We start from the raw sequence: 144,179 nt of genomic DNA on the forward strand, positions 1-144,179 counted from the left end.
TCCACGTAAGTCCAATACGACCGTGGCTTTCAGGTGATTTAACACTTACCCACAGAGTCCAGAGTCAGACTTCATCAAGGTCCAAATAAGGTCCTCTAGATCCAGGATCTGCTGAGGGTCATGCATGGCCTTTCATTGTCCCATGAGGTCCCCCTTTAAACCCAAATCCTTTTCCTTCAGAGGACTTCCCTCGTGGGCCATTCTCCAGGCAGTCTCATGTCTTTCTCTTTAGGATCCCTCAGCTTAAGTGCCTCCTCTTCCAGGAAGTTCTCCTGCTTCTCTTTTAATACTTATTTACTTGACTGCTTGGGGTCTTAGTTGTGGTATGTGGGATCTGGGATCTTGGTTGTAGCATGCACGATCTTGTCGCTGGAGGATGTGAATTCTTAGTCGCGGCATGAAGACTCTGGTTCACTGACCAGGGACTGAACCCAGGCCCTCTCACATTGAGAGCTTGGAGTCTCAGCCCCTGGACCACCAGGGAAGTCCCCAGGAGGAAGCTATCACGCCACACGGCATCTCCCTGCTTATTTTCACGCAGACCACATTGCATCACTCTCTGAAAGTCTCACGTGTGCACTTTTTACTTGTTAACTCCTGTGTCTCCTCTCAGGTCAGCTCCTAGAGGGCAGGGACAGTGACCAGCCTTGTCCTCCACACGAGCGCCTGGCACAGTGTCTGACATCTAGTAGATTTCTTGATGAATGAATGCATGGATATTTCACTGTAAAATTTCACCCATGGATGAAAATAGAGTTTTGGGTTGCTGAGGCTATGTGTCTTTACCAAACGTCTACCATGTCGTAAACCTCTTAACAGGGCTTCCCTGGTGGCTTAGCAGTAAAGAATTCACCTGCAGGAGATGCAGGTTCGATCCCTGGTTCAGGAAGATCCTCTGGAGAAGGAAATGGCAACCCACTCCAGTATTCTTGCCTGGAACATGCCATGGACAGAGCAGACTTGGGGGGGCTACAGTCCACGGGGTTGAAAAAGAGTCGGATACGACTGAGTGGGTGAACAAGAGCAACAAGGGCAGCAGCAGGGGTGGGGTGATCAGCTTGCGGACGTTCTTGCTGTGGTTGGTGAGGTAACAGGAGATGTTTAGGGAAACTTAGCCATCAATCATCTGACCCCAACCAGTCTGCCGTCTACGTGCTAGTGGTCAGCAGTTTCTATCCAGTGAGGCCCTGGTTTCTGTGAACAGCCTGACATACGTGTCAGATTGTTGTCTGTATCCCTGGAGGATGAACCGGGGTGCTGTGACTGTTTCACGGCTGACCTGTGGTTCAAACTATCACTAGCTTTCTGGCTTGACTGCCTTTGCCTTGTTCGTGCGTTCCCTCACTTCCCTAATTAGTGACTGCTTGAGTCTGCTCTTTGGATTCTGGAGAAAGACCTGTGAGGCTAGAACCTTTCTCCTACAAACAACAACAACAAAAAAAACATGGGACATAGAAGGATCTGCCACTAGGAAGTACCCACGGGGTGCTGTTCAGTTTCAATCTCACAAATCTTTGGTCCTAATTTCAAAATTCTTGTTGCTGGCCAAAATTAAAGGCCTTCTCTGCCCACTGAAGCCAAATGAAAAATATGGAGACAGAGTTCGGAGGAAATAGAAAGTTGGTTTTAATTCTCAGCCGGCGGACAGGGGAAGACAGTAGGCTCATGCCTCAAGAACTGTGCCCCCTCCAACACCCTTGAGGAGTCTAGGGGCTTATATAAGGCAGGGGCTCGCAGTCAGGAGTCGGTGATGAGGAATAAAGGTGGTGGGATCCTGATTTCTTCTTCTTGCATTGTTTCAAAGACAGTCATAAAATGGCGCCAGTAACCCAGGGATTGAGTCTGGCAGTTTGGTGGCCCTGCAGCCTTCCGATGTGTAACTACGAAGGGAAAAGTGTTGTAGGGGTAAACAGATAGGGGATGTATTTAGCATAGAGGCAAAGGAGGAAATGCGGATTGTAGCTCCTGTGGAGTTAGGGGGCAGAGAAGCAAACTTAGTTACACGCAGAGTTAGGAGTGTTACAGAAGTCGGGCTTGAGAAAGCAAGCCCCACCCTGGGAGAGCTGGAGAATTCAGGTTTATGACGCCGGCGGCCCCGAGGAGTTAGCACGCCAAGCTCTGGGTCCCCGAACAAAGGGGTTACAGAGCTTTTATAGGCAGTGTGTGACATCAGGCTACAGTAGGCAATGCTAACTGTCAATAGGCTAGTTTGAACCAGGGGTTTCGCGCACAGGAACACCGGTTAGGACCGGGGCGGGGGTGCGGAATGCCTGACCTTTTACCCAGACAAGCATGGTTAAGGAGGATTACAGGGGCTGGGCAATTGCAAAAGCGGGGCAAAGGTGAGTGAGAGAGAAGTTTCAGCTCCTAGCATTGTTAGAAGTCCCCGTTTTCCCGAGACTACGTGACCTACGTGATCCAGACTTTGCAAGGAGCAAACTAAATTACAGAGGCAGAACGAGCCGGAAGTTATTGTAAATTTTAACTTTTCCTCTTCAGGAGCAGTTAAAGTAAAAAAAAAAAAAAACAACAACAACTAGGAGTGTTCAGCCCCGCTCACTGTTCTCTTTATCTTCTTTGTTCTCAGGAAAGGGAAAGAGAACTCATTTCTCTTTTTGTCTTTTCACTGCAACATTCCTTTCAACGAAATTTGAGAAAAACATCCTGGTGTCTGGAGTATTATTTCATTGTGTGTAAGAGCTGTTGCTTGTTGACTAGTGATGGTTTGAGTTTTAACTAATTTTTGTTCTTTTCTACCATCTACAGAGCCAGTCTGTCAAGATCTTCCACCACTCATAATTCCTGTGGTCTCTGTCGCCAGGTGGCACTAGTGGTAAAGAATCCACCGGCCAATGCAAGAGACACAGGTTCAATCCCTGGGTCAAGAAGATCCCCTGGAGGAGGAAATGGCAACCCACTCCAGTATTCTTGCCCGGAGAATCCCATGGACAGAGCCTGGCGGGCTACAGTCCATGGGGCCCAAAGAGTCAGACATGACTTAGCACACACACACTGTGGTCTTAGAACTTACCTGCGCCCTTGGAGGCTTAGATTCTGGTGTGTGAGCTATCGCAAACGTGTAGACCTGATGCACAGTAAGGTCAAACTGAAACATTGGAATTCGGAGCAGAGCAAGATTTATTGCAGGGCCAGGCAAGGAGATGGGGTTTGGCTCATGACCTAAAAAGCCCCAAGCTCCTCGAAGGGTTTCAGCAAAGCACTTTTAAAAGCCAGGTTGTGGTGGAGATGGGGGTGGGATGTCCCAGGGTCTGTGGTTAGCTTGCACACAAATCTCTGGCTGGCTAATGGTGAGATAGCAAGGTGATGTCAGAGTGAGGTAGAAACTGCTAGGCACTCAACATAAAACACTGAGACCTCGGTCTTTTTTTTCATAAACATCTTGCTCCATTAACCTAAATCTATATACCCTTTATTCCAATTTCCTGGCATTCTGAAGAATGCCTCCCTGGTCTGGCGGCTCATAAAACATCCAGAACCAGGACAGGACATCTATTAACTGCTGTCCAACTTATCAGGAAGAAAAATATCAGGTGGACCATTAACTCTTAGCCCCTACATCTGGTCCCTAAATAATGGCCTGGGATCATGAGAAAGGGTCACAGGATGGCGACTCAGTGTCTGAGGAAACTTAGAAACTGGGGCTCAAAATAAGCCATAAAGATGTCAAACTGGATGTGGTGGCCTTTAAACTGATTGGTTAGAAATTACATATGTTAAGGGCTTCCTAGGTGGCATTAGTGGTAAAGAACCTGCCTGCCAATGCAAGAGACATAATAGATGCAAGTTCAATCCTCGGGTCGGGAAGATCCCTTGGTGAAGGGAATGACAACCCACTCCAGTACTCTTGCCTGGAGAATCCCAAGGACAGAAGAGCCTGACGGGCTACAGCCCACGGGGTCACAAAAGAGTTGGACACGACTGAGTGACTAACACACACAGACTAGGAAATACATAGTAAATAAGGCAGTCCATGGGGTCACAAACACTCATATGCGACTCAGGGGCTGAACAAAAAAACAACAAAGGGTTTGCTTAGTAGGGTCTGTTGTGCAGATTGATCTTAGGTCTTCTAGGCACTGGAGAGGGAAATTTCCATCTTTACAAATGGAAATTTATGCCCTGATTTTAGGCAGACAGGGGAGGGCAGTGAGTTCTTCCTGTGTCTTCGGCTTTCTCTAATGCCTTCTGTGCAACATAATCCATTTTATGGTGAAGTGACATATTTGTGGTAGCAAATGTTGATCCCTTTCAACATGGGAATAGCATAAAAAAAAAATCAAGTAGCTACAATCCTCCCCCTGAGAAAATCTCAGGAGGCTAAAAGATAGGAAGTGATTGAATTAGATTCGTCTGTGTTACAGGACTTTTTTTAAATTCAGTGATTTAACTCCATCCTCTGGATTTGTGGTAACAGCGAACATAAGTGTATGTCTATGCTTTATCCACTTCAGCTCTGTCAAAGGGACATCAAGATGGAGGAAGGAGCTTCCCGGGCGGCTCATCTGCCTGCCAATGCAGGAGACACGGGTTCGATCCCTGACCTGGGAAGAACCTACATGATGCAGAGCAACTAAGGCAGTGAGCACAGCTATTGAGCCTGTGCGTGGGAGCCTGGGAGCCGCTACCATTGAAGCCTGGGTGCCCTAGAGCCCCCTGCTCCACAACAGGAGAGCAGCCCGCTCGCTGCAACCACAGAAAAGCCTGCCCCGCAGTGAAGACCCTGCACGGCCAAAACAAAAATAAATCAGTTCAGTCGCTCAGTCGTGTCCGACTCTTTGTGACCCCATGAATCACAGCACGCCAGGCCTCCCTGTCTATCACCAACTCCCGGAGTCTACCCAAACCCATGTCCATTGAGTCGGTGATGCCATCCAGCCATCTCATCCTATGTCGTCCCCTTCTCCTCCTGCCCTCAATCCTTCCCAGCATCAGGGTCTTTTCCAATGAGCCAACTCTTCCCATGAGGTGGCCAATCAGTGAAATAAATAAAATTATATTTAAAAAAAGATGGACTGAGCATTGCTAAGAGAGCTCTCTGAAATGAAGCCAAGAGGCCATCAGGGGAGTGGGACTAGTGCACGTCTCATTTTGGTTGGAATCTGACCTTTTGAGCACTTACTATCTTAAAGCAGGCATCCAGGACACCTGCACAATGTTCCAGAAACTCTAGATAACTGCCAGACCTGGAGCCTGAATAACCTTGGGGCTTTTGTCTTTCGAAGGCCTCAATGCCCTCTTCCCCAGAACACTCTTTTGATTTTACCTGAATCTGTGTCTCCCGAATTGCAGTTCTTAGGACCCTAAATAAGGCTCTTTGTTCTTTGAAGCCTTGATAGGAGTTATTGTTCAACAGCTGCTGCCGACTAAAAAATGCACAATGTGAGAGCTGTGAGTTAAGTTTTATTTGAGGCAAAACGAGGACTGCAGCCCGGGAGGCAGCACCTCAGAGAGCTCTGAGAGACGGCTCCGAGACACGGCTCCAAAAAGGCAGTGGGGGAAGGTCAATATATAAGGTTTTGGTGAAGGGGAAATTCAATACCATTAAGTACTCATTTTACAAAAGATTTTCTGCTAGTCACAAGGATCTGATGTCACCATGAAGGGATTTAGTGCTTTTCTAGATATGAGGAGATGCAAGAATTGGGAGCATAAATTCAATTTCTGAAAATATCTATCTAAAGACCTGTCCCACCAGATGCCCTGGAGCATAGAGTGTCTCAATCCACCTTAACTCCCTCAGGGGGTGTTGAAGGTCAACAGTACAGTGTTCAGTCTCCACAGAGGCAAATGGCAAATGCCCTTGCTTTTCAGTTGCTAGCAATGCTCTTCAGATCAGTTGCTCAGTCGTGTCTGACTCCTTGTGACCCCATGAATCACAGCATGCCAGGCCTCCCTGTCCATCACCAACTCCCGGAGTTTACTCAAACTCATGTCCATCGAGTCGGTGATGCCATCCAGCCATCTCATCCACTGTCATCCCCTTCTCCTCCTGCCCCCAATCCCTCCCAGCACTTTTGAGCAAGTGCTCAAAAGGTCAGATTCCAACCAAAATGAGACGTGCACGAGTCCCACTCCCCTGATGGCCTCCCGGCTTCATTTCAGAGAGCTCTCTTAGTCAACTCTTGGCATGAGGTGGCCCAAGTATTGGGGTTTCAGCTTCAGCATCAGTCCTTCCAATGAACACCCAGGACTGATTTCCTTTAAGATGAACTGGTTGGATCTCCTTGCAGTCTAAGGGACTCTCAAGAGTCTTCTCCAACACCATAGTTCAAAAGCATCAATTCTTCGGTGCTCAGCTATCTTCACAGTCCAACTCTCACATCCAAACATGAACACTGGAAAAACCATAGCCTTGACCAGACGGACCTTTGTTGGCAAAGTAATGTCTCTGCTTTTTAATATGCTATCTAGGTTGGTCATAACTTTCCTTCCAAGGAGTAAGTGTCTTTTAAATTCATGGCTGCAATCACCATCTGCAGTGATTTTGGAGCCCAAAAACATAAAGTCTGACACTGTTTCCACTGTTTCCCCATCTATTTCTCATGAAGTGATGGGACCAGATGCCATGATCTTAGTTTTCTGAATGTTGACCTTTAAGCCAACTTTTTCAGTCTCCTCTTTCACTTTCATCAAGAGGTTTTTTAGTTCCTCTTCACTTTCTGCGTCATCTGCATATCTGAGGTTATTGATATTTCTCCCGGCAATCTTGATTCCAGCTTGTGCTTCTTCCAGCCCAGCATTTCTCATGATGTACTCTGCACATAAGTTAAACAAGCAGGGTGACAATATACAGCCTTGACATACTCTTTTCCTATTCGGAACCAGTCTGTTGTTCCATGTCCAGTTCTAACTGTTGCTTCCTGACCTGCATATAGGTTTCTCAAGAGGCAGGTCAGGTGGTCTGTATTCCCATCTCTTTCAGAATTTTCCACAGTTTATTGTGATCCACACAGTCAAAGGCTTTGGCATAAACAATAACGCAGAAATAGATGTTTTTCTGGAACTCTCTTGCTTTTTTGATGATCCAGTGGATGTTGACAATTTGATCTCTGGTTCCTCTGCGTTTTCTAAAACCAGCTTGAACATCTGGAAGTTCACCGTTCACGTATTGCTGAAGCCTGGCTTGGAGAATTTTGAGCATTACTTTACTAGCATGTGAGATGAGTGCAATCATGTGGTAGTTTGAGCATTCTTTGGCATTGCCTTTCTTTGGGATTGGAATGAAAATTGACCTTTTCCAGTCCCGTGGCCACTGCTGAGTTTTCCAAATTTTCTGGCATATTGAGTGCACCACCTTCACAGCATCATCTTTCAGGATTTGAAATAGCTCAACTGGAATTGAATGTCGACAGTCTAGGAATCAGCGAACTAAAATGGATTGGAATGGGTGAATTTAACTCAGATGACCATTATATCTACTACTGTGAGCAGGAATCCCTTAGAAGAAATGGAGTAGCCATCATGGTCAACAAAAGAGTCCAAAATGCAGTACTTGGATGCAATCTCAAAAATGACATAGTGATCTCTGTTCGTTTCCAAGGCAAACCATTCAATATCATGGTAATCCAGGTCTATGCCCCAACCAGTAATGCTGAAGAAGCTGAAGTTGAACGGGTTCTATGAAGACCTACAAGACCTTTTAGAACTAACACCTAATAAAGATGTCCTTTTCATTATAGGGGACTGGAATGCAAAAGTAGGAAGTCAAGAAACACCTGGAGTAACAGGAAAATTTGGCCTTGGAGTACGGAATGAAGCAGGGCAAAGGCTAATAGAGTTTTGCAAAGAGAATGCACTGGTCATAACAAACACCCTCTTCCACACAGAAGAGACTGTGGAGTAGTCTCCACAGAAGAGACTGTGGAGTCTTCCACAGAGAAGACTCTACACATGGACATCACCAGATGGTCAACACCAAAATCAGATTGATTATCTTCTTTGCAGCCAAAGATGGAGAAGCTCTATACAGTCAGCAAAAACAAGACTGGGAGCTGACTGTGGCTCAGATCATGAACTCCTTATTGCCAAATTCAGACTTAAATTGAAGAAAGTAGGGAAAACCACTAGACCATTCAGGTATGATGACCTAAATCAAATCCCTTATGATTATACAGTGGAAGTGAGAAATAGATTTAAGGGACTAGATCTGATAGACAGCCTGATGAACTATGGACGGAGGTTCATGACATTGTACAGGAGACAGGGATCGAGACCATCCCCATGGAAAAGAAATGCAAAAAGGCAAAATGGTTGTCTGAGGAGGCCTTATAAATAGATGTGAAAAGAAGAGAAGTGAAAAGCAAAGGAGAAAAGGAAAGATATTCCCATTTGAATGCAGAGTTCCAAAGAATAGCAAGGAGAGATAAGAAAGCCTTCCTCAACCAGATCTGAAAGAGACACGTGCACCCCAATGTTCATCGCAGCACTGCTTATAATAGCCAGGACATGGAAGCAACCTAGATGCCCATTAGCAAATGAATGGATAAGGAAGCTGTGGTACATATACACCATGGAATATTACTCATCCATTAAAAAGAATTCATTTGAATCAGTTCTAATGAGATGGATGAAACTGGAACCCATTTTACAGAGTGAAGTAAGCCAGAAAGATAAAGAACATTACAGCATACTAACACATATATATGGAATTTAGAAAGATGGTAATGATAACCCTATATGCAAAACAGAAAAAGAGACACAGAAATACAGAACAGACTTTTGAACTCTGTGGGAGAAGGTGAGGGTGGGATGTTTCAAAAGAACAGCATGTATACTATCTATAGTGAAACAGATCACCAGCCCAGGTGGGATGCATGAGACAAGTGCTCGGGCCTGGTGCACTGGGAAGATCCAGAGGAATCGGGTGGAGAGGGAGGTGGGAGGGGGGATCGGGATGGGGAATACATGTAAATCCATGCCTGATTCATGTCAATGTATGACAAAACCCACTGCAATGTTGTGAAGTAATTAGCCTCCAACTAATAAAAATAAATGGAAAAAAAAAAAAGAAAGCCTTCCTCAGCGATCAATGCAAAGTAATAGAGGAAAACAACAGAATGGGAAAGACTAGAGATCTCTTCAAGAAAATTAGAGATACCAAAGGAACATTCCATGCAAAGATGGGTTCAATAAAGGATAGAAATGGTATGGACCTAACAGAAGTAGAAGATATTAAGAAGAGGTGGCAAGAATACACAGAAGAACTGTACAAAAAAGATCTTCATGACCCAGATAATCACGGTGGTATGATCACTCACCTAGTGCCAGACATCCTGGAATGTGAAGTCAAGTGGGCCTTAGAAGGCAATGCTCTTGGCAAGTGCCAATTTGCAGTTGACAACTGCCATCTACCAGTTGAAGATAAAACCACCATCTGATTTCATGGTGTTGGACATACCTCAGTGATGGGAAGACATTGTGAAATGATTGAAAGGGGCTTTGCATCTTCCAAGTTTAGGGCATAACACCACCTCATTGACTATGCTAAAGCCTTTGACTGTGTGGATCACAACAAACTGAGGGATATTCTTAAAGAAGTGAGAACACCAGACCACCTTACCTGCTTCCTGAAAAATCTACATGCAGGACAAGAAGCAACACTTAGAACTGGACATGGAACAACAGACTGGTTCCAAAGAGGGAAAGGAGTAAATCAAGGCTGTATATTGTCACCCTGTTTATTTAACTTATAGGCAGAGTACATCATGAGAAATGCTGGGCTGCATGACTCACAAGCTGGAATCAAGATTGCCAGGAGAAATATCAACAAGCTCAGATATGCAGATGATACAGCTCTAATGGCAGAAATTGAAAAGGAACTGAAGAGCCTCTTGAGTGAGGAAGAGAGTGAGAAAGCTGTCTTAAAATTCAACAGTCATCATGGCATCCAGTCCCATCACTTCATGGCAAACAGCTGGGGAAAAAGTGGAAACAGTGTCAGATTTCATTTTCTTGGGCTCCAAAATCACTGTGGATGGTGACTGTAAACACTTGCTCCTTGGAAGAAGAGCTATGACAAATGTAGACAGTGTATTAAAAAGCAGAGATGTATCGTCAAAGCTATGGCTTTTCCAGTAGTCACGTATGAATGTAAGAGTTGGACCATAAAGAAGGCTGAGCACCAAAGAACTGATGCTTTCAAACTGTGGTGCTGGAGAAGACTCTTGAGAGACCCTTGGAGAGCAGGGAGATCAAACCAGATCAAACCAGACCCTGATGCTGGGAAAGATTGAGGGCAAGAGGAGAACAGGGTGACAGAGGATGAGATGGTTGGATGGCATCACTGACTTAGTGGACATGAATTTGAGGAAATTCTGGAAGATAGTGAAGGACAGAAGCCTGGCGTGCTGCAGTTCATGGGGTCACAAAGAGTCAGACATGACTTAGCGACTGAACAACAGCTAATGAGAGTGTCTTATGGGCACCTGTTGTGGGAAACACTGACTGAGACCACTCACCTTGGCCAGGGACCATAGTGACCATTTGGGTGAGTTATTTCACAACAGAAGGTCCTGATAAGGAACATGGAACTAACAAGCCAGCATCAATGGAAGAATTCAGGAAAGGTCAAAAGGAGATGCCACATGTCCTGCTACCTCCCAGATCTTTCTAGCTGGCGTCCATCTCAGCTGAGCGATGCGTGTGTCACCAGAAGGACCCTGAATCAGAATGATTGGCCTAAGGCAACCTGGAAACTAATCCCATCACCACGAAACCCTAGACTGCGAGCCACGTGGCAGGGCAGTCCTCCTGTGTTCCCTCCCCCTCCTGCTCTCCACCAGGGCACCACTTCCCTATAAAGTCTCTTGCTTTGTGAGCACACATGTCTACTTAGACAATTCATTTCTGAGTGTTAGACAAATGCTCCCTTTGGGGCCCTGGAAGGGGTCCTCCTTCCTGCAATGCACCTTGGAATTCCCAGCTCCACAAATTGTTGGGTAAGGGCCAGGCGTCATTGTTTTAAACAAATTGTGGTCCCCAGGGATGAGTGACTGGATTAATTTCCCTAAGGCTGCTTAACAAATTCCCACAAACTCGGTGGCTTGGAACAACAGAAATGGATTTTCTCACAGCTCGAGAGGCTGGAAGTCTGAAACCAAGATGCTGGCAGGGCTATGCTCCCTCTGAAGGCTCTGGAGGACCATCCCTCCTCCCCTCTTCCAGCTGCTGGTGGCTCCGCTGCTCCTTGGCTTGTGACTGCCTCACTGCAGGCTCTGCCTCTGTCTCTGCCTCTGTCTCCACACTGGAAACGTGTTCACATTGTTGCCGTTGTTCAGTCACTCAGTTGTGTCTGACTCTGCAACCCCATGGACTCCAGCACGCCAGGCTTCCCTGTCCTCCACAGTCTCCCGGAGTTTGCTCAAACTCATGTCCATTGACTCGGGGATGCCATCCAACCATCTTGTCCTGTCGTCCCCTTCTCCTCCTGCCTTCAGTCTTTCCCAGCATCAGGGTCTTTTCCAATGAGTTGACTCTTTGCATCAGATGGCAAAGTATTGGATCTTCAGCTTCAGCATCGGTCCTCCCAATGAACATTCAGGGTTGATTTCTGTTAAGATTGACTGGTTTGATCCCCTCGCAGTGCAAGGGACTCTCAAGTCTTCTTGAGAAGGTTCACATTATAATTTTTAAAAGGATTTTCTTCTATGTCCACAGCCACCTCTGAGTGACATCCCATCTCCTGCTGATCCTTGCACCCCAGTAAATTAGTGGTTACCTCGGAAACAAGGTATTTCTAATTTCCCCACCCCCAGCATAGACTTAAATGTTTTTGATTTCAACTATTTGCTAATAAAGGACTTGCTTGTTACATTGTTAACTCCTTACAATGACCCTGAATGTCTCACAGTTCTTGAGCTCAGGCAGCAGAGCCCCAGTTAAATAATCAAAGAGGGAGAAAGAGGGAGACGAAGGAGTCAACACATTGAGAAACAGGAGGCTCAGATGCTAACCTCACAGTGAAGAAGGCTGGAACTGGCTTTCAGACTCAAGGGTCTTTCTGTGAATTCCTAATTCCACGAGAACAATATACAAGACGCTCCGTTTCTAGGACAGTCGGACAAGCTACTTCCCTACTCAGCTCCCGGGGTGAGAATGCGCCTCCACTGTGTGGGGGCCTCCTGGTCTCTGAGGGAGCCGTCGAAGCTGTAGAACTGGGAACTGATCATAGGGGCTAGACCTGGCCCGCTGTGGGAGAGCTCGTGGAGAAGTCTATGCAAGCTGTTCCCTCCAAGTCTATTCGAGTCTGGAGTTGCCAGAGGCCAGCCAGGTGGTCGACAGGAAGGAAGGAAGGAAGGAAGGAAGGAAGGAAGGAAGGACGTGGAAAAGAGCAAGGACAAACTGGAAGCACGTCTGTGTCACCACCTCCAGCCTTGAAGCCACAGGAAACACGCCCAGTAAGAAGGGCCCAGGGCAGCACACGGACGTGCCCTGCCTTGGACAGGCTCTGGCGGAAGCGGTGGGAGCCGAGAGTCTGTAGCTGGCAGAGCTTGGGAGCCGCCACGCTCTGAGGCCCTGCATCCACCTTCAGAACACACAGCAGGGAACTGATGTTGTGCTTCTGCTCTGAATCTCATGCAGCGTCTCGTGACACTAAACTTGAACCAGCCAGGGAAGGACATCCCGGGAAGGCAGTTCCAGCCTAGCGATGCAGACAGGACCCAAAGCCAGCACATCTACCCTATTAAGAGAAGTAGAGTGCACCTCTCATGGACCGCAAATGCCAGATGAAATGTGTGTCTGGGGTTTTGATTCTGGAGCCACAAGGCAACAAGGACAGTGGGGACGGTTTCCAGTTTCCCCCGTTGTCCCCACGGGGCAGCACAGCCTGTGTGTATAGGCGGAACCCAGGACAAGCGCTGTGTGTAAACGGGCTGCGTCTTTATGACTTGGACAAGCCAACTCAACTCCCAGGTCCTGTTTCCACATCTTTAAAATGGGCAGAAAATATCTTCACTGTCAACTACAAATTGGCACTTGTCATCTACAAGGATTAAATCATGTGCTGCTACAGCTGCTGACCTTCAACACCCCCTGAAAGGAGTTCAGGGTGGAGATGAGAAATGAGTCCCTCTGTGCTTTGAGGGGTTCGGGTGCTGGCGGAACAGTTCTTCACATAGGTATTTTCAGGAGTTGATTTTATGAGCCCAATTCTTGTATCTTCTCGTATCTAGAAAACCACTAAAATCTTTCATGGTGACTGCTCTTCGTGACTAGCAAAATCTTCACTAGACTATAGAAACCTTTTGGAAATTTAAGTGCTTGATCGCATGTATTTCCCCTTCACCCAGATCACATACATACTGACCTTCCCCCCTGCCTCTTTGGAGCAGTTTCTCAGAGCTGAGGTGCTGTCTCCTGGGCTGCAGTCCTCATTTTACCCCAAATAAAACTTAACTCACAACTCTCAAACTGCATTTTTTTGAAGTCGACATATCACACTAAAATGTTGTGCATTTTAAAAAGTCAACATATTATTATGTAGTAGAATATAAATTGCATAAACCATCTCAAGTCTGAAACCTCATGGGAATTTGTTGCAAAGTTATCTTTTCCCCTTTCCTGTTTTCCAAGCTAGAGTCTCTGAGCTCCCTGGTAATTCCATAAACTACCCACAGCCTTTTCTCAATATAGTCAATTTTAGCCGGTCAATTTAAGATTTTGGTTCTGTTGCTTAGGAGGCATAAAGATTTCCCACCAAAAGAACATGAGACTTTTCCTGGGTGGGGGTGGGGTGTTTACCTTGTACTATGTAACTGCACATCCTGGTCTTGTCCCCAGGCCGGTTCTGTTCTGGTGTCCTTGCTGGATAACAGTGGAGGATCTTGCTCTTGACCCTAAAACATGCAACAAACACTGATGCTTTCTGAGCCAGCAGTTTGAGGATGCTTGCCATCTGCCTGCCTCCTCTTCCTGTCACTGTGAAAAGTTTTCTTCCTGAAGACTTGTTTACCTATCAACAGGCCAGAAGATCTGCTGGTTGGGGAGCTGATGCACACCGAAGTCCTGCTTTGGGGTCAAGGCACTGGGCCTCGCTTGGTGAGTGCCAACCCAAAGGTGCCGTCATCCCCGAACTGAAGCCCTTGTCCTCTGCTGCAGTATGCCCTCCACCGCTCTGGGCCAGAAACAGGGCCTCACAGGGGGTGCTCATCTCTTCAAATTCAGAATCTGGCTTTTCCAGTCATATTGGTTGAAAAGGTAAAGACACAAGAGACTGAAAAACAACATCTTTATTTATGACTGAAGATGTGACAGCATTCACAAAATGCCAAGGAAAGCCATTCCCTGGTTCAGTTTTTTAAATCTCAGAGCCTCTGACATCTGAACTTTCACTATGTACCAACCAAGGATGCCTCTTTGTGGGAAGTTTCCCACTAACAGCTATTTTTCTGTTTTCTTAACGTCCTAGTGTTACTCATCCACAGTTTTTCCCCTTGGGTCCTGACTGACACTTGTCTACTATGCTCATCTGTTGCGTTTCTTGGGCTATTTGTAGGAGCTGCAGCATCACATCAGTGATCCCTAAGACAGAGGTAAGCAGGATACATCTATGGGAACCCTCCGTGTTATATTCTTTCTCTGAGTAACGATGGCAGCCTGGAAATGAACCAAGGGGTTCGCCAAATTAAAGCCTTAAATTTACGGTTCACAACTTCATTTTCCTCAACTCAAACAGCAGGTTGGATAATTTTTTATTTTATAAGAGCTACTGTATTTTTTGTGTACACAGCACACAATGTTTAACTAGCTTTATTACACATGTTAAGTATACAAACTGATTTAGGGAAAACCTCTAGACTGTTTCCCCAAATGATTGACATGGCCCAAAACAAAAGGGCGGAGTTGGGGGGGGGGTACAAATTCATAGCCCTTAGAATATGAACAGAATGGGAAGACATCTAGTCTCAAAAAACCTTGGTGGAGATGCACCCTGGGGAATGATCAGGCCTCAGTAAACAGCTGAATTTCCCTGTACCTGTATGGGACCACAAACAAGTCACCAAAAGTGGACTGTCAACAGAGAAAATGGGGGCTGCTTGCCTCCTAGGGCTTCTCATAGAAGCAACAGCTCCATAGTACCAAAGTTATTGCACCTACGGCTGAGTGGCATGGGTCCATGATATCCATTGAAGTACTTCTTGAATGCAAATCAGAATTCATTAAACAAGAGGCCACTTACAACATGGGAAAAAGGACTGTCCCTGTATGAAGGGTTCACAACCTGAACTGGCCCTTTAAGACAGTGAATAGTGTTACAGAAACATTGTAAACAAATAATTCAAATATGAAAACGCAAAATGTGCAATTAGAAAATACATTTTTTACTTTTAGGTGAGATTTTCAGAAAACCCAGGAATGGATTTTATGTCACAAAACGGTCCATATCGTCCAAAAATGTCTTTTGATTGGACAGTAAAATAATACTTTCTGGAAGCTAAAAACTGAGATAAAGTACAGGCCATCGGGAGCGGCAAAGCCTTAATCTCTCCGATCTTCTTCCAGATCAGCTGATTACTCGGGCTCTCGTGGCAGAGAAAAAGGTGGTAGCTCTCCACGGGGGCGCACTTGGGGTTGATCTTGGTGATGTTCCATGTCAGTGCGATTCCCCTGGGTCTCAGCACCCGTTTGACTTTGAGCTCAGGCTTCTGTGGAGGAAGTGTATCTCGGATTTTGTCTACCAGTTCCGGGAGTAGTGGCGGCGGTTCTGGGAGAGGTGGCAGGTGCTCAAAGGACTCACGAACCTAAAACACGTTCATAGAAAGTTTAGCAAGCTGAATTGGTGGGTTCTGATTTTTTTTAAAGTAGTCAACTGCAGTTCTACAATATGTTTCCCATTCCTCAATCCATTTATCAAAATCATAAGAGCAAAAGGATGCTTCAAGGATATGTGAGGCTGGTTCCAGTTTTTTCAAACATTAGCTTCTTTTGGAGTTAAGATCTGTACACTTTGGAATATCACTAATTTAGAATGGGTTAGGTCCCAGACCTTCTGGAGAAATATTCCATCTCACTGCCAAACTGTGTTCCCAAACACTGTGCCAATTTACATGAAAAGTACAAGTGTAGGAGAACACCCATTTCCCTCCACCCTCATTAACAACGGCTACTACTCTTAAAAATCTTTTCCAATTTGCTGGATTAAAAAATGGACTTGTTTTAATTCTGTAGCTTCTGGAAAATTCAATTACATTATTTTAATTGAGTAAATAAGTAGATTCATAATAGCACATTTAAAAAGCATACTAAAGTGCTTTCGAAGCTGAAACATGACCCACTGTTTCTTCATTAGTGAAATGGGTGCTTTCACTCAACTTGGAACAAATATCCCTTACAGAACATTTTGTATCAGTACCTGGGCTGCATTCTGTGACACTGGGGTTGTCTCTTTTGAGACTGAAACAGCTTTCATAGGTGACTCAAGGGTGGATACTGGGCTTTCTGTGAACAACACAAAGTTTAAAAGTAAAATTTATCTGCAATAATCAATCCCATAACCTTTAAAGCCAACAGCAGTTTACATCTTGTGTAATAAGTAAATGTGAGTTAAAATTATAGAACTATGAAATAAGATAAACTTTTGCTAAAAGTTCAAGACCCAAAGGTATCAAATATAGATAATTTTTCTTTTATATGACAAAAAGTCCCCTTTCAAGGTAAACATGTACATTGTGGTGCAACTGGGAACTAGGAAACATTACCCATAGAAGAGGGATTCCTGCTTAGCAGTCTTAGGGGCCTAACGGTCAACACGGTTGTCTGTAAACACGGAACGGTTCACAATCCTGTATGAACGTGCAACACAAACAAGATCTGCGAATTCAGACTAGAACTCACGCAGACCTGGGTTGCAAGAATGTCTACTGCTGAGGTCCATGTTAGCCCGGGGGGAATAAGACATACACTGTGGGCTGCTGGAAGGGAAGGGGAGGAAGGAGAGACAGAACAGAGAATGGGAGAGAGAGAGATGCGTAGAAGAAGAAAGAAAAGGAGAAAAATAGAGAAAACGTGGGTGTGAGGGAGAGAAAGAAAGTTTAGTAGGTACAAGATTAGTTTGAGGACAACCAGGGAAAGTATTAAGAGGATAGTAAGAAAAAGGGCTCCATGTTGGAAAGCAAGGCCTGATAACTAGAAATTTCAGAAATTTGAACATATTTAATAAGCAGCAAAAACCATTTTAGATTGTGTGTGCTGTGATATATTAATAACTGTTTAATATATTTTATGAATCTCCTCAAAATTTCTTTCATTTGTGTTTTCCTTTTAACTGACAAGGATAATTAAGATTCTTCATAGTGTTTCAAAGATATCTTATTAGTCACATTATTTACTGGTATTAAAAAATCTTTTTAGAAGAGGTAATGATTTCATGCTTTTAATTGTAAGATAATCTGCACAGCCTTTTTAATGGGTTTGTTAATTAAAACTAGATTTGTGAAATCATAATCTGCAGGTTAATCAATGCATAAGAGCAGATACAAATAACCTCCTTTATATTTTCAAGTGAACAGTTTCATAAAAAAAAAAATTTCAACAGATAAAAGCTTTGCTAACTAATATTCCTTCTTTCAAGGCAGTAGGTCAACAAGCCTTAGCACATTTAAACAGGTTAGAAACAAAACAGGACTTTTGTCCCAAATCAGTAACTGTTTGGATCCTCTCCCTCATCAGTGTCAATGTCTGGCAAACACTCTGCAGCTTTTATCCTTACCTACATAAAAATGGGTGACGGTTACTTCAGAACTTTATATTCTCAAAACAACAGGAGCAAGCACCCCATTATTTTAACATTCTTTCTCATTAAATTGCTAGGGGAGAATTGTGGCTTCTAGTTTCAACTTAATCCTTTGGTGTTTGACCTTCCAGATCCTTTGCTGCAGGTATATGTACATGCATTCACTTATAAATATTTTTTTTTCATTTATTTTTATTAGTTGGAGGCCACTACAATATTGTAGTGGTCTCTGTCATACATTGACATGAATTAGCCATGGAGTTACATGTATTCCCCATCCCGATCCCCCCTCCCACCTCCCTCTCTACCCACTCCCTCTGGGTCTTCCCAGTGCACCAGGCCCGAGCACTTGTCTCATGCGTCCAGCCTGGGCTGGTGATATGTTTCACCCTAGATAATATACATGTTTCGATGCTGTTCTCTCGAAACATCCCACCCTCGCCTTCTCCCACAGAGTCCAAAAGTCTGTTCTGTACTTCTGTGTCTCTTTTTCTGTTTTGCATATAGGGTTATCGTTACCATCTTTCTAAATTCCATATATATGTGTTAGTGTACTGTAATGGTCTTTATCTTTCTGGCTTCCTTCACTCTGTATAATGGGCTCCAGTTTCATCCATCTCATTAGAACTGATTCAAATGAATTCTTTTTAACGGCTGAGTAATATTCCATGGTGTATATGTACCACAGCTTCCTTATCCATTCGTCTGCTGATGGGCATCTAGGTTGCTTCCATGTCCTGGCTATTATAAGCAGTGCTGCGATGAACATTGCGGTGCATGTGTCTCTTTCAGATCTGGTTTCCTTGGTGTGTATGCCCAGGAGTGGGACTGCTGGGTCATATGGCAGTTCTATTTCCAGTTTTTTAAGAAATCTCCACACTGTTTTCCATAGTAAATATTTATATTATAGACATGATTTTTAAAGTTTGCATTTAAAAGTGAAAGTGGAAGTCACTGAGTCGTGTCTGACTCTTTGTGACCCCATGACAATAAGCCCACTAGGCTCCTCTGTCCATGGAATTCTCCAGAAAAGGATACTTAAGTGGGTAGCCATTTCCTTCTCCAGGGGATCTTCCTGACCCAAGGATCAAACCTGGGTCTTCTGCACTGAAGGCATTCTTTACCATCTGAGCTACCAGGGAAGCCCATAAAAGTGAACTATTCAGACACAATTTACATATAGTATAATGTACCCATTTAAAATGTGCAACTCTTTGAGTTTTGACAAATGTACTATTGTGAAACCCTCACCAACTTCAAGATACAATGTTTATATTACACCAAATAGTGTCCCTTTTGATAATACAAATGAATCTGACTCCATATTGGATCTATTTCTTTTATTTGAACCTTTGTATTCTACTGCTTTTGCTGTAAGTTAAAAACATTGCTGATGGCATGAAATATATAGGATAGCTCATTCTTAAGGTGCTGACCTTTAAAGTTATATAACACCTTCCCATTTACATAGAGATTAAAAAGTTGCAGAATAGAGAATAACATTTGTCTTGCTGGAGGTTTAAAGGAACACTGTAAAAGGACCTATGTGAACAAATAGCTGTCAAGAACAAAGGATTCTGACACCAAGAAGTCTGTAGCAACCAACCACATTCCCTCCCCTTTTAGTATAAAAGAAGCCTGAATTCTGACTCAGAGAAGATGGTTCTTTGGGACACTAGTTGACCATCTTCTTAAGTTTCCTGGCTTTCTGAAGGAAGTTGCCACTCCTTGCCCTAACAACTCATCTCTCGATTTACTGGCCTGTCACGCAGTGAGCAGGACAAGCTGAAATTCAGTAATATTCACAGTCCCTCTCTCATCACTGGCCCCATGAAACCATAGGTCTGTTGTCACTAACAATTAGATGGCTTTTTCTAGTATTTGACATAAACCAAATTAACATGGTTTTTGTTCAACATTTTGTTTCTGACATTCATCAATGTTGTTGTATATGATAATATATTTTGTTCATTTTTATGTTGAGTAGTACTTAGCTCTATAGACAGTTATGCCACAACCTACTTATCTATTGATGAACATTTGGGTTGTTTCTAGTTTGGAACTATTATGAATAAAGTTGCTACGAACATTTGTGTAAAAGTCTTTGTGTAGATGGGCTTCCCCAGTGCCTCAGTGGTAAAGAATCCACCTGCAATAGAGGAGACATGTGAGATGCAGGTTTGATCCCTATGTTAGAAGATCCCCTGCACAAGGAAATGGCAACCTACTCCAGTAATCCTGCCTGAAAAATGGGCTACAGTCCATAGGGTTGCAGAATCTGAGCGACAGAGCATGCACATTTTGTGTAGATGTAGGTTTTCATCTCTCTTGATAAATACCTAAAGATGGAATACTAGTGTCAATTGCTAATGTGTTTAGAAACTGCAAAACCACTTCCAAAGTGGTCTTACCATTTTATATTCCTACCAGGAAAACAAGAGAATTGCAGGTTGTTCCACATCCTTATCAACACTGTATATTTTCAGTTGTTTACATTTCAGCCATTTTAGTGGCTGTGCTATAGCATCTCATTATGGTCTTAACTTCCTATGATGAACAACGTTGAGAACGTCTTCTGTTTATTTGCCATCCCCGTATCTTTTCTAGTGATGGGTCACCTACTTGCTTTGGGTTTAATTTGTTCTTTTTGTACGTAAGGCAGTTGCTGTTGCTCAGCTGCTCGGTTGTGTTCAACTCTGCAACACAAGACCGCAGCACGCCAGGCCTCCCTGTCCATCACCATCTCCAGGAACCTGCTCAAACTCATGTCCACTGAATCAGTGATACCATCTACCCATCTCATCCTCTGTCATCCCCTCCTCCTTCTGCCTTCAATCTTTTCCAGCATCAGGGTCTTTTCCAATGAGTCAGCTCTTTGCATTAGGTGGCCAAAGTATTAGAGCTTCAGTTTCAGCATTAGTCCTTCCAATGAATATTCAGGGTTGATTTCCTTCAGGTTTGACTGGCTTGATCTTCTTGCAGTCCAGGGGACTCTCAAGAGTCTTCTCCAACACCACAGCTCAAAAACATCAATTCTTTGGCACTTAGCCTTCTTTATGGTCCAACTCTCATATCCATACATGACTACTGGAAAAACCATAGCTTTGACTAGATGGACCTTTGTCAGCAAAGCAATGTCTTAAGGCAGAATCTTAGGTTATTCATGTTAGACTTTCATTTTACTTTCTATCTTTCCTAATATAAATAATGCTAGTAATTTTCTCTAAGCACTGCTTTAGTTGCATTCCTTTAGATTTTGATATGCTGTGTTTTCATTCAGTTCAAAATATTTTTAAACTTCCCTTTGGATTTCTTTGACTCATGGGTTATTGAGAAATACAATCTTTAGTTTCCAAATATCTAGGTATTACCCAAATAGCTTTCTGTTACTGATTACTTTTTGTATTGTATCTGTAATCATAGAATATATTCTCTATCCTTTTAAATATACTGAGACTAGTTTTACAGTAGAACCAGTTTTGTGGTATGTTTCATATGCACTTAAAAAGAATGCATATTCTGTGACTGCGTTTGCGTGTTCTATAAATGTCAAGTAGATTATTTAGTTGGTTGATAGTGTGGCTCACGGTTCTATAACTTTACTGACTATATATTGCATCAACTACTGAGAAGGGAGTGTTGGCACCTCAAATTATAATTACCTTTCTATTTATAATTTCGTCCAATTAGTTTTTATATTAGGAATCTTGAAGTTCTACCATAACGTGCGTTAAGTGTAGATTTGTTTTTTGGGTACACTGGGTCAGCCAAAACAACTGGTTTGTTTTTTTGGTTGCAGCGTGTGGGCTTACTCTAGCTGCAGTGTGCATGGACTTTTCCTGTTGTAGTGCAAGGGCTCTAGAGCATGCAGGCTCAGTAGCTGTGGCACATGGGCTCAGCTGCCCCATGCATCATGGCATGTGGGATTTTAGTTCCCCTACCCAGGACTGAACCCACATCCCTGCATTGGAAGGCAGATTCTTAACCACTGGACCACCAGGGAAGTCCCATAAACATAGGTTTAGTGTGCCTTTCTGATGAAATGACTGTTGCACTGTTATGAAACAGCCTTTTTTTCCCCCTAGTAATATTCCTTGTTCTTAAGTCAGTCTTATAATAATATAGCCACTGTAACTTTATGATTAGTGTCTGCATGGCTTACCTTCTTACACCCTTTTAATTTTAACCTATCCATATATTTATATTTAATGCACATCATGTAGCTATCATAGTTGGGTCTTGTTTTGTTATCCAGTCCAACAGTGTGGTTGCTTAATACGCTGTTTATTCCATCTACTGAACTTTCAGTAGTTTCTTTTTACTTCATTTGATTTTCTATCTTTTATTTCTCTTATTTGTTCATGTTTTCCTTTAAAACTCTGAGTATATTTCTATCAGTTCTTTTAAGGTCTTAGTCTGTTAATTCTGTCATCTGTCAAAAGTCTTTCTTTTGACTAATTTTTCTCCTGGTTTTGGATTCCATTTTTCTTCCTCTATCTCAAGTGACTTTTAAAAATTTGATGATGAATATTATGAATTTTACATGGTTGTGTGTTGAATTCTATTGTCTTCTCTGAAAAAAAGCAGGCTTTGTGTGATTAGCCGCTTACTTCGGTCTTATTAGGGCAAAGCTAGAGCTGCCTTTGCTCTAAGATGAATTCACACCCATGTATTCAGTGAGAATCTGCCACTATGGCGTGTCAGGTATGGAACACTTCCCACTGCTGTCTGAGCTCTGGAGAATGTTTGGCGTGAAGACCGTTGGTCACTCTGCCCAGTTTCATGCAATCTCACTCTATGCGTGTGTGACTCGATATTTCAGCAGACTCAAGAGGACTCCTATGCTAACCTCTTGGAACTCTTTCTCTGAGTGGCTTCCTCATCTCAGTATTCTTCACCTCATTCCAGCTACCTCGGCCTCTCTGCGCGTCAGTCGCTGCCTCCGCCTGAGCAAGACAGCCTCTCTCTGCTTAGGATTTCCGTCAGAGGACATCAATCTAGAACGAAATCTGGGGCAACTCACAGGGCTCATCTCATTCATTCCCTTCTCTCAGAGACTGCAGTCCTGTACTGTAATATGTGAAAAAAATTTTCCTAGATCTTGTTTAGTTTTCTACTAGTTTAAGTCTGATCCCATTAACTCCACCCTGAGTCTACATATGTACTTTCATAACTTTTTTCTCTTGACATATTATTAACATGTTTATATAAATATATATACTTGTTTGATATTATTTTTAGTGGCTGAATATGGTTGTACCATATAAATCTAATTTTTGCAATTAATCTCTTATTTCTAGAAATTTAAGGGTTTCCAAAGTTTTATTTTTCATGAATAGCACTGCAATGAACATTTTCATATTTCCTCTATACTTTAGGCTTTTCAGATAATTATTCAAAAGAATTGAGTCACAAGGCTTGCATATTTGTAAAGTTTCGATGTAACAAAATGTCTTCCAGAAAAATTAATTTACAATCCTGTTCATAGTATATAAACTTACATTTCTTTTAAAACTATTTAATGGGCCTCTCCTTTGGGGTTGGCCCACCCTCATGCCTCGAGGGTGTACTATCCTTTGTTTTTCCTAATAAAACTGAGTTGTAACAGAGCTGTAAAACAAACAAACAAACAAACACAAAAAACGATTTAATGCAAAATCTGCATTAATTCAACATTCTTTGGGGAAAAGTATACTGTGTGCCAAGCACTGTGCTAAAAAGATGAAAATACACGGATTAATAAAAACATTAAAGTTGCTGCAAAGAACGTTAAGTCTTTTTAGGAAGACAGATATGTGCAGAAACAATTATAGAACAGAAAAATAAAGGTATAATATAGGCATGCACAAAATACCAAGGGTAAGGAGAGCCAAGATAGCCAATTTCTGCCTGGAAGGAATAGTTCAGCACAAGTGTCTAAACTGAATATATTAAAATACGAGAAGTGGGGTCATCAAACAAGCCTAAGAAGGTACAGAGGGGAGAGCATTCCTGGCAGAGAGAATAGCATATGTAGTGATGGCAAGGAGAGAAGCAGCACTACCTACTGAGATGCTATTAAGGCAGAGGGAAGGAATTTGTAGAAGATAAAGCTAAAAAAGTTTTCAAGGTCTAAGTCATTAAAAATTCTGTACAGGGCGAGAGGAACTTTCAAGAGGGAGGGGACATATGTATACTTACGGCTGATTTATGCTGCTGTATGGCAGAAACCAACACAGCACTGTAAAGCAATTATCTACCATTTAAAAATTTAAAAAAAATTAAAGATAGTTAATAAAAGAATTCTGTATATCTTGTTAATGAATTTGGATTTTACTCTAAAGACAAAAATATACACCAGATTCATTATGGACTCCAATTCATTTTAATCTTTTTGAAATTGGAAACTGAAGGGTTTTTTGATTCTATCATGAAGTTCCTGAAGATTTCAATAGTTCAACCTTTGTTTGGATCCACAGTTGTGATGGGAGAATGAACTGGACTGTGTAGTTCATATAGTAATCTCTGCTTTTAAGTATTACATAATTTACCAATCCTAATAAGTGGAATTCAAATATTTCATCAAAATAGTACCATAAACACACAAGTGCAATTAGGAGATGAAACCTTGTAATTTATTAGCAGCCCTAGAACACTGCATTTCACTTCTCTTTGTTTAAATCTGAGAAACAGGGCCCTGCTGTCACATTTTCAGGTTATGCCCTGGCATCCTCTCATAGCCACTATTGTTTAAGGAAAACAGGGGTGTCTCACAGGTAAAACAGAGATTTCCAATAGCCCCAGGCAACCCAGATGAGTGAATGGATAAATCACTACACATTCACATCATGGAATACTACTCGGCAATAAAAAGGAATACTTGCTCAACAACTTGGATGACCCTTGGGGGAAATGACGATGAGTGAAAGAAGGATACATATTATATCACATTTATATAACATTCACACAACAATATAATAGTGAGGAACAGATTAGTGGTTGCCAGGGTTTAGGGACTGGGGGAAAATCCTAAAAAAATCCTTACGGGTAGTATGAGGGAAACTTGGAGTTGTGTAATTTGATTGTAGTGGCAGCTCCACAAATCTACACATGATAAAATTAATGTACACTAACACACACAAAAAAGTTCATAAATGGGTCAAACGTATTTTGAGTTGTTACCCTTTCCTACCTTCTTGAAAAAGAAAAATCCTTTACCTGTGTTGCAGTTTGACAGGTCTTCTTTTGTCAGGTCAATCACAGAATCATGTTTCTTCTCTATAGCCTGGAAAGTTGTTAAAAATGATTGTGCCTCAACAGAAAATGTTTTTTAAAAAATAAAACACACAAAAAATAAAATAAAACACGTTATTTCAAATTACCATTTATAAGCTAGAGATTGAACATTCTTTAAGTTTTATGGTTTAGTTCAACTCTACTATGAAAGAGAAGCTTGTAAAATACTATCCAGTTTCTGTGAGGATGACTAAGGAGAGTCTAAATGATTTAATCTGGTAATAAATACAGTTGTGAAACATGTTTATCATTAGCTGTTTGCTTTTTAATGTTTAAACTGGACTGGAACCTGGTCATGCTAGCTAATCAGATATTAATTTCTCAGAGAATGACTCTCCCAAAGAATGAATGACATAGATGAGTCATCCAACATGTAGCAACACTAAAGTTCCTAGAACTAACATATTCAAATAAATAATATTCAGAGACAATGTTTGCTACCTACCATAGCTCTCTTTTCAGCATCAGCTGAATTGTTAGAATTTCCTGATGTAATTTTTCCAGTAGCTGAAAGAAAATTATTAAAATATGAACATTTGACAAGTTTACTAACTATTAAATATTTATGGACCTTATAAGATACAAATGCTGAAACAATAATAATGGGGATGCTAACTAACCATTATATAATCATAAAAAATTGTAACTCAACTGACTCATTCCAAAGACCAACAAACCAGTCCAAAAAAAGCAAAACCTAATTTTGGTTCAAAAGGTTTTGTCCTTTGGTACCTTTACAACTGTATTAGTAACGCTTTTTTGAGTATCTGTCTGTAAACTACTGTAGCATTTGAGGAAATAAACTTGGAAATGTACACATTTTTAAAATTTATAGTATCTTTAGATTAGACCACCTGCAATGGCTGAAGAGGATTCTTCATAGAACCAGTAAAGGCATCAGATAAATGTGTAATATCCCTTAACTATCTGATTTATAATCTTAACAGCCCAAATCATGAGGGCAATTAAGTAGTTATGTAAGTGGAGATAAAGTTTTCTGAAAATAAGATGTAAATTAAATTCTCTAATATATACTAAAAATGAAAACAAAATGGGGAATTTTGAAGAAGAAATTATGAGCCAACAAGATAGCTATTTTAAGGGAAAGGAAATTGATTGGGAATCTAAGGTTAAAGATTTTTACCTAAGTATAATGAGAAACTCTAAAGAGTAACATAGGTGTTATTTTTTAAAATTAAAAAAATCAAAGATACCAGAGATTAGCCAAACTTTATTTTTTGCTTTTTTTGACTGTGCTGTGCAGCGTGTGGGATCTTAGTTCCCCAGTCAGAGATCAAACCTGTTCCCTCTGCATTGGGAGACCAGTCTTGACCACTGAACCACCAGGAAGTCCCAGATTAGCCAAACTTTAAATCCTAAGTACATCACTACCACCACCAAGACCAGAGCAAACAAGTACAAATAACAGATATGAAAGGTAAGTAGTTTTATAATTTATAAAGCCATTCAACACACGTAAAGAAAGAAACAAGTAAAGAAAGAAAAGGCCATAAATTGATTAACACAAGGTTAAAAAGAACCTCAACTTTATTAAACAATCAACTGATTTATTCAGGTTAATCACAGACATAAATTAAACATTTTTTGAGAGTAGAATTTTCAAGTCTGTTTTAAAGAAATACTGATTTGAGGCTTTCCGATTTGACAGATCATATTTTAATCAACTTAACATACCTGTTAGATTTGATGTAACGGGAGTTTTCAGATTAAGATTTTCCACAGAAATCAATAGGACATCATCGTTACTTAAATGAAACAAACATGTATTATTATGTTGAGACATGTAATCAATGGTTATAATTATTCTATTTTACCATTTCATAACTGATATGGGGGGTCAGAATGAAGATGATTAACCAAGTACCCAAGAAACCCTGGGCATAACCAATTATTTATATAATCAAAAGTTCACAATACACAATGAATTTAGTAGAAATCCTTAAAATTTAGTAGAGATTCATTTACAATAAAGCCAAATGTATAATCTATAAGTATATGATATCTGTACATGTACAAAATATACAAATGTCACTCTAGCACACATATCTGCCTTCATGAAAATGAAACAATGTAAAAATAAATTAAACTCTTTGTTACAGATGAAGAAGTATTAAAAATATATTAAAAAATTAATTGTTACATTATATTACTATAGTAGCAACATTTACCACACAAAAGAAACTGAGGAAAGGATGATAAATGATGCTGATTCTAGTTACAGAATATTCTGAGTCAGAAGACTGTCTTCTGCTCCATTTTACTCTGACTGCACTTTTTTGAATCTGACACTGACATTTAAAATTGGAATTTTTGTTAAGAAAATCTTAACACAAATTTTAGTAAGCCAATTTAATTTGCTACATGAATTTCACATGACTAGTACACAAGGTTGTGCCATTTTCTTATAGATGCTTTTAATTCTTAGCTTTGCTATTTGATCTATGATTCATTTCAAGTTATTTTTGTATACGTTGTAAGAGGTTCACTTTTCCCCTCTGGTTACTCCAGCAACATTTGTTGAAAAGACTACCTCTTCCCTATTAAATTATTTCGGCAACGTCATTGAAAACCAATGGACTCTCTGTAGACTCTAATTTGTCCATTGATTTATATTTCTTTCCTCATGCCAACACCATTCTCTTAATTCTTATAGCTTCACAGTAAGTCGAACTCAGGTAGTGTATGTCTTCCAATGTTATTCTTTTATAACACTGTTTTCATCTTCTAGGTCTTTTGCTTTTCACGCAGGCTTTTTGTTGTTGTTAGTTTATTTTTGGTTGTGCTGGTCTTCAGTGCTGTACAGGCTTTTCCCTAGTTGTGGTGCATGGGCATCTCACTGGTGTGGAGCACAGGCTCCACAGTATGAGGGCTTCACAAGCTGTAGCACATGGGCATAGTAGTTGCGGCTCCTTGGCTCCAGAGCACAGGTTCAGTATTTGTGGTGTGTGTGTGGGCTTCGTTGCTCTGCGGCATGTGCCATCTTTCTGGACAAGGGATTGAATCCATTGTCTCCTGCACTGACAGGCAGATTCTTTACCACTGAGGCACCAAGGAAACACTTCACACAAGTTTTGGATCCGTTTGTTACTTTCTACAGAAAAGGATGCCAAGATTTTGATTAAGAGTGCACTAAATATATACAACAATCTGGGTGAAGTGACATCAACATGAATTTTATGATTTGTAAACATGGCATCTCACTATATATTTATACCTCCTTTGTCTCAGTAATATTTTGTACATTTAAAAATTACTAAATAACTTTTCCAACAGCAGTTTTCCATTTATAATAAAGTTGTAGAAACTAGTGTTTTCCCATATACCCCCTAACCCCTCCCACACACAACCTCCCACGGCGGTACTCTTGTTACAACTGCTGAAACTATGCTAACATTACCACTATCGCCAAAGTTCATAGTTTTGCATTCACTCTCTTTTAAAACTATTTGGCTGCATGGGGTCTTAGTTGTGGCATATATATATATATATATATGTATATATACACACACACACACACACACACATATATATATATATGTGTTGTGGCAGGCAGGATTTCCAGCTGTGGCATAGGCACTGCACTCTTCGTTGTGGCATGTGGGATCTGGTTCCTTGACCAGGGATCAACCCGGGGTCCCTACATTGGGAGCACAGCCAGCCACTGGACCACCAGGGAAGTCCCACAGTAGCATTTACTCTTAGTGTTAGGATGTTCTATGGATATTGACAAATGTACAATGACAAGTATCCACCATTACAGTATAATATAAAATAGTTTCACTGCCCCCTAATCCCCATTGCTTTGCCTATTCATCCCTCCCTACTAACTTCTGGCAACATTTGATTTCTTACTATCCCCATAGTTTTACCTTTTCTAGAATGTCATGTAGTTGAAATCATCAGTATACGGCTTTCTCAGATTGACTTCTTTCATTAAAAAATACACATTTAAGTTTCCTCCATGTCTTTTCATAGCTTGATAGCTCATTTCTTTCTTTCTTTTTTTTTTTTAAGCACTAAATAGTATTCTATTGTCTGAATGTACCACATTTGTTTATCCATTCACTTACGGAAGGACATCCTGGGGCAAGTTTTGGCAATTATGATTAAAACTACATTTTATATGATTCTATTTTCTCTCCTTTTTTAGCATACTATACTATTGTAATTAGTGGCTGCCCTAGAGTTTGCAAAATACATTGACAACTAATCCAAGTCAGTTGTCAAATAAATACTAGATTGCTTCACAAGGAGTACCTTCGTACTCAGTTACAGCTGACTCTTTGCGACCCCTTAACTGTAGCCCATCAAGCTCCTCTGTCCATGGAATTTCCCAACAAGAATACTGGAGTGGGTTGCCATTTCCTCTTCTAGGGGATCTTTCCCACCTAGGAATTGAACCTGCGTCTCCTGCATGGCAGGCAGATTCGTTTCTGTTGAGTCACTGATAAAGCCCCTACAAGTACCTTATAATAATAAAATATTCCTAATTCCTCTTTCTGTTCCTTGAATCACTGCTGCCATTCATTTCACTTATAGTAAGTGTGTTAATGAGCACACACATGCATACACAATCAAATACACTGTTGCTATTAATTTGAACTCATCAGTTAAATCAACTAAGCAGAAGAAAAATAAAAGGTTCTACTTTATGTTCACTTATTCCTCTTCTTTATGTAGATCTGATTTTCTGACATACCATTTTCTTTCTCTATGAAGAATTTTAAAGCAGATCTACTGGCAACTAATACCCTAAATTTTTGTCTGAGAAGGTCTATTTCTCCAACTTTGAAGGAGATGTTTACAATGCAAAGCATTTTAGGTTCGTAAATTTTGTTCTCATAACACTTGAAATACTTTACTTTCTTATTGTTTGTATAGCTTAAAGGAGAAGTTGATATAACTCTTACCTTAGCTCTCTATAGACAAGGTGTTTTTTCCTTAGCTTTCAAGATAGCTTCAATTTTCTGAAGTTTCAATTATGTTTAGATGTATGTGTTTGGTATTTACCCTGCTTGATGTTCTGTGAGTTCCCTGGATCTGTGGTTTGGTCTCTAATGTTTATTTGGGAGAAATTTTTAGTCACTGCTACTTCAAACACTGCTTTTGTTCCTTTCTTTCTTCCTTCTGGAATTCCCATTATGCATCTGTAACTCCCTTTGTGGTAGGCGTCCTGAGTTCTTGGATATTCTGGGTTGTTATTGTTTTGTCACTTTTTTTCCCTCTTAGTCATATTATTAAAGTCAGTCATTGCTTTTCTCAGCAATGTCTAACTAATAAGCCCATAAAAGGCTTTCTTCAATTCTGTCAGTAGTTTTCATCTCAAGCATTTTTCTTAGAATATCTATCTCTCTGTTTACGAGTTCTTGGATTTTGTCTCTTTCCATTAAAGTACATTAATCATAGTTTCTAAAAAATTCCTGGTCTGATAATTTGAACATTCCTGCCATATCTGACTCTGGTTCTGATGCTCGTTTGCTATCTTCAAATTGTGTTTTTGTTTTTTAGTCTGGTCATTTTTTTGTTGAAAGGTAGACATGATGATGTACTGGTTAAAAGGAACTATGTATGGTAAACAGGCCTTCAGTAATTCAATGGTAAAATGTGTGGGAAGAAGAGGCACTCTACTTTTCCTATGATTAGGCCTGTCTTTTAGTGAGCCTGTGCCCCTGGAATGTGAAATTCACTAGTGCATCTCTGTCCCCACCACCCTCTTAGGTGGGACAGGATGGCCAGAGGGGGCTGGAGTTGGCTATTTCTCTTCCTCCATGTGTAATGCTAAAGGGAGCACATGTTGGATGTTTTCTTTCCCCCACGTAGGTTAGTCTCTGGTAATTGTTTCTCCTGAGGGTAGGCCTATTCAAAAGCTTCTTTTTACCTTGCCCATTGCTGGAAGCATGAAAGATTTTTTTTCCAGTGAAGATCAGTAGAGCTCGTATAGGTAAAACTCACAAAACCGTGTCTTCTCCAATACCAGGACACTGCCCCCCTTCCCCCTTCCTTGGAGTTTTTAACTCTGGGATTTCCCTGAGCCTTTAGCAATTACAATTTGGGATTCCCTACCCCAGCAGTGGTTGCTGTGGAGGTTTCTTTCTGATCCCGTTCCAGGATGTTTTGATTCTCCATTTCTGCCTGTTTCTCTCTCCAATTTGAGGGGCAGTAGTTTGCTCAATGACTTTACTTCTATGGTGAATCAAAGACGAGTGGTTGATTTTTTTCAGTTTGTTCAACTTTTTACTTGTTAGCATGGAGTGATGACACCTCACAAGCCAGACCAGAAATCTGAAGTCTGCTTTACAGTTCTGAAGTTAGGTGTATATGTATTCTGGTAACTTAAGCCTATATCACATTCTTTGATGACGTTATATTCATAAGTGGCACTAATTTAAAATTTTAAATTGTTTATTGCCTGTATATAGAAATACTATAAGAAAACAGTATTATATGTAACATATATACACACACCACATAGTACAGAGGAACGGTGTGATATATACACAGATATAGACCCTATACGGGGTTTCCCAGGTGGAGCAGTGGTAAAGAATCTGTCCGCCAATGCAGGAGATGCAAGAGATGTGGGTCCGATCCCGGGGTCAGGAAGATCCCCTAGAGCAGGAAACGGCAATCCACTACAGTATTCTTGTCTGGAAAATGTCATGGACAGAGAAGTCTGGCAGGCTATAGTCCATGACTGAGCACACATAGATACCCTATATAGAAACACAATAAAATATATTTATCCACATATTTATAACTTCTAGCACTCTTCATTACTTTACCTTTGCAGAGATCCAATTTCCCATCTGGTATTATTTTCCTTTTACCTGATGAAGCTCCTTTACACTCCTGTAATTCAGGTCTGCTGCTGATGTATTTTCACTTTTTTTTTTAGTGTGAAAAGTCCGTTTTTCCTGTACATGTCTGAAAGATATTTTCACTGAGTACAGAACTGCAGAAACTGAGACAGTTTCTCTTTTAATCAATTAGAGATGTCGCTCCACTTCAGTACTTTAGAGATGTCTTGTTTTCAACATCTTTAAAGTTTTGAAAAGTTTACAGTGAGAATCCACATCCTACTTTTGTTCCTTTCGTGTAACGTGTCTTTTCTCTCTGGCTGCTTTAAGATTTCCTTGTCAACACCGATTTTTAGCAATCTGGTTATGATGTGCTTTCCTTTTGCTTCTTCTTCTTGGGTTTGTTAACCTTTGTTCCTTTCTATTTATGGGTTTAGAATTTTCATCAAATTTGGAAAAATTTTAGATATATTTTCCTGCCTCCTGCCTAGTGATGACTACAATGATATATATATATATATATATTAGACTGATTGATACTATTCTTCAAGTTTCTCATGCTCTGTGCTTTTTCTCCTCATGCTTTTGTCTGAACAGTTTCTAATGATATTTCACTGATTCTTAAAAAGTCAGTAGTTATCTATTTTGTTATTAATCCTATCCAATGTACTTTTCAATTTAGTCTTTCTCATCTCTAGAAGTACATTTGCATTTTTAAAATATCTTCTATTTCTCCCGTCATGTTGACATTTTGTTCTATATTGCTGGCTATGAAGAATACATAATTGCTGTTTTATATTGTTTTCTGGTAAGCCCATCAACCATGTTAATTCTAGGTTTCTTTCTATCATTTTGGTTTTCTCCTTGTTACAGGTTATATTTTTCATATTTTGCATGCCTAGTAATTTTCTAGCAGATGTCAGACACTGTAAAATTTACACTGTTGTACAATGTTTCATTCCATCAGTGTGTTGGACTTTATTCTCACATAAAGTTAAATTACTGAGGATTAGTTTGACTCCTTTGAGTCCTTTTAGCTTCTTGGGATAGGTCTATTGCAGTCTTTTAGTCTAGAACTAATTGAGCTCACTACAGCTATACACGTCCAAGAACTCTCGACCTGTTGTTCCACTTAAGTCTCTTCATTATAGCCAGTGAGAAAGAAAAAATGTTCCCAGCTCTGTGCAACACCAGAAAGTGTCTGGCTCTCTTCCTTACATTAGTCCTTACCCAACCCTCTCATTTTTCTATTCTTGGCTTGTATAGATCTGTGATCACCCAAAGATTTGATAGGTTCCCTTTGCAGACTGAGTTCTGCCTTTATGCAATGACCTCTTCTTCATTGTTCTGCCTCAAAACTTCTAGGTAATTCAGATCCTCCAATATCTGATAAATGTACTAAGACCAGGCAGGCTGTTTGGACTCCTCCCACCCCTGTTTTTCAACTTGGGAAGTGCCTCCAGGCAGAGTTGGCATAATTGTTTGGTGCATTTCATTGGTTTCCTTTCTCACAGGGATCATAGTCTTGTGTTCCTTGTTGAACAATGTCTGAACACAATTTTTTTCTTTGGTCTAGTCTTCTGGATGTTTACAACAAAAGAACAATTCCTTTAGCAGTTAATACTTCATGAACAGGAGATGTTTCCCCATACAGTGATTTCCACTTCTGTGAAATCAACTGTTTTTTAAGTACACTTTTAAACCCAGATTTAATTGAATAATTTTTTTTGAATAATTTCTATACCAAAATTTTCAATAAGAGATTCTGACAAAGGCTATTATTTCTAAGTTCAATAAATAAAAAATGTTCAGATCCAAATTTTTTTATCAATGATATTTTACTCTTCTACTCATTTTTGGCCTCGAACAAAACTTACAAAGTTCATTTTGTATATATTTCTTTCTACTAGTCATATAGTGTATGGAAGACTAATAGCTGTATTAATTCTGTTGCTTAACTACAAAAAACTATAAGCAACTCTTTTCAGATATTCATTACATTACAAAATTCTCTTCTCAAGCTCAAAATGCTTCATTTGATATCTCTACTATTTTTAATATCTTTATTTGCTGCTATAGTAGATCAAACATAATGTTATTTAAGAGTCTAAGACATTAAGCAGAAAGACTTTAAAAAGCAGAGTAAAATTTTTGTCAATCACATTGAAATTTTGGTTTGGGGAGGTAAGGTGAAGAAAGCTGAGCGCCGAAGAATTGATGTTTTTGAACTGTGGTGTTGGAGAAGACTCTTGAGAGTCCCTTGGACTGCAAGGAGATCCAACCAGTCCATCCTAAAGGAGATCAGTCCCTGGGTGTTCATCGGAAGGACTGATGCTGAAACTCCAATACTTTGGCCACCTCATGCGAAGAGTTGACTCATTGGAAAAGACCCTGATGCTGGGAGGGATTGGGGGCGGGAGGAGAAGGGGACGACAGAGGATGAAATGGCTGGATGGCATCACCGACTCGATGGACATAAGTTTGAGTAAGCTCCGGTAGTTGGTGATGGACAGGGAGGCCTGGTGTGCTGTGATTCATGGGGTCGCAGAGAGTAGGACACGACTGAGTGACTGAACTGAACTGAAAGAGGAGGAGAGGCCCTGGTGAGCACTACACGCTTTCAGCTGGAATCCACTAAGAGCTGGCTACATCTTCAAAGTCAGAGTGAGTGCTTGCTTCGGCAGCACATATACTAAAATTGGAATGATACAGAGAAGATTAGCAAAGTCAGAGTGAACTAGATGTAGAAGGAGACTAACCAAAGCAACAGGCCTGAATTTACACCATTCTTTGAGCAGATTAGGTTGACCAGGCCCTACTCTATCTGCCAGAGGACAGAATAAATCTTGTCTATAGGAAGATATTATCCAGAGCCTCACCAATTCTTCAGAAATTATCAAGTACATTTGACAGAATCAAATGACTGGAAACTGAGAGAAAAACATATACACAGATGATTGTGATACTGGAGAAAACAGTTAAAACCAGATGGAACATTTATCAGAAAAATAATAATCTGCCTGCAATGCAGGAGACCCAGGTTTGATCTCTGGGTCAGGAAAATCTGAAAAGCTGAAAATCCAGGAAAATCTCTAAGCCTGGAGAAGGGAATTGGCTACTGACTCCAGTATTCTTGCCTGGAGAAGTGGAAAGACTTAGAAAGGGAAAAGATATTCTTGTTAAATAAATCTGACCAAAAATTTACGACACGCAACCCAAAAGGAAAACATACAAAAGTCTTAGAGAAACTTAATGAAAGAAGTTACCCAAATTACTACCAAACATAAAAAAGTATTTAATTTCATTATTAGAAGGAAACCTGGAGAAGGTAATGGCACCTCACTCCAGTACTCCTGCCTGGAAAATCCCATGGACGGAGGAGCCTTGTAGGCTGCAGTCCACGGGGTCGCTAAGCATCGGACACGACTGATGGACTTCACTTTCACTTTTCACGCATTGGCGAAGGAAATGGCAACCCATTCCAGTGTTCTTGCCTGGAGAACCCCAGGGACAGGGGAGCCTGTTGGGCTGCCATCTATGGGGTCGCACAGAGTCGGACATGACCCAAGCGACTTAGCAGCAGCAGCAGCAGAAGGAAACAATTAAATCGAACACAGGCATACCACAGAGACATCACATGTCTGATTCCAGACCATAGTAGTATTAAGCAAATACCTCAATAAAGTAGATCACATGAATTTTTTTGATTTCTCAGTGCATATAAAAGTTATGTTTACTATACTATACTGTGCTGTACATGCCACAGTAGTCTATTAAGTGTGAAAAAGCATTATGTCCCCCCCAAAAAAGTACATACCTTTATTTAAAAATATTTAATTTCTAAAAGATGCTAACCCATCATGTGAGCCTTCAGTAAGTTGTAATCTTTTTGCTAACAGACGATCTTGTGTTGATGCTGATGGCTGCTGACCGATCAGGTGGTTGCTGAAGGCTGGGGTGTCTATGGCAACCTCTTAAGATCAGTTAAATCTGCTGCATGAATTAACTCATCCCATCACAAAGCGACTGGTGTTTCTGTTGCATTAGCATTTTATCCATGGAAAAACATCTTTAAAAATTGGAGTCAATCTTCTCAGACTTAGTCACTGCTTTACCAACTAAGTTTATGTAATATTCTAAATCCTTTGTTGTCCCTTCAACAGTCTTCACAGGATCTCCAACAAGAACAGATCCATCTCAAAAAACCAATTTGTTTGTTTGTCCATCAAAGGTTATCATGAGATTGTAGCAATGCATTCATCTTCAGGCTCCGCTTCTAGTTCTCTTGCTATTCCACATTTACCGTTACTTCCTCCACTGAAGTCCTGAACCCCTCAAAGCCATCCATGAAATTTAAAATCAACCTCCTCCAAACTTCTGTTAATGTTGACCTTTTGACTTCTTGTCATGAATCATGAATGTTCTTAATGTATCTAGAATGGTAATTCCTTTCCAGAAAGTTTTCAAATTACTTGGCTTAGATCCATTGCAGGAATCACTATCTATAGCAGCAATAGCTAAACAAAGTATTTAAAATAATGAAAGTTGAAATTACTCCTTGATCGATCCATGGGCTGCAGAAAAGATGTTCTGTTAGCAGGCATGAAAACAATATTAATCCCACCGTACATCTCCATCAGAGCTCTTGGGTGGCCAGGTGCATTGTCAATGAGCAGTAAATTTTAAGAGGAAACTTTTTTCTGAGCAACAGATCTCAAACATGCAGTTGAGTAAAATATTCAGTAATTTAAGCCTCGGTATGCTGTCAGCCAGGCATTGTTGCTCTGCTTACACAGCACAAGCAAAGTAGATTCAGCATCATTCTTAGGAGCCCTGAGATTTTTGGAAGGGTAAATGAACACTGGCTTCAATTTAAAAGTCACCAGCTACATTAGCCTTAAAAAAGAGAGTCAGCTTGTCCTTTGAATTTTTATTTTTCTTTTAAAAGGGCCCAAGGAAGTCAGACTTTTATAAATTAATTAATTAGGCTGCGCTGGGTTTTAGTAGCAGAACTCTGGATCTTCGGTCTTCATTGCAGCATGCAGGATCTTTAGTTGCAACATGCAAACTTTAGTTGCAGCAGGTGGGATCTAGTTCCCTGACCAGGGATCAAACCTGGGCCCCCTGCATTGGGAGGTTGGAATCTCAGCCCCTGGACCACCAAGGATGTCACAATGTCCTTTGAAATTTTGAAGCCAGACATTGACTTCTCTGTTATGAAAGTCCTAGATGTTTCATCTTCTTGCAAAATAAGATTGCTTCATCTACACTTTTGTTTAATGTTACCACCTTTGTTAATTATCTTTGGCAGATCTTCTGAATAGTTTACTGCAACTTCTCCATCAGCACCTGCTGTTTCACCTCACACTTTATGTTGCGGTTTTTCCCTTAAACCTCATGAACCAACCTCTCAAACATTTTTTCTGCAGCTTCCTCATCATCACTCCAACCCTGCATAGAACTGAAGTTAGAGCCTTGCGGGTTAGGCTTTGGCTTAAGTGAAGGTTCTTAAATATTCTAAAAAAAATTAAATAAATCACTATGTATAGAAAATTTACATACATAAATTGCTATGCAGAATAGCTATGATGGAGAGAGGCCCTTTGCATTCATCATTCACAGCTTGGCCAACTGTTTGGTTCCAGAGGCCTAGTTTTCTGGCCATCTCAAAGTTTCTAACATGCTCTACTCACTAAGCTTAATCATTTCTAGCCTTTGACTTACAAGTGAGAGACATGTGGGTCTTCTTTTCACTTCAACACTTAAGAGGCCATTGTAGGGTTATTCATTAGCCTCATTTCAATATTGTTAAATCTCAGGCAATAGGAAGGACCAAGGAGAGGGAGATAGATGGGGTCAGTGGAGCAGTCAGAATGCACATATTTATTAAGTTTGATATCTTATATGAGTATGGTTTGTGGCAACCCAAAACAAATAGAATAGAATGGGTCTAAATCCTGGCTCTGTCATTTATTTACTAGTTGAGTGTTTTAGGGGCAGGAAACTTGGTTAAAGAGAGATATGTAATAAATGTAAGATTAAATAAGTATTAATAATGAATAGGAAGGAGCACACACAAAACAGTGGAAAGTTTTATACTATAGCTGGTAACTACTATTTTCTCCTTTGTATCTCTGCAAACATTTCTTCACATAAAGTTCAATGTAAGGCTTATTTTTTAGACAATAGTAATGTTTCGTTGCATCAACACTGGTGAAATGGTCTGCTCTTGGGTGCCTTAGACCGTGATGTTTTTCATCTTTGGAAATGATTGCATATAAAGGCATTTTCTTCCTATTTAAGCAAGTTCCTTTTTCATCAGATACATATTCTGGTTCACAAGCCTTCTCTTCTATGAGCTTTTTGGCTCAGCTGTTAACTGCCTTCTTTTCTTCACACTCTAAAAAGAAAATACTTAAACTTCTAAATTGAACCATTACTATAGACACAGAAAGTTAGAAGTGGCACTAATTCCTTCAACACCTGATGTATCAGAAGATACAATTATAAAGTCTTAAATAGAAAGAACAATATTTTCCCTTTACTTTTTAAAAAGATCCTTATTTCTTAAATATTCTAAAATTTTTTTAAATAAATTACTATGTATAGAAAATTTACATACACAAATTGCTATGTAGAACAGCTATGATGGAGGGAGGCCCCACGTTTGAACAATTTAAGAAGCTATATTAAAAAAATTTTTAAGAAATAAAAATTAAAATATCTGTTTGAAGACATCAGAAAGCTCTGACGAAAGCCAGGATACAAAGAACTATTAAGATCCCGAAAAGAAGTGGGCTAGACACTTGCCACTGATGTCCTCTCAAGGCATCTGCCAACTAAACCACACAGGAATACAAAGATGCCAAGAACAAAGTGACTGATACCAAAGTGAATTGTATTGGGGAGACAAAAATTGGAATACCAAGATCAGCTTAAAGAAAAAAAAACAACAGCTGGACCACAGCAATGGAGGAAAATGAGAATAAGTCGAGTCCAAAAACTGCAAATCAGCCTCAGTTCTGCTCAATTCCCAACTGGACTGAAATGTTGTACTATTTACCTATTGCTATATAACAACTAATCCCCAAACATAATGGCTATAAAAAATAACATTTACTACCTCACAGTTTCTGCAGGAAAAGTACAGAACTGTCTAGTTGGGGGGCGGGGTTAGGCTCAGGATATCTCACAAGCTCACAGTCAGGATGCTGGCAGGGGCTACAGTCACTGGAATACATGACTGGGGTGGCACGTTCAAAGGGTTTCCTCACATGGTTGCTGGCAAGGTGCTTCACCATGTGGGACACGATAGGCCCGCTTGATGTCCTCAAGAAACCTATTCTGTCCCCATGTTATTATGGTATGTAACCTGCCCCAGAGCAAGCAATCCAAGAAAAAGAAAGCTACAATGTCTTTAGTAATTTAGTTACATATGTCACTTTGCTACTTTTGTATCCTATTTGCTGTCACTAAGTATAGCCCAAGCCAGGAATTAGGCTCTACCTTTTACTGGGAAAGTTCAAGTATTAGCCGCTCAGTCACATCCAACATTTTTGGACCCCATGGACTGTAGCCTGCCAGGCTCTTCTGTCCATGGGATCCTCCAGGCATGAATATTGTGGTGGGTTACCATTCCCTTCTCCAGGGGATCTTCCTGACCCAGGGATTGAACTTGGGTCTCTGGCATTGCTGGTGGATTCTTTGTTGTTGGAGCCACCAGGACTATCAAAGAATTAATGGGTACATTTTAAAACCTTCAGTAAAAGAGGCTGTGTCCCTCTCTCTGCCTCCTGCCAGAATATAGGGTGAATTCACTCTGATAAAAGATAATATCATTTAGAGCCTCCATAATTTTTAATACATAATTTCCAAGATTCAAACAAAAAAAAATCAGTAAGTGCAATAAGAAACAGGGTGAACTTCCCTAGTGGCACAGTGGATAAGAATCCACTTCTCAGTGCAGGGGACATGAGTTCGACCCCCACCTGGTCCAGGAAGATTCTACATGCCGCAGAACAACTAAACCTGGGTACCACAACTACTGAGCCTTTGCTCTAGAGCTCACAAGCCACAACTACTGAGCCTCCATGCTGTAATTACTGGAGGCCATGGGCCTAGAGCCAGAAGAGAAGCCACTGCAATGAGAAGCCAGGGGACCACAGTGAAGAACAGCTACCACTTGCCACAACTAGAGAACGTGCACGCAAAGCAATGAAGACCCAGTGCAGCCATAAGTATATAAATAAAAGAAACAAGGCAAAGACGACCTGTTCAGTAAACAGAAAGAGCTCAAAGTGACCCAGATATGAGTGATAAGAAGTAAATCAGAAAATAATAGCAATTAAAATGTTCAACATGTGATGACAAGACGAAGAATTTCACCAGAGGACTTACTTGAATCTATTAAAATTGAATCCAATGGGAAGAAGAGATTGCAACATTAAACTGAAACTAAGAACTAAATACATGAGTATTTAACAGCCACTTGGATACAGTTGAAGAGAGGATAAATAAAATAGGAAACAGTGAAAATAGCACAGAGAACAAAAAAGATGGAGTGTACAGAGAAGAATGTAACTGGAATACCAGAAGGCGAGAAGAGACAGGATGGTGCAAAACCAGCATCTAAAAGGAGAACAGCCAAGAAGACTCTTTCAAAGATAATGAAAAGACACGCAGTCACAGATTCAAGAACTCTGAGCTCCAATCAGGATAAACTATTTTCCCTCCACATGACAGAATATGACTGACAAAAATCAACGATATATACAGACTATCTTGAAAACAGCTACAGAAATACACACACTATCCTCAAAGAAGGAACAATAAGATGGATATCTAACTATTCAATAGCAATTCTAAAAGTCTGAAAACAAGGTAATGACATCTTGAAAGTGCTAAAAATAATTGCCAACTTATAATTCAATACCGGGTTAAAACATTTAAAAATAAAGACATACGAAGTTTTTTTCCAGACAAATACAATGTCCTGGGTGGAATTTTAAAAACAAATATTAAATGGAATTCTTGAGGCAGAAGAAAAAGTATCCCTAATGGAAACACAGGAAGAAATGAAGAGCAACAGAAAGGGTAAATACAGTTCACTCTTGCACAATGAGGGCGCTAGGGGTGTCAAGCCCCCATTGCAGTTGCAATCCAAGTATAAACTTCTGACTCCCCCAAAAACTAGTAATGGGCCTCATAGGTGGCTCAGTAGTAAAGAATCTGCCTGCCAAGTAGGAGACCTGCATTCGAGCCCCAGGTTGGGAAGATCCCCTGAGGAAGGATATGGCAACCTACTCCAGTATTCTTGCCTGGGAAATTCCATAAACAGAGGAGCTTGGGGGGCTACCGTCCATGGGGTTGAAAGACGTGACCTTCAGCTTTATGACTAAACATGGACATGACTTTATGACTAAACAACAACAAAAACAAAAACTAGTAATAGACTACTATTGACCAGAAGCCTTACTGGTAACATAAATAGTTAACATATATTTTGTATGTTATATACTGTATTCTTTCAGTAAAGCAAGTTATAGAAAATATTAAGAAAACCGTAAGGAAAATACAGTTATAATACTCTTCTATATTTACTGATACTGTAAATTTACATAGTTTACAAGATAAATTGTCTGTCAGTACCTACATCAATATTTGTCCTATAAGATACAAAATATCATAGATAGTATATGTATTATTAACATTAGACATCAAAAATGAAACTGAGAAATTCATATTTGCTTACAGGTACTATTTTTACTGAAAAAAATCCATTATGTCCATGTATATAAGTAGACTGAGCAGTTCAAACCCTTACTGTTCAAGAGTCAATCAATCATATTTGAGGAACTCTTAAGTGAATGATGAAAGTGAAAGAGGAGAGTAAAAAAGTTGGCTTAAAGGTCAACATTCAGAAAACTAAGATCATGGCATCTGGTCCCATCACTTCATGAGAAATAGATGGGGAGACAGTGGAAACAGTGGCTGACTTTATTTTTTTGGGCTCCAAAATCACTGCAGATGGTGACTGCAGCCATGAAATTAAAAGACACTTACTCCTTGGAAGGAAAGTTATGACCAACCTAGATAGCGTATTAAAAAGCAGAGACATTACTTTGCCAACAAAGGTATGTCTAGTCAAGGCTATGGTTTTTCCAGTAGTCATGTATGGATGTGAGAATTGGACTGTGAAGCAAGCTGAGCACTGAAAATTGATGCTTTTGAACTGTGGCATTAGAGAAGACTCTTGAGAGTCCGTTGGACTGCAAGAAGATCCAACCAGTCCATTCTAAAGGAGATCAGTTCTGGGTGTTCATTGGAAGGACTGATGCTGAAGCTGAAACTCCAATACTTTGGCCACCTCATGCGAAGAGTTGACTCATTGGAAAAGACCCTGATGCTGGGAGGGATTGGGGGGCAGGAGAAAGGGGATGGGATGACAGAGGATGAGATGGCTGGATGGCATCACCGACTCGATGGGCATGAGTTTGAGTAAGCTCCGGGAGTTGGTGATGGACAGGGAGGCCTGGTGTGCTGAGATTCATGGGGTTGCAAAGAGTCAGACAACGACTGAGTGACTGAACTGAACTGAACTGAAATGAATGATTGTACAAAGTAATGATATTGTCTTATGAGATTTAAAATAATGTAAAACTCAAGTGCATGAAACAAACACGAGGAAGCAGTGAATGGAGTTAAAAAGTGTTCTAAGGTCATACACTGCCTATAAAATGGTAAAAGTAGCAATTCATATCAGACTCTAATAGAGTCAAGAATACATATCATGATCTTCAGGAAAACTTCTGAAGGTTATCCTTTAGGTTGAAAAATGTGTTTTCCTAAAGGTTGAAAGATGTGTAATTAATGAGGAAATGCGGAATGGAAAAAAAAAAATTCACCAAAACAAAATTCACGTTAAGTTGAGAAAAAGACACGGATAAGGGAAAAGTATCAAAAATAATGGGCAAATAGAAAACAAGTATTAAGACTACAGTTATGAGTCAACAAAAAGCAGTTAAGATTACATTAAACATAATCTAAGATTTCTAATTAATAATTATCTTCAGGTTAGATTAAAAATACATGCTCAGCTTAATAAATAATTATAAAGCTAGTATTCACATAGCCCCTACTCAGATAAATATATTGTAAATTATTAGCACTGCAGAAATCCACATGCCTCTATCCTGAATCATAAATCTCCTCCATAAATAGCATTTGTGGTACTAATCCCCTTTTTTACTCTTTAGATTCACTATCTGCCTCTGAATCCATAAATAACATAGTTTTTGCTGGATGAACTTCATTTGAATTGGAATCATGCTATTCCTTGTATACTCCTTTCAATCATGTTTTTGTGGAAATAATTCATGTGGTTACATGTGACTGTAGTTCATTTTTGTTAATGTACAGAATTCCACCATATGGATTTACAGCAATTATTCTTCTGTTAAACTGTAGATGGACTTTTTTCCTTCTGGTTTTTAGCTACTATGGAAAATTCTGCTAATAAACATTCCTAAATATATATATATATGTCCTATTGTACACGTGTACATGTTTCTAGCTAGGTATTTATCAAGGGATAAAACTCTTAGGACAAAGGACATTCAGATCTTCAATATTTCTAGATAATGCCAAATTTTTTTCTGAAGAACTATACTAATTTACTCACCCAAAAACAAAATATTAAATAAAACCAATTCTCTTATCGCAAACTCTCACCAATACCTGGTACTGTCAGAATTTAAAATGTTTTACTTTTCCTTGAAAGTGAAAGTCACTCAGTTGTGTTTGACTCTTTGCGATCCCATGGACTTTACACACAGACCGTGAAATTCTGCAGGACAGAACACTGGAAAGGGTAGCCTTTCTCTTCTCCAGGGGATCTTCCCAACCCAGGTCTCCCGCATTGCAGGTGGATTCTTTACCAGCTGAACCACAAGGGAAGCCCATGAATACTGGAGTGGGTAGCCTATCCCTTCTCCAGCAGATCTTCCTGACCCAGGAATCGAACCAGGGTCTCCTGCATGGCAGGTGGATTCTTTAACTGAGCTATGAGGGAAGCTTTTCCTTAACCAATATGAAATGGTATCTCATGTGGTTTTAATTTGCATTTCCCTGATTACTTAGTGAAGATGAGCACCATGTCATGTGTTTATTGGCCATTTATAGCAAACCCCCTCTTCCAACAACACGAGAGACGGCTCTACACATGGACATCATCAGATGGTCAATACCAAAATCACACTGATTATATTCTTTGCAGCCGAAACTGGAGCAGCTCTATACAGTAAGCAAAAAAAAGACCGGGAGTTGACTATGGCTCAGATCACAAACTCCTTATTGCAAAATTCAGACCTTAAGTGAAGAAAGTAGGGAAAACTACGAGGTCATTCAGGTATGACCTAAATCAAATCCCTTACAAATATACAGTGAAAGTGACAAATAGATTCAAGGGATCAGATCTGATAGACAGAGGGCCTGAAGAACTATGGATGGTGGTTCTTAACATTTTATAGGAGGTGGTGATCAAAACCATCTCCAAGAAAAAAATGCAATAAGGCAAAATGGTTGTCTGAGGAGACCTTACAAACAGCTGAAAAAAAAAAAAGAGAAGCAAAAGGCAAAGGAGAAAAGGAAAAATATACCCATCTGAATGCAGAGCTCCAAAGAATAACAGGGAGAGATAAGAAAGCCTTACTAACTGAACAGTGCAAAGAAACAGGAAAACTATAGAATGGGAAAGACTACAGATGTCAAGAAAATTAGAGATACCAAGGGAACATTTCATGCAAAGATGGGCCCAAAAAAGGACAGAAATGGTACGGACCTAACAGAAGCAGAAGACAGTAAGAAGAGGTGGCAAGAATACACAGAACTATACAAAAAGATCTTAATGACCCAGATAACCATGATGGTGGGATCACTCACCTAGAGCCAGACATCTTTGAGTGTGAAGTCAAGTGGGAATTAGGAAGCATCACTATGAACAAAGCTAGTGGAATTCCAGCTGAGCTATTTCAAATCCTAAAAGATGATGCTGTGAAAGTGCTGCACTCAATATGCCAGCAGTTTGGAAAATTCAGCAGTGGCCACGGGACTGGAAAAGGTCAGTTTTCATTCCAATCCCAAAGAAAGGCAATCCCAAAGAATGCTCAAACTACCACACAATTGCACTTATCTCACATGCTAGCAAAGTAATGCTCAAAATTCTCCATGCCAGGCTTCAACAGTACATGAATCGTGAACTTCCAGATGTTCACACTGGATTTAGAAAAGGCACAGGAAGCAGAGATCAAATTGCCAACATCCGTTGGATCATCAAAAAAGCAAGAGAGTTCCAGAAAAACATCTATTTCTGCTTTACTGACTATGCCAAAGCCTTTGACTGTGTGGATCACAATAAACTATGGAAAATTCTTAAAGAGATGGGAATACCAGACCACCTTACCTGCTTCCTGAGAAATCTGTATGCAGGTCAAGAAGCAACAGTTAGAACTGACACTGAACAATGGACTGGTTCCAAATTGGGAAAGGAGTATGTCAAGGCTGTATACTGTCACCTGTTTATTTAACTTATATGTAGAGCACATCATGCGAAATGCTGGGCTGGATGAAGCACATGCTGGAATCAAGATGGCGTGAGAAATATCAAGAACTTCAGATATGCAGATGACACCACCCTTATGGCACAAAGCGTAGAGGAACTGAAGAGCCTCTTGATGAAAGTGAAAGAGGAGAGTGAAAAAGCTGGCTTAAACCTCACCATTCAAAAAATAAAGATCATGGCATCTGGTCAAATCACTTCATGGCAAATAAGTGGGAAAAAACAATGGAAACAGTGACAGGCTTTATTTTCTTGGGCCCCCAAATCACTGCAGATGGTGACTGCAGCCATGAAATTAAAAGATGCTTGCTCCTTAGAAGAAAAGCTACAATCAACCTAGACAGCATATTAAAAAGCAGAAACATTACATTGCCAACAATGGCCGGTCTCATCAAAGCTATGGTTTCTCCAGGAGTCATATATGGATGTGAGAATTGGACCATAAAGAAAGCTGAGTGCCAAAGAATTGATGCTTTTGAACCATGATGTTGGAGAAGACTCGAGAGTCCTGTGGACTGCAAGGAGATAAAATCAATCAATCCTAGAGGAAATCAGTCCTGAATATTCACTGGAAGGACTGATGGTAAAGTTCCAATACTTTGGCCACCTGATGCAAAGAACTGACTCATTGGAAAAGACCCTGATGCTGGGAAAGATTGAAGGTGCGAGAAGTGGATGACAGAGGATGAGATGGTTGGATGGCATCACCGACTTGATGGACATGAGTTTGAGCAAGCTCTGGGCACTGGTGATGGACAGGGAAGTCTGGCATGCTCAGAAAGAGTCGGACACGACTAAGACTGAACTGAACTGAAAAGTTAACCATTTCCCCAATGATCTGCCATACAATCTCCAACACAAATCACGAATATATCAATGTAGAGGTTTCCAGATACTGTTACATAGCTCTATTCCAGCACTTGCCAATATCATATTATCCTAATTTCTGCAGTTTTATAATGTCCTGATGTCTGATACCAAACTCCTTTTAGTTTGTTTCTCTGTTTAAAAGGTATCCTGACCTCTTAATCTGTTGCATTTATCTTACCATTTCAGAATTAAATCAACTTGTCAAGTTCCATAAAATTGCTCACTATGAAACTGAAAGTTTACTCTATAAATTAATTCAAATGAATGTAACAGCAATTTCTTGGAGAAGGACATGGCAACCCACTCCAGTATTCTTGCCTGGAAAATCCCATGGACTGAGAATCCTGGTAGGCTACAGTCCATGGGGTCGCAAAGAGTCGGACACGACTGAGCGACTTCACTTCATTTCACCTAACAGCAATTTCTAATACTACATCGTCCAAAGCATAAACATGGTACATTTCTTCAGTGAATTCTTCTTTAATATCTCAAAGTTTTGTAATTTCCTTCAGAGTTATTACATGCCTGATAATTGTATTTCCAGGTACCTGATATGTTTAATACTACTATGTTAAAAGTTTTTTCATTTCCTAATTTTTTATATCTCGTATTGTGCTAGTCGTTCAGTCATGTGTCCAACTCTTTACGACCCCATGGACTGTAGCTTGCCAGCCTCCTCTGTCTATGGAATTCTCAAGGCAAGAATACTGGAATGGGTAGCCATTTGTTTCTCCAGGGGATCTTCCCTACACAGGGATAGAACCTGGCTCTCCTGCATTGTAGGCAGATTCTTTACTGTCTCAGCCATCAGGGAAGCCCATATTTGGTATATAAGAATACAACTTCTTTCTTATATTAGCAATTGTGCTAAACTCTAATTAATCCTAATAATTTACCTGTAAGTTCCGTTGGATTTTCTACATATATATAATACCCCAATCATCTCTGCAATAATATTTACTGTTTCTTTCATATTTTTCTTTTTTTGCATTAGCCAAGATATCAGTATAACATTAAAGTGGTAACAGCAGGCACCCTTCTATTTTTATCTCAAAGGGAATATTTCCCATATTTCACTATCAGATTAGTTTTAGGGTTTTTACAGATACTCTTTTGGAGAAGGCAATGGCAACCCACTCCAGTACTCTTGCCTGGAAAATCCCATGGATGGAGGAGCCTAGCAGGCTGCAGTCCATGGGGTCGCTAAGAGTTGGACACGACTGAGCGATTCCACTTTCACGCATCGGAGAAAGAAATGGTAACCTACTTCAGTATTCTTGCCTGGAGAATCCTAGGGACAGGGTGGTGGGCTGCCGTCTATGGGATCGCATAGAGTTGGACATGACTGAAGTGACTTAGCAGCAGCAGCAGCAGCACAGATACTCTTTATTAGATTAAGGAAGTTACCTCTTATTCCAAGTTTGCTAAGAATTTGCTTTTAATCATAAACCAGATATTTTTATCAAATCCTACATCTATTGTGAACTGATGATGACTCTCCTAGTACATTACTTAAGTTAACTCGTTATTGTTAAACCAACATCGCAGCATTCCTAGAACAAACTCAACTTTTATATATTGTTGAATTTGGTTTACCAGTCTCTTGTTTAGGATTATTTGAATCATTTTGTGGGTACACGTAAATTGTAATTTCTATCTCTGTAAAATTCTACAATTGATTTTATTATCAATGTGTCAGAGTTAATACACTTTAGTATCTAGTCTCTTGAAATGAACTAGAGAATAGTCCCTCTTATTTTTATAGTTGGTATGGTTTGTTTAAAACTGGTATTGTTTCTTCCTTAAATGTTTTATAAAACTCACCGCTGAACCTCACCTACTTACTTACCAGGATCAAGTTGCACATTTCTTGTATACACCTGTTCTCACACTCACCTCGGGCTGAGAGTGCTGCCTGAAACGGTTTCATAAATCGTACATTCTGCCTTCATTACAGCGCATGGAAAGGTGAATTGTTCGCATCACAGATATAAGCCAGTGATAAATTTTGCATATCAGCCTATAAAATGTTATTTATATAATGGTGTCTTCACTTTTTCACTTCTATCAACAGCATTTTATTTTTCTTTTTTGTCACTTTATGAGTTTTAGCACAGGCATCAGTAAGTGGCAGCAATAAAGACTCATTGAAATGTGACTCTTTTCTTTGCCAACTAAGTAAATGCCTTCTTCACAGCAGCTTCCTGACTCAAACTAGAATGCAGACCTCAATATCATGGAACATTAGGATTTCTTCTGAAGAGTCAGAACTGCATGTAAATGGCATAGATTTGAAATACTTCTCTTCAATTTTACAGCATCCTTGAGTATGCACAGTCACTTGGGGAAGAAGAGTGATATTCTCCATTCAACGGCCATTATTTAACTCAGTTGTTTTTGGTTATATAGTTTCCTCTTTTTAAAAGCTGACGTATAATTTACCATATAAAATCAAAACCATAGGATATACTAAGGAATGAATGTTAAGTAAATAAATAATATTATAAAGCTCAAAAACTGTTGAGAGGCACCAGTGAAAATAATTCATTAAAATGTCCCCAGCCCTCTACCCTTGAACATCAATTCAGGCCAAGATCACCAATCAAGCTTCTCTGTTAAACTAAATTACTTCCTTCCTGCCAGCCCCAAATCTTTTATTAGACTAGACGAGATCTAGTGTCTAAGCCGCTTTGTGATCAATTAGATGAGTAAGTTAGTCTATTCACTCTACTTTGACATTATCATGATACTATACACTTCCAACATGCAGGGAACTAATTTTAGTCACTTTTTTCCTTGTATTATTTTCCTAATCTTACTTTTCTGTGTAATTTTTTTGAAACCATTGTTTCATAGGGCCTTGATTCTTCTATGAGTAGAAGTGGAAACTACTAGAATGATCCAGTTTATCACTCTGGTTGCCATATCAAAGATAGAAAGCATCACAGTGAAAAACCTGATCATCTAACCAATTCAAAGTTTTATTGAGTACAGTTAAAACAACAATTAAACTTCTAGAGAACCAATTTCTTCATAATGGACAAAAATAGTTTTCATATAAATATGAAGCTTTAAGCTATTTTACGTTGAGAAAAAACAGTACATGGTGTTTACAAACACATTTAGATGAGCAAGTTCATGCATTTTTATAGAAATGCCTACCTTTCAGAAACAGCTTCATTATGGTCCAGTGACCAATTAATCTTTCCACTTGATTTTTCTGAAGGGTTACAAGTTTCAGATTTCACAGTTTTCCTCTCCTGTGGACTATTAACTGACTCTGGATTCTTATCCAAAATCATTGTCTCTGAATTTGCAACCTGTTAATTGGGTGAGGAAAAAGCAGTTGAGGGGAGGGTTACCAACTGTGGTCTTCCACACAAAATTGATAGGTTAAAATTTCACTTGGATATTGTTCTCAAACTATTTCTCTATACATATGGTAAAGCAAATTATATGTGTATCAATGGCTGATGACCATGATCGCAGTTACTCTGCCAAAATGAATTTTTAAAAAATACTTCAAAAGAAATAAAACTAATGACAACATGAAGCAATTTCTTAGCTTTAAGAGAAGGAAAAACAAATACCTAAGTACTTAGATACAGAAGAATGAAGAAGATATTTTATTCCTATTATACTGAATTTTCGGAATTAATAAACATTCAGCTTTAACAAAGAAAATTTTATTTTTTACACTTATAGTAATAAGTGACGACCAGAAATGAATCAATTTTCCAACTTGTTCTTTTCTAGTTGATGAGTTTTGGATAGTCTAATACTTTGCCAAATCAAATACTGGTTCCTTTTTGCTAAACAGTTTCTCCTTCAATTTATCTCTTTTCTCTCACATTTTACTGTAAGAAGCAAGAAACCAAGCCAAACTTTCAACACTTTGCTCAAAAATCTCAACAGCCTAATAAAAATACAAGCTCATCACTTGTAAATTCTGCTTTCCATGTTATATCACTGGAGGTCACATTTCAGCTAAGCTTTCTGCCACAATGTAACAAGAACTCCCTCCTCCCCAATTTCAATATGTTCCTTATTTGAGTCTTTAGGGACAGTGCTTTTAAATGTCCATATTTCTACCAACAGTCTGTTTATGAAGATTTAGGTATTTTCTTAAAATATATAAGGTTTCTCTAAGATGTTCTCATTTCCTCCTGAGCCCTTATTTGCAGACTTTAACATCTATATTTCTACTAAGTCTGTTCAAGGCAATCCAAATTTTTGAAAAATCATGTTCCTCAATATTCCTCCAGCCTCTACCATTCCAAATCCACTTCCACATTTTTAGGTATTTGTTACAACAGCACACCATACTTCCTGGTACTACATCCTGTATTAGTTTTTGGAGGATGTGATAACAAATTACCACAAACTAGGTGGTTTAAAACAACAGAAACTTATTCTCTCACACTTCTGAAGGCCAGAAGTTTGAAACTGTTTTTTTTTAAGATCAAGTTGTTAGCAGGGCTGGATCCCTTCTGGAGGCTTCAGGAGAGAATCCATTTCCTTTATTCCAGCTTCTAGGAGCTGCCAGCATTCCTTAGCTTGTAGCCCTTGCCTCCATCTTCAGTGCAATCATCCAACCTCTGCTTTCACCGTCCCATCTCTATTTTCTGTCTTTAACCTTCACTCCTTTTTTATAAGGACCCCAATGATCATATTGAGCCCACTAGGATAATCTTCCCATTTAGAAGCTTCTTTTAAGTACATTAAGTAACATACTCACAGGTTCTGGGGATTAGGTCAGGACATCTTTTGGGAGCCATGAATCATCACTATGAACCATCTTGATACAATTAGCACAGATGTGAAACTTATTGAATATTACACCCAATAGTCTTTTTAAGGGTACAGGGAACATTCACCAGGGGAAAGCATACCTTGGGCATAAACTAAGTGTCAAAAACTCAAGATCGAAATTTTACCTAGTATGTTTTTTTGAGAAAAACAGGTATCAGTAAAATTAAGATAGCAAGAAATGTCTGAAAATTAAACACATACTTCTAAATAAGCCACAGATCAAAGAACAATACCACAAGAGAAATAAGAAATTATTTTGAACTAATGGAAAACAAAAATACAGTGTAATACAGATTATTATACTTTCTACACTGAGAAGTACATAAGTGCTAAGAGGATGCTTAGAAAAAGCAGTGCTTAGAAGAAAATTTATATCTTTAAATATTTCCTAGTAGAAAAGAAGGTTAAAAATTAAAGCTCTTTCTCTTTTAAGAAGCTGGAAAAAGAACAAATTACATCTAAAATAAGATTGACCAAAAAAAAAAAAAAAAAAGAAAACATGGTTTATACAAGTAACAGAAATGAAAGAGTATATCACTACAGATTTACAAATATTAAAATGACAAGGGAATTTTATCAACAACTTTATGCCAACAAAACCAACAACTTAGATAAAATGGACAGATTCCTTGCTAAGATAACTTACAAAACTAATACACAAGATGAAACAAAAATCTTAATTGCTTTATACTATTAAAGAATTACATTTTCAGGAAAAAGTCTTCTTAGAAAACTTCTGGCCCAAATGGTTTTCAGAGGTGGATTTTATCAAATATTTAAAGAAATAATAAATATCTTATACAAACTTTCAGAAAACAGGGAAGAAAATGCTTTGCAGTTGAGTTACTGAGGCTAGTGCATATATGATACTGAAGGGAATAAAGATAGAAGAAAAAAATTCAGGGAATGTATACTTAAGACTATTTTAAATTTTATATAAAAACTATAAACAGATACTAAATTCTATTTAATGACACTCATGTTAAGATATTTTGAAGTGGACACTGCAAAGTGTATTTTGATACAAAATACTTTAGTACTTATGAATGGACCAAATATAAAGATGGCTTGGGGGATGAGTAGAATGACAGATACATGACAAATATAAATATATTCAAAAAATAAAGGTAGAAGTTATACATTGACTATATAAGCATTTACTGTAAAATTCTTTTAGCTTTTCTGTGTATGTTTAAAATTTTTTATCCTGATAAAATGACAGAGGGAGGCAGTTTAGGCGATCACAAATCACCTCTCTACTCATTTTATAAAAGAAATACAAGTGGCATTACTTTTGGCTATCTGAAGTTATCTTCTCCAGAGTCACAGGAATATTCTTAAGTATAAATTTATTATCTTTTAAATCCGTGTCTTCATCTGGTAGTATATTCTGGTTCTTAACAATCCCACTACTTATAATGTGCGTCAAGTAAGTTATTAAAACTCCTATACATTTATACCAACCTTACAAGCTGTATTGTTGGATACCACATTTGGTTCCACACAATGCCTTTGAGGTAATACTGCTTTAACACGTCTTTCAAGTTTTGCTATTTTTGCCTAGAAGAAAAGAACAAATAAATGCAAAACCAGAGTACCAAAAAATATATCACATATGTAGTTTTGTGAGACTTAGGCATCCATCAAATATATGAGAAATTCTTATGTAAGGCAAACATTTAAATCAGGTTTGATGCTAGTATAATATGTCCAAGATTGGAAGATTCAAAAAGAAAATGAAACTTCTAATTAGTTCACCATAATATTAATAGTGATAGAAATATCAATCCACAAGTAACCCTAGAAGAGTAAAATAAAACAAACAAAAAAAACCCCTAAAGCGAGCCTGAAACAGGTTACATAAACTCTAATACAGAATGTATTTTTTAATTGACACCTAAAGGCTGATGGCTCTACAAGTATTTCTCAAGGACCAAAATAGCTGAGGTATAATAAATTCTATGTATAGTATTAATATATCAGGTTGTGGCCAGGGATCAGATTTTAGTCTACCTTTATTTTCCTTTCCTAACATGTACAACATCATTAAATATTACTTTTTAAAACGACTCGAATGAAACTAAATGAAATTAGAAACTTACAAAGAGTTTATCCGCTGTTGCTTCATGTTTATTCGTGCACTGTGTCTTCCCAATGCGTTCAGTCAATTCTCTCAGTTTGCTATCAAATAGTTTGTAATTTATACTACAGATCTCCTGTCGAACCAAAAGTCTGACCTAGAATTTAAAAATACAAAACATCCCATGTTTCAAATTTAAAAGCAATTTATTTTCTACTTCTTGAAAACAGCTTTGCTTTTTTCTGGGTTTACTGTAACTAGTAAAATGTACTTTATTTATATATTTGTATTACTATATCAGTAAATTTTATAAAAGTTAAAAATCAAATTCAGCAGAACACATCTAACATTTAAATATATGGATAAGTTAGAAATTAAGTTTATTCTCTCAATACTAATTTTAGTTTCCTACAGTTTCAGTTGAATTCCATAATACAAATTAAAGGAACAATAAAAGCCTATTTGGTCCCATTTATATATATTTTTAATGACCATAACTGAAACCTAGTACTCTATGAAAAGAGACTGTACTTATCTCAAATGGCTGGTTGATCTGCAGTAGATACAAAGCAAATTATGAAAATTTGAGCCTTGACCTTGTCATTAACAAGCTATATGACCTTTGGGAAGTCACAACACCTGAGTTTCATTTGCCCTGTCCACAAATGGACAGATGTCATACAGTATTGAAAAAGGGATGCTTGTAGGATTTTTGTTAAGAACATAAAAAGATAATATGCATAAGAGCTCTGTAAAATGGAAAACACTGAATTGAAAGAAAGGACATAAATATGCAAAATAATTTCCTTACATAGTTTTATTTTGGGGGTGGGGATGGGGGATAGGGAGGACTTCTTGTTGATAAAATTTTAAGATACTAGTGACAATGTGACTAATGCTATCTGGCATAATGCATGCTATTCTATCAGATTATAGTACTTAACACATGAAACACTAATGAATTTCATTATCTGGCTGGTTTTCAGGAAATAGATTGGCTTATTTTCAGGGAGCATAATTAATCTCAATGCCCAAGGAAATGAACAGCTCTGCTGAGCTATACATTCAGAAATATTCACTACAGGTGTTTGCTCAATGTAAATGCTCCTTTAAGCAACTTTCACAACAGAGTAGTCTCTTTTAGTACAAAACCTGTCATGATATAATTAAGGTATTTATTAGTAATGTTTATATCTTCCCCTAGTATCTTGTAACTTGGGGTTCAAAATTAGAACAGCTTCTATGTTAAACTCATTTATACTGATGTCACTTGGATGACTAGTCATAATCAGTAACTTTGATTATTCCCAAGGCTTTTCCTTTTCCTTCCCAATTGTTCTTGCTCCTCAAAATCACTGTCTACTTTATTTCTTCTGTAGTGCTTCATTAACATTTCTCCAGTGGTTTCTCAACATTAGACATGATTATCACTTGTACTCTTACAATTTTTGAATATCTGATTAAATTAACTGCTTAAAATAAACGTAAGTAAATGCTCAGAAACTCATACCATTTTTACTGACAGCCGTTACCTGTCAACCATGTAAGGTTTTTATGCATTACTGCATGCTTTTCAGTTCACTGACTAAGGTCAATATGTGAAGCTCCTACCCCAATGAAACTTTGGAAAAACATGTCCGTTCTGTTTAGGGAAATACTGTTTTGCTAAGAAGCAAAAGGAACACTGTTCGTCAAACTTGGTAAGGAAGAATCACATGGAATACTTGTTAAAAATCACAAATTCTTAGGCCCTAACCTGGATTCATCAAACAATTTCCTGGAAAGGGGCCTGGAAAGTTGTACAGTCACCACTAATGATTCTCATCAGGTAAGTTTGAGAAAAAAGAAGCTTAAAACAATTATTAGTGAGCTCAATTTAAAATAAACACAATTTAAACAAGTACTCTTGATGATTCAGATGAAGGCAGACTCTTAAAACTTTGTTACTTTGGAATAACTGCCCATTAAGGCATGATTCCTATGGTGTAGCAGAGACATTCATTCTCATTTAGTGGTGACATTCTTCATAGAGAAGGCAGGCACAATAACCTCCAACAAACACCTCATAAATGTCTTCTACAGATGGTAATTTGACTAAAATTATGGAATCAGATGAAGTCCTAGCTACAATTTGCATATGGCAGGCAAAGTGGCCTAAATATTAGAGAAAGATTGGCAATTATGTATCTGACTCAACTTTCTACAATGGTGCATAGGGTAATCTTTCAGAAGAAAACCCCCGTCTACTTCAGTAATTTAACTGGAATACACCAGGACAAGATCCTTTTGAAACCTCAAAAGATGAGTCAACAGCTTTTGGACTCTCTCAGTAGGAAAGAACAATGTCAGAATGGGAAGCCCTTATTCCACTGGGATTCAAACAAGGAAAACAGATGTGGTTTAGAGAGTCAACTGTTTAGACAGGAATTAAAATATCAAGTGAGTGAGAGTTAGTTACCGGGAGACAGATAAAAGGAATTAGCTAAAAACCTTTGTCTCTGGACAATGCAAGAAACTTCTGGTAGTAGTGGCCAGGGAGGATAACAAATAAACTGCATTCTCTAAACCTCAATGGGAAGGACCGTATTCTGCATCAATGTGGACTATTTTGTGAGGCAGGTAACAGCAGTGAATGAAACTCTGATTTTTCCATGCCAGAAAAATTTAAATGTTCAAAGAATAAATTTTGTCTTTATATGTCCACATCAGAAGTTATTTCTGAATTCAGCTACTAACTCACTGGGAATAACACATCTGCAATCCCCAACCTCTTAAGCTATATCCACACAAAAGACGCGGCGGGTTGGATCCCTGGGTCAGGAAGATCCCTGGAATAGGAAATGGCAACTCATTTCAGTATTCTTGCCTGGGAAATCCCATGGACACAGGAGCCTGGTGGGCTACAACCCATGGAGCTACAAATGGTTGGATACGATTGAGAGACTGCACATGCGTGCATACGTACACGTGTACACACACACACACACACACACACACATGCTTAACATAATTCTGCTACCTCATTCTTGCAAACAACAGAATATTTATGTTTTTTATTAATGTCTCCTTTGCCTTGCAGAAGAAAGTAAGAGGTAGAAAGGGTGAAAGTGTTGCCTCACCTTTTAAGCTGATTCTGTTTGAGTCTTTCAAAAGGTTTCCATGTATTATGCAAATATATATTCATATAACACGTAACTATGCAATTTTAATGGCCTGTGTTAGAAACTACAGTAGTGTTTTTGTTTCTGAAACGGTAGGATAGTTTGGATTGAGACATTTTGATCCGTTATAGTCAATAACATTTTTGAAAAGACTGTTATTTTCCCTCTTTGAATTGCTTGACATATTTACCAAAAAGCAATTTAACCATGTACAAGTCTATTTCTGGACTCATTGTTTGTTTCTATTGATTTATATAATTATCCTCATGCCAATATCCCATAGTTTTGATTACTGTGGCTTTATAGTAGGCCTCTAGTTTAGAGAGTATAAATCCTCCAACTTTGTTCTTCATTTTCAGAATTGTTTTGCCTATTCCAAGTTCTTCTCATTTCCATATAAATTATAGAATCCACTTGTCACTTTACATAAGAAAACCACAGTGATATTGATTTTTATTGTATTGTATATGTAGACAGGTATAGAGCATTGACATCTTAACAATATCGAGTCTTCCAATCCATGAGCAATTAACATGTATATGTAATTTTTATTAAAAATATTAGTGGTAATCTTCTGAGGGCTGAGATTATAGAATATTTTTGTTCTTTTTACTTCTCTGTCTCAAAATATTATTTTAAAAATATTTAGTTAGACCAAAAAAAGATACTAATTTTGGTTATGCAACAACTCAATTTAATTTGAATGATTCAGAGACAAGTAACTATATTAGAAAAAGAGAGGATAATTGTTTCTGTCTTTCTAACTAAAATAGAAGATTCATTACCAAAAGAAACAAATTATTTGATGATGTGTCCTGTGTCCTTAGCAACTAAATTTTTAAAAAGCAACTGAAGAAAAACAAGAATGGGAAACTGCATATTCATCACACCATGAAAGCACCTTCATCCGAATAACTTTTTTGTACACTGTGCATTCATAATCTATTTTCTCTTTTGAAAGCAAAAGAAATATGCATTTCTAACTTTCCCCATTGAAAAATCCAAGAAATAATGACCAATCTAATGGCAGTGAACTCCCCCAAGTTTCAGTCTTTGTGTTATTTTCTACTCCAAGAAGCTTGAGCTTCTAAGAAAAATAGTTGATTCCAGTTCTGAGCAGGAAAGTACAACTTAGCCTGGAGCATCAAGAGGCGGGGAATTAAATTTTACCTTTTAAATGGAGGAGTATTCTAGAAATTGTAGGCTGATTTTAAAACCATCACCACAAAAAATAAAAATAAAAAAACTATCACCACAAACCCATTAAATGATTTTGACTTTTTAAAATGTACCCAATGACTATCTGTATGCATCCTTATAAAACACAAACCATATACAAGCATATTCTACACAGTAAAATTTGAAATCCCCTGTTCGCATCTAAGGGCTTCCATGATGGCTCAGTGGTAAAGAATCTATCTGCAATGCAGGAGCCACAGTAGACCCAGGTTGGATCCCTGGGTCGGGAAGATCCCCTGGAGGAGGGCATGGAAACTGACTCCAGTATTCTTGCCTGGTGAATCCCACAGAGAGGAGCCTGGTGGGCTATAGTCTCTAGGGTTGCGAAGAGTCGGACACAGCTAAAGCGACTTAGCATGCACACACGCACGTTCACAACCAAACTTAGCTACAATCCCACTCTAAGCTTCCTACCATGACTTTACAGCTTTTTTCCTACTTAAACACACATATATACACACATCTGTTCACAGGGCATGTACAAATTTAGAGCTTTTATTAATAAGTACATGAATGGGCCCATCCTACCATTCTGTTTATCAGTCAAGACATAATACCTTGGGACTTCCCTGGTCCAGTGGCTAGGACTCTATATTCCCAATGCACAGGGGCCTGGGTTCAATCCCTGGTAGGGAAATAGATCCCACATGCTGCATGTGAAAGAATCTGTATTTCGCAACTGAAGATCCCATGTATGGCAACTGAGACCTGGCGCAGCCAAATAAATAATTGCTGTTTTTTTTTTTTTTAAAGACATAATATCATGACATTCTTTCCATGTCTGCATTAACCTAGCTCATTCTTCTTAAAAACTAGGGCACCATATTCTGTTGTACAGATGTACAGTAACTTATTTAGCTGATTCCCAACATTTAGACCTAGCACGATGCTCCCTCCTACTTTCTTTTATACACATTATACAATGAATACCCTTCTGTCTTGTTCCCTTGTTCTGTAAATTAAGGAACCATAAGTGGGAAAAATGCTTTAATAAATGGTAACTGTGTATTAAAATTTGGCAAGAATTGCCAAATGTTGGATTCACAGGAAAGTTGGTCTAAAAGGGAAGTTGTTCCAGGAAGAAGGACTGGACTTTTATCGGTTAGGATGTTTTGCAAGTAACAGAAAACCCAAAGTAGCCCAAACATTAAGAAAAAAGTACCAATTGAAAAATAACATTTCCGTACATCTCCCTAGTGCACTGACTAAGATCCTGTGGATTCAGAATAACTTGAAATTTTGAGGTGGAAGCACAAGGTCATTTAATGATAACAGCTTCGGCGAACGTGTTAGCTCTGTGGCAGTTTAAAAAGAGGAGGGGGAATTTTGCCCCAATTTCTGGCAAACAGAAGATCAGAAGCCCAGCAAGACCTAGGGCTTTAGCTCCTCCCACCCCACCCCCAGCCCTGCCACCTCCCACACCCATCCCCGCCCATCCCTTGCATCTACCCCAAGGTCCCAAGGCAGCAGGGATTCCTCCATCCCTATGCCCTGATGGCCGCAGGCATCTGTGGGCCTGGCCTCAAGGCGCAGAGGCTGCCCTGTCTGGGTTGGGCTGAGGTGAACCCCCACCAGGCTGCAGAGGACATGGGGTCTTGGGGTGATATGCTTGGTGGAGCAAGAACAAAGGTGACCACTGGAAGGGCACCCAGGGCAGAGAAGGCTGGTCTAGGCTGGCGTAAGCTTGGCCATCTCAATATCAAGCCAAGTTATCACACCAATCCAGCACCTGAGGTGACTGACTGGTCCCAAACAATGTGAATGAAGCTTTTCAGGGCCCGGAGTGAACTGTGGCAACTATAGTTGGGGCACTGGTGGCCCTTGAGTCTTGACACTGGAAGCCAGAGATAATAGAATAGCATACTGTGTTGGGCTGGGCTTCCCAGGTGGCTCAGCTGTAAAGAATCCGCCTGCCAGTGCAGGAGATACGAGTTCAATCCCTCGGTCAGGAAGATCCCCTGGAGAAGGAAATGGCAACCCACTCCAGTATTCTTGCCTGGGAAATCCCATGGACAGAGGAGCCTGGAGGGATACAGTCCATGGGGTTGCAACGAGTTGGACATGACTGAGTGACTAACACACGCACATACACACTCACACACACACTGCATTGGGCCAATAGGTGGTGCCCACCATCCTTGAGGGAGATTTGCTGGCCATTTATGAAAAACCTGTACATAGATTATAGAAACGCTGCTCTTCACTTCTCTCCCAACCTTTCAAAGGAAGACTTCTGCTACATCTAGGCCTTCCAGCTGTAAAGCGGTTGCCCATCATATGGTGAAGTAGGGTTAGAAAATCACATGACTTGGAGACCTCCCTGGCGGTCTAGCAGTTGAGACTTCACTTTCCAATGTGGAAGGTGCAGGTTCAATCCCTGAATGGAGAGCTAAGATTCCACATGACTCACTGCCAAAAAACCAAAACAGAGGCAACGTTGTAACAAATATAATAAAAACTTTAAAGATGGTCTACATAAAATTTTTTTAATTTAAAGAAGGAAAATCACATGACTTTTACAGAGCCATTTGTTTAAAAAAAAAATCATAAAATTGTCTTCTGGAATGGCTTTTTGAAATGGTGTTGTTAAGATGACCTCTAGAAGCCACATTAGGTGCACACAATGTCCACGTTTTTTTCTGTAGTTTAGAGGACATGGAGCAGAAGGTATGAGGAGGAAGAGAAGAAGCTTCTCTGCCAGACTGGCCAAGTTTGGAAGATATTTTCCTAGTAAAACCACTGTTCCATATGTTCATTTTATTCCTCACTATATATAGTTGACAATGCTAAGTACTATTTAAAAATATCTGGTCTTGCTAGATGTTCTGAAGTGCCTAATATATATTAAAAGTAGAGGTAGTAAAATAACATTTTGTAAATAGCTTTTTGTTCAGATTAATAAGAAATATTAATTCGGCCAAACTACCCCTTTGAGCACATGTTGTGTGTGTTTGTGCATTGATGTGGGGGAGGATAGAGGAGATATAGATACAAAGGGTTGTCTAAGCAAGTGTGTTTATTCTTAGGCAAGATTAACCATTGCCGTTTAGGGTCCTACCTTTCACTTGTATTGCTATGTATATAATAGTGCATGTAATGAACAGATAATATGGGGTTTACAGCAACTAGGCTTCCTAGATGTCAAAGATACTGCTAGTCTGTGACTGACCAAGGTTCTTGGCCTCCTTAGTCAATAGAAATTTAAGAGGCCAGACATGAAATTCAGAGAAGGCTATATTGGGGCTGCTATTGCAGCAGCATTCATGCTTAAAATCTTGCATGCTGGGCTTCAGCATTATGTGAACCAAGAACTTCTGGATGCCTAAGCTGGGTTTATAAAAGAAAGAGGAACTAGAGATCAAATTGCCAGCATCCGCTGGATTATAGACAAAGCGAGGGAATTTCAGAAAAACGTCTATCCTTGTTTCATCGACTACACTAAAGCCTTTGACAGTGTGCATCATGACAAACTGTGGAAAGCTCTTAGAGAGATGGAAGTACCAGACCATCTTCCCTGTCTCCTGAGAAACCTGTATATGGATTAAGAAGCAACAGTTACAGTTAGCAACAGTTAGAACCCTGTATGGAACAATTGGTTGGTTCAAGATCAAGAAAGGAGTATGACAGGGCTGTCTACTGTCACCCTATTTGTTTCACCTCTATGCTGAGGACATTATGAGAAATGCCAGCTGGATGAATTACAAGCTGTAATCAAGATAGGTGGGAGAAACATCAACAACCTCAGATATGCAGATGATACCACTCTAATGGCAGAAAGCAAAGAGGAACTAAAGAGCCTCTTGATGAGGGTGAAGGAGGAGCGTGAAAGCCAGCGTAAGACTACATATTAAAAAAACTAAGATCATAGCATCTGGCCCTATTACTGCCTGGCAAATAAAAGGAGAAAAGGTGGATGTAGTGACATATTTCCTCTTCTTGGGCTTTAAAATCACTGCAGACAGTGACTGCAGCCATGAAATCAGAAGATGATTATTCCTTGGCAGGAAAGTGATGACAAACCTAGATAGTGTGTTGAAAAGCAGAGACATTACTCTGCCAACAAAGGTCCACATAGTCTATAGTCTTCCCAGTGTTCATGTACAGTTGTGAGAGTTGGACTGTAAAGAAGGCAGAACACCAAAGAATTGATGCTTTCGAACTGTGGTGCTGGAGAAGACTCCTGAAAGTCCCTTGGACAGCAAGGAGATAAAACCAGTCAATCTTACGGGAGATCAACCCTGAATATTCACTGGAAGGACTGATGCTGAGACTGAAGCTCCAGTATTTTGGTTATCTGATGTGAACAGACAACTCACTGGAAAAGTTCCTGATGCTGGGAAAGATTGAGGGTAGAAGGAGAAGAGGGCATCAGGATGAGATGGCTGGTTGACATCACTGATGCAGTGAACATCGTTCAGTTCAGTTCAGTCACTCAGTCGTGCCTGACTCTTTGAGAACCCATGGACTGCAGCACACCAGGCTTCCGTGTCCATCACCAATGCCCGGTGTTGGGGACCGCTGGGAGGAGAACAAGAGGAAATCCATCTTGGAGACTGTCAGCCATCTTAAGGCAGGATGTGAACTGGGCCTGAACCTTGTTCAGGAATAAGGAAACCATTGTTAAAGAAAAACCAGGTCTCCATGGAAACCCCTCCTCACAGATGGCAAACAAAGATTGGAAGTAAAGGTCTGGTTGTCTCAGTTAGATTAATCTCTGACTAGATTAATCTCTGATTAGACTAATCTCTGATTAATCTCTGTTAGATTAAATATCTAATTAATTAGATTAATTAATTGTTAATCTGTTAGACTAATGTTAGCAATGTCCCTTTGACGTATAGTCCCTTTTAATTTAATTGTTAATTCTCTGTATAACTTCATGTTGTAAAACTAAGTACATGTAACCAGTCGCATAACCAGAGTATAAAACCAAGCCGTCTGAAGCCATCGGGGTCCTTGTTGGGAGCCAATTCCCCTTGGACCCGCACCCGCTGGCCTAATAAACTATACTCCTCTGTCTTGAGTGTCCTCCGAGGTATGTTTTGAGACTCTGGATTCCACAACACCGTAGCTTGCTCAAACTCATGTCCATTGAGTCAGTAATGCCATCCAACCATCTCATCCTCTGTCACCCCCTTCTCCTCCTGCCTTCAATCTTTCCCAGCATCAGGGTTTTTTCCAATGAGTCAGTTCTTTGAATCAGGTGGCCAAAGTATTGGAGCTTCGATGAGCATGAACTTGGGCAAACTCCAGGAGATGGTGAGGGACAGGGAGGCCTGGCAGTGCTGCAGTCCATGGGGTTGCAGGGGGTCAGACAAGACTGGGTGACTGAACAACAACAACTGCAGCAGGAGGGAGTGAAAAGAAACCAAGTTTCCCTTACGCACTCCCTGAGGGGCTGGGGGTGGGGTGGGTTGGGAGTTGGTAGGGGGTTGTGAGCTGCTTCCTTATCTGAGGCTGAGGCAGGAGATAGATGGGCTCCAGGCTATGCATTTACAAATAGCGTCTTGTTTACATTTCCTGAGGAAGGAGGAAGGTGGGGTCTAGGCTAAGTATTTACAATCAGCCTCTTATCTGCACTTCAAAATAGAAATAACAACAGTTTAGTTCAGTTCAGTCACTCAGTCATGTCTGACTCTTTGGGACCCCATGGACTGCAACATGCCAGGCCTCCCTGTCCATCACCAACTCCCGGAGTTTACTCAAACTCATGCCCATTGAGTCGGTGATGCCAGCCAACCCTCTCATCTTCTGTTGTCCCCTTCTCCACCTGTCTTCAACCTTTCCCAGCATCAGGGTCTTTTCCAATGAGTCAGTTCTTCACATCAGGTGGCCAAAGTATTGGAGTTTCAGATTCAGCATCAGTCCTTCCAATGAACATCCAGGACTGATCTCCTTTAGGATGGACTGGTTGGATCTCCTTGCAGTCCAAGGGACTCTCAAGAATCTTCTCCAACACCACAGTTCAAAAGCATCAATTCTTTGGCGCTCAGCTTTCTTTATAGTCCAACTCTCACATCCATACATGGCCACTGGAAAAACCATAGCTTTGACTAGATGGACCTTTGTTGGCAAAGTAATGTCTCTGCTTTTTAATATGCTGTCTAGGTATCATAACTTTTATTCCAAGGAACAAGTGTCTTTTACTTTCATGGCTGCAGTCACTATCTGCAGTGATTTTGGAGCCCCCAAAAATAAAATCTGTCACTGTTTCCACTGTTTCCCCATCTATTTGCCATGAAGTGATGGGACCGGATGCCATGATCTTAGTTTTCTGTGTAAGGTATAGTTCAGGCCGAGGCAGAAAAGAAGGAGAGATGATCTCAACAGAGGTCAGTTCAGTTCAGTCGCTCAGTCGTGTCCGACTCTTTGCGACCCCATGAATTGCAGCACGCCATGCCTCCCTGTCCATCACCAACTCCCAGAGTTTACTCAAACTCATGCCCATTGAGTCGGTGATGCCATCCAGCCATCTCATCCTCTGTCGCCCCCTTCTCCTCCTGCCTCCTATCCCTCCCAGCGTCAGGGTCTTTTCCAATGAGTCAACTCTTCGCATGAGGTGGCCAAAGTACTGGAGTTTCAGCTTCAGCATCAGTCCTTCCAATGAACACCCAGGACTGATCCCCTTTAGGATGGACTGGCTGGATCTCCTTAAAGTCCAAGAGTCTTCTCTAACACCACAGTTCAAAAGCATCAATTTTTCGGCGCTCAGCTTTCTTCACAGTCCAACTCTCACATCCATACATGACCACTGGAAAAACCATAGCCTTGACCAGACGGACCTTTGTCGGCAAAGTAATGTCTCTGCTTTTTAATATGCTATCTAGGTTGGTCATAACTTTCCTTCCAGCAGACATAGGTTACCTTTATTCAGGCAATGAGTGGTGACAGTGGTGGCAATGAACAGGCTGAGTGTGAGAGGGATCAGGGAGGCTTCATATTTAAAGGGAGGTTTGTGGAAGCGATAAGGGAAATGTTATTCAGGCCGGACATTTTGGGTAATCTTTAGTTGAGATGGCATTTGTAGTTGAACAGGGGATGGGAGGCTTTGTGCAGGGGGTGATAAGTCCCAGGTAGATGAAACTGGCCTGGAGCATCGGAGCAGGACTTCAAGTTCGATTTTGTTTTCCCCAAAGTTTGATGATTCAGCAAGGGCCTTTGAGACCGTTGTTTTCTTTTCTAAGCCCAAGGACTCCTTCATGCCAGACCCTGAAATCATAAAAAATGGGAAAAAGGGTGCTGTATCTCTATGGCTACTTCCTGCTGGATAGGGGCAACAGTTCTGGGTCTGGAATAGAGGATCGTCGTAGGGCCCAGAGTCTCCTTTTCCTGAGGTCGGTGTGAGGCTCTTGAGAAGAATGGTCTTGACCTGGTCTCGAAAGATGGCCCGAATCTGTTCTTGGAGAAACCTGTGAAAGAGATTGAAGAGACAGGATCCAAATAAGAGGAATAAAATGATAAGTACCAAGGGTCCCAAGAAAGGGAGCAACCAAGGGAGAATCTGTTGGAACAGGTTTGGGGGAGTGTAAAGGTTTTATAACTCTTTTCTGTAGCATTCGATTCTGTGTCTAAGTTCTTTGTTCTGCTCTGGACTATGCCTGTTTCATTAACAAAATAGCAGCCGTCCTCTCCTAGGAAAAGGCCGGTCCCTCCTTTTCCATGGTGAGAAGGTCCAGGGCTTGCCTATTTTGTAGGGCCACAGAGGCTAATGAGTTAATTTGTCTTTGGACCGAAACGAAGGACTCCACTACCCCTCCATATCCTCATTAAGTTCTTGGGACAGCTTGTAGTAGAAATGGGCCAAGGTCGAGATGCCCCCAATCCCGGTGCCTAGGGCTGCTGCTATGCCAGTCCCAGTCAGGAGGGGGGCTGTGACAGCTCATCTTTTTCTGTGGGAAAGTTTCCCTTGGGAGTAGACTATTTGTTCTATCTCTTCTTCTTTGAGGAATGTTAGGTCCGTGGTCAGGAAGACCAAGATGCAGGGTCCAGGGGGCTCTAAGGGGAGGCGTGAATATGTATAGGTCCCACAGAGAATGAAGATTCCCAGATTGGTGCAATTATTTGTGCTGTTCCAGAAGGAGGAGTTTGTAAGACCAGTGTAGTTGGGACTAGAGTAGTTGATACAGGTTAGCTTTGAAGAGGCTGAGAGAAGGACATTGTCAGAAACTGGCCCAGTGAGTTGTGTAGTTTTTTGTTGGGGAGGGGAAGTATAGTTGCCCTGTGACAGCCAGGTTGAGGGTAAGGGAATTGCTATGTGTGGTGTGGGAGACAGTGACAAGCATATGCAACACTGGGATGTGTGTTGTGTGTACTGGAAGAATTGGAAGGAAGAGTTGAGAAAGCGGGTAAGGTGTTTGTTGTTAGAGAGAGGTTTTAGGAGAGGCCATAATTGGGAAAGGAGGTCTAGGCGTTTGTAAGGCTCAGGGGTTGCCTGTAACCAGGAAATTATGTTCTTTATGACCTGTTCTTGTTTCTTTTCCCAATATTGATCTGGTACCTTCCTCTGTCTGAGTACCCCCAGTGGGTAATGGGATAGAAACATATGTTTCTTCCATTTGGCTTATGGCAGATGCTCACGAAACTCCCTCTCTTCTGTACTTTAGCAGTGATTAGGGATTTGGACCCCGACCCTGAGGTTCATGGTGCATGATCTTGGAGCCATATTATAACATGAGGAATGAACATAGAAATAAATGTCTGAGCAGGGGCAGGGAGTGGCCAGAAGGCTGGGGAGTGCAGCAAGGATAAGGAGCAGAGGAGTCATGGGGCTGTTAGTTAGGCAGTGCAGAGGAGATAGCACGCGAGGAGTAGAACACAGCTAACATCGTAGGCGATACCAACGAAGAGACGAAGGATAGGTGGCCAGTCCTGAGGGGAGACAGTTACTAGGCCTATAGCAAGGACTAAGATTAAGAGTGCAGTTATGGTTAGAGAGACGGGAAGAGGCCAGTCAGGACGAGGGGCGGAAGGCCCCAAGTTGGTGGTTGGTTGAATCTGAAGAGGAACAGTGTTCATTAGGATGTAGAATGATGTAGAGAATGAGAGTAAAGAAATCAATTTCGCCTGGACTTAGGTTGTAAAACGTTCCCTGGAACCATGGATGAGACACTGGCGTGGTCAGATCTTCAAAGGAGGTCGGGGTGCTGGTCCAGAGGTCTTGTCGTAGTTGGGTCAGGAACAGTTGTAGGTTAAGGAGTGTCCAGGTCATTCAGTGTCTTCTTGGATGGTTGACAGAGGTTGTCGCTAGGTGAATTTTAAGGAGGTCAGTCCTGTGAGGGAGACCTGATAGGGGTCAGTTGGGAGGGCAGCGCAGGATCGGAGGTGACCCGTTTTAAGTGAGAGAGGTGTACCCAGGAAGTGACCTTCTCGAGTTAAGCTGCAGCGGGCTAAGGAGGATGATTTTGAATGGTCCCTGCCACTTTGGGGTTAGGTCACCCTGGGGATTATCAGACAGGTAGACCATGTCCCCAATTTGTAAAGGGGGCAAGGGGGCTTGAGGGTCAGGGGCAGGCAAGTTATGGTTGATGTATTTCCTGAGGGCATTGCAGAGTTCCGTCAAAGGGGAGTGTAGGAAGCTTGGTATGGGAGGAGGTTTGGGGGGGGTCCAGGAGGGAGCGTGGGCCTTCCTTACATCACCTCAAAGGGGCTTAGCCCCAGGGGCTTTCTGAGCAAAGCCCGTACTTTGAGAAGAACAATCGGCAAAAGTTTAGTCCAACCCAGATGTACCTCGAGGGATAGTTTGGTAAGAGTTTCTTTGATTATTCTATTCTTTCCTTTCTACCTTTCCTGAGGACTGGGGATGATATGGAATGTGAAATCTCCAGGGTATCTGTAAGGATTGGACAAGTTGTTGGGTGACCTTGGACATAAATTCCGGGCCATTATCAGACTGTAGGGATGAAGGTAGGCCAAACCTGGGGCTAATTTCTGTGAGGAGGATTTGGGCCACGGTGTGGGTTCTTTTGTTTGTGGTGGGAAATGCTTCTACCCATCCCGAAAAGGTGTCCACAAGGACCAGGAGGTATCTGAGTCTCTGAAATGGGGACATATGAGTAAAGTCTATCTGTCAATCCTGTGCTGGGAGGCTGCCTCACATTTCATGTGTTGGAAAGGATGTAGGTTTAAGGTTGGAATTGGGATTAGTACGTTGACATGTCTGACAGGAGCCGGTGAGGTTATCTAAATATTGTTGGTCAGCATTAGATATGGGGAAGTGGTTACAGAGGAGCTGTTGGAGTGTCTTGGAGGAGGGATGAAAGAGTGAGTGTAGATAAGAGAGGATTTCTCTGGTGCTGGGAGGGTCAGATGGAGTCAGGGCTAAGATGACAGGGGACTGAAGGGAGGGAAGGGACAGGGCTATCTCCTTTGCCTTCTGGTCTGCGGCATTATTGTAGGTTGATATGAGACTTCCCTTTTGATGTTCCCTACAGTGGAGGGTGGCGGCTTTGTTTGGTAAGAGTGCTGCCTCTACAAGTTTGTGGCTCAGGTCTGAATTAATAATGGGGGATCCCTTTGGGGTTAGGAGACCTCTTTCTCTCCATATTAGGATGTTTTGAGTGAAGTATGTTATAGGCATATTTGGAGTCTGTGTGGATGTTAACCCTTAGATTTTTAGCCAGAGTCAAAGCTCTGGTGAGAGCTATCAGTTCTGCCTGTTGGGAGGTGGTGTGAGGTGGCAGCGGTGAAGCTTCAATTGTCTGGGTCCCGTGATTGTGACGAAGGCCCCCCTGAATGATGGCATATCCTGCTGCAAAGGGTGGGGATTTTTGAGAGCTGCCATCAACGAACCAGTGTGGGGTGTCTGGGTCTAGGATGGGCTGATCTGTTACATGTTGGAAGGGCTTTTGGGTAAGATCTACTGTTAGGCTGCAGCTGTGTAGGAGGGGATCTGTAGTAGAGGGCGTGGGTGATAAACTGGCAGGGTTAAGGGGAGAGCAGGGGAGAATGAGAGCTGAGGGTCGAGGAGAAAGGCATGTAGGACCTGTACCCTGGAAGGGGGAAGGGAGAGGAAAGCCCGATGTGATAGTAAGTCTCAGAAGGAGTGTGGAGAACAGACTGTTAAAGGGGCATGCCTAGAGAGTTTATTTGCTTCGGGTACAAGGGCTGCAATAGCAGCCATGGCCTGTATGCAGGGAGGCCACCCCTTGGTCACCATGTCAAGCTGTTTTGACAGATAGGCTATGGGTGCCCAGGTGTCTCCGGCCTGCTGACATAGAAGCCCCAGGGCCTGTCCTTGGTTGGAATGGGCAAAGAGAAAGAATGATCTGGTCTGGTCTGGTGGAGAGTTGGCACTTGGAGGAGGCTCTGGGTGAGCTGGTGAATAGGATTGGCCAGCGAGGAGGGGTTAAAGAGGGGCTCATCCAGACATCCTTTAGTTGCCTCATAGAGCGGCTTTGCAATGAGGGAGTAGTTAAGGATCCAGATACAGAAAAAGTTTAGGAGGCCGAGGATAGACAGGAGTTCCCGTTTTGTTTTTAGAAGTGGTCGGTTAATTAAGGCCTGGATTCTATCTGGGGGAATAGTTCTCTGTTGGTGGGACATGGAGAGCTCCAGGTAGGTGACATTTGTCTGTACTACTTGGGCCTTGGATCGGGACTCCCGGTAACCACAGGATCCCAGGGCCCCAAGGAGTTTGGCAGTGTGTTGGAGGCAGAGTTTTTGGGTTGGGCTACAAAGGAGGAGGTCATCTACATATTGGAGGAGATGACTCGGGGCTAGGTTGAGTGTCTGTAGGTCCTTTTGTAAAGCCTGTCCGAAAAAGTGGGGACTGTTTCTGAACCCCTGAGGAAGAACTGTCCATGTTAGTTGTTGGGAAACATGAGTCTCAGGGTCTTGCCGGGTGAAGGCGAAAAAGGGCTGGGAAGAGGGTGTGGATGGGGATAGTGAAAAAGGCGTTTTTGAGATCTAATACCGTGAAGTGGGTTGCAGTCGGGGGTATGGTGGACAAAAGAGAGTAAGGGTTAGGGACTCCTGGGACTGTCGGCATGACGGCCTCACTGATTTTTTGCACATCCTGGACCAGTCTCCAAGAGTTTGGTCCCTTCCTCACTGCCAGAATAGGGGCGGTTGTGTGGTGAATGGGTAGGAATTAAGATGGAGGCTTGAAGAAGATGGTCTATGATAGACTTAAGTCCCTTGTGGGCCTCCGGGGTGAGAGAGTACTGTTGTTGGGTGATTATAGTCAAGGGGTCTTTTAAGGTAATGTGGACTGGGGGATGATGTTTGGCTATGGATGGGTGATCTGTGTCCCAGATGTGGGGGTCTAAGGCGGGTAGATCCAAGGGAAGGTCAGGGGTGAGCTATAGGGATGGTCCAGGTGCCATCTGCATGCAGAATATAGAGACTGTATTGAGGGGGGTATGGTAATAAAGACCCCCAATTTGGATAACAAATCTCTCCCTAGGAGTGCCATTGGGCACTGAGGCATTATGAGGAATGAGTGTATGAGGGTCAATTTTCCAAATTAACAGAGTAATGGAGAGCTGACTTTTGGTCTTAAGGAATTCCAGAGAACCCCTTGATTGTGAGTTCTGAGTCTTGAGTTGGGCCAGAGAAGGAGGTTAAGAGAGAGAAAGCGGCTCCAGTGTCTACTATAAAGGAGGTCTTTTTCCTGGCCACTATCCCATCTACCCTAAGTACTGAGCTCATGTCCAGGACATGGGCAGGGGGCTGGAACCCGGGTCCTGTCATTGGAACAACTCTCGTAGGGTTGAGCTGGGGTTCTGGGGAGAAGTGGGGATCTCCCCAAGGGCGCCAGGGTGTCCCTGTGAACATTCCACTTTCCAGGCCTGGGATATGGGGACCTCCCCAGGGGTGCCAGGGCATCCCTGGGGACAGTCCATCTTCCGGTGTCCCCATTGACCACAGACTGGGCACACTTTTGTGGGGGGTCATGAGTTTGGGCATGCTTTTGTCCAATGTCTTGACTGGTTGCATCAGAAGCAGGGTCCAGGGGGGATCTTAAACCCCAGTCTGGGATGACTTGGGCTGGGCTGATCTCTTCCCTTAATTGCTGCCACCAAAAAGGCATATTTAGCTTTTCTCTCACGGTCTTTTTTTCTCTTAGCCTCCTCCTCTCTATTATTGAACACCTTGAAGGCTACTTCCAGGTCTCTTTGGGGGGTCTCAGGGCCCTTCTCTAGTTGTCAAAGCTTACCTCTAATGTCAGGGATGGACTGGCTGATGAATTGAACATGAAGGTAGAGTAACCCAGCAGGGGTGGTGATATCTAGGTTGGTATATTTCTGGACTGCCTCTGTGAGGCGTGCCAAGAATAAGGCTGGATCTTCATCCACTCCTTGGGTGATTTCCCTGACTTTATCATAATTGACATGGATATGAGTATTTTTCTGCATTCCTTCTAGAAGGCAGGTAATCATAGGATTAAGTCTCCTGATACCTGGGTCACTGGGCTGGTACGTCCAGTGGGGATCTAATTGAGGCACCGCCTCATCAGCAACTGGTCTATCCCAGTCTTGGCTATGTAAATGATCGACATGGGCTTTCACCGCTTACCAGGTATGGTTTTTTTCATCTGGGGTGAGCATGGCATTTAGGATATAATATACGTCGCTCCATGTGAGGTTAAAGGCCTGGGAGAATCTCAGGAATTCTTTTCTGTATCTGGTAGGATTTTCTGAAAATGATCCTAACTTTTCTTCTGTCTGGCTCATGTCTGACCGTGAAAATGGCTTGTGGACTCGGGTGGGGCCCTCTGGTCCTGCTGTCTCTCTCAGGGGAAACATGTGTTGGGTACATGACCCTGTGGCAGAGGGGGAGGGAAGGGAGTGGGGGAGTTGGGGAGATGGGGTAGCAGGGTTGAGGGAGGGTCAGGAGAGGTTTCAGAGTCAGTAGGTGAGTTGGATGGAGAGGGTTGGCGGTGTGACTGGTAGGGAGGGGGCTCGTCCACGGGGTCGAACTCCAGTGGTGCAGAAGATCATGATCGGTGGTTAATTGAAGAAGAGCCCTTTTGCTTGGGAGGCAAGGTGCATAGAAGGACCTCGTGGGTGGAGCAGGCCTGGCATAGGGAGGGCCTGCTCCAAAGGGCCCAAAAGGCTTGGGCATATGGGACCCCCCAACCACTTGCCATTCCGTTTAAGGAAGTTGGTGAGATCTTGAAGAATGTTGAAGTCACATGTGCCGAATTCAGGCAAGCGGTCTTGATTGTCCAATTGGTATTGAGGCTAGATCTGTATACAGAGTTGTTGTAAGTGGTTAGCTTTGAGTTCAGTGAGTAAGAGTGGTCTGAGATTTTTGAGAACACAGGCCAGAGGGGAATCTTTTGGGACAGATTGGCCAGACCCTATAATTGAAAGGCAAGCAGAGGCTCCTATTGAGAGTTCAAGTCGTCACCCATAGTCACAATTGGAGTTATGGAAAGAGAGCTCTGTGTCGAGGTAGAGCGTCCCCCCATCATTGCCTACAGAGTGGCCTTAGGCCAGGAGTCCCCGGGACCTGGAGAGGACTGGGTTCTAGGGTGCCTCTAGAACACTGTCTGGATCTTACCTTAATCTAGGGGCCTGGCTTGAGTGGAGTGTTGCATGTAGAGCAGTCGAATGGCAAGAGTTCCCTGTCCCAGAGGTTGCCAGAGAGAGAGAGAGAAAAGGGGATAGAGCCGGAGGCCTAGGGGTGCACAAAGCACCGATAAAGTCTTAGGATAAGGCTTGCACTGCTCACGAAGGCACTAGGCGTCCCCGAGGGGATCTTATGAGCCCTGGCAGAAAAGGGAGCTCAGCTGATGTTCGTGCTCCCAGTCTCCGGGAAAAGGGAAAACAATGAGAGGGAGAGAGAGGGAGAGAGAGACGATTGCCTTGCCCTCTCCCGGGTTTCTGGTTTTGACACCAAGAATGAAAGTTCAGGCTGAAGCGGAAAAGGAGAGACAACCTCAGCGGAGATAGGTTACCTTTATTCAGGCAAGGAGGGGCAACAGTCAGCCTAGCGCAAGAGGGACCAGGGAGGCTTCATGTTTAAAGAGAGGTTGTGAAAGCGATAAGGGAAACGTTAGTCAGGCGGGACATTTTGGGTAATCTTTAGTTGGGATGATATTTGTAGTTGAACAGGGGGTGGGAGGTTTTGGGCAGGGGTTGATAAGTCCCAGGTAGATGAAACTGGCCTGGAGCATCAAGGCGGGACTTAAAGTTCGGTTTTGTTTTCCTAAAGTTTGATGATTCAGCAAGGGCCTTTGAGACCGTTGTTTTCTTTTCTAGGCCCAAGGACTCCTTCACGTTCAGTTCAGTTCAGTCACTCAGTCGTGCCCAACTCTTTGTGACCCCATGGACTGCAGCACACCAAGCTTCCATGTCCATCACCAATTCCCGGTGTTGGTGGCCACTGGGAGGAGAGCAAGAGGGAATCCATCTTGGAGACTGTCAGCCATCTTAAGGCAGGATGTGAACTGGGCCTGAACCTTGTTCAGGAATGAGGAAACCATTGTCAAAGAAAAACCAGGTCTCCATGGAAACCCCTCCTCACAGATGGCAAACAAAGATTGGAAGTAAAGGTCTGGTTGTCTCAGTTAGATTAACGATAGCGATGTCCCCTTGATGTATAGTCCCTTTTAACTTTAATTGTTAATTCTCCATGTAACTTCATGTTGTAAAACTAAGTACATGTAACCAATCACATAGCGGGGGGTATAAAACCGAGCCTTCTGAAGTCATCAGGGTCCTTGTTGGGAACCGATTCCCCTTGGACCTGCTGGCATAATAAACTGTACTACTCTGTCTTGAGTATCCTCTGAGGTGTGTTTTGCAACTCTGGATTCCACAACACCGTAGCTTGCTCAAACTCATGTCCATTGAGTCAGTAATGCCATCCAACCATCTCATCCTCTGTCGTCCCCTTCTCCTCCTGCCTTTAATCTTTCCCAGCATCAGGGTCTTTTACAATGAGTCAGGTAGCCAAATTTTCCAATGAATCCGGTTCTTTGCATCAGGTGGCCAAAGTATTGGAGCTTCGATGAGCGTGAACTTCGGCAAACTCCAGGAGATGGTGAGAGACAGGGAGGCCTGGCGTGCTGCAGTCCATGGGGTTGCAGGGGGTCAGACATGACTGGGCGACTGAACAAAAACCAACAACAACTGCAGCAGGAGGGAGTGAAAAGAAATCAAGGTTCCCTTACTCACTCCCTGAGGGGCTGGGGGTGGGGTGGGTTGGGAGTTGGTAGGGGGTTGTGAGCTGCTTCCTTATCTGAGGCTGAGGCAGGAGATAGATGGGCTCCAGGCTATGCATTTACAAATAGAGTCTTGTTTACATTTCCTGAGGAAGGAGGAAGGTGGGGTCTAGGCTAAGTATTTACTATCAGCCGCTTATCTGCACTTCAAAATAGAAATAATAACAGTTTAGTTCAGTTCAGTCGCTCAGTCATGTCTGACTCTTTGGGACCCCATGGACTGCAAAATGCCAGGCCTCCCTGTCCATCACCAACTCCTGGAGTTTACTCAAACTCATGCCCATTGAGTCGGTGATGCCAGCCAACCCTCTCATCCTCTGTTGTCCCCTTCTCCACCTGTCTTCAACCTTTCCCAGCATCAGGGTCTTTTCCAGTGAGTCAGTTCTTCACATCAGGTGGCCAAAGTATTGGAGTTTCAGATTCAGCATCAGTCCTTCCAGTGAACACCCAGGACTGATCTCCTTTAGGATGGACTGGTTGGATCTCCTTGCAGTCCAAGTGACTCTCAAGAGTCTTCTGCAACACTGCAGTTCAAAAGCATCACTTCTTCAGCGCTTATCTTTCTTTATAGTCCAACTCTCACATCCATACATGACCACTGGAAAAACCATAGCTTTGACTAGATGGACCTTTGTCGGCAAAGTAATGTCTCTGCTTTTTAATATGCTATCTAGGTTGGTCATAACTGTCCTTCCAAGAAATGTGTCTTTAATTTCATGTCTGCAGTCACCATCTGCAATGATTTTAGAGCCCAAAAAAATAAAGTCAGCCACTGTTTCCACTGTTTCCCCATCTATTTGCCATGAAGTGATGGGACTAGATGCCATGATCTTAGCTTTCTGAATGTTGAGCTTTAAGCCAACTTTCTCATTCTTCTCTTTCACTTTCATCAAGAGGCTCTTTAGTTCTTCTTCACTTTCTGCCATGAGTGTGGTGTCATCTGTATATCTGAGGTTATTGATATTTCTCCCAGCAGTCTTGATTCCAGCTTGTGCTTCATCCAGTCCAGCATTTCTCATGATGTACTCTGCATATAAGTTAAATAAGCAGGGTGACAACATATAGCCCTGACATATTCCTTTCCTGATTTGGAACCAGTCTGTTGTTCCTTGTCCGGTTCTAACTGTTGCTTCTTGACCTGCATAATGATTTCTCAGGAGGCAGGTCAGGTGGTCTGGTATTCCCATCTCTTTCAGAATTTCCCAGTGTGCTATGATCCACACAGTCAAAGGCTTTGGCCTAGTCAATAAAGCAGAAATAGATGTTTTTCTGGAACTGTCTTGCTTTTTCAGTGATCCAGTGGATGTTGGCAATTTGATCTCTGTTTCCCCTGCCTTTTCTAAATCCAGCTTGAACATCTGGAAGTTCACAGTTCACGTACTGTTGAAGCCTGGCTTGGAGAATTTTGAGCATCACTTTGAGCTAGCATGTGAGATGAGTGCAATTGTGTGGTAGTTTGAGCGTTCTTTGGCATTGCCTTTCTTTGGGATTGGAATGAAAACTGACCTTTTCCAGTCCTATGGCCACCACTGAGTTTTCCAGATTTGCTGGTGTATTGAGTATGGCACTTTCACAGCATCATCTTTTAGGATTTGAAATAGCTCAACTGGAATTCCATCACCTCCACTAGCTTTGTTTGTAGAGATGCTTCTTAAGATACCCTTGACTTCCCATCCCAGAATGCCTGGCTCTAGGTGAGTAATCACACCATCATGATTATCTGGGTTGTGAAGATCTTTTTTGTGCAGTCCTGTGTATTTTTTGCCACCTCTTCTTAATATCTTCTGCTTCTATTAAGTCCATACCATTTCTGTCCTTTATTGTGCCCATCTTTGCATGAAATGTTCCCTTGGTATCTCTAATTTTCTTGAAGAGATCTCTAGTCTTCCCCATTCTATTGTTTTCCTCTATTTCTTTGCATTGATCACTTAGGAAGGCTTTCTTATCTCTCTTTGCTGTTCTTTGAAATAACAACAGAAACAGGTAAATAGCCAGGCTTTGTCTCTGAGGACACTTTAAGATAACAGGCGTGGAAGAGATCAAAAGGGATCAAGAGATCAAGAGGTCACATAATTCCCATCCTTGGGGCAAGGGAGACACTGCAAATGTGCAGAAGGGCTCCTTGAGGGTCGAAAAGGAGGAGGGGCACCACCCCATAATAAATGATGCGAAGCCCTCCCCGCCTCCATTGGCCTCTGCGCTGGAATCCATCTTGGGGAAAAAGTGTGCGGGCATGTTGGCAAGGGTCCTAGGGTAGGACAAGGCCTGCGGGGTTGGACTTGAATAGAAAGTGAAGCAGGGAGCAAGGGGAAGGGGGCAAGTGTGAAAGTCAGAGGCCTAAAGGAGCAGGTGGGATTAGCTGGGTTTACTTTGAATTCCCAGTTTTGGCACCAAATAAGGTCACAGGTGACCTCGACCTGTGGCATCTTGAAGCAGGGTTTCAGTTCCCAACCCGAGATTGAAGTCAGGCCATGGCAGTGAGCGAGCTGGATCCTAGCCACTTGATCCCCCGGAACAGCGGCCAGTGAGAAGGCCCTGGCCCATCAGCTGTGTAGAAATAAGTAAGGCGGGTGCAGAGAAAAAGACAGCGAGCCGGGCAGTCAGGCAAGAAAAGGGAATTTATTAGCAGGAAAAGTGAGGGCGACTGGCCCTTAAGGAGAACCAGTGTCCTCCCTTTCTGACGGGGTCTTTCTTATACCCCGCCAATGAAAAATTCTCTGTAGGGATGGTTAAATTTTAGCCTGTAGTTGAGTCCTGTGGTCATGTAGCTGGAGGTCTGGAATCTGGTGGTCTTGTAGCTTTGAGAAGGTACACGCCGGTGAGAAAACAGAATGTCATTTGGGCAATTTGGTCAGTCTCAAGGATCTCTGTGATTTTATTCTTACTTTGCAAGGTCAATGTAATGAGCCATCTTATCAATGAGCCCCCATGGGGCCTTATCTTTCCAGCCTTTTTGATTTAGGATAAGGGGCATAGGTCAGTCTTCTGTAACTGCTTTCTGTGGGACGTGGCCATTGTGGGGGTGAGATAAGAAAAGGATGGAATGTGGGTCAAGGGGATTTGTGTGGGGTCAAAGTTTATGATAACCTGAGTGAGTTATAGAAGTAGCTCACGGATAGTTCGGTTGGTGAAGGTGTGTAAGCGGTCCTGAAGAAATTTTGAAAAAAGGCGCATTAAACATGGGTGGAAAGTTAGAATAAGGGTAAGCAGAAGGAGAGGGCCTAGAGAAGGTAGAATCCAGAGGATCCAATTGCAATTGCTTAGCCAGTTTTCCCATGAATTACTGAGGTGTTGACGTATTCGTGAGGCCCTCTTTGTCAGATTTCTTGCTGCTTCCTTTACAATGCCTGATTTATTGGCGTAGAAGCAGCAGGCTTCCTCCAAAAATAGGCATAGGCCTTCCTTTTCTGCTGTGAGGAGGTCTAATCCTCTTCTGTTTTGGCGGACCACGGCTGCCAGGGAATCTAGCTAGTTTTGGATAGTGGTAAGGCTGTTAGCTCTTTCTTCTAGGCTGTCAGTGAGGTCTTTAGAAAGGCTTTGATGGTAATTTAAAGAGGTTGTGAGTCCTGCGGTCCCTGTCCCAATCCCAGCTACTATTCCTAAACTGATTAATAGAGGAATGAATGGAATTGCCCATCTGGGTCAGTTATGAGTTAGTGGGATGGGGGGGTTATCAATCAAACAATAGTCTGATTGTTAGGAGCAATAGACATAAACCAGGGTGCATGTTCCTGTCCAGTTAGTGGGAAGACATAAATAGGTAGTGGTTCCACATAAGAAAACTATTCCAGGAGTAAGAAGACAACAGCTGAAATCGATAGCAAAGAGGAGTTTTTCTGGTGTTGCACAAACCAGTACTCGAGAAACCAAGCACTACACTTGGAGAGTTGGAGAACTCAGGTTTATTATGCCAGAGGGCCCAGAGCAGTTAACACTCCAAGCTCTGAGCCCTGAACAAAGGGATTACAGAGTTTTTATAGACAGACTGTAGTTGGCAACACTAGCTGTTAATAGGCTGGTTTAAACTAAGGAGTTTTGCGTGCGTGGGAACAGTGGTCAAGATGGGGAGGGGGATGCCTGGTCTGGAGGCATGATTAAGCAGGTTTGCAGGGACTGGGCGGTTGCAAAGAGCAGGACAAGGGTGAGTGAGATAAACTCCAGTTCCTAGTATTGCAAGTCCCCACTTTCGGAGACTATGTGATCTAGACTTTGCAAGGGGCAAGCTGAGTTACAGAGGCAGAAGAAGAAGGAGGTTATGTAAAATTTTAACTTTTCCTTTTCACTGGGAACTTGTTAGTAGTCTCTGAAACTGACAGTGAACTCGCCAGTGTAGCCCTTACAAGTGGAGTATTTACACCATATGCAGAAGGGAGTCTCCCTGAGAAAGTAAAAGAACGTCCTGCAGTTCCTGAGACATGATAGACAGATCGGCCTGAAGGGAAGGATAGATGGGAATGTGATTACAGAGTTGTGGTGGTATAGTTCCTAGTTGACGGTAAGAACTGTTCATAGAGTTTTGTCTGGAAAAAACAGAAAGGAGCCTGTTGGTGTAGACAGAGGTGGTGGGTCCTCCTATAGCCGGTCCTTTATGAGTAGAAGTGAGATCTGTAAGGAGGGAGGTCAGTATCTTGTCAGGATTGTGAATTTGATCAATTGAATATAAATAACATATATATGATAAAAAGAGAGATTCTCCTCTATATGTGTGATAAAGAGAAGTGTTTCCGTGAGCCCATTGATCTGTGGTCCAACAATCACTGGCCAGGGTCGGGTTTGAGGTACTCAGTAAACGATGGGTCAGATTTAGAGTTCTGAATAGGTAGGCAAGGTTTGGGGCAGGGTAAGTTATAGGCAGGGTATTAATGTGAAGGTTGGACTGTAAAAGAAGAGGGAGTAAGAGCAAAATCATGACGTGACATCTCATGTCTAAGGGGAGAAAAATGACAAAAATAAGAATCCAGGTGTAGAAATCAATTTGGGTTGGTGTGAACTCTATGAAATCTCCCTGGAGCCAAAGATCAGTTATAAAGTCAAGGAGTAGGGGAAGATCAGCAACAGTGGTGTTTCCAGGAAAGGTAAGGGCTTGTGTTACTATGTGAAGGAAAGTGGATAATGAATTCATCTAGGCTGATCACAGAAAGAGGAGGGCCACGCCTCAAAAACAAGAACTATGGTGAAGGAGGTAAAACAGAGGGAAAGCTTTTGAATGATAGTCCACGCAGGGGGAGACACAGAGCAAAGTCCTATTGTGAATAGGGTAAGTAGGGGAAACCCCAGTCCAATTAGTAACCAATACATCTGTTTTTGTTTTACTTGTCAATATTTGTTTTTGGCTGTTCTGTTTCTTCTGGAATTCGATCCAGTCGGAGCCTGGTGGATCCCAGAACAGTGCCAGGGTAGTGAGGACCGTCTAAGTGGGGAATGTTTCTTGGCAGAGATGGAGAGTCTTCTGGGGCCCACTTTAATCTAGAGATATGAAACCAAGAGGAATGACCTGCTAGTTTAGCAGCTGTTGGTGTGGTTAGAATGACCTCAAACGGACCAGTCCGTCGAGACTGGAGATCCTTATGGTGTATGGCCTTAAGCAGGACTCGATCCCCGGCTATGAGTGTTAAGTCAGCTGAATTCATTTGATGAGGCTTTGGGAGAAAGTGATCTCCATGTTCTCTCATGAGGTGGCTAATAAGGTTAAGGGTGGGAAGATAATCTCCCAGCAGGGGGCTGGCAGTAGGGAACTGACCTAAGAGAAAGGGGCGTCCGTACATGAGCTCAAAAGGACAGAGGAAAGACCGGTCCCATGGAGTAGATAGGAGCCCCCGTTCCTTCCAGATGCAGCATGTGAGTGTATGATGTGGAAAGTACATTTAGAATCAGTGTGTATGTTTGCTCTCTTGTTAGCTGCGAGGGTAAGTGCTCTAGTTAGTGCAGTAAGTTCTGCCTTTTGGGAAGAGGTTCCCCAGGGGAGAGGTTGGGATTCAGTAATTTCGGTGTCAGAGACAACTGCATTATCCAGCTACTTTGTTTCCTTCTGATGTCATAGAGGAACTGCCATCAATATACCAAGTAAAGTCAGGGTTATTTAAAGGGGTTGAGGGAATGTGGGAGAAATGGGGCATCAGGTCCTCTAATGCCTCTTTGCAAATATGGATGAGGGGCTCAGAAGCAGTAGGGATAAGGGTGGCGGGATTGAGAGTAGGACAGCATTCAAAGGAGAACTCAGGAGATTCAAGAAGGGTGACATGAATTAGTTGGATGCGTGAAGGAGATAGGAAGGGTCATAGATTTGTGAGAAAGTAAGTCCTTAAAGTCATTTGGTGAACGAATGACAGTGGGTGCTCTGAAAGTGAGTTTTTTACTTTCTTGAGCGAGGAGCGCAGCTGCTGCCAGAGCATGTGGGCAGGCCGGCCATCCTTGAACTGTGGCATCTGATTGCTTTGATAGATAAGCGACAGGGGTGAAGGAGGGGCCCTGATTTTGTCCCCAAACTCCTAGGGCAATTTTGTGTCTCCCAGTAGTGTAGAGTATAAAGGGGCGAGAAAGGTCAGGAAGTGTTAGAGCTGGGGCTGAGAGAATGGCTTGCTTAAGGGTGTTAAAGGCTGAGCAGACATTTGATTTTAGCTCTAGGGGTTCTGAAAGACCTCCTCGGGTGGCTGGATATGGGGGTTGTGCCAAGAGGGCAAAATTAGGAATCTGGAGGCATAGATATCCAGCCAACCCCAAGAAGGACAGGCTCTCTGTTTTTGATGTAGGGAGTGGTAGGGTGGATATAAGGGGCTTTCTATCAGTAGTAATATATTCTTTTGTGGGTGTTAAAAGGACTCCAAGAGAGTTGACTCTAGGAAGAGAGAGCTGAACCTTGGTGGGAGATACTCAATAGCTTCGATCACCTAGAAAGTTGAGAAGTTTATGGTGTGTTATTGAGAGTGTGTAAGCGAAGGACTACAAAAGAGATCATCCACATATTGGAGGACAGTACCTGGAGTAAGATCAAAAGAGGTTAGATCTGATGCTAGAGGTTGGCCAAAGAAATGAGGGCTTTCCTTGTAGGAGGACTGTCCATGTCAGCTGTTGGGAGCGATGGTTGTCTGGATCAGTCCAGGAAAAGGCAAAGAGGTCTTGAGAGTCTGGGTGTAAAGGAATAGTAAAGAAGGCATCTTTGAAGTCTAGAACAGTGAAGTGGGTAGTGGAAGAGGGACTGAGAGAGGAGTATAGGGATTTGGAACTACTGGGTGTATGGGGATAACAGCCGCACTGATGAGTCTCAGGTTCTGGACCAGGGCGATAGAAGTCATTTGGATATGGAGACAGGTAGGATAGGGGTGTTAATAGGGAGAGTGAGTTGGGTGCAAGACGCCCTGATGTAGGAGTTTAGTGACGATAGGCTTTAACCCTTGTTGATGTTTTTTGGAGATGGGGTATTGTGGTTGATTGGGCAATTTGGGGGTCTTTGAGATGGATATAAATTGGAGCATGGTGAGAGGCAACAGATGGGTTGTCTGTATCCCAAACTATGGGGTTTACAGGCAAGGAGGACAATGGGGCAGGGGAAAAGGAGGTGGGGTTGAGGAACTAACCAGACTAGATCAGAGGGTGGGCTTGGGATAGTAATAGAGGCTTTAACTTTTGAGAGAAGGTCTCTCCCAAGAATAGGAGTGGGGCATTTTGGGAGTATGAGAAAAGAATGGGAAAATGGGGTATCTTGAAGTGTGCAAGGTAGAGGTTCGGTTATTCGTCGTGTAGATACTGAACTGTCAACCTGCATAACAGAGACCTGGGAGGCCTTGGTTTTTCTGGAGTAGGCAGGCATAGCCGAATAAGTGGCCTCCGTGTCAATGAGAAAGGAGATTGGCTTACCTGCCACTGGGCTAGTTACCTGGGCTCTGTAGAGGTGACGAGAGCTGGGCCTGGGGCCTCAGTCTTCAGCGGCGAGTCCGAGGAGGCTGGGCAGGGCCGGGTCAGAGGACTCCTGATCGGGACCAGGAGAGGATGTCCGGATCCCTGGAGGGGGATTTGGGCAGTCGACCTTCCAGTGTCCCTCTGTGCCTCAGCTGGGATATGGACCTGGAGGTGGCTTTGGCTTTAGGCATGAGTGGGCCCAGGGCCTTCTTTGAGCATTTGAAGCAGAGCCCAGGCGGCTTCCTTTCTTTTGGTTGATGGAGGCTTGGAGCCATGGAGGGCAGTGGCTAAAAGGTGTCGTTTGGCCTTATCTTGTTGGGCCTTCTAGAGAAGGCCTGTTTTGCCTGTTCTTCCCGATTATTGAAAATCTTGAAAGTTAAATTTAAAAGGTCTCTTTGAGGGATTTGAGGGCCTTGTTCTGCCTTTTTTAGTTTCTTTCAGATATCTGGGGATGACTGGGAGATAAAATGGATGTTAAGGACAGTGGTGCCCTCTGTTGAAGTGGGGTCTAATTTTGTATATTTTTGTAGGGTTTCTGTTAACCTGGCTAGAAATTGTGCCGGGTTTTCATCTAGTCTTTGAGTTATTTCCCAGAGCTTATCAAAGTTGAGGGCTTTATGCCCGGCCTTTGGAAGGTCCACAGTGAGGCAAGCAACCATATGATTACAGGAGGCTGCTCCTCCTGGTCTCCCTGCCTGACAGTCCCAGTTGGGATCATCTCGGGGGTGGGGAATCCGTTGCCCCTACCGGCTTAGGGTCGTCTGTCCTGTGTGTCTCATCAGCATGCGCCTGAGAGGCTTGCCGTACTCCTTCCTTCTCTTCTGGGAGAAGAGTGGAGGGAAGGATGATGTAAATACCATGCCAGGTTAAGTCATAAGACTGGGTAAGATACTTGAATTCTTTTAGATAATTATCCGGGTCTGAGAAGAAGGAGCCAAGATGCCGACAATAGATCTGACATAGATCGGTGAGGGAGAATGGGACATGATCCCGAACAATGCATTCTGCTCCGGCTACTCACCATAAAGAGAGGAGTGGAGCTGGGAAAGGAGCAGGGTCCTGCTGTGAGGTTTCCTGTTTTAAAGTTGTTCCAGACCTGGTACAGGGAAGAGATCTAGGGAAGTCAGGGTAAAGCCTTGGGACCCTCGGGGTAGAGGGTGGGCCTGAGGTCTCAAAGCTTGCCTCCGGCACAGGCACAGGAGGAGGGTTGGGAGCTGCAGGCGGTGGTGGTGGTGGTGATGGTGGCTTGAGAAGGACGGAGGGAGGAGGGGGTGTAAGGTGGAGGTTGTGGAAGTGGATCTGGAGTGGCTGCAAGGGGATTGGAGCGGTAGGGGATGGGCTGTGGTTGGAAGGGTCGAAGGAAGAAGAAAAGTCTGAACGGGGATCGGGAGACATTGTTAGAGAGGATGCGGCCCAGAGTGGGCTAAAAGTATTTGAAAAGTAGAACAGGATTCACAGAGGGAGGGTTGAGAGCGGAGATCAAAGAAAGCCTAAACATAAGGGATTTCTAACCACTTGCCGTTGCGCCGGCAGGAGTTATCGAGGTCCCGTAGAGTATTACAATCAAGAGTTCGGTATTCTGGCCTTGGGACTGAAGAAAAGCTACACAGCTCAAAAATAGCCTGGAGTTAAAACTCCCCCCTGGACCCCCCCCCCCCATTCTATAAAGAATAAAGAACTTTCTCCTCCGAAGAAAGGAATGAACATTAAGATTGATTACGTTCAGCTCCCAGCTGGTCCCAGTCTCCAGCTGGTCTCAGGAATTCCTTGCCCCAGTTGTTAGAAGCCAACTAATCAAAATAATCTTGAGGAAAAACAGTTCAGTTCAGTTGCTCAGTCATGTCTGACTCTTTGCAACCCCAGGGACCGCAGCACACCAGGCCTCCCTGTCCATCACAAACTCCCGGAGTTTACCCAAATTCATGTCCATTCAGTCGGTGATGCCATCCAAACTTCTCCTTCCGCCTTCAGTGTTTCCCAGCATCAGGGTCTTTTCAAATGAGTCAGCTCTTCGCATCAGGTGGCCAAAGTATTGGAGTTTCAGCTTCAACATCAGTCCTTCCAATGAACACTCAGGATTGATCTCCTCCAGGATGGACCGGTTGGAACTCCTTGCAGTCCAAGGGACTCTCAAGAGTCTTTTCCAACACCACAGTTCAAAAGCATCAATTCTTCACCGCTCAGCTTTCTTTATAGTCCAACTCTCACATCCATACATGACCACTGGAAAAACCATATCCTTGACCAGACGGACCTTTGATGGCAAAGTAATGTCTCTGCTTTTTAATATGCTGTCTAGGTTGGTCATAACTTTCCTTCCAAGGAGTCTTTTAATTTCATGGCTGTAGTCACCATCTGCAGTGATTTTGGAGCCCCCAAAAATAAAGTCTACCACTGTTTCTACTGTTTCCCCATCTATTTCCCATGAAGTGATGGGACCAGATGCCATGATCTTAGTTTTCTGAATGTTGAACTGTAAGCCAACTTTTTCACTCTCCTCTTTCACTTTCATCAAGAGGCTCTTTAGTTCTTCTTCACTTTCTGCCGTAAGGGTGGTGTCATCTGCAAATCTGAGGTTATTGGTATTTCTCCCGGCAATCTTGATTCCAGCTTGTCCTTCATTCAGCCCAGCGTTTCTCATGATGTATTCTGCATGCAAGTTAAATAAGCAGGGTGAAAATATACAGCCTTGATGTACTCCTTTCCTGATTTGGAACCAGTCTGTTGTTCCATGCCCAATTCTAACTGTTGCTTCCTGACCTGCATACAGATTTCTCAAGAGGCAGGTCAGGTGGTCTGATATTCCCATCTCTTTCAGAATTTTCCCCAGTTTATTGTGATCCACACAGTCAAAGGCTTTGGCATAGTCAATAAAGCAGAAATAGATGTTTTTCTGGAACTCTCTTGCTTTTTCAGTGATCCAGCGGATGTTGACAATTTGATCTCTGGTTCCTCTGCTTTTTCTAAATCCAGCTTGAACATCTGGAAGTTCATGGTTCATGTATTGCTGAAGCCTGGCTTGGAGAATTTTGAGCATTACTTTACTAGCATGTGAGACAAGTGCAATTGTGCGGTAGTTTGAGCATTCTTTGGCATTGCCTTTCTTTGGGATTGGAATGAAAACTGACCTTTTCCAGTCCTATGGCCACTGCTGAGTGTTCCAAATTTGCTGGCATATTGAGTGCAGCACTTTCACAACATCATCTTTTAGGATTTGAAATAGCTCAACTGGAATTCCATCACCTCCACTAGCTTTATTCGTAGTGATGCTTCCTAAGGCCCACTTGACTTCACATTCCAAGATGTCTGGCTCTAGGTCAGTGATTACACCTTCGTGATTATCTGGGTCACGAAGATCTTTTTTGTACAGTTCTTCTGGGTATTCTTGCCACCTCTTCTTCATATCTTCTGCTTCTGTTAGGTCCATACAATTTCTGTACCTTATTGAGCCCATCTTTGCATGAAATATTCCCTTGGTATCTCTAATTTTCTTGAAGAGATCTCTAGTCTTTCCCATTCTATTGTTTTCCTCTATTTCTTTGCACTGATCATCGAGGAAGGCTTTCTTATCTCCCCTTGCTATTCTTTGTAACTCTGCATTCAAATAGGAATATCTTTCCTTTTCTCCTTTTCTCCTTTGCTTTTCGCTTCTCTTCTTTTCACAGCTATTTGTAAGGCCTCCTCAGACAGCCATTTTGCTTCTTTGCATTTCTTTTTCTTGGGGATGGTCTTGTTCCCTGTTTGCTGTACAATGTCATGAACCTCCATCCAGAAACAGACCCCCTAAAAACAATGTATCTCTGCATGTATATGTTTTCTATATACACCTACTCTTTTCTTGACTTAGCGCAGCAGCTCACTGGTCTGACTGCTGCCCCTTCTCGCCTCATTAAAGGTGATCTGTTCTGTAGAGTATCAGCCTTGTTCTTTGTCCGAACCTCGCCTTCTCTAGTTCCCTTACCTTACAGGGACCTATTATCAAGTCTGTGTTGCAGCCAGACAGTGTTAGAATAGTAAGTAAGTCTTTTTGGTCTTATCTCCCCTTGGAACCCAAGGCTTTAGGTTTTGGAGAAGGCATCCTAGAGGAGTCAATTTTGAGGGATGGGATTGAGAATTTCCCATTGCGGCTGAATAGGGAGGTTAGACAAGGGCAAGATAAAGTGAGGAGAAAGGCCTGAGAGAAAAGGCGTCCCCGTTCTCAGGACTTTCTCAGAGAGTAACAATAGTCTGCTTTGAAATGGGAGTCCCCTATTTCAAAGTCAGACGGGGCACAAGGCCGAAGACCCGAGGGCCATGCGGACTCTCCCGCCTAGCGCTAGGACTTGGAAATGAGGTGAGAGAGACAGGATCCGAGAGGATGGGATTTGACTCACCCTTGTGACCGATGGATGAAAAGTGGGCTGTTGTATGGATGCCAGTCCAGCAAGGCAAGTGGAGAGTCCCTTTCAGGAGCTCATCTCAGTTTCTCGGCGAGGTCCAAGGGAGGGAACCATGGGAGGTGGGCTCGTGAGAGGAGCCCACCCAGCTGGGGTGCATATTCCCTCCCGGGTTTCAGCCCCAGAAAGTAAGGTGGGAGCAGAGAAAAAGAGAGCGAGCGGGCAGTCAGACAAGAAAAGGAAATTTATTAGAGGGAAAAGAAAGGGTGACTGGCCCTTAAGGAGAACCAGTGTCCTCCCTTTCTGACAGGGTCTTTCTTATACCCCGCCAATGAAAAATTCTCTGTAGGGATGGTTAATTTTTAGCCTGTAGTTGAGTCCTGGGGTAACCAGGGGTCTGGAATCTGGTGGCCTTGTAGCTTTGAGAAGGTAGGCACCAGTGAGAAAACAGAATGTCACTTGGGCAATTTGGTCAGTCTCAAGGATCACTGTGATTTTGTTTTTTCTTTGTGAGGTCGACATAATGAGCCATCTTAACAATGAGACCCCATGTGGGCCCTATCAATTTCCACATAGAGCCAGAAAGTTACTGAAATGTGTGAAGTGTTTATTAGGAGGGAAAAGAGTACATGTGGACAGACACACAGGTGTACCTGGAGAGAAAGTCTTGCCCTTGTGGTAGTTTTGAGGTAAGAATTGCTAGGCAGTTAGTGCAGAACCTCTGAGATCTCAGCCTTTTGCAATAAATATCCCATTCCATTAACCTAAAACTACACTGTTTGTCCTGATTTCCTGGCACCTAAGGGAATGTGTCCTTGGTCTGATAAATTACAAACCCCCAGATCTGGGAAAGAGTAACAGTTAACTTCTGCCCAATATATCTGAGAGAAAAACAACAGGTGATCATTAACTTTTAGCCCATACATCTTGGTCCATTGTGAAATGGCCAGGGGTCATAAGAAAGGGTCACAGGACAGGGACTAAATGAGAAAATGAAGAATCTGAGAATCAAAGGAAATCATAGGAATGTTAAAATAAACACAGGTAACTGACACAGGTCCATATTGTGAAAGCTATGGTTTTCCCAGTAGTCATGTATAGATGTGAAAGGTGAGCCATAAAGAAGGCTGAACACTGATAAATTGATGCTTTTGAACTGTGGTGTTGAAGAAGACTCTTGAGAGTCCCTTGGGCTGCACGGAGATCAAACCAATCCATCCTAAAGGAAACCAGTCCTGAATATTCATTGGAAAGACTGATGCTGAAGCTGAAGCTCCAAAACCTTGGCCACCTGATGCAAAGAACTGATCATTACAAATGACCCTGATGCTGGGAAAGATTGAAGGTAGGAGGAGAAAGGGACGAAAGAGGATGAGATGGTTGGATGGCATCACTGACTTGATGGACATAAGTTTGAACAAGCTCCGGGAGTTGGTGATGGACAGGAAATCCTGGCGTGCTGCAATCCATGGAGTCTCAGAGTCGGACATGACTGAGCGACTGAACTGAATTGGTTAAAAATGACATATGCTAAGGGTAAGAACGAAACAGAAATATACAGATCAATGCTAGTAAGGGTATAGACTACTATGGATTCAGCTTTCGTGGGTGCTTCACCCTCTTTCCGTGTCTGTGCTGAGAGCTTTGTACTTTTATTCTCTTTGAAATAAATCCTGTCTCCTTGCTACCTTGAGTGTTTGCCAAGTTCATTCTTTGGCTCCACGAACAAGAACTTGGCTCCCCATTTCTGTTTGAATCACTTTTATGGGGGCATTTCTCTGGGCTCCCTTTGGCCAGTCCCCTTGCTTAGCCTGGTATTTTGTATATCCCAGTGTCCTCCCATGCATGCGTGCACAACTCTTAGCCAAGATGGACTCTATCCAGAGACCTGTGGGTAGGTGGACATCCCTGAGTGTGAAGTGACATCCCCTCTCTTTTGACCTCCATGGAGCTTTTCTGTGCATGTGTAGTTGAGAAGGTCTCCTTGACTTCAAGAATGAGGAATATGTGATCTTTTATCTCTTATCTGGGCAGGGCTCAACCCCTGTCTGGCTCCTGCTGTTTTGGAGTATCTGTCCACATGGGAGGAACTCTGGCTGCTCAGCCTGGGGCCCATCTATCTCCTGCCTCAGGGTGAGGATAGGGGTAGGTCCAGGGGTCAGACCGGAGGGGTGGGTTAGACAGTCTTCCCAGCCCCTTGGTGGTGCTGTGTGCAGAGTGCATATGTAGTACCCTGCTTTGGTTCCAGGCTTCTCAGAAATGACAGTTGGGTTTTTGGTCTTTTTGTGTCTTGTTCATAACTTGAGCCTATGGTGTATGAACACACTTATTTTTAATCCCTTATAATTTCTTTGTATTTCGTTGCTCAAGGAGATGGTTGTCCACATGCAAGCACTGCAGCAAAGGGTCCCAGGTCCCAGCCTGTCTCAAGTTAGTTAGAAAAATATAGAAGTTAATACATTTTGCGTGCTTTGTATTAAAATTCCTGTGAAAGATTGTCTCCTGAAATTTGAGTGGTATAGTTCACTAGGTCAGTGGAGGAGGGAGAGAAGAAAGGCGGGTTCGAAGCCAGAATGTTCATAATTAGAAAATACCTTTAGATTATAACTATTGTCACATGTGTGCAGCTTACTCAGGACTGCTGTGTGTATCGTGGACTTCTCTGGCGCCTCAGATGGTAAAGAATCCTGTGTGGGAGACACAGGAGATGCAGGTTTGATCCCTTGGTGGGGAAGATTCCCAGGGAGAAGGGAATGACTACCCACTCCAGTATTCTTGCCTGGAGAATTCCATGGAGCCTGGTGGGCTACAGTCCATGGGGTCACAAAGAATGTGTGTAGTGGACAAAGTCCTTATTTGAAACATCTAGTCTATCTAGATCTTAAAGTGCCCAACATATGCTTAGAGTGAAATATCATTTTGTAAATATCTTTGTGCTAAAGTTCATAGGAAGTACTGTCTTTTGGTAATGGAATTGCTAAACCATCTCTGTGAGCAATGTCAACCAAAAAACACAGAAGGCTCCATATGAGAGCTTATTTGAAATCTTTAAATTTGCCATTTGGAAGACATGGATTTGGGTGGAATTGAAAGAGTGATCTAGGGAAGAGAAAGGATCAGAGCTTATAAAAGCTAAAATCACAGTTTGTACTCTGACACAAGAAAGGTGTAACATTATGCTCAAAATCCTTCAAGCTAGGCTTTAGCAGTACATGAACCAAGAGCCTGTACATGTATAAGTTGGGTTTAGAAAAGGCAGAGGAAACAGAGATCAAATTGCCAACATTCGTTGGGTCATATAGAAAGCAAGGGAATTCCAGAAAATCATCTACTTCTGCTTCACTGACAATGCTAAAGTGTTTGACTGTGGCTATTTGACTGATCACAACAAACTGTGGAAGAATTCTTAAAGATATGGGAATATCAGACCACTTTACCTCTCTTGTGGGAAACCTGTATGCAGGTCAAAAAGCAGCAGAATCGGAGGTGGGACAATGGAATAGTTCAAAATTGGGAAGGGAGTAAAACAAGGCTGTGTATTGTCACCCTGCTTATTTAACTTATATGCAGAGTACATTATATGAAATGCCAGGCTGGATGAATCACAAGCTGGAATCAAGATTGCCAGGAGAAATATCAACAACCTCAGATATACAGATGATACCACTCTAATGACAGAAAGTGAAGAGGAACTAAAGAGCCTCTTGATGAGGGTGAAAGAAGAGAGTGAAAAAGCTGGCTTAAAATTCAACATTGAAAAAACTAAGATCATGCCTCCAGTCCTATCACTTCATGGCAAATAGAAGGGGGAAAAGTGGAAGCAGTGACACATTTTATTTTCTTGAGCTCCAAAATCACTGCCAATGGTGACTGCAGCCATGAAATTAAAATATGCTTGATCTTTGGAAGGAAAGCTATGACAAACCTAGACAGAGTATTAAAAAGCAGGAACATCGGGAGAATGAGATGGCGGAAGAGTAGGTGGACATGGAGTACATCTCTCTCCACGGATACATCAGGAACACACCTTTAGACACAGAAGTGCATGCAGAACACCAGCTGAGTACAGACAGGAGTACCTGACCAGTGGAAATGAATATATAGCACCACGCAAAACTCAGTAGGGCAAAGGAAGTAGGGGGAAAACAGGAGTGTTAGTAGGACTGGACCTGCCCTCAGCCAGTGGGGGAACTGAAGCAGGGGTCCGATCCCCACATTGGGGCAATTATGTGAGTCAGAGGAGAAACATTTAATGCGGAGAGTGAAACAACTGATCTGTGGCAGCCTAAATGGAATGAGAATCAGACAGTCCTTGCTACTGCCATACATACTCTGGACAGGGACGAAGGTCCCCTGGAAGGAGCAGTGGCTAGGAGCTGGAATTTAGGGATTGTGGAGCAATCCCAGGGTGAGGGCTGCTGTTGACTGTGGAGAGACAGATCGAGGGGATGTGAGGGAGGAGACTGCAGTACAAAATGCCTGTGGAGGAAAGCCAGACAGCCATGGAAGCAAGGCAGATACTGCTGAGTCACACGTAGTGGGTGGAGCTATCACCATAGCCTCCCTCTCCCCGCATGCCAGCATCAGCAGCTGAACAATAGAGAGGCTGGCCCATCAAACGCCTGAGGCACTGAGCCACAGAGAAGGACCCCACCCAGGGTGCCCCTTTAAGTGCCTGATGCATCGAACTACAGAGAAGGACCCCAGGCAAGGGCGCCTTCCAAGTGCCTGATGCGCTGAACAACAGAGGAAGACCCCAGGCAAGGGAGCCCTCTAAGTGCCTCAATGGGCAGAACTACGGAGAAAGACAGGCCACAGAGGCCTTCTGATCACCAGCTACAGGAGGCTCGAGAAACGACTCAGATGGGGCCATGACTCCTGGGGCGGAGGCAGCCTGTGTCCCTGCACACTTGGTGCTGCCAGGGTCCCCGCGAGCCAAGCGGCTGCCCCACCTTCACGCTCAACTCTCACTGGGCCAGAGCTGCCACAGGCAAGAAAGAAACAACTGGCGTTTATATGTGCAGGGTCGCTTTGGTCATGTCCAACTCTGTGGCCCTGTAGACTGGCCTGCCAGACTTCTCTGTCAGAGGTAGGGGTCGGGGAGGGTGTTCTCCAGCAAGATTACTGGAGCATATTGGCCAATACTGGTTTTCATACCCTTCTAGAGCACTATATTTCCTGCTGCCCTAGCCGCCAGCTCCCCTGAGTACCTGGTGCTGCCAGAACCCCTGAGACCCAAGCAGCTGCACCACCTCCACACCTGGCAGAGTTGGAAATAAAACCACGGTTGAAACCCAGGGGCAGTGTGGCTAAGGAAGAAGACCCAGAACCTTCCCACCAGCTGAACAAGCTGCAGATTAAATCCACATGATCAGCTAGGCAGACTCTGTGTCTATGGAATATGCAAAAGGTCACTGAGAGCCCCCACAAAAGAAAACGCACTACTTCAGATAGCTGTGGACACTGGAGGCAAGAACACACAGGAGTAGGACCAGATTAGAACCTAAGCTGCCCCCACAATAGGTCCAGAGATCAACACAGTGTTGGAGGGCATCCCCGGGAGGTGAGGTGGACTGTGACTCCCAGCGAGGGAAAGGATTCTGACAGCAGTGACTCAAGAAAAACATTTATTGTTCTTATGTTTTGACTTGTTCTATAGATTATTTCAGAGAAGGCAATGGCACCCCACTCCAGTACTCTTGCTTGGAAAATCCCATCGACAGAGGAGCCTGGTAGGCTGCAGGCCATGGGGTCGCGAAGAGTTGGACACGACTGAGCGACTTCACTTTCACCTTCATGCATTGGAGAAGGAAAAGGCAACCCACTCTGGTGTTCTTGCTTGTAGAATCCCAGGGGCGGGGGAGCCTGGTGGGCTGCCGTCTATGGGGTTGCACAGAGTTGGACACGACTGAAGCGACTTAGCAGCAGCAGCATAGATTCTTTTGAGTCCCACCCCCCCCCGCCCCGTTGTAGTTGTTAATTTTATTGGCACTATGAAATCTAATTAAGCTTTTGAGCTTTTTTTCCCCTCAGTCATAATTTTTATTGTTGTCATAAACCTCTGTTTGTGCTTTAGTTAGTTTTGTTCTTAAGTGGTAAATATAATTTTTGGTTTCCTTTGTTCGCTGGATCAATCTATTGTACTTTATTTTTGTTGGATGGTTTTGATTTTGCTTGTGGGTGTGTATGTATATGTGTGTATTCAGTCACACTTTTTATTGTTGTTATAAACCTCTGTCTCTATGTTGGGCTTTTGCAGTTCTGTGGAGTTTACCCTTTTTTTCCCCTCTCTTTTTAATTTTTAGACCTATTATTATTTTTCTACATTTATTCCTTTGTTTGCTTTTCCTACTGTTCTTTTCCCCTTGCAGGTAACCTTTAATGTATATATATATTCTTTATTTACCTCTATTTAACTTTGCATATGTATTCTTGCTTTCTTTTCTTTCTTCTCAACGTATTTGTTACTTTTATTTTCATTGCTTTATTTCCCAGTTGGCACCTTGCTTTAGTTTTGTTTTCTGGTTTGTGCTTTAGTTAGTTTTGTTCTTAAGTGGTAAATATAATTTTTGATATCCGTTGTTTGCTGGGTTAATCTATTGTACTTTATTATTATTGGACTGTTTTGATTTTGCTTATGGGTACTTACATATGTGTGTCTATTCAGTCACACTTTTTATTGTTGTTATAAACCTCTACCTCTACCTTAGGCTTTTGCAGTTCTGTGGACATTCCCCCCCTCTTTTTTTTGTTCTCTTTCTTTCTTTCTTCTTACTTTTTTCTTTTCTCTTTTTTATAATTTTAATTTTTAAAAATCTATTATATTTTTCTACACTTATTCCTTTCTTTTCCTTTCTTACTGTTCTTTTCCCATTGCAGTTAATCTTTAATGTATAGTAATCTTCTTTATCTCTATTTAACTTCATTTATCTATTCTTGCTTTCTTTTCTTTCTTTCCTTTCCTCTCAACATATTTTTTAGTTTTGTTTTCATTCCTGTATTCCCCAGTCAGCACCTTGCTTCAGTTTTCCTTTCCAGCTAGTTTTGTTCTTAAGTGGTAAATATAATTTTTGATTTCCTTTGTTTGCCAGGTCAATCTATTGTACTTTATTTTTATTGGACTGTTTTCACTTTGCTTACTGGTGTATATGTCTGTGTGTATATTCCATTATTTTAATTATTATTTGCCTGATATTTTAACTACCATTTCTCTGAGGTTCATCTTTGGTTTCTTGTTTTTGGGTATTTGTTTTTTTTTTTTTTCTTGGGTATTTGTTTTAATCTCACTTAATGCCATCATAAACCACTTATGGAATCTTTGTTCCTGACCAATGATCAAGCCCTGAACCTTTGGAGTAGGAGCACTGACTCCAAGACCCAAGACTACTTGAGAACTACCCCTCAGTCCAGTTCAGTCGCTCAGTCGTGTCAGACTCTTTGTGACCCCATGAATCGCAGCACGCCAGGCCTCCCTGTCCATCACAAACTCACGGAGTTTACTCAAACTCATGTCCATTGAGTTGGTGATGCCATCCAGCCATCTCATCCTTTATCATCCCCTTCTCCTCCTGCCCCCAATCCCTCCCAGCATCAGGGTCTTTTCCAATGAGTCAACTCTTCACATCAGATGGCCAAAGTATTGGAGTTTCAGCTTCAACATCAGTCCTTCCAATGAACACACAGGACTGATCTCCTTCAGGATGGACTGGTTGGATCTCCTTGCAGTCCAAGGGACTCTCAAGAGTCTTCTCCAACACCACAGTTCAAAAGCATCAACTTTTCGGCGCTTAGCTTTTTTCACAGTCCAACTCTCACATCCATACATGAACACAAGAAAAACCATAGCCTTGACTAGACGGACTTTTGTTGGTAAAGTAATGTCTCTGCTTTTTAATATACTATCTAGGTTGGTCATAACTGTCCTTCCAAGAAGTAAGCGTCTTTAATTTCATGGCTGCAGTCACCTTCTGCAGTGATTTTAGAGCCCCAAAAAATAAAGTCTACCACTGTTTCAACTGTTTCCCCATCTATTTGCCATGAAGTGATGGGACCAGATGCCACGATCTTAGTTTTCTGAATGTTGAGTTTTAAGCCAACTTTTTCACTCTCCTCTTTCACTTTCATCAAGAGGCTTTTTAGTTCTCTTCACTTTCTGCCACAAGGGTGGTATCATCTGCGTATCTGAAGTTATTGATATTTCTCCCGGCAATCTTGATTCCAGCTTGTGCTTCTTCCAGCCCAGCGTTTCTCATGGTGTACTCTGCATATAAGTTAAATAAGCAGGGTGAAAATATAAAGCCTTAATGTACACCTTTTCCTCTTTGGAACCAGTCTGTTGTTCCATGTCGAGTTCTAACTGTTGCTTCTTGACCTGCATACAGGTTTCTCAAGAGGCAGATCAGGTGGTCTGGTATACCCATCTCTTTCAGAATTTTCCACAGTTTATTGTGATCCACATAGTCAAAGGCTTTGGCATAGTCAATAAAGCAGAAATAGATGTTCTTCTGGAACTCTCTTGCTGTCTCAATGATCCAGCAGATGTTGGCAATTTGATCTCTGGTTCCTCTGCCTTTTCTAAAACCAGCTTGAACATCTGAAAGTTCATGGTTCACATATTACTGAAACTGGCTTGGAGAATTTAAGCATTACTTTACTAGCGTGTGAGATGAGTGCAATTGAGTGGTAGTTTGAGCATTCTTTGGGATTGCCTTTCTTTGGGATTGGAATGAAAACTGACCTTTTCCTTCCTGTGGCCACCACTGAGTTTTCCAAATTTGCTGGCATGTTGAGGGCAGCACTTTCACAGCATCATCTTTTAGGATTTGAAATAGCTCAACTGGAATTCCATCACCTCCACTAGCTTTGTTCATAGTGATGTTTTCTAAGGCCCACTTGACTTCATATTCTAGGATGTCTGGCTCTAGGTGAGTGATCATACCATCGTGGTTATCTGGGTCATGAAGATCTTATTGTACAGTTCTTCTGTGTATTCTTGCCACCTCTTCTTAATATCTTCTGCTTCTGTTAGGTCTATTACCATTTCTGGCCTTTATCAAACCCATCTTAGAATGGAATGTTCCCTTGGTATCTCTAATTTTCTTGAAGAGATCTCTAGTCTTTCCCACTCTGTTGTTTTCCTCTATTTCTTTGCACTGATCGCTGAGTAAGGCTTTCTTATCTCTCCTGGCTATTCTTTGGAACTCTGCATTCAAATGGGAATATCTTTCCTTTTCTCCTTTGCTTTTCGCTTCTCTTCTTTTCACAGCTATTTGTAAGGCCTCCTCAGACAGCCATTTTGCTTTTTTGCATTCCTTTTCCATGGGGATGGTCTTGATCCCTGGCTCCTGTACAGTGTCACAAACCTCCATCCATAGTTCATCAGGCACTCTGTCTATCAGATCTAGTCCCTTAAATCTATTTCTCACTTCCATTGTATAATCATAAGGGATTTGATTTAGGTCATACCTGAATGATCTAGTGGTTTTCCCTACTTTCTTCAATTTAAGTCTGAATTTGGCAATAAGGAGTTCATGATCTGAGCCACAGTCAGCTCCCGGTCTTGTTTTTGCTGACTGTATAGAGCTTCTCCATCTTTGGCTGCAAAGAATATAATCAATTTGATTTCGGTGTTGACCATCTGGTGATGTCCATATGTAGAGTCTTCTCTTGTGTTGTTGGAAGAGGGTGTTTGCTATGACCAGCGCGTTCTCTTGGCAAAGCTCTATTAGCCTTTGCCCTGCTTCATTCTGTACTCCAAGGCCAAATTTGCCTGTTACTCCAGGTGTTTCTTGACTTCCTCTTTTTGCATTCCAGTCCCCTATAATGAAAAGGACATCCTTTTTGTGTGTTAGTTCTAAAAGGTCTTATAGGTCTTCATAGAACTGTTCAACTTCAGCTTCTTCAGCACTACTGGCTGGGACATAGGCTTGGATTACTGTGATATTGAATGGTTTGCCTTGGAAACGAACAGAGATCATTCTGTCGTTTTTGAGATTGCATCCAAGTACTGCATTTTGGACTCTTTTGTTGACCATGATGACTACTCCATTTCTTCTAAGTGATTCCTGCCCACAGTAGTAGATATAATGGTCATCTGAGTTAAATTCACCCATTCCAATCTATTTTAGTTCGCTTATTCCTAGACTGTTGACGTTCACTCCTGCCATCTCCAGTTTGGCCACTTCCAACTTGCCTTGATTCATGGACCTAACTTTCCAGGTTCCTATGCAATATTGCTCTTTACAGCATTGGACCTTGCTTCTGTCACCAGTCACATCCACAACTGGGTATTGATTTTGCTTTGGTGTCATCCCTTCATTCTTTCTGGAGTTATTTCTCCACTGATCTCCAGTAGCATATTGGGCACTTACTGACCTGGGGAGTTCCTCTTTTAGTATCCTATCATTTTGCCTTTTTATACTGTTCATGGGCTTCTCAAGGCAGGAATACTGAAGTGGTTTGCCATTCCTTTCTCCAATGGATCACATTCTGTCAGACCTCTCCACCATGACCCATCCATCTTGGGTGGCCCCACACGGCATGGCTTAGTTTCATTGAGTTAGACAAGGCTGTGGTCCGTGTGATCAGATTGGCTAGTTTTCTGTGATCATGGTTTCAGTCTGTCTGCCCTCTGATGCCCTCTCGCATCACCTACCCTCTTACTTGGGTTTCTCTTACCTTGGACAAAGGGTATCTCCTCATGGCCTCTCCTCTTGACCTTGAACGTGGAGTAGCTCCTCTCGGCCCTCCTGCAACCGCACCGCCACTGTGCCGGCTGCAACAGACCATGCAGAAGCGCAGCCGAGAGGAGCTACCCCTCACCCAAGGTCAGGGGTGGTGACCGAAAGCGCCAGGCTGCGACGGCGCGGGAGCAGCCGAGAGGAGCTACCCAATGTCCGAGGTCCGGGGCGGCGGCCGAGACGAGCTATCCCAGCCCCGAGGTCAGGGGCGGCGGCAGAGAGGAGCTATGACAAGCCCGAGGTCAGGGGCAGTGGCCGAGATGAGCTACCCCACACCCGAGGTCAGGGTTGGCGGCCGAGAGGAGCAACCCCCTGTCCAGGGAGCAGTGGCTCTGCTGTTGCAGGAGGGCGGAGAGGAGAACTACCCCTAGGGAGTATCAAATAGTGAGAACTCACACAAAAGAAACCCCTTGAATGCAAGACCCGGCATCACCCAATCACCAGTAGCACCCCGTGGAGGATTCCTCATCTAAACAACAAACAAACAAAAAAATACAAACCCAGCCATCAGCAGACAGGATTGCACCTCACTCAGCCTTGCCCTTCAGAGGAAAAACAAACAAACAAACAAAAACTCAGCACAAATCTCACCCTATACGAAGCTTACACAAACCACTGGACCAAACTTAGGAGGGCAGAAACCAAAAGGAAGAAAGAATTCAACCTCGAAGCCTGGGAAAAGCAGACTTCAAACACAATAAATTTAAAAAAAGAAAAAAAAGGCAGAGAAATACTACTGAAATGAAGGAACAAATTAGAAACCCAGAAGTAAAAGTAACTGAAGAGGAAATAGGCAAACTACCTGAAAAAGAATTTAGAATAATGATAGTAAAGATGATCAAAAACCTTGAAAACAAAATGAGAAAATGCAAGAATCAATTGACAAAGACCTAGAAGAATTAGAGTAAACATACAGAGACAAACAACTCAATTACTGAAATTAAAAATACTCTGGAAGGAATCAGTAGCAGAATATCTGAAGCAGAAGAATGAATCAGTGAGCTAGAAGATAAAATGGTGGAAATAACTTCTGAAGAGCAGAGTAAAGTAAAAAGAATGAAAAGAACTGAGGATAGTCTCAGAGACCTCTGGGACAATATCAAATGCACCAACATTCAAATTATAGGGTTCCCAGAAGAAGAAGGGAAAAAGAAAGGGTATGAGAAATTTTTTGAAGGGATTATAGTTGAAAATTTCCCCGATATGCAAAAAGAAATAGTCAATTAAGTCCAAGAGGCACAAAGAGTCCCATACAGGATATACCCAAGGAGAAACATGCCATGACACATACTAATCAAAATAACAAAGACTAAACACAAAGAAAGAATGCTGAAAGCAGCAAGGGAGAGGCAACAAGTAACACACAAGGGAAACCCCATACACTTAACAGCTGATCTTTCCGCAGAAACTCTGCAGGCCAGAAGGGAATGGCAGGATATATTTAAAGTACTGAAAGGGAAAAAGATACAACCAAGATTACTGTGCTCGGCAAGGATCTCATTCAAAATTGATGGAGAAATAAAAAGCTTTTTAGACAAGCAAAAGTTAAGAGAATTCAGTACCACCAAACCAGCTTTACAACAAAAGTTAAAGGGACTTATGTAGTCAAGAAATACAGAGGAAAGAAAAAGGTCTACAAAATCAGCCCCCAAAAATTAAGAAAATGGCAATAGGAACATATATATCAATAATTTCTTTTAATGTAAATGGATCAAATACTCCAACCAAAAGACACAGACTGGCTGAGTGGAAACAAAAGCAAGACCCATATATATGCTATCTACAAGAAACCCACTTCAGACCTCAAGACACATATAGACTGAAAGTGAGAGGATGGAAAAATATATTCCATGAAAATGGGAGACAAAATAAAGCTGGAGTAGCAACCCTCATATCAGACAAAATAGACCTTAAAGAATATTACAAGAGATAAGGAAGGACACTACATAATGATCAAGGGATCAATCCAAGAGGAAGACATAACAATTGTACTCAGCCATCAAAAGGAATGCCTCTGTGTCAATTCTGATGAGCTGGATGAACCTAGAACCTATTATACGGAGTGAAGTAAGTCAGAAAGAGAAAGATAAATATCATATTCTGAAGTGTATGTACGGAATCTAGAAAAATGGTACTGAAGAATTTACTTACAGGGCAGCAGTGGAGAAACAGACATAGAGAATAGACTTGTGGACAAGGGGAGAGGGGAGGAGAGGGTGAGATGTATGGAAAGAGTAATGTGGAAACTTACATTACCATATGTAAAATAGATAGCCAATGGGAATTTGCTGTATGGCAAAGGAAGCTCAAACAGGGGCTCTGTATCAACCTAGAGGGGTGGGATGGAGAGGGAGATGGGAGGGAAGTTCAAAAGGGAGGGGATATATGTTTACCTATGGCTGATTCTCTTGGCAAAACTCTATTAGCCTTTGCCCTGCTTCATTCCATACTCCAAGGCCAAATCTGCCTGTCACTCCAGGTGTTTCTTGACTTCCTACTTTTGCATTCCAGTCCCCTGTAATGAAAAGGACATTTTTTGGGGGGCATTAGTTCTGAAAGGTCTTGTTCAGTTCAGTTCAGTCGCTCAGTCGTGTCCCACTCTTTGCGACCCCATGAATCGCAGCACAGCAGGCCTCCCTGTCCATCACAAACTCCCGGAGTTTACTCAAACTCATGTCCATCAAGTCGGTGATGCCATCTAACCATCTCATCCTCTGTCGTCCCCTTCTCCTCCTGCCCCCAATCCCTCCCAGAATCGGGGTCTTTTCCAACCAGTCAACTCTTCGCATGAGGTGGCCAAAGTTTTGGAGTTTCAGCTTCAGCATCAGTCCTTCCAATGAACACACAGGACTGATCTCCTTTAGGATGGACTGGTTGGATCTCCTTGCAGTCCAAGGGACTCTCAAGAGTCTTCTCCAACACCACAGTTCAAAAGCATCAATTTTTCGGCACCCAGCTTTCTTCACAGTCCAACTCTCACATCCATACGTGACCACTGGAAAAACCTTGTAGGTCTTCATAAAACTGTTCAGCTTCTTCAGAGTTACTGGTTGGGGCATAGGCTTGGATTACCATGATATTGAATGCTTTGCTGTGGAAACGAGCAGAGATCATTCTGTCATTTTTGAGATTGCATCTAAGTACTGCATTTCAGACTCTTGTTGACCATGATGACTACTCCATTTCTTCTAAGGGATTCCTGCCCACAGTAGTAGATATAATGGTCATCTGAGTTAAATACACCCATTCCAGTATATTTTAGTTTGCTGATTCCTAAAATGTCGACATTCACTCTTGCCATCTCCTGTTTGACCACTTCCAATTTGCTGGTCATAGCAAACACACTGTTGCAACAACACAAGAGAAGACTCTACATATGGACATCACCAGATGGTCAACACCGAAATCAAATTGATTATCTTCTTTGCAGCCAAAGATGGAGAAGCTCTATACAGTCTGCAAAAACAAGACCGGGAGCTGACTGTGGCTCAGATCATGAACTCCTTATTGCCAAATTCAGACTTAAATTGAAGAAAGTAGGGAAAACCACTAGACCATTCAGGTATGACCTAAATCAAATCCCTCATGACTATACAGTGGAAGTGAGAAATAGATTTAAGAGACTGGATCTGATAGACAGAGTACCTGATGAACTATGGATGGAGGTTTGTGACACTGTACAGGAGCCAGGGATCAAGACCATCCCCATGGAAAAGGAATGCAAAAAAGCAAAATGGCTGTCTGAGGAGGCCTTACAAATAGCTGTGAAAAGAAGAGAAGCGAAAAGCAAAGGAGAAAAGGAAAGATATTCCCATTTGAATGCAGAGTTCCAAAGAATAGCCAGGAGAGATAAGAAAGCCTTCCTCTGCGATCAGTGCAAGGAAATAGAGGAAAACAACAGAATGGGAAAGACTAGAGATCTTTTCAGGAAAATTAGAGATACCAAGGGAACACTTCATGCAAAGATGGGTTCGATAAAGGGCAGAAATGCTAATGGACCTAACAGAAGCAGAAGATATTAAGAAGAGGTGGCAAGAGTACACAGAAGAACTGTACAATAAGATCTTCACGACCCAGATAACCACGATGGTGTGATCATCACCTAGAGCCAGACATCCTGGAATGTGAAGTCAAGTGAGCCTTAGAAAACATCACGATGAACAAAGCTAGTGGAGGTGATGGAATTCCAGTTGAGCTATTTCAAATCCTAAAAGCTGATGCTGTGAAAGTGCTGCCCTCAACATGCCAGCAAATTTGGAAAACTCAGCAGTGACTGGAAAAACTCAGCCACAGGACTGGAAAAGGTCAGTTTTCATTCTAATCCCAAAGAAAGGCAATGCCAAAGAATGCTCAAACTACCGCACAATTGCACTCACCTCACATGCTAGTGAAGTAATGCTCAAAATTCTCAAAGCCAGGCTTCAGCAATACGTCAACCGTGAACTTCTAGATGTTCAAGCTGGTTTTAGAAAAGGCAGAGGAACCAGAGATCAAATTGCCAACATCTGCTGGATCATCGAGACAGCAAGAGAGTTCCAGAAGAACATCTATTTCTGCTTTATTGACTATGCCAAAGCCTTTGACTGTGTGGATCACAATAAACTGTGGAAAAATCTGAAAGAGATGGGAATACCGGACCACCTGACCTGCCTCCTGAGAAACCTATATGCAGGTCAGGAAGCAACAGTTAGAACTCGACATGGAACAACAGACTGGTTCCAAATAGGAAAAGGAGTATGTCAAGGCTGTATATTGTCACCCTGCTTATTTAACTTATATGCAGAGTACACCATGAGAAACGCTGGGCTTGAAGAAGCACAAGCTGGAATCAAGATTTCTGGGAGAAATATCAATAACCTCAGATATGCAGATGACACCACCCTTATGGCAGAAAGTGAAGAGAACTAAAAAGCCTCTTGATGAAAGTGAAAGAGGAGAGTGAAAAAGTTGTCTTAAAACTTAACATTCACTCAAAAAAAAAAAAAAAAAAAAACCTTAACATTCAGAAAATGAAGATCATGGCATCTGGTCCCATCACTTCATGGCAAATAGATGGGGAAACAATGGAAACAGTGATAGAGTTTATTTTCTTGGGCTCCAAAATCACTGCAGATGGTGATTGCAGCCATGAAATTAAAAGACGCTTACTCCTTGGAAGGACAGTTATGACCAACCTAGATAGCATATTAAAAAGCAGAGACATTACTTTGCCAACAAAGCTCCATCTAACCAAGGCTGTGGTTTTTCCAGTGTTCATGTTTGGATGTGAGAGTTCGACTGTGAAGAAAGCTAAGCGCCGAAAAATTGATGCTTTTGAACTGTGGTGTTGGAGAAGACTCTTGAGAGTCCCTTGGACTGCAAGGAGATCCAACCAGTCCATTCTGAAGGAGATCAGTCCTGTGTGTTCATTGGAAGGACTGATGCTGTAGCTGAAACTCCAATACTTTGGCCATCTGATGTGAAGAGTTGACTCATTGGAAAAGACCCTGATGCTGGGAGGGATTGGGAGCAGGAAGAGAAGGGGACGACAGAGGATGAGATGGCTGGATGGCATCACCGACTCGATGGACATGAGTTTGAGTAATCTCCAGGAGTTGGTGATGGACAGGGAGGCGTGGCGTGCTGTGATTCATCGGGTCACAATGAGTCGGACACGATTGAGCAACTGAACTGAACTGATGTCTGATTCATGTTGAGGTTTGACAGAAAACAACAAAATTCTGTAAAGCAATTATCCTTCAATAAAAAATAAATAAACTAAAAGAAAAAAAGGGACATTACTTTTGCTACAGATGTCCATATGGTCAAAGCTATGGTTTTTATAGTAGTCATGTATGGGTGTGAGAGTTGGACCACAAAGAAGGCTGAGTGCTGAAGAATTGATCCTTTTGAATTGTGGTGCTAATGAAGACTCTTAGGAGTCACTTGGATTGCAAGGAGATCAAACCAATCAATCCTAAGGAAAATCATCCCTGAATATTCATTGTTAGGATTGCTGCTTACCTTGAAGCTGCAATACTTTGGCCACCTGCTGCAAAGAGCCAATGCATTGGAAAAGACCCTGATGCTGGGAAAGACTGAGGGCAGAAGGAGAAGGGGGCAGTAGTACATGCGATGATTGGATAGCATCACCAACTCAACTGAAATGAATTTCAGCAAACTCCTGGAGGTAGTGGAGGACAGAGGAGCCTGTCTTGCTGCAACTCATGGGTTCACAAAGAGTTGGATATGACATAGTGACTGAACAGGAACAATAATGGATAGGCTCTCATGAGTTATTTTGAGTGAGAGTCTGATAAGTATCTTGAGCTTCTGGAGCATTGTGCAGATATTCTAGATGTCTGCATTAAGACAATAAATGGTCCAAAGGTAAGATTCCTTCTGGCTGGATGAACATAAGTCACATTTCCTCAATGGCCTCCTAAGTACGTTTTATTAATAGATCTTGCAGGGAGCCGGCCTGAACGTACAGGCCCCTTACGGCCGTAAGAGAGAACAAAGGGTCTCTCTTTGTCCTGCCACCCCTTCTTGTTAAAGTATAGACTGGCATTTGTCTCCTTCAGGGAAAAAACACCCTGGTGACCTTTGGCCTGTTTTCCTGGTGCTGATAAACTCGTCATGCTTGAAGCCTGTTTTCTATCTAGTTAAAGTTCTATTGATCTTAATCATGTTGGGCGCTAGGGTAATGCTTTACTGATCTTAAGTGTAGGAATTTAAAACATCTGTGCCTGTAGCTCTGCACGTATGCAAACCTTTGCTCTATTTTTAGTAACTCCTGTTAGCGTATATATAGGTGTGGTATTCTTCAATAAAGTTGTCGAAATCAGATGCAAGCTGACTCCGTCCCTCTCAACCCCATCTTTCTGAGTCTTATTTCCTAGGTACTCTGGTAATTGCGTTCTCGACCAGTTCGTTTGCCGGCAGGCTCCGGCAAGATCTCTTGGCAATACTCACTCCATTTTGATTTTCCTTTCATAGCAATATACTACTGTCTATATTGTTCGGTGTTTTGGAGAAGGTGGGAGAGAAGGAAGTGCAAAATATAATATGCTAATATGTTCCTATTTGCATAATTACAGACAAAATCATTTTTGGTATACTTTATGCATTTTGTTTTGCTGTGTATATAATGTATATAATAGACAAATGAGTTCTAATTTGGTAACATCAAGTCTCTAGGCAGTTAAGAGATTACCAGTATATATTGGGACCTCCCTGGAGGTCTGGTGGCTAAGAGTCTGCACTCACAAGGCAGGGGGCCTGGTTCAATCCCTGGTCAGGGAATTAATCCCACTTGCTGCAACTTACATGCCACAACTAAAGATCCTGCATGCCACAACTAAGATAGAAGATACTGCATATGGGAACTAAGACCTGTCACAGCCAAATAAATAGATAAATATTAGAAAAAAAAGAGAAATTACCAATATAGAACTGTTGAATATTCATTTGTTCAACCACCTCTGAGCATTATATGTGCCTGAACTTGCCCACTGGATTGTGGTGGGGAGAAGAAAGTAAGGAAGACATGGCTCAAGGTCAAAATGGTCATATTTAAAAGATACCTCAATTATAACCAGTGTTATGTGCGTGTGTATGTGCCATTTTATTTAACAGTATTGTATATATAGTAGATAATTAAATTCTGATTTGAAGTATAATGTCTAATCTTTTAAGATGTTTGGAAATGTTTCATGTATCTAAAATTAGAGGTAGAATGACATTTTATAAAGAGCTTTTAAAAATTGGTACTTACCTGGTGGTCCAGTGGGTAACAGCCCAGGTTCCCAGTGCAGGGGGCCTGGGTTCAATTCCTGATCAGGGAACTAGATCCTACACGCAACAACCAAGAATTCACATGCCACAACTAAAGATCCTGCATAGCACACCTAAGACCTGACACAGTCAAATAAATATTTTTTAAAAGTTGATGGGGATATTATATGACTCCACTTATATCAGGGCTTCCCAGGTGGCGTTAGTGGTAAAGAACCTGCCTGCCAATGCAGGAGACTTAAGAGATGTGGGTTCAATCCCTGGAATCGGGAAGATGCCCTGGAGAAGGCAACAGCTACCGACTCCAGTATTCTTGTCTGGAGAATCCCATGGACAGAGGAGCCATACTATCCATGTGGTGGCAAAGAGTTGGACACAATTGAAATGACTTGGCGCGCACACACCACTTATGTGAAGTACTTAAAATAGTCACATGCTTGGAGAATTTGACTTAAGAGAAGGTACAGTGCTAGTTATCAAGGGTTTGGAGGAGTGTGCTAATGGGGAGTTAATATTTAATGGCTACAGAGTTTCAGAGTGGGATAATAAACAGTTCTGGAGAGGGACTTGCCTTGTGGTCCAGTGATTGACAATTCACCTTCCAGTGCGGGGAAGGTGGGTTTGTTCCTGGTCAGGGAACTAAGTTTCCACATGCTGAACCACGTGGCTAAAAAAATTTTTTTGATAAAAAATAAAATTTATGAGAAATATCATTTGCAAATGAAATCGTTAAACCATCTCCGAACAGTCTACATTTTGTACTTTTTCATTGGGTTGAGTGAGATGGGAGGAAAAAATTACAAAAGCTGTTTTGCTAGCATGTACTAGGAGATTTCATATTAACATTGCCCAGTGTGTTATGTGCATTTCATTTAACTTTAGCTGTACTGTACATAAATTCAGGAATGTCTTTTTCGAGGGTCTGGGAGCCATCTCTTTGAAATATGATCATCAAGGAAGATAACCCCTATCCCCTAGTTCCTGTGAGAGAGTAGCAGCCCAGCTTTAGTGGGCTCTAAGTTGCAAAACTACCTTCCATCATAAATGCTCAAAATAAGTTTAATTTTCCTTTGATTAAATCCAATTAGCAAACACTGATGGCCACCTCAATTACCAGGTGAACTTAAGATGGACAATGTGTGATGAACAGTGCTATCAAGAAGTCCTTGCACTTGAACACTAGCTATCACTTATTACCTTGCGAATATGTATAATAGGTTGTCTGCTTGGCATGAGGAAGGATGCCCTGAAGAAAAGGTGAGGTTTCTTCTTGTCCTTCCAATCTGTTGGTGGATTCCCTACAGTGAGCATCACATGCTTGTTTAATTCTTATCCAATAATACAACTGTTTTCTTCTTCTGTTTGTGGAGAGGATTTCTGGGTTGGGAGATTTTGTTCTTTTTTTTTTTAATTGGAGGATAATTGCTTTACAATACTGTGTTGGTTTCTGCTGTGAGTCAGCTGTATGTATACGTATGTCCCCTCCCTATTGAACCTCTCTCCCGTCCCCTCATCCCGACCCCCCCAGCCCTGCCCCAGGTTGTCACGAGCACTGAGCTGGGCTCCGTGTGCTACAGCAGCTTCCGACCAGCTATCTATTTTGCACATGATAGTGTGTATATGTCAGTGCTAGTCTGTCAATGCCAAGAGAAACAAAAGTCACGTTAGTAAAGACACAGATGTTGTTCACTTTGGGTTAAAGTTCAGAGAAAGACTGTCTTCTGAAAACATCTTTGGAAATTAAATCATAAAACTGCATCTCATTCAGCTGGTCCTTTTTAAAGAGAAGACATCGATAAGAAATGAAGGATTCTAGACTACAATGTTCCTAACTAGAAGTCACTCTCAGATACAACCATTGTTACATGACTGTCATTTATTCAACCCTAATTGTGTATATGATGGACAAACTTAAGTCCTTGTTTAAAACATCGAGCTTTTCTGGAAGTTTAGAAGTACATAAAGTATATTAAAAGTGGAGTATATTTTTAAAAGTATATCAATAAATATATAAAGAAGAAATTATTTTTAAGTATACAAATAAAAGTATATTAAAAGTGGAGATAGTGAAGTAGGACATTTTGCACGTATCCGTTTGTTAAAATTCACATGAAGTGGTGTGTTTTGGGAGTGGGGTGGTTGAATTATCTGTCTGAGCAGAACACACGGTGTTTGTGCTGGTTCAGGGAAAAGGGAGGAGAGCAAAGGGCGAAGGGCCCAAGGCCAGTCCGTTTATAGTTAGGCTAGGTTAATCATCATTCTTTCGTGTTCTGTGCATTTGGCTTTATTTCGTGGTGTCTATGGCATCACTGACTCAATGGACATGAGTTGGAGCAAACTCCAGGAGATAGTGAAGGACAGGGAAGCCTGGCGTGCTGCAGTTCATGGAGTCGGATACAGCTGAGTAACAATGGTGTATGTGGAAGGGCTTCCCTGGTGGCTCAATGGGAGAAGATTCTGCCTGCAATGTGGGAGTTGCAAGAGACACCGGTTCAATCCCTGGGTCAGGAAGATCCCCTGGAGGAGGAAATGGCAACGCACTTCAGTATTCTTGCCTGGGAAATCCCATGGACAGAGGAGCCTGGTGGGCTATACAGTTCATGGGGTCCCAAAGGGTTGGACATGACTGAGAATGCACACAGGTTATGGTGTATATAAAAGTCAAACGAGTTAAAATTTTACAACGGCCAGTCTTTCCAGGTGTTAAAGAGGTTGCTAGTGTATGTCATGAGTAAAATTAGTAAACTACCTTTTTGTTCGTTTACCTTTTGATGCTGGATGATGAATTTCTATACTTGGTCATTAAAATGATGGGAGAGGAAGAAGATGAAGGATGGAAGGAGGGGCCTCTCCACTAGCATCTCCATATCTTGATGATAGTCTTGGATTATATCCATAGTTCTATGTGTACATTTTTTATGAAGCACCTGTGTTTATTGTGGGTAAAGCCCATTCTTTTATTTTGCAACATCCAAGCTTTTTGGATGTCTCGAACTGACAATGTATGATAAAAAGTGGAGTTAGTGAATTAATCAAGTAAATATCTTTAAAAAGTAATTAGTAGAAAGGAGTATTGCTGGGAGCCAACACACGAGACCCTACCCATGACAAGGCAATGAGGGAGAAAACCTGACGGGCAAGGCGGATCAGGTTTTCAGGGGTTTCGAAAAGGTCAGCTCACAAGACCCTACCCCTAACAAGGCCATAAGGGAGAAAGCCTGACAGGCAAGGCAGATCAGGTTTTCAGGGATTTCAAAAAGCTGCCCCTGGCGCTCACCTTAAAGATGATATCTGTCTTTCTGATGCCTGCCTCAATCGACTACTCCCTAATTTCTGTGACACAGGCAGAAGGCCTTCCCCGATCTCTTCCCAAATAAGAATCAATTTAGAACTTTAATCAATAAGTTTCCCAGGTGGTGGTATTTTATGAGATTATTCAGGGTGAAAGGAGTGTTTTAATTTAAACTCCTTTGCTGGTAGTTTGTTAGCCAAATGCATTTATGCCCTTGGTACTAATATGCATGATTGCTTATAATATCCTAATCATAAAATAGCATAAAGAACCTGATTATATAAAAGCCCTAATAGACATAGAGCCCTTTTAAGGGGTAAAGGAGTCCTGTTAGAAAACATAAGAAAAATTATTCTATAGGTGGTTATTGGGTTGAGATTTGCTTGCTGTGTTTTGCTTTTAATGTGCTAAGGTAGTGTTATAGAAACCATTGTTAATATAGTTTAAGATCTAGAGAAATAAGGACTTAGCCCTAGTGTGGTAACAATGAGATGGTTGTTAATTGTCAGCCAGGAGTGCTAGGCAGAGGCTGCCTCACTGAAGCTGCAGAGTCTGTATGGGGTAAACTTCTTAGATAAATGCAACTGACAACTTTTGCAGAAGGATTAATTTTTGTATTAACAAGGATATAATTCTACTCTGTACTATTTCCCTATGAGACTGCTACCATTCAGTTAAGGTCATCATAAAAACGGAAAACAGGTTTACATTCACCTGACCTGCATAAAATGTTAATGGCCCCAAGGCCAGAAGATCATGTGCTAAGAATTACTATAGAATTAGAAAGCAAAAAACATCCTGCTTTTCCTTTTCTGGGCGCCTAATGACCTCAGCTAGCGATCAGAAGTTGTTTTGCGAAGTTTGCTCTGCGTTCAGTTATTCTTTTGATGAATTTGTAGGAGAGAAAGTGGTCTCCCCGTCCTACTCCTCTGCCATCTTGGCTCCTCCCCTCCCTGCTTTTCCTAAAAAACAAAATGATGTAATACTAATCCTGTGTAATCATGAGTAAGCATCTTGTACCTTGAAAACGTTCTGTGAAAGGGTATAAAACCGGTTGTCAAAAAGTAAAACACAGACTTGGCCCAATCAAGGCTGGTCTCACGTGTCTTCTCTCTCTCTCTCTCTCTCTCTCTCTGTCTCGCTGACGCCATTCATCCTGAGGGTATCCCCTGGATCCTGCCGAGGCTGGACCCCAGCAGAGTATCTTGGGTATGGCATTGTTAAACCACTTCTGAGCATTGAACGTCAGCACTTGCACATTAGGCTGGTGGTGGGGAGGAATGTAGGCAGATGTGTTCATATTTACATTTAGATAATTTATGTGTGCATACAGTTCTTTTGGCTGTACTTTAGGAATGTATCGTTAAATAATTCAGTGGAAACATTCTTACTTGATAATATTTCAAGAGAATATATATGATAATGAATTCTCTTAAGTCATTGTATTCTAGGGACTTCCCTGGTGGTGCAGTGGCTGGGACTCCACCCTCCAACACAGAGGGCCTTGAATCCTGCATGTCACAAGCAGGAGTTTGTATGTCACAATTAAAGAGCCTGCATGCTGCCGCCAAAACCTGGCACAGCCAAATGAATGAATACATAAAAATATTTTAAAAAAATTTATTGTACTCTATCACTTTATGTCTTAATCACTATTGAGCATAAGGGAATGTAATATTTTAATTGTAATTTTTTTAGTATCTTTGTGTAAGAAATCTGTTATCATTTTTGTCTTCTATGCCATTTTTGTCCTCAAGTTCTCCAGAGGAACAGAACTAGTAGGATTGATTAACTTATTAGAATTGGCTCCAGAAACATCCAGAAACAATGTTTAGTCTGGGTACCCCATGACCAGTCAAGTTAATACAAAAAGTTAACTATCACACCAAGAAAAGAAATATTTTGTTTTTTCCTTATTGAGTTGGTGTAGGGTATTCTTCGTTTTAATTAACTGGTTATTTAATTGGAGGATAATTGCTTTACAATAATTGCGGGCCTCTGCCATACATCAATGTGAATCAGTCACAGGTACACATATGTCCCCTTCCTCCTGAACCACTCACCCATCTCCCACCCCATCCCACCCATTTAGGTTGTCACAGAGCACCAGATTGAGCTCTCTCCTATAAAAAGAATGCATTTGAGTCCGTCCTAATGAGGCGGATGAACCTAGAGCCTATTATATAGAGTGAAGTAAGTCAGAATGAGAAAGATAAATACTGTATATTAACCCACGTATATGGAATCTAGAAAGATGGTAGTGATGAACCTGTTTGCAGGGCAGCAATGAGATCGCAGACATAGAGAACAGACGGGTGTAGGGTATTCTTGGTTATCAAAATACTTATGACTTTCGGACTTGAATCGACACATTTGCATGATCATGATGCGTGACAGTGAATGATGCATGCTGTACAGTCTCAACCGTGTAAAAATATTTGCTTAGTTCTGTGCGTACAAGCATAGGACCTGGAAGGATACATCAAGCTGTGAAATACTTATGATTATGGATGACGTTTGTATACTTTGCTTCCTGTGTTTTTCAGTTTCCGTAATGCACCCATTACCTTTTAACCATTTAAAAAAATAGCACTAACATCTTAATGATTTCCAACAACAGAGGTTAATTATTCACTTGCTCATGTTTACATTGGCTGCTGAATAGAGCTACCATAACAAAGTACCACCAACTGAGTGACTAAAGAATTTATGTATTCTCTCATGATTTGGGGGGCAGAGGTCTAAAGCCAAAATGTTGGTGGGGTTGATTTCTTCTGGAGGTGCTGAGAAAGGATCTGTTCCATTCCCCTCTCCTGGCCTCTCATGGATGCCAGCAACCCTTGGAGTTCTTGTCCTGTAGCTAGAAAATCACTAACCTGTGCCTCCGTTCTCACATGGCCCCCTTCCCCGTGTCTCTGTATATTCTCTCTTCTTCTTCGGACACCAGTTGCATTGGGTTGACAGCACATCATAATCTACTATGACCTCTTTTTAACTAATTATATCTGCAAAGAGCTTATCTCCAAACAAAGTCCCATTCACAGTTACTGGGGGCTGGGATTTATCTTTTCAGGGGACCCAGTTCAACCCACAACAGTTACAAGTCAGTAGCGGCTCCACTTCTGCCAGATATGTCTTTCCATTCTTGGACTCAGAGTGAAGGAGTGGGCTGTACTTAGCATGCATCATTCCTGTGGCAGGAATAAACAAAAAACTCTCAGAACATCCATTCAAGTGAGGCAGGTGTCAATGTTTGATAACATGGCACGTTTGATCATGCCATAACTTGCTCTGCATCACAGGTTCCTGCCTCAGGCTTATGTTTGTCCAAAATCTGCATCATTTCCCAGTCATGGACTTCCTGTTAAAAGTCAATCTGGGACTTCCCTGGTGGTCCATTGGTTAAGAATCTGCCTGCTAGTGCAGGGAACAGGGGTTCAATTCCTGATCCGGGAAGATCACACAGGCTGCAGGGCACTTGAGCCTGTGCACCACAACTGCTGAGCCCACGCTCTTGTGCTCTGCAACAAGAGAAACCGCTGCAGTGAGAAGCCTGCGCATTGCGAGTAGAGAGTAGTCCCCACTCGCTGCAACTTCAGAGAAAGCCTGCCTGCAGAAAGGAAGACCCAGCACAGCCAAAAATAAACAAACACATTCTTTTAAAAAGAGTTAATCTATTGCAATACCTGTTTTGTTTTGGTTTTAGTTGATTTATAGTCATGTTTTGTGGAAAGTTTTACTTTTGTTTTGGATTCGAAGGATTTGTTAGCAAAAGAAACCACTCATTGTACACAACAATCTCAATATTTAATGGAGGATTATTTGACTTAATTTCAGTATACAGTCATTAAAAGAAATGAAATATAAACAATAGAGAAAAATAACAGCACATACAACACCAATTTGAACTGACCAACATCCAGAATTAAACAGTGCTGTTAATTAACACTTGTTAACAGCAATCTGGAGTCCCAGTTGGGAAATGTTCCCAGGCAGTGTGTCCACTCCATGAATGAGACTGCAGATCGCAGTTTCAGGGGCTCCTGCTTATCATCCCAGGCCACAAATTGATATCATCATTAGTTTGTGTGCAAAAATTGCAGCTCTGGTTTTACTTTAATCTTTTTACAATGCTATTTGTTTCTTGTGAGTCATAGGATTTCATTAGACCCCAGAGGGTTGACCAGACCTCCAGGAATTCAAGACTTCCAAGACCTACTCTCCCCTCACCCCCAACTTTTAAAAAAATATTTTGTATTGGATATAGCTGATTAACAATGGCTGATAGTTTCAGATGAACAGTGAAGGGACTCAGCCATACATACACATGTATCCATTCTTCCCTCAAACTCTCCTCTTACCCAGGCTGCCACATAACATTGAGCAGATTTCCACATGCTATACAGTAAGTCCTTGTTGGTTATACATTTTAAATATAGCAGTGTGTACATGTCCGTCCCAAACTCCCTAACAGTACCTTCCCCCTTCTGCCCCCGCTTCTTATCTAAAGTGCCACGTTACTTGCTGTGCTTGTGGGCGGGCACAGAATCTGGGCAGTGTTCAGGCAGGTCAGAGGTCTGATACTCTCCTGCTTCTGAAGCCTTAACAAGACTTCTTCCATTTTAATTTCCCTAACAAGTCACTCCTCTTTTTGTAACTGTAACATAAGTATCCTCTCTTCTATCAATCCAGTCAAAGACCACTTCTTGAAGGCATTTGATATTTTTTCTTAAGAATTCAGATATATCGGCAGCCAATTAAATGCAAGATGCACATAAAACAAACTCAGCACTTAAGATTCTCTTGAAAACTATCAGTTCTGAAATATAAGTGAAATATTTTTACAATGTCCACATCAGTGGGACAAACTCTATAGGTTACTTTCAAGTCTTGGTCTACACAAGAACAAGGGGATTGTTCACTCTACATCTGGTTCCATTTTGCTAAGCAACTTGGGTGCAGGACTGTAGCTATGCCATAATGTTATCTGAATGGTGGAAACTGCACAGACCTTTCTAAAAATGTGAGAAACAGGAAGAGGTTCACTATATCTGAACTTCAGGAAGTGAGTGAAGCTAAATATTAGAGGCAAGTGGTCTTTAAACCCATTGGTTAGAAGTTTCAGGGTACAAGTTAGAAGCTTGGGTTTTCTTGTATGTTCATTTTTTGCCTTTGGGTTAAAGTTCATTTATTCTATTTCACCTTGGAGTTGTTACCAACCAGGGTTCCTGGCCTTCCTTAATAGAAATTGATAAAAGACGAGACAAAAAATTGAGGCAAGGCTTTATTGTGGCTCCTGTGGCAGCAGGAGGGAGTGAAAACAAACAACAGGTTCCCTTGCTCCCTCCGTAAGAGGGGACGAGCTAGTTCCTTATATGGGGTGAGGGCAGGGTGGGTCCAGGGATCAGGTCAGAGGGATGGCTTAGGTGGCTTCCCCACCCCTTAGGTGGTTCTATGTACGGAGGTCATGCTTAGTGTCCTGTTTATGCTCCTGGCTCTTCAGAAGTGGCAGTTGGTCTTCTTTGGTCTTCTTGTATCTTTTCCATAATTTGCCCCAACCAAGTATGCATTCAGTTATTTTCAGTCCCTTATAGTTTCTAGGTATTTTGTTGCTCAAGGAAATATTTGTCCAGGTATAAGCACTGCAGCAAAGAGTCCAAGGTCCCAGGTTCAGCCTGTCTCACAATGATCTTTAAACACTTGAAAAATTTTCAACATAGTTGGTCATCAGGGAAATGCCACACAGAAGTCTGATATCATTATACACCCTCTAGAATGTTGAAAACAAATTTTTTTTTAGTATGATAGGTTTTATTTTCAGGGCCTTGAACAATACATGATGTTAAGCATACCTTTCTCATTTTATGAAAATGTATGTTGATTTATAAATTAATTTTCATTTCTTTTTTGCTGTACAGTAGGTCCTTGTTGGTTATCCATTTTGAATATAGCAGTGTGTACCTGTCCATTCCAAACTATCCATTTCCTTTGGCAACCATAGGTTCATTCTCTAAGTCTGTGAGTCTCTGTTTTGTAAGTAAGTTTATTTGTATCATTTCTTTTTAGATTTCACATGTAAGGGATGTCACACGATATTTCTCCTTTTCTGTTTTATTTATTTCACTCAGTGTCAGGCGAGTGTATGCTCGGTTTTTGTCTCATCACAACAAAGATTTGGAGTGACGGACATTAAAGCCCCCTCTGCGGGTCACAGCTCTTGGGTCTTGGACAGACCATGTTATAGCTCTTAGGTCTCGAATGGACCGTGTTATAGCTCTTAGACAAATCAGTGTTACAGCTCCATGTTACAGCTCTATTTTATTTAGAAGATAGCAGGAAAATCCATCTTCAAGGCTTGAGGGCATGCCAACCCAAAGACGTGACGAGAAGAGCGCCCTAGTGCGCGGGGCGGGGGTGGGGGGAACTTTGGCTCTTCTTTTTATGTTTTTCTCTTCCTGGGCCTGTCCTATGTAAATTGGGCCAGCCAGGAGTGCTGTTTGTTTTACCTGAGGTTCTCACTCCGGTCCTCGGACTTTCCTTTGTTCTATTTTCGCGGGCTTTTCCCTTCCAGGTCTTTTAGCCACCACCATTCTGGACTCCTTTTCCCTATTCTAACTACCTAACATTCCCCCCTCGAGAAGTGGGAGGCCCAATTCTTTGGGAATAGGGGCGTTGAGATCTTTCAGGCTACTTCCTGCTGAACTGGGACAGCAAGGGGCTTTGGGCCTCCCCCTCCTGCTAGTCTCAAGCCTCAGAGTTCTTATAGCAGTGTCCATCTAAGGATGAGTGATATTTTTCGTGATCAGCTGTAGTTTTATATCTCTGTTGAACTGGCACTGCATGTTGCAGCTTGTTGACCTGTGCAGAGACAAGACAGGTTAGACAGTTGACAGTACATGGAGCAATCATAAGCAGCATCAATATGGCATAACAAGGACTAGTAGGGGCATTAGCCAATTTCAAATTTATATCACCAGGATGGCTCAAGTCCCTCCTTGTTTAGGGATCAGAAGATCTATCTCCTGTCTGTTTTGGAGTATTATCCCTGCCAAGCTGTGTTGGCTGTTTAGAGTTATCCTGAGAAATCTTACCCCCAGAGACCAGATTTTGGGGTTGTTCATTAGAATGGCACTCATTTGTAGTTTTGAATAGGTATCTGAGAGCTCCCAGGGGCTCACAGGTGTATTGAGTGTCCTCTTCTGTTTTCTTCCACGGCTTGACTCGTGAATAGTGAATCCAGGAGTCATGTCCTGGCACCTTGACCGCTGTGGGAGTAGAAAGTATTACAGGGTAGGGGCCCTTCCATGTGGGCTGGAGTTGAGCCTTTGGGGACCCATCTTCCCAGACTTTAATTAGGACTTGGGTCCCTGGAGCATATAGTGGTGACTCCTTAGAATCTTTTGGGTCCTGGTTCATACCCCACAAGCTTATATCCTGTTGGAATTGCCCAGTGGCCATGGTATAAGACTGGAGGGTCTGAACCTCTGGATCTAGGAAGAGGTCATTGACATAAACAAAAGGTCTCCCATATAGCATCTCATAAGGACTAAGACCAGCCTGTTCCTTAGGGGCAATACGGGTGTGGAGGAGGGCTACTGGTAAAGCCTCCTTCCATCTCAGGGAGGTCTCCTGGGTTATCTTTTTTATCGCTGATTTTAAGAATTGGTTGGCTCTTTCTACTTTTCCTGAAGACTGAGGCCTCCAGGGACAATGGAGATAATAAGTAATGCCCAATGCTTTAGAGACCCCTTGGGTGATCTTAGAAGTAAATAATGTCCCATTGTTACTTTGTAATGACCTGGGCAGACCAAATCTCGGAATGATTTCATGGAGCAGTTTTTTTAATCACCTCCTCAGCCTTCTCAGTCCAGGTGGGAAAGCCTTCAATCCATCCTGTGAATGTATTTATCATGACTAATAGGTATTTATACCCTTGAGAAACTGGCATCTGGGTGAAGTTCATCTGTCAGTCCTCTCCTGGATAGGTCCCACGTGGTTGGACAGGCTGGACCAGCTGGTGTCTTCGAGCTCCTTGGGGGTTGTTTAATTGGCAAGTGAGACAAGAGGAGATCACTTGTCTTACAGTTGTTTGGAGGCCTGTTCATCTGAAGGACCTTTCTAGTAATCTTTGGAGGGCCTTTTCTCCTAAATGAGTGGTGGCATGTAAGGAGTTAACCAACTTCCATTGGAGGTTTCCAGGCAGAAAAAGGAGCCCCTCCTTTTGGAACCACCCCATATGATCTTCTTGAAAGCCCTCACTCTTAGCTTTAAGAGTTTCACCTTCAGTATATGAAGGAGTGTCTGGCAAGTTAGTCTGTGGAACTAAGGTGGCAACCCCTATTAGGTCATGGTTCTGTAACGCTGCTCTCTTAGCTGCCTGATCAGCTGCTTGGCTCCTTCGTGCCACTTCTGTGCTCCCTTTCTGGTGTCCTTTACAGTGGGAGACTAAAACCTCAGCAGGCAGATGTACTGCCTCGAAGAGTCTAAGGATTTGATCACCATATTTGATTGGGGACCCTCGGGTGGTCAAGTGGCTCCTTTCTTTCCAAATAGCAGCATGTACATGTAGCACTGGAAAGGCATACTTGGAGTCAGTATAAATGGCTATTCTTTTTCCTTTTCCCAGCTCTAAAGCTTGAGTCAGGGCTATGAGCTCAGCTAATTGGGCTGAAGTACCTGGTAGCAAAGGCTTAGCCTCTATGGTCTCAAAATTGGAGACTACTGCATCCCCGGCTCTTCTTTTTCCATCTAAGACAAAGCTGCTTCTGTCAGTGTACCAGATTTCCTCAGGGTTGGTCAGAGGATCTTCCGACAATCCCTCTTGGGGTTTTGTCCAGTGGTCCAAGGTTTCTAGACAAGAGTGAAAGGGGAGAGAGCCCTCGGGGGTAGGCAGGAGGGTGGCTGGGTTAAGAACTTCACAAGGGGATATAGTGAGGCCTGGATTTTCCATCAGCATTGATATCTGAGGATTCTTTGATCAGACATCCATAACTCTCCCATTTAGGAGTTGTTTTACTTGGTGGCTGGTAAAAATAGTTAGTCTGCCCCCAAAGAAGAGTTTTAAAGCATCTTCTATCATGACTGCAATAGCTGCAAGATTTCGAAGACAGGGGGGCCAGCCTTGGGTGGTTGGATCGAGTCCCTTGGATAAGTAAGCTACTGGCTGGGGCTCAGATCCCAACCTTTGAGTTAACACTCCCAAGGCTATTCCCTCTTTCATGGACATAAAGTTGGAATGCTTTTTTGGATCTGGCAACCTCAAGGCAGGTGCCTGAGTTAAGGCCTGTTTTAGTGTAGCCTCTGCCTTCTTTTGAGGAGCCCCACATCAGTGGGGTTGAATCATCTCGTCCCTTTAAGCTTTCATATAAGGGCTGGGCAATTAGACCATAGTTGGGTATTCAGATTCGACAGTACCCAGTTAGCCCCAGGAAAGTTCGCAATTGTTTTCGAGTCGTGGGGGAGGGCAACTGGAGGATTCCTTGTACCCGATCAGAGGACAGCCTCCTAGACCCATGTGTAATCTGAACTCCCAGGTAAGTGACCTTTGTCTCGACCATCTGTGCCTTAGCACGGGAGACTTTATATCCCCTTTCTGGCAGAAAGTTTAGAACCTGAATTGCATGTTGTTGGGCACTTTTCTCATCTGGAGAGCAGATTAATAGGTCATCTCCATATTGTAATATTTTCCCATTAGGTCCCCGGTCCAGATCTAGGAGATCCCGGCTAAGGGCCTGTCCAAACAAGTGGGGGCTATCTCTGAACCCCTGAGGTAATACTGTCCAAGTCATCTGTTGGTGTTTTTCTCCTGGGGCCTCCCACTCAAAGGCAAAAAGATATTGGGATTCTTTAGCCAGTGGTATGCAAAATAATGCATCTTTGAGATCCAAGACTGTAAACAACTTGGCACTGGGTGGGATTTCTCCCAAGATTACATAGGGATTGCATACTGTGGGATGGAGGGGGACTACAGCTTCATTTATGATCTGGAGATCTTGAACCATTCACCAGGTTCCGTCTTTTTTCTTTACTGAGAGGATTGGGGTGTTACATGGCGAATTGATGGGGACCAATAGCCCACCAGCAAGGAATTTATTTATTAAAGGCTGTAGTCCCTCCCGAGCCTCTCTTTTGAGTGGATATTGTTTTCGGTTAGGAAACCAAGTGGGATCTCGGAGGACAATGAGCTCAGCTTGGTGGGCTTGTCCAGGAATCCCCTGGTCCCACACCTGGGGGTTAATTTTGTCTTCCCATAGTTTTTGGTCTCTCTCTATTGGAGATGGTGTAATGGGTTCTTCAGTAGTAACCAGAAGCTGTAGGGCCCTAGGGGCTGAAAAACTTCCCATCACAAGGGTGGTCCTCCCAGTTTAGTGTGTATATCTCTTCCCAATAAGGGAGTAGGACACTCAGGGACCACCAGAAACTGGTGGGAAAATATCTGTCCATCCCAGCAACAAAGAAGTGCTTGGGTGAATCTTTTAGTAGTTGTTTTTCCTGTAGCACCCAAAATGGTACAAGTTTAGGAGGAGAAGGCTCCGGAGTAGGAGATCAAGACAGAGTAAGTAGCACCCCTGTCAACCAAGAAATTCTCGGACTTACCTGCCACATCTAGTTGCACCATTGGCTCCAGCCCCGTGATGGTTATCTGTGACAGGTGGACTGGCTGAAGCGGGCTGCTTCAGTCCTCTTGAACCATCGTGAGGGAAGGCTTGGTGCTTGACCTTGAGGCTCTTGGGCCCCGAGGGCAGAGTGCCGCCCAATGTCCCAGTTGATGGCATTTGTGGCAAGCTGTTCTAGGAGACTTGTCATGGTTCGGACACTCTTTGGCCCAATGCCTCGCCTGTCTACAGATTAGGCATTTGCTCGTGCCTTGTCCTTCAAGGAATCGGGGTGTGTCAGGGCTTCCCTGGAGAGCGGCCAGCATCTGGGCATGCCTTGTCTCTTTCCTTCTCCTGTTCTCTGTTATAAACGGTATTGGTGGCTGTCTGGACCATCTCATCTAGAGAGGAAGCAGGGTCCCGCTGCTGTAGCTGTTGTAACTTAATTCTGATATTTGATGCACATTGGGACTTTTAAAATCACCTGTCTCTCGTAAGAGTCTAAGTCCAAATTGGTAAACTTTTGGAGGGCCTCTTTTAGCCTTTCCAGAAAGGTAATGGGGTTCTCATTGGGCTTCTGAGTTATTGCTGAGACCCAGGCATAGCTGATTACTTTTTGTTTAGCTGCTTTCAGTCCTGCCTTCACACCGATTAGAAAATGATCCCTTTCCTAGATGTGCTCAGGGTCATTATAATTCCAATTAGGATCAGAGGAGGGGACTGCAGTTTCCCCTACTGGGTATTTATCACTGGACATGTGAAGCCCTGTTGCATACCTCCGGGCTTTCTTTAAGACCCTAGTATGTTTGGGGTCAGATAAAGTTTGACTAAATATGACCATGATGTCTTTCCACGTCAAGTCAAAGGCCAAGGTAATATGTGGAATGTATCTATATATTTGCCTGGGTCATCTGTATAGCTTCCCAGGTCTTGTTTGATCTGTGTTAGTTCTAAGAGGGAGAAGGGCTTATGGACCCGGGTTGGTCCGAATTCTCCTCCAGTTTCAACTAAGGGACATACTTGAGCTGGCTTTTGTGGAGGGGGTGCTCCTGGATATGGGGGCACATTTGGATACAAGGAAGGAGCACCAGGCAACTTGGGAGCTGTGGGAGGTGAGCCTGCACAGGGGGCTTCCTTCTCTTGGTTGCCTGTGCCTAACAACATTTGCCTAGTGGGCTCACTTTTAGGGTGTACAACAATCCCATACTTAAGACAGATTTCCTTCATATCTCTTAGAAGAAAATTTGGACATAGGGGATCTCTGTCCATTTCCCTTGTCTTTTGGAGAGTAATTCTAATTGCAGGATGGTATTGTAATTTAAAGTCCCATCCTCAGGCCAGTGTTCCTCGTCCCCCTGTGGATACTGTGGCCACGCAATGGCACAAAAGAATTTTAAGGGACTCCTCCTCAGAGTTAGAGGATCAAACAGCTTCCAGTTATCAAGGATGCATCTCAAGGGCATCTGCCCGGAAGTGGATTGGTTATTTCCCATCTGAAAGACAGTCTTGACAGGGAGGAAAAGGAAAAGAAAAAAAAAAAAAACTAATAGGCTTTCTGAAGTTTATCCTACCCAGTACTGTTGCAACCTGAGAGCTAGGCGTCCCCGGGTCAGGGTGCAGATCCCCAGGCAGGCTGAGACATGACCTCCTAGAGATTGAATCCCCGGGCAGGTTGAGGCGTGATGGCCTCCCGAGAATTGGGTCCCTGGGCAGGTCAAGGCATGACGACCTCCTGGGACCCCTGGGCCCGGCGGATCCCCGAGCAGGTTGAGGCATGACAACCTTTCGAGGACCAGATCCCTAGGCAGGTCAAGGCGTGATGACCTCCTGGGACCCCCGGACTGGAGTTTGGGTGTCCCCAAGGTCTCCAGCGTGACCAGTGCTAGGTAGGATTAAGGGGTTGGATATTATACAGTACTTTTTCCCCAAGGCCAGCTATTTTCTGGTTGTCCCTCCAGAAGATTGTAGAGGCAACATTGTGGGCCCGGATAGGGCTGAGGAAAGGAGCATGAAACTGGAGGGAAGGTGGGCAGAGCACACCTTCGAAAGAATGACATAGCACAAGGGTATAACATAAACCGATTAAAAATCAATCATGGGTCCAACATGACAAGTCAAATTCAAGTAAACCTTAATCCCCAATCTATAAGCCAAAAGACACTTTCAGAGGTGGCAGAACAGCTCCAAGGCACAGTCAAAAGACAGAGGAGTAGGTGGTTCCCCAATGACTGGGATGATCCTCCCACTCCTTAGCATATGAATTCATCCCCCGCTTGCAAAACCTAGCCAGGCCACATTCCACGGCCTGTAAAATGGGCGCTTCTCTCTGAATCTTAACTCTTACCTGTCACTTTGTCTCTCACTGAATTTTTGCAATGAGACATCAGAGCCTAATCTTCATTAGGTCCTGAAGCCAGGCATCCTGGGTTTTGGTCGGGCTCGAGTCCTGGGAGAGAGAGCTGAAGGACAGGAAGAAAAAGCAGTGGGAAAAATGTGCCAAGGAACCCCCTTCATAGCCTGCTGGAAAATTTGCTAAATATCTGACTGGTGCTCACAGTTTTCATTGGTCTGATTCTTGGCACAAAGAGTAGGGACAGAAGAACCCCCACCGGCTTGGGTAACCGCTGCTGGGGTCCAGCAGATAGTGCCTTTGGGACATACCGAAGGGTAGCCTCTCCAGAGTCCCTTAATTGCGCCCACTGCTGCCTGCCTGTTCGCGGGGGATTCAAGGAAAACAAGAAACGAGAGATTGTAAAGGAGTTAAGATTTCGTTAGGCATATGTCCCTCCAGCCATAGGAAAGGGATCTCCTACCTTAACCGGGGGTCTGCTGGAATCTGAGGCTGAGCCATGTGAGCTTTCTGCCGAGTTCATTTTCCTCTGTTCAGGTTTCCAACACAATGAGCCTTACCCGCGCTGGGTTTTCTTCGCGTTCCGTTTCTACCGCGGGAGCTTCGCTGAGTTGGGCTCCTGCTGTGTTTGGCCTCTTCCGCGCAGGAGGTTGTTTTCGCCAGGTTAAACCTGAGTCATGGCACCATAGATGTCAGGCGAGTATATGCGCCTCGGTTTTTGTCTCGTCACAACAAAGATTTGGAGTGACGCATATTAAAGCCCCCTCGGCGGGTCACAGCTCTTGGGTTTTGGACAGACCGTGTTATAGCTCTCGGGTCTCGAATGGACCGTGTTACAGCTCTATTTTATTTAGCTGTACAGCTCAGGGTTACAGCTCTATTTTATTTAGAAGATAGCAGGAAAATCCATCTTCAAGGCGTGAGGGCACATCGATCCAAAGACACGAAGAGAAGAGCGGCATAGCGCGTGGCGGGAGAGGGCGGGAGACAGAGGGAGAGAGAGAGAGAAAGAGAAGCTTTGGCTCCTCTTTTTATATGTTCTTCTCTCCCTGGGCCTGTCCTATTAAATTGGGCCAGCCAGGAGTGCTGTTTGTTTTATCTGAGGTTCTCACTCCGGTCCTCAGACCTTCCTTTGTTCTATTTTCGCGGGCTTTTCCCTTCCAGGTCTTTTAGCCATCGCCATTCTGGACTCCTTTTCCCTATTCTAACTACCTAACACTCAGTATGTAGAATGTCCAAAATTTAAAGGATACACAAAATAGCAAGGACCTACTGTATAGCAAAAGGAACTATATTCAGTATCTTGTAGTGATCTATAATGAAAAAAAGTCTGAAAAAGAATGTATACATGTAGGTATAACTGAAGTACTTTGCTGAACAACTGAAATATTGTCAATCACTATACTCCCAATTTAAAAAAACGATGCACAATACGAAGGGTTAATGAAGATGTCTAGCAACTGGATTCTTATCTTTTGCTGGTGGAAATGTAAAATAGTACAACCACTTTGGAAAATAACTTGGCAGTATTACACACAGACACATACACACACACATATGGGGTTTCCCCAGTGGCTCGCAGTAAAGAAGCTGCCTGCAATGCAGGAACCACAGGAGATGTGGATTTGATTCCTGGGTCTGGAAGATCCTCTGGAGAAGGGCATGGCAACCCACTCCAGTATTCTTGCCTGGAGAATCTAATGGACAGAGGAGCCTGATGGGCTACAGTCCATAGAGCCAGAGGGAAATTAAATAGTCTTGTTTAGGCTTCAGAGACAAAACAGAGTAGGCCTCTGACCTTGCTTCTAATCTGCCTGGACACTGCCCTGACTGTGAGTGACTTCCTGCTGTGAGTGCAAGACTTGCAGCCCCATAGATAAGATGGGGGATAAATCTTGAGATTCCTGAGCCCCTGGAGGGGCTCTGGCCAACCAAGCCCCAGGCTTAACAACATTCCAATCTTTATAAGATGAAACAAACAACATTAACGTGAAACCAGAGCTGCTATTTACTCACAGATTAATGATGATATCAGTTTGTGTCCTGGAAGTATAAACAGGAACCCAGAACACAATGTTTGAAGTCTCACCTACAGAGTGGTTGTGCTGCCTGGGAACTTTTCCAAACTGGGACTCAAGATGTGCTGTGACACATGACTTCCCAGCACTGTTTGAATCTGGATGTCGGTCAAAACTCAATTTGGTGATGTATCCTCTGCTGTTTCTATTTCTCTTTTCTTTTAATGTTAGTATATTGAATGAAAAATAGATAATTCTCTAATAAATATTGGCATTATTTATTTGTATATAACGAGTGGCCTATTTTGTTAACAAATCCTTTGAACTTGAGACGAAAGTGCCGCAAAGAGTTGGACAAGACTGAAGTGACTTAGCATGCACATATATATATATGTGTGTGTGTATATATATGTGTATATAATTCAAATATATATTTAGTGTGAAAGTGAAAGTTGCTCAGTCGTGTCTGACTCTTTGCAATCCCGTGGACTATACTGTCCATGGAATTCTCCAGGCCAGAATAACTGGAGTGCATAGCCTTTCCCTTCTCCAAGGGATCTTCCTAACCCAGGGATCGAAGTCAGGTCTCCTGCATTGCAGGCAGATTCTCTACCAACTGAGCTATCATGGAAGACCCGACATATATATTGATATATATAATTAAACATGTTTATCATACCACTCAATAATTCCACTTCTACATATGCTAAATATCTAGCCAAGGGGTCAAAAATTGATTATTATAAGATGAAAAAAATATCTTTCCAGCTATCTGGGTATCCCTTAGCCTAGTCAGGCTGACACATAAAATTAACCATCACATGCAGCAACTAGAGTAAGAGACCAACAGAGAAATTACAAAATTCTTGTTAGGAGTTAACTCAAAGACTCAATCAGTGACTGTGGCTTCTCACATTAAACTGGTCAGTTTTAGCATTATAGGTTTTGATGGAAAAAAAGTTCAGATATTCAAGTATGGGGATTTCATTCTGGCTTACACATGATTCGGCCTTAAACTTTGTGTGAACTACAACTGCCTGACTTATTGTCCTGTCAAACAGACGTTGTATATTAGCCTTAACCATTCAGGTAAAGAATGTTCCTCTTTGAGAATAAGGATAAAATGACTTCCTTCCTATGGGTCCAGTGTTAGCACTCCCTTGAAGAGAAGGTTCCATTCCCAGACCCCAGGATCATAGACGTTCTCTGTGTACATATGAATCTATCTCTTTTGAAACCTTGCAGGAATGCACCCCTGTCGTGTTTGATGTTTGTTCTGGTATAAAACTGTGCTGAAAACCAAGCTTCCACCGGAGCAATTTCTCAGAACTACTGAGAGATCATCTCCTGGGCTATAGTCCTCAGTTTGGCTCAGATAAAACCCTCTTCTGTTCCTTATTGATTATTTATTATTCGCATCAACAGTTTTACTCATTTATTTCTTTAGTCATTCAGTATATATTTAATGAGCATATCTGTTGTGTGCCAGGGTCTCAGTGACCAAGAACAGTTTATGTCCTCAAGGGATTTGTCGTCTGAAATTAAGGTGCACAAGTAAATCAGTAATTTTAATACTGTATGATCAATGCTACAATCATGTGTTTTGTCACAAGTTTGATTTCACTGACAGAGTGTCACCAGGGGTCCTTAGCCCTAAGATACAGCTTATTACCTGAATACACACTAGACATGGGGCCTGAGATCCAGGTATTTCCACATTCCCTGTTCAAACGTGGACTCTTCATACTCATCCTGTGATACTCAAGAGAATGTATTTGGGTCAGGAATTCAGGTTCAGCTTTTCTGAGGAGGTGACATTGAAAAAGAGCTATTTGATTGACAGAAAGGGGGAACAGCTAGTGCAAAGGTCCTGAGGTAGGAACACACTGAGTTGGAAAACTGAAGGATGGCCATGTGACCATGGCAGAGTGAGTCCCAGAGGCCAGGTCACCGTGGTGTCATCTGGGGCAAGGGAGTTAAATTTCATTCAAAAGAGCATGAAGCCACTGGAGCATTTTAAGCAGAAATGAGATTGAATGTACCTTGTGCTTGCAGAGCTGGAGACCTGACCGTTACTCCACCTGTTGCAGAAGCTGGACCATCAGGAAACCAAGCGCCACACTGGGAAAGCTGGAGAACTTGATTATGCCCCCAGGCCCAGAGGAGTTAACACTTCCAGCTCTGAGGCTGGAACAAAGGGGTTACAGAGTTTTTATAGGCAGTGCATGACATCAGACTTTACTGGGCAGTGCTGACTGATAATAGGTTCGTTTAAACTAGTGGTTTTGTGCAGTGGGGAACAGTAGTTAGGACACAGCAAGACGGGATGCCTGACCTTTACACAAACAAACATGGTTAAACAGGAGTACAGGGGCTGGGCAATTTCAAAAGTAGGACAAGGGTGAGGTAAGCTTCAGCTCCTAGCATTGTAAATTTCCATCCCCCGCCCCCCACCTCTGCTGAAACTATGTATCTTACCCGACTTTGCAAGGAGCAAGCTGAGTTACAGAAGCAGAAGGAGCGTGAAGTTATTTCTACCTGGGTGTAAGTTTTAAATTTTCCTCTTCGTACCCAACTTGCTCAGTGAGACAAAACATAGCAATGCTTGTAACTACCCAGCTTTTATGGTTGGCTTGTGTGTGTACGCAGGTGCTTCAGCTGTGTCGGATTCTTTGCAACCCTGTGACTGTGGCCCACCTGTCTTCTCTGTCCATGGGATTCTCCAGGCAAGAATACTGGGGTGGGCTGCAATGCCCTCCTCCAGGGGATCTTCCAGACCCAGGGATTGAACCTGAGTCTCCTGAGGCTCCTGCATCGCAGGTGGATTCTTCACCACCAAGCCACTGGGGAAGCCCCTTTAGGGTTAGCAGCAGAGGGCAAATACATGGTTCCATCTATGTCCCTTAATTCAGAAGAGTAGACTGTAATCATAGATTTTCTTCACTCTCACTTCCCCTTTTCCTAGCTCAAACCAGCCAACCAACCAATCACACAAACAAATAATGAACAAGAAAACAGCAGCAGAAAAAACAAGAGCAACAAAAGCCTCAACACAGCTCTTTCGCGGGCGGGAGCTTTTTAGTTTAATGGTAATTTTCTAGATCTTGATTGTGGTGGTGATTATATACATGTATACATTCGCCAAAACCCCATCAAACCGTAGCCTTACAATAGGGGAATTTCATTGTATGTGTATTATGTTTAATATGTATGTATAATATGTATGTATGTTATATTTCTGTCTCAGTAAAGTTGATTTAAAAAAAGGAAATTCTCTACGCACCGTAGGTAAATACAAAGGAGGAGTATTTTGCATTCTTACAAGAAGTTCAGGAAAGTTCTCAGAGGGGATGGTGTTGGAACTGCTACTTGAAGAGTGAGTAGTAGTATTCTGGTTGTTTAATAAAACGTTGCAAAATTCTGTGACACTCCTCCCATCAAGATCTGTGACTAGTAACGTGTAGGTGGAAGTGATAGGTGAAAGAAGAGGTGGAAGTGATGCTGTGCTTTAGAAATGGACAGCTGGGGGAATTCCCGAACAGTTCAGTGGTTAAGGCTCCATGCTTCTACTGTAGGCGGCAGGAGTTTGATTCTTGGTCGGGGAACTAAAATCCTGTTGCAACGAACAATAAATAAATAAATAGATACGTACATAAATAAATGTAAAGAAAGAAATGGACCGCTTCCACTTCCTTTCCCTCTGTCCCCTTCTTGCAACCCAGATGCCATGCTGTGAGCAAGGCTGCTCAACCCGTGGAGAGGGTCTGGAGGAGAAGCTCAGGTGGAAAGGAACTGGGACCTCCTGCCCAAAGGATTCCAGCATCTGTTATAGGTCCACTCTCACTTATTCAAAATCCTAACGGTGAACTGTATTTCAGAAGTCAGAATTTTTTATTTTAGAATTTTTGTTTAGTTACTCAATCATGTCCAGCTCTTTGTGACCCCATGGACTGTAGCACACCAGGCTTCCCTCTCCTTCACCATCTCCTGGAGTTTGCTCAAACTCATCTTCATTGAATCGGTGATGCTGTCCAAACATCTCATCCTCTGTCACCCCCTTCTCCTCCTGTCTTCAATCTTTCATAGCAGCAGGGTCTTTTCTAATGAGTCAGCTCTTTGCATCAGGTGGCCCAAAGTATTGGAACTTCAACTTCGGTGTCAGTCCTTCCAATGAATATTTAGGATTGATTTCCTTTAGGATTGGGCTTCCCTGATAGTTCAGTTGGTAAAGAATCCGCCTGCAATGCAGGAGACCCCAGGTCAATTCCTGGGTCAGGAAGATTCACTGGAGAAGGAATAGGCTACCCACTCCAATATTCTTGGGCTTTCCTTGTGGCTCAGCTGGTAAAGAATCCACCTGTAATGCGGAAGACCTGGGTTCGATCCCTGGGTTGGGAAGATCCCCTGGAGAACGGAAAGGCTACCCACTCCAGTATTCTGGCCTGGAGAATTCCATGGACAGTATAGTCCATGGGGTTGCAAAGAGTTGGACACGATTGAGAAACTTTTGGAGAAGGAAATGGCAACCCACTCTAGTATTCTTGCCCGAAGAGTCCCATGGAAAGAGGATCCTGGTAGGCTACAGTTCATGGGATCACAAGAGTCGGACACGACTTAGCACTATCTTTTCTTTCTTTTTCCTTTAAAATTGACTGATTTTATCTCCTTGCAGTCCAAGGGACTCTGAAGAGTCTTCTCCAACACCACAGTTCAAAAGCGTCAGTTCTTCAGTGCTCAGCCTTCTTTATGGTCCAACTCTCACATCCATACATGACTATTGGAAAAACCATAGCTTTGACTAGATAGACTTTTGTTGGCAGAGTCATGTTTCTGCTTTTTAATATGCTCTCTAGGTTGGCCATAATTTTTCTCCCAAGGAGCAAGCATCTTTTAATTTCATGGCTGCAGTCACCATCTGCAATGATTTTGGAGCCCAAGAAAATAAAGTCTGTCACTGTTTTCATTGTTTCCCCATCTATTTGCCATGAAGTGATGGGACTGGATTCCACGATCTTAGTTTTTTGAATGTTGAGTTAACTTTGAAGCCAATTTTTTCACTCTCCTCTTTCACCTTCATCAAGAGGCTCTTTAGCTCCTTTTCGCTTTCTGCAGTAAGGGTGGTGTCCTCTGCATGTGCATGCGTGCTAAGTCACCTCAGTTGTGTTCGATCTTTTGAGACCCCATGGAATGTAGCCCGCCAGACTCCTTAGTCCATGGGATTCTCCAGGTAAGAATACTGGAGTGGGTTGCCACTTCCTTCTCCAGGAGATCTTCCCAACCCAGGGATCCAATCCTGTTCTCTGAAGTCTCCTGCATTTTTGGCAAGGGAGTTCTTTACCACTTGTGCCACCTGGTAAGCCAGTCGTGCTGGTGGTAAAGTCATCTGCATATCTGAGGTTATTGATATTTCTCCCATTAATCTTGATTCCAGCTTGAGTTTCATCCAACCTGGCATTTCGCATGATGTACTCTGCATACAAGTTCAATAAGCAGGGTGACAATACACAGCCTTGACATACTCCTTTCCCTATTTGGAACCAGTCCGTTGTTCCATGTCTGGTTCTAACTGTTGCTTCTTGACCTGCATACAGGTTTCTCAGGAGGCAGTTAAGGTGATCTGGTATTCCCATCTCTTTAAGAATTTTCCACAGTTTGTTGTGATCCACACAGTCGAAGTCTTTAGCATAGTCAATAAAGCAGAAGTAGATGTTTTTCCGGAATTCTCTTACTTTTTCTATGATCCAACAGATGTTGGCAATTTGATACTGATAGGGTCTGCATGGGGACTCATTGTTAAAATGGATCATTGTGTTGACCTTGCAAACTAAAGAAGACATCATGGTGACCCATGAGACTGACTCCATTGCTCAAGCAACATGCTGTTTTCGCCCCTGGCACTTAGTTTCCCAAGACTGTGTGACACGTCTGTGTCTGTCAAGACTACGTGACTGTCAGGCTCTAGTTGCAGGCTAAAGATAAACTAACCACCCCCTTCAGGGGACCTGATTTTCCCTCTGTGGAGTATAACAGGGATCCATCAAAATTCTGTTTAACAAATAAAAAATTTCAGTTATGCAAAACAAAAAAAAAAAAAAAAAAAGAGGGGATCCATCAGAAGGGTAGGCTGTTGGTTCTTCTCAAGGGCCAGTCACCCTTTTGTTTCCCTTTAATAAATTTCCTTTTCTTTGCCTGACTGTCCGGCTCTGTCTCTTTCTCCGCACTCGCCTTTACAGGTACCTATGCATATTTTCATAACTTCTCAGTGAGTATTGCAAACTATTAATTCATCTGTAGGGAAAATGTACAAATATGTACACTAAGTGTAACAAATTAAGACCATAAATAGCCACCAGTCAGTCATTTGCTACGAAACAAATTTGCTGTGAAAGAAAGGAAAATGTTTGGTTGTTAAAACGATTTTGGCTTTTGATTTTTGGAATGGCACTGAAGGAATAATGGATAAATCTGTGGTTTGGCATGCCTAGAAAGTAGGGGAAGAAGGGAATGGAGGGAGAGAGAAGGCAGGAAAAGTTAAATGAGTACAGAAGAGTCCAACAGCCTGGTTGTTTATCCTGTGGATGACAGGGAAGCAGGAAAGTGTATAGTCAGGGGCAGGCTCTGGTGTGGAGTGTGGAGTGGATGGGCAGGCTTGAAGCAGAGAGATGACACCAGATGGGGACCATAGTCACAATGGCCGTGGAGATGGAGAGGAGAGGACACAGAATACAGAAAAGTGATGCTATTGAGACACTGCTTTGGGAAAGCAAGTGTTCTCCTTACTTGCTGCAAGTAATAAATCTTTCCTTCTTTGGGGAAAAAAAGTGATGTTGTACATCTTGTGCATTAGAGTGCTTGGAAGGCAGTGCTCATAAGTTGGGGCTAAGGCACAGGCATATTCCCCTCCACCCTATCCCCACCCGCCCTCCAGGGTAAAGCGCTTAGAGATTCATTCCCTGTGGGATGAAACTCCAAGATGAGAATAGAACAATTAAGGGAGGAGACTGGGCCCTGCCCAGATCACTTATTTCTTATTCTCAAAGTCAGGAGACCTCCCTGACCACACAAGCCCAGAAAAGACTCCTTGGAGGCCAAAGGGGAGTTAGGTCAAGGGATGTTCCCTACCCATGTGCCTTTTCGGTAAAATTCATTTTGGCTAAGAGAGGTGGCGTGTGCACACCTGGGAGGATCCTGAGATACAGCAAATATGGACGGTGAACCAGGCAAACCAAAATGATTGGTCAAAGAAAACCTGGAAGAAATGCCTCATGAAAGTAATTAAAACTGCCACGAGAACGCAATTCAGCGGCTCGCTCTCCCTCTGAGTCTGCCCATGTGCCTATCCACATGTACTCTTTTTTTCCTTCCTAATAAATACTTTGTTTTACTACTTTCTGCCCTTGTGAGAATTCTTTTCTGATCTAGTGGCTAGGATCTGGTGCTCTCACCACCATGACCCAGCCCAGTCTCCTGCTGGGATCCCAAGCCCCGCTCCAAGCTGTTGCAGGACCAGGGCCACCAGGCCTGGGGATCTGCCCCTTACCTCCTGCAGCTGCCGCACTGATAATTCAGCCCACCCTCACCGTGTCTGGGGCACAGCAGTGTGCGGGGCCCACTTGTTGTAAAGTTCTGTATTTAAGAGCGAACAAGGAAGTAGAAGGCACTGGACTTGGACATCAGTTTGATGTGGGGGACCGAGAAGAGGGTGAATTCCAGGGTTATATTCCGGTTTCTGTTCGGATGTTGGGTTGGGTGGTGGAGGCACTCTGGGCTGCCAGTCTTGCTGAGACTTGTCAGCATGTGCTAGGCTGTAGAGTGGATTGAGCGTCAGAGTTATCTAATTGAAGGACAGCTACACAGCTCAAAACAGCCTGGAGTTAAAACTCCCCTCTGGATCTTTCTCCCATTCTCTGCAGAATAAAGAACTTTCTCCCCCCAGAGAAAGGAATGAACATTAAGATTGATTACGTTCAGCCTCCAGCCGGTCCCAGTCTCCGGGCAGTCTCAGGAATTCCTTGCCCAAGTTGTTAGAAGCTAACTAATCAAAATAATCTTGAGGAAAAACAGACCCCCTCAAAACAATATATCTCCGCATATATATGTTTTCTATATATACACCTACTCTTGACAGCATAGCAGCTCATTGGTCCGACTGCTGCCCCTTCTCGCCTCTTTAAAAGTGATCTGTTTCTGCAGAGTATCCGTCTGGTTCTTTGTCCGAACCTTGCCCTCTCTAGTTCCCTTACCTTACACTAAAGAAGGCAGTAATTGGAGACTTCGGCAGGTGTGAAACTGGTCAGGAAGAATATTCCCAGTGTGGAGAAAGGGAAGAGGAGGTGAAGAGGAAAAGTTAAAATTTTACATAACCTCCTGCTCCTTCTGCCTCTGTAACTCAGCTTGCTCCTTACAAAGTCTGGATGACGTAGGTCACCTAGTCTCAGAAAGTGGGGACTTAACAATGCTAGGAACTGGAGTTTATCTGACTCATCCTTGTCCTGCTCTTTGCAGTTGCCCAGCCCCTGCAAACCTGCTTAATCATGCCTGTCTGTGTAAAGGTCAGGCATCCCCCTCCCCATCTTGACTGCTGCTCCTTCCTCACGGGAAACCCCTTAGTTTAAAGCAGCCTATTAGCAGCTAGTTTTGCCCCTATAATCTGTATATAAAAACTCTGTAACCCCTTTGTTCCGGGCTCAGAGCTTGGAGTGTTAACTCCTCTGGGCCCACCAGCCTAATAAACCTGAGTTCTCCGATTCTCCGAATATGGTGCTTGGTTTCTCAAGTATTGGTTTCTGCAACAGAGGGAGAAAGGAAAAAAGGCAGAGAAGAGGCATCTTTAATATCTTTTCTTTTTTTCTTTTTTTGGCCGCGTTGCACAGCCAACAGGATCTTAGTTCCCAGACCAGGGATTGAACCCAGGCCACTGCAGTGAAAGCGCTGTGTCCTAACCACTGGACCACCAGGGAAAATTCCCAGGATCTTTTAATTTGTCAAAATTCATCAGTACAAGCCCAGAAATCTTAATTAGACCAGGACTCCATCACAGATCTTCTCGATTCGTTGATCAAGCTGTCAAGGTTAATGTCTGGCAAGGTATGAGTTTCAGATAAAATTCATTATGAATAAATGAAAAACCTCATGCAATAAATGGCCTTCAATGCCACAGACTCTGATTTGATGGCCTTAATGTCTTTGAGGTGCAAAAGACCCAGGAAGCCAGAGAATCTACCTAACCATTCAGACCACTTCTGTCTTTGTTTCTTGATATACATAAAAATAGGTGAGTCCCTTCTAAAGAAACAGAAGGAGTGGGGGCAAAGTGGGCTATGGGGGAGGGTGGGGGAGGAAGAAAATTTTACCTTTCCATTCTATACACTTCTGTATTTTTCAAAAAAATTTTACTGGCATATGTTTGTGTATTACTTCTATAAATATATAAAGATGTATATAAAATATATACCGGCAGTTTTTGTATGATTTGTTCTACTAGGTGATTAGTAGCAATTGCAGGAAAGACAGGAGCAGGCCACATCAGGGTAAGATGAGCAAGCTTTCTTTGTTTAAAAAATAGAAGGGAGGTAATTGCCTCTGATGGGTTCAGGACACACTGGCCTGAAACATGGTACCTTGACACGTAGAGTATTTTAAGCTGAAAGTGTTTGAGTAAACAGTAGAAGAAGCGAAGTTGCTGGGACCTTCTCCTCCTCTTCCCCACCTTCATTTCCAGAAATAGGTCATAAAACCCTCAGGTGAGAAGTGCCCTCCCTATACCTGGGAAAGGAGCATTCTTGTCTCTGAAGACAGAGGGACACCAGGAAGAATCCTAACCAACCCGTCTGCTAAGTTTCCCCCAATTTACTCCAGTTAGACCTCGCGCTCCATGACTAGGGCTTCCCAGGTGGCTAGAAGTAGACTCCCCCTGCCACACAGGAGCCTTGGGTTCAGCCCATCGGTCAGGAAGATCCCCTGGAGAAGGAAATGGCAATCCACTCCAGTATCCTTGAAGGAAAGTTACACGGCTCAAAATAGCCTGAAGTTAAAACTCCCCTCTGGGTCCTCCCCACTATTCTATGCAAAACAAAAAACTCTCTCACCCGAAGAAAAAAAATGGACATTAAGGTTGATTATGCCCAGCTCCCAGCCAGTCCCAGCCTCTGGCCGATCTCCAGAATTCCTAGCCCCAGCCACTTAAGAGATAACTAATCCGAACAACCTTGAAGAACAGCCCCCCTTAAGACATTTCCACATATATGCCTGTATACCCTTACTCTTTTCTTGGGTTGGTGCAGCTGCTCACTAATCTGACTGCGGCCCCTTCTCCCTCATTAAAGGTGATCTGTTCTTGTGAAGTGCCGGTCTCGTTCTTTCTCCAAACCTCGCCTTCTCTAATTCCCTTACCCTACAATCCTTGCCTGGGAAATCTCATGGACAGAGAAGCCTAGGGTGCTGCAGTCCATGGGGTCACAAAAGAGTCAAACAGGACTTAGCGACTAAACAACAACTCCTTAACTTGTCCTCCACGACTGTCCACCTGTTGTAGCCATGCGTTCCGGGAAACAAACTCACTCAGAAGGACAATGCAGATAGTGGAGTGCAGTTTATTACACCCGCGAGCCCAAGGCAGAGTCTCCTCTTAGCCAAGGACCCTGACCAGTTTTTGTGAAAACCTTATATACCCTAAGTGTACGTGCCCAAACCCACCTCCCTAAATTCCCTGAAACTAGTCTGAACAAAGGAAAAGAAAGATACAGTCAAAGTTAACCTGTAATTCCTATGCCTTAAGCCTAGGTAGTTAACAGTGGACCATTATCAATAGGCCTGTGGTCATACCCCAGTAAGCATAATAGAATTTATGATTCTATTCGGTTACACAGATAATTAGGGTATTCTTTTAGGTGGAGGAGAGTCTAGGTATGAGCCCTGGGGCTCTTCCTTCCAGGGGCCTGGTTTTCCAGTTGGGATGTTGTTTCCATAGACACTGGGTGTAGAGCTCAAAAGTCCACAGTCCGGCCCAAGATGGAGTCCTGCTTTCAAGTGGGAGCCTGTTCTGTCTGTTTCCTCCTTCACCCCTTCATCAAACCTGGTTTAAAAGTACTGTGTTCTGTCTCTTAAGGTCTTCATTTCCTTATGAAGGCTCCAGTGTCACATAAAATTTATATTAAATAAGTTTGTATGCTCTTCTCCAGTCTCTGTGGGTTCAATTTTTAGACCTAGAGTCTCTAAGAAGGTCCAGGAAAACTCCTCGCCTCCCCCCCACACACACCTCCTCTCCCTCACCTTGGGATGTTTCTGGGAAACAGAATAGGCCCCGTAGAGGGGCTAACCTTTTGATTTTGCAATACAAATCTGCGGGCTTTCTGATCCTTTAAGCTGTAAACACATTTACCCTCAGGGTTAACTTTGAAGGTATATAGAGACAATCTCAGAGATGAAGGTGGTTTTAATTATTCTTGCCTATAATTTTCTATATACATTGATGTCAGATTCTGTTCAGACTTTGCAGTCAGTTTCGTGCTGCCTGGCTTTCGCGTACATACTATCATGCTTACTTTGTATTATACTGTATTTTCCTGTTGGTGTAGAAGGGCCTTTGGTTGGCAGGAATTGCTTTATTTCTCCTTGAATTTATAGACAAACTGCAACATCAGCTAATTACACACAAAAAAACAGACTGTCAGGTGAAGTCACATGAATTTAAATGAATAATGCTTAGGAGAGAGAGTGCGACGGCTACCAGAAAAAAAGCACTGTAACTGTTGCCCACGATTTTGCACTCGGTGGCCTTTGTCTGTGCTCCTCCTGAGCTTGAATCGGGGACAGGAATCTGCTGTAATCCCCAGGCCTCACTTTGGAAGTGATGCTTATCATCGGATGAATATCCATCTTATTGCCCTGAATGTGATTCTAGTATGTAAAAGCAGTTATTTCTGTTTGACATTCTTTCAAACACAAGCCGAGCACTTCCTCTGGTGTTTGTGAAAATATAACCTAATCTGAAGCTGGAGAAAAGGCTCCCTAGGTTGATTGTTTTGAGAGCAGAGCAAAATTTGTAGGCGAGCATGCCTCACCACCCCAGAATGTCTCTTTGACGTGCGAATTATTTGTTTTTGTTTGGTTTTTAAATTTTATTCATCTTGGGCGTGCTGGGTCTCCGTTGTGCAGTGGGCTATCTCTAATTGTGGTGCGTGGGCTCCTCACTGCGTGGTTTCTCTTGTTGCGGAGCATGGGCTCTAGAGCTCAGGCTCAGTAGTTGTGGCCCACGGACTTAGTTGCTCCGAGGCATGGGGGAATCTTCCTGGACCAGGGATTAAATCTGTGTCTCCTGCATCAGCAGGCGGATTCTTAACCTTTGGACCACCAGAGAAGTTCCTCCGGATTATTTAGAATTGAAAACATTCAGGGTCCACCCAAAGACTCAAGAAGAAACGTTGACCTTTTCCCTAACTGCTTGAAAGAATTTAGGTAGAAAGCCTATTCCCAGAGTGGAGCTCTTACCAGAGGTAACTGAGAAGAATATGGAGTAGGCATGGTGGGGGAAACTCTTAGAGAGCAGAGTCCACTCTCTGTCTCATGGACTGCAAGGCCCCGCAGACATTTGTTTAGCAAACATTTGCTTTTCCATCTCAATGTCAATTGCCTTCCTCACTTTTGAAGTCCCAAACCACTACTTCTAAAATTCTCTTTTATCTTCACTCTCTTTTGCATTTAAGATTTTTAACCATTTTGGTGAGTTGCTCAGTTTTCCTGGGTCTTTCCATGTTATTGAACTTTTGTTTATTTTTCTTCTGTTAATCTATCTCATGTCATTTTAAAATATAAATTTGATATTTAAAAAAATTGATGTCTTTTAATTTTTATTTATTCATTTTTTGGGGGGGACTTCCCTGGTGGCTCAGATGAGAAAAAATCTGTCTGCAATGCAGAAAACACAGGTTTGATCCCTGGTTCGGGAAGATCCCCTGGAGGAGGGAATGGCAACCCACTCCGGTATTCTTGCCAGGAGAATTCCATGGACATAGGAGACTAGCCAGCTACAGTCCGTGGGGTCGAAAAGAGTCAGACACAAGTAAGCAACTCACACACATTTTTTTGGCCATTCCATGCGGCATGTGGAATCTTAGTTCCCTGACCAGAGATTGAAGCTGGGCCTGCTGTACTGGGAGCTTGGGGTCTTTTTTTTTTGTTGTTAATTTATTTATTTTTTAATTGAAGGGTAATTGCTTTACAGAATTTTATTGTTTTCTGCCAAATATCAACATGAATCGGTCATAGGTATGCATATGTCCCCTCCCTGTTAGACCCCGCTCCCACCTCCCTCCCCATCGCACGCCTCTGGGTTGTCACAGAGCCCAGGTTTGAGTTCCCTGAACCGTACAGAAAATTCCCCTTGGCTATTATTTTACATACGCTAATATCTGGGAGCTCGGGGTATTAAGCACTGGACTTCCAGGCGAGTCCCATGTCTCGTGTCATCTTAAGTCTTAGACCAGCTGGAAGAACCAAGAAGGGTAGAGGAAAACTTCTTCCCCCCGATAGCCTCTAAGGTGGGCTGGAGATGAGGAGGATTAGTCCAGACTCAGATGTGGCGGGGAGAGTACCACCACGCCAGGCTGCTCCCAGTCCTCTTTGTCCCTTGGCATCCTCTGTCATGTTACCCTACCTAATGCCTGCCCATGAAACCACTGAGAAAGGGCCCAGGTTTCGGCTTACAAAGCACCTCGTCTCCTCTCCAGGCCATGCACACTCCTCAGTCATAGCTACAGATTCAGTCTTATTTAACTACTCAAAGCTTCCAGCTTCCAGTAGAGACACCTCTGACAATGACCATGAATATGACTTCCTGGAATGAACTATGTGTCCTTGGACTTTTCTAACTGTCCAGACAGATAGTCATCTCCAGTCTGCCTTTAGTGAATATGGTCTTCACTCTGGGGTAGCCATCCACATTTTCCAGGACTCCCTCCTAGGATCCACAACCATCCTTGGGCATGGAAGTGGTTGCTATACAAAGTATTGAGTTGGCCAAATACTGTAGGGTGATTCCATCTTACAGAAAAAGCTGAGTGGACTTTTTGGCCAGTCCAACACATGAAACTTCAGCTTCGCATGAGGTTTCATTTCTGAGTTTGAGGGGTTCATGAACTGGTGAGATCCATGTGGGATCTGTTGCTGCTAGACCAGATAAGCAAGTGAAGTGGCTCAAGTTTCAGCATTCTAGCAAACTAGATAAGGGCTGGATTGTACCCTGACCAAACTGTTGTGCTTAGAGTCACACTGGTGGCAAGGTAGAACAGTCAGACTCCTATATATAGAAACAGGTCAAATGACTGAGTAAGGTGCCCCGATCAGCAGCCTGGAACCTCTGGTCTTATCTGCTCTGGGATCCCTTAATTCCTGGTTTTTGGGAGACTTTAGCGTTCTTCTTATTTTTTTTTTTAAATACTTATTTATTTGGCTATACTGGTTCTTCGTTGTGGCATGTGGAATCTAGTTCCCTGACCAGCGATTGAACTCGGCCCCCTGAATTAGAAGTGATATAGTTAACTTCAGGCAGGTTGATAAGTAGTCCAAGGCTCTTAGGGAGGTATACATTTTCTTTGTGTTAGCAGTCACAGGTAGGCCCTATGTTAATGATTATGTAGCAACAGTATATCTTGTTTGAAAGCATGTTTTTCCTTCTTAGCAGGAACTTGTTCCTGCTGGCTAATCTTGTACTGATGTTACCTCAGATGTATGCCTTGGGAAAGGGTCTGGTTAAACTTTTACGACCTTGAGATAGTCTTTTGAAAAGTATATAATGCTCTACTCAAGATAATGATGGGGGTATTCTCTGTTATCCACTTCTGATGTTTATGTCAGCTGTCTTTCTCTTTTCTTTCTAGTAAAATGCTCCTTCCTTGTCACAAACCTCGAGTGGCTGCTGCTAACTGCCCAGCTCGGTTGAGAAAATTCCTCTTCCTCATCGGGGCCGTGAGCTTGGGTACGATACATACACCCTGACCTCATCTCATCCAGATGGGTTTCAGAAGCACAGAGTCTTAGCCATTGCACTGGCAGGGAAGTCCCTCAGGTATTAATTCTTTGGCTGCTCACTGTTTTAACCATCCTTCAGTATCTACTACAACAAAGCCAGAGACTTGGCTTTACAACCCTATGCGTTCAACGGGTACAGGTACAAGTCAGGTAGTGGAGAGGAATAGGACACACAGAAACTATCCTTTGAAATCAAGGGGTGGACGGAGAGGCAAGGATTAACTTGTCCAGGTTCTGCTTCCCTGCAGACTGGCCTCCTAAAGACGAAGTTAGCTTCCTATGGAAAGAGTCTGTTTGGGTTACAGAAACTGGTTTAAGCTGAGAGGGAAAAGAATAACCTTTCTGGCAGTGTCCTGATGTGGTAGAACAAGGCCGAGGTGGTCTGTCATACTAAATGACCCTATCTTCAAGACTTGGACCACAGACCAAGGTCATGTTAAAGGGAGGCTGGTGCATCCTTAGCCACAGAGCTGGTAAGCCAGGAGGTTAGGGTTCATCTCCTGGACCCTTGTCTGACTCTGCAAAGTCTGTTTTCTACTCCCTTATGAAAATGGGCATTGGAGGGGAGGGGGGTCACACAACTCCATTGCCCCGTCTCTGTTATTTCCTCCAGTAAACACTGTTCCGGGCCTGGTGTGGATACTGTCATCCCATATGCTTTACTGAAGTATAGTTGATTTACAGTATTATATTAGTTACAGGTGTACAACAGTGATTCAATATTTTTAAGCTCTATTTAAAGTTATTGTAAAATAATGGTTATATTTCCCTGTGCTGTGCAATATAAGCTTGTTGCTTATCTATTTTTAACATAATAGTTTGTATCTCTAAATCCCATACCACTCCCTGTATTGCCCCCCCACCCCTTCCCACTCCCCACTGATGACCGTTAGTTAGTTTTCCATATCTGAGTCTGTTTCTCTTTTGTTATATATATTAGTGTGTTTTATTTTTTAGATTCCACATATAAGTGATAACATAGAGTATTTGTCTTTTTCTGACTTATTCCATTAAGCATAATACTCTATAGGTCTATCTGCATTGTTGCAAGTGGCAGAATTTCATTCTTTTTTAGGGTTCCATTCTTTTTTAGGGTATATACACACATCACATTTTCTTTATCCATTCATCTCTTGATGGATGGTTAGGTTGCTTCCATGTCATGGCTATTGTAAATAATGCTGCTATTAACATTGGGGTATATATATCTTTTTGAAATAGTATTTTCATCTTTGGATATATACCCAGGAGTGGAATTGCTGGATTGTATGGTAGTTCTATTTTTAGTTCTTTTGAAGAACTTCCATACTGTTTTTGAACAGAAGCACTTTTACAGTTTTGTGTGCATGCGTGGTAAGTTACTTTCTTAGTGTCTGGCTCCTTGCAGCCCTGTGGACTGTAGCCTGCCAGACTCCTCTGTCCATGGGATTCTCCAGGCAAGAAAACTGTAGTGGGTTTCTAGGGCCTCCCTCCAGGGAATCTTCCTGACCCAGGGATCAAACCTGCTCTCTTATGCCTCCTACATGGGCAGGCAGGTTCTTTACCACTAGCACCATCTGGGAAGCCCAGAAAGCTTCCCACCAATATTTAAATCTTTTGTCTCCATGTGTTTTAGAAGGTAGAGGTACAGTGTTCGCAATTAAAAGTTAGGCTATTGTAATTGAATCCTGTTGCTTGTTGCCTATCACCTATTTCCTTCCTATTGGCATCAGTCCACTGAATTTTCTTAAACAAAATTAGCCAAACAGTTGAGGCAGGATTGAGACCCCACCTACAGATTTGGGGGTGGTACCTGATCAACTTCAGGCAACCAGCAAAAACTGTTTTATTTCTCAGGAGTCATGACTGTCTTAAGAATGTTTGTAGGGATTGTCCTGGTAGTACAGTGGCTAAGACTCCTCCTCCCAATGGAGATGGCCTGGGTTGGATCCCTGGTTAGGGAACTAGATCACAACTAAGACCCAGCACAGACAAGTAAATAAATAATACATATTAAAAAAAAAAAGAAAGCAGTGGTCACGGAGACCTTCCTGCATCTGCTGTTTCTCAGGTATCAGCAGCTTAAGTTGATCAATATGTCAAAGTGACGTGTTTGGGAGTGCAATGTTCTGAACCCCTTCTTAGTCTTACTTTGAAGTCAGTTTTAGGGAAATTGAAGAAAAATCAAAAGAAACCAGGTCATTGGTGATATGGCTGAGCTGCTGTATCAGTCTCAGCAAAATGCTCTCTGTTGCTGGGCTTATTAATTTTGTGGGGTGATATATCCTTATTAGGGGCTTCCCAGGTGGCATTAGTGTTAAAGAACCCACCTGCCAATGCAGGAGTCATAGAGCTGCAGGTTTGACCCCTGGGTTGGGAAGATCCTAAGGAGAAGGGTATGGAAACCCATTCCAGTATTGTTGCCTGGAAGAATCCCAGGACAGAGGAGTCTTGACAGACTATAGCCCATAGGGTCACAGAGAGTTGGACATGAATGATGGCATTTAGCATGCATGTCTTTCTTATTGTTCAAGACAGTGAACATGGATGTCCACTGCTTGCTACTCAGAGGATCGTAACAGATACTGCCATTACATCTGATGTGATAACAAGAAAACCATTCAAAATAGACCAAGGAAGAGGCCAGAAGGGCAAGGATAGTTCGATTCAAATTTTGACATGTGCTGTTTATATCTATGTAGCAGTAAGAGTCAAGAAATACTGCAAATTGAGTTGTGTGATAGGAAAGATTTTATGTTTTATGTGTTAAAAAGGCCTTAATTTTCACAATGGACATCTTTACCCGAGAAACTGGGGTGTGAGAAGTGGCTGGGGATGTAAAGAGGGTTATTTGTTGAGAAGATAAAAGTTGTCTGAAAATTGGGACAAGGCCAAGTTCCACTGTGCAGATAACAGGTAACAGACTTGAGCAACTTGTCTACAGAAGTGGAATTTTGTTGTTTGATGTCTTTGTTAATTGGTGGTTTTATCTGATTAATGGCCCTGCCTGTGAAGTTAACATTTACCCCAAATAACTTAGTCATGAATTTTATTGCCTAACAATCTTTAACCATCTTTGTGACTTAGACTCACAATCTTTAACCAGGTATTTCTTTCTAGAACCTGATCTTGCTCCTCCCCCTGTTTTTGTAAAAGCTCTCTGTTACTTAGTTGCTAAGTCGTGTCCAACTGTTGGCGACCCCATGGACTGTGGCCTTCCAGGTTCCTCTGTCCATGGGGTTTCTGAGGCAAGAATACTGGAGAAGGTTGCCATTTCCTTCTCCAAGTGAATTCTCTAGCTTAAAAAAAAAAGCAAAAAAAACCCCAAAACAAAACAAACCAAAACAAAACCCACAAAGAAACTGCGTGCTATCCAGTATAACCTTTCCTCCCAACCCTTTAGGCTCCAGACCTCTGAGTAGAGACATCAGAAAATGTGACCAAGTCATGAAGTTTGTCTCTGGATAAATAGAACTGGTTTTTAATTACTTGTTGCTTCACTGTGCAAAAAAGACTGGATGGACTTTCACCAAACAGGGAGGGTGGGTTTAAGGTGGTCTGAATTGTGTAGGAGAAGAAAAAAATCTTTTCCCTCTACCTATCTTAGGCGTTTTCAGCTGGGGCCCTGTAAATGAGACCAACAAAAGACCGATTAACAAGGATCAGTCAGTGCTCACTTCGGCAGCACATATACTAAAATTGGAATGATACAGAGAGGATTAGCATGGCCCCTGTGCAAGGACGACACGCAAATTTGTGAAGCGTTCTGTATTTTTAATCAAAACTACAATAAGATATCACCTCACACTGGTCAGAATGGCCCTCATCAAAAAGTCTACAAACAATAAGTGCTGGAAAGGGTGTGGAGAAAAGGGAACTCTCTTGCACTGTTGGTGGGAATGTAAATTGATACAGCCACTATGGAAGACAGTATGGAGATTCCTTAAAGTACTAGGAATAAAACCACCATATGACGCAGCAATCCCACTCCTAGGCATATACCCTGAGGAAATAAAAATTGAAAGAGATACATGTATCCCATTGTTCGTTGCTGCACTATTTACAATAGCTAGAACATGGAAGCAACCTAGATGTCCATCAACAGATGAATGGATAAAGAAGTTGTGGTATGTATACACAATGGAATATTACTCAGCCATAAAAAGGAACACATTTGAGTCAGTTCTAATGAGGTGGATGAACCTAGAAGCTATTATATAGAGTGAAGTGAATCAAAAAGAGAAAGATAAATACCGTATTCCAACACATATATATGGAATCTAGAAAAATGGTACTGAAGAATTTACTTACAGGGCAGCAGTGGAGAAACAGACATAGAGGATAGGCTTGTGGACGTGAGGAGAGGGGAGGAGAGGGTGAGATGTATGGAAAGAGTAATGTGGAAACTTACATTACCATATGTAAAATAGATAGCCAACAGGAATTTGCTGTGTGTCTCAGGAAACTCAAACAGGGGCTCTGAATCAACCTAGAGGGGTGGGATGGAAGGGAGATGGGAGGGAGCTTCAAAAGGAGGGGGATATATTTATACCCATGGCTGATTCATGTTGAGCTTTGACAGAAAACAACAAAATTCTGTAAAGCAATTATCCTTCAATAGAAAAAAAAAACAAGGATCAATCAAATAGAACTGTGCTAGCATGCACACTGCACATGTACGTGGGAGAAAGGTAAGTATCTCGGGGGGCTTCCCTGGTGGCTCAGTGGTAAAGAACCCACCTGCCAATGCAGGAGACGAAAGAGATGAGAGGTTGATTCCTGGGTTGGGGAGATCCCCTGGAGGAGGCATGGCAACCCACTCCAGTATTCTTGCCTGGAGTATCCCATGAACAGAGGAGGCCGGTGGGCTACAGTCCATAGGGTCTTAAAAGACTTGGACCCAACTGAGCAATTAAGCAATAACAACTAGCACAGAGGAGTAGTTAGAATTTGAGATCTATGTTCCTTAGTAGGGGAAATAGAAGTGGGAGAATGAGTATCTATAGAGAAGAAATGATGCTTTGGAAAGCTTGACGAGTCCTTAAAAGGTTAGATGGGAGACAGGACAGTCTTGTGACAATGTCTGTCTAGGTGGGGTACTGACTTCTCCCCTCAGGAGAAGATTCAAGTGGCTCCTGGAGAGGGGACTTAGGACAACTGAATTCTTTCAGGAGGTTCTACTTTTCGGTAGATGAGGGATTTCAGGAGCACATATGTCTTCAGTTCAAAATGATGCTTAAGCCAAAGTGGAATGTTTCAGGGTGGCCTGTCCTGATCCCCTTCACTTGAAAAGATGTGGATTTCATTTTGGGAGGCCTTGGAGCATTACCTCGAAGAGGTAGTTAGTCAATTCTCCAAGGAGCTGGAATTGAGGTACAAGTTAAAAATTGTGTGACTGCTGATTGGCAAAAAGTAGTCAGATCTACGGCAGATTAATGTACTCACACCGTGCCCTCGGTAAAGTATGCTGCCTAAGCACAGAGAACTGAGTCTACGGCTGGCCAGACTCTCTACTCCCCAGTGTTCTCATCTGTAAAAGGGAATAACATTATTTCGTAGAGCTGTTTTAAGGGTTGACAAAGGCTCTTTCCTTGGCCAAACTTTAATCAGCTCCTCTAAACTCTCTTCCCAAGGAGAACTCAGTTTTGAGGCTCCCTTGTTCTTTTTCGCATGGCCCAGCCTTAGCAAGAATGCTGTTATGCCAGTTTAGCCAGCATCCCCCACCCTCAGTATCTGATCACCATGGATATCTGACCAAATTCCTCATCTACCCCCATCCCCCAGGTGATGTCTGACCACTAGGTGATGTCTGATCACTTGGCTCCACTTTCAGCAAGAATCCCATTAGGTTGTTTTAGGCAGAATCTCTAGTGTTTACTCTTAGTGATTTTCCAGTCCCCAACCACCACCTTTCTCCCTGGCTAGGAGTCCCCACTGGTCCTTGTTGATTTCAGAATTGAGCCTGGTTCCACACAGAGGTCTCTTTCCCTCTGTTGAGGTAGTTCTGAGTCAATCTTGTTTTAGCCACTTAACCCTACTGCACTTTCTTTGAGAGCATTACATGAGTTACCAGATGAAACACACTTAAAATGGCACCTGGCACACAGTCTTAGCTCTGTTAGGAATTTTTCAGCCTCTCACATCAGTTTCCCAACCGATGAAAGTAAAGACACATCCTTGTTACTGAGGTCCAAGAAGCCGCGTTACTACAGATCCCTGATCCCCGCTCTCTTCTCTCTGAGCTGCTTTTCCCTGGACCATTCAGTCCCACTGTCCTCCTCTTCCTGCCCAACGGCCGAGCGGTCCGGTTTTCCATCCCAACACAGGCTCAGAGCACT

General features: G+C 42.4%; 1 protein-coding gene, 1 non-coding gene and 1 pseudogene across 2 annotated transcripts; 2 read left to right on the forward strand and 1 right to left on the reverse strand.

The window, feature by feature from the left end:
* Window positions 1–14,234: 14,234 nt before the first annotated feature.
* ATF7IP2 (activating transcription factor 7 interacting protein 2) lies at window positions 14,235–82,549 on the reverse strand. Its single transcript, XM_043456569.1, has 11 exons — window positions 82,437–82,549; window positions 81,667–81,759; window positions 80,150–80,225; window positions 53,245–53,379; window positions 52,607–52,702; window positions 49,493–49,650; window positions 26,723–26,793; window positions 25,473–25,534; window positions 24,950–25,016; window positions 16,373–16,458; window positions 14,235–15,761 (listed from the first exon to the last, which is right to left on the reverse strand). Exons 1-11 carry the CDS (start codon window positions 82,547–82,549, stop codon window positions 15,348–15,350), a joined length of 1,371 nt encoding a protein of 456 aa, XP_043312504.1. The 3' UTR covers window positions 14,235–15,347.
* LOC122433645 lies at window positions 34,514–34,613 on the forward strand (annotated as a pseudogene).
* A 58,961-nt stretch (window positions 82,550–141,510) lies between the features above and the next one.
* Window positions 141,511–141,617, forward strand: LOC122433696. The gene has a single exon (XR_006267178.1). It is a non-coding gene; the product is annotated as a U6 spliceosomal RNA (small nuclear RNA).
* Window positions 141,618–144,179: the final 2,562 nt, after the last annotated feature.

This window comes from Cervus canadensis, chromosome 32, assembly GCF_019320065.1.
Source record: "Cervus canadensis isolate Bull #8, Minnesota chromosome 32, ASM1932006v1, whole genome shotgun sequence".
In the NCBI taxonomy this organism is placed as follows: domain Eukaryota; kingdom Metazoa; phylum Chordata; class Mammalia; order Artiodactyla; family Cervidae; genus Cervus; species Cervus canadensis.

Excerpts from the sequence above, each read along its gene's own strand:
- ATF7IP2 (XM_043456569.1), bottom strand. The coding sequence starts at position 82,549 with ATGGTATTTACATCATCCTTCCCTCCACTCTTCTCCCAGAAGAGAAGG. Across the intron at positions 25,535-26,722 it reads CGTTACATCAAATCTAACAG|CTACTGGAAAAATTACATCA; the intron begins GTATGTTAAGTT and ends ATTTTCTTTCAG. Across the intron at positions 25,017-25,472 it reads ATGCTGAAAAGAGAGCTATG|GCTATAGAGAAGAAACATGA; the intron begins GTAGGTAGCAAA and ends ACAACTTTCCAG.